The sequence below is a fragment of the Gracilinanus agilis genome, chromosome 2 (assembly GCF_016433145.1).
Source record: "Gracilinanus agilis isolate LMUSP501 chromosome 2, AgileGrace, whole genome shotgun sequence".
Lineage (NCBI taxonomy): Eukaryota > Metazoa > Chordata > Mammalia > Didelphimorphia > Didelphidae > Gracilinanus > Gracilinanus agilis.
The window spans coordinates 652,106,970-652,244,732 of record NC_058131.1 but is presented as its reverse complement, the minus strand read 5'-3'; the positions used below and the strand labels follow the sequence as shown (position 1 = coordinate 652,244,732).

At 35.2% G+C, this 137,763-nt stretch overlaps 2 protein-coding genes across 2 annotated transcripts; one reads left to right on the top strand and one right to left on the bottom strand.

Annotated features, from left to right (window-relative positions):
- Positions 1-26,483: 26,483 nt before the first annotated feature.
- On the bottom strand, positions 26,484-128,808 carry ERCC6 (ERCC excision repair 6, chromatin remodeling factor). Its single transcript, XM_044665771.1, has 21 exons — positions 128,738-128,808; positions 125,606-126,044; positions 115,969-116,089; positions 114,871-114,976; positions 103,736-104,462; positions 76,150-76,278; positions 71,338-71,496; positions 65,323-65,458; positions 52,447-52,617; positions 51,428-51,604; positions 48,868-48,984; positions 46,555-46,650; positions 40,912-41,130; positions 40,335-40,445; positions 40,074-40,193; positions 39,440-39,534; positions 31,669-31,814; positions 30,857-31,567; positions 29,582-29,786; positions 27,997-28,075; positions 26,484-26,949 (listed from the first exon to the last, which is right to left on the bottom strand). The coding sequence occupies exons 2-21, from the start codon at positions 126,028-126,030 to the stop codon at positions 26,527-26,529; spliced, it is 4,473 nt and encodes a 1,490-aa protein (XP_044521706.1). The 5' UTR covers positions 126,031-126,044; positions 128,738-128,808; the 3' UTR covers positions 26,484-26,526.
- LOC123236625 (40S ribosomal protein S29-like) lies at positions 118,006-122,656 on the top strand. The gene is given in 2 exon segments (XM_044662991.1): positions 118,006-118,011; positions 122,498-122,656. Coding segments are annotated over 2 exon segments (165 nt in total).
- Positions 128,809-137,763: the final 8,955 nt, after the last annotated feature.

Sequence of the window (137,763 nt, the reverse complement as noted above, 5' to 3'; positions counted from 1 at the left end):
GTGTATAAGAGACAGCTCTCTCTCTCTCTCTCTCTCTCTCTCTCTCTCTCTCTCTCTCTCTCTCTTTCTCTCTTTCTTTCTTCAATTTCTTTCAATCTCTCTTTTTCCCTCCCACCCCCTTCCTTCTCCATTTACCTCTTTTTTTATTTGGGGAGAGGAGTACAACATAGAGTGGATGTAATTGGAAGAAACTGATGCCAGAGAGAAATCTGTGGGGTTTTTTTTTTTCCTTTTCAACTAGAAAGCCCAAAGGAAGAGTAATATCTGATAAGAATTCATGATCCCTGGGTGAGGCCTAGAAGCAGATTTTAGGATAAAATGATTGTCATATTTTGTACCCTAAGGCTAGATTGTGAACTGAGATCTCCCTGACTAAATCAAAGGACACTTAAAAAGTTGTGAGGTTGGGGTGGGAGGCAGCTCCTAAGAGTCAGTATTATAGTTTGGGAAGAACACTGCTTTTGGAATCAAAAGACCTGATTTTGAATTCTGGGCCTGATAATAGCTGCCTTCCTAACCTTGGACATACATAATAATTATGTATTTGTATGTGTGGTAGCATTTTTAAATTTAAGAGAGTTTTATAAACATTATCTCCTTTGATCTTCAAAACAATCCTGTGAAGCAAGTATCATAGAAACTCTTTTACTCATTGAATCCGTGGGGAAATTGGTATAGAATAGTTGTGACTTCGCCCATGATCTTACAAAACTAGTAAGTTTTGAAGGCAGGATTTGAACACAGGTCTCTCCAGGTTTCAAGTCCAATATCCTTTAGAGGGCACCACAATGCCTCTCATATTACTTAATCTCTTTGGGTCTTAGTTTTCTCTTACTTAAATGGAGGTAATTAGACTAAGTGATCTCTAAGTCTCTTCTAAAACAAATTCCTGTGATCTAATGATCTTTTGACTTCTCAAATGTAACCAATGATTTGCAAATGGTTCAGACTTAGTGAACATAAAGAATGGTTGGCTGTTTTAGAGTTATCCTAGGAAATCTAAGACAGCTAGGTGGCACAGTGGATAGAATGCCAGGCCTTGAGTCAGGAAGACCTGAGTTCAAATCCAGCCTCAGACACTTACTAGCAGGGAGACCCTGGGCAAGTCCCTTAACCCAGTTTGCCTCAGTTTCCTGATCTATAAAGTGAGCCAGAGAAGGAAATGGCAAACCACTCCAGTGTCTTTGCCAAGAAACTCCCAAATGAAGTCACAAAGAGTTGGAGGCAATTAAAATGACTAAACAACAAAAAGGCAACCTTTGAAAGAGGAGACATAGGTCAGTTTCTGAAGCACTTGGTCTTCCCCACTGGTGACAGCAGCTTTCCTGATGCCTCAATGTCTTTTCAAAGATGTACACCAACTTTCTTTCAAGGTGGGTAATATGGGAGAAGTTCTATTCGCTCTGTACAGGAGACATTTGGGAAGGGATTTTCCAGCCTAAGATGGAGGAGATGGACCTAAGGTCAGGTGTGCCCCAGCCTCTCTGGAATAATCTCAAGTTTAAGAGAGACTGTTGCCACCATCACAAAATCTCAGAGTCAGAAGGAATCTGGAAGGCCACTGAGGCTTAATCCCTGCCTAAACACTAAACCCATCTACATCATGCCTGACAATCACTTTCCTAAAGTTCTTCAGTGAGAGAGAAAAATTCACAATCGGCCAAGGTAGCACATTCCACTTGGAAATATTTAGAATTACTAGGAAAATCTAAATCTTCCTCTTTTGCAACTTACATCCATTTCTTCTGGTGGGGCCTTCTCAGGCCAAGAAAGATAAGTGCAATCTTTCTTCCTTATTACAGCCCTTCATATGCTTAATGACAGCTCTCAATTTCCTCCCAAGTCTTGTTTTGTTCAGTCATTCAATCATCGACTAATAAAGCTCTTAAATGAGCTAGGCACTGCTCTAAGTACTGAGACTACAAAGAAAGACAAAAACTGGTCCCTGTTCTCAAGGAGCTCATGTCCTAAAGGAGGAGACAACATGCAAAAGAATTATTTAAGTACTAAATATTTTCAGTATAAATAAAGGTGATCTTAGAGGGACGACAGGAAGCACAGAGAGAGGGTGTAGAGAACTGGAAAGGCCATTGCAAAAATTGGGATTTGATCTGTCTCTTGAAGGAAATCAGGAAAATCTAGAGGTAGAGATAAAGACAGTGAGAATTGCAGGTAGAGGGGAATAGCCAGTATAAATTCAAGGAGTTAGAAAATGGAACAGTAAAAAAAAAAAAAAAAAAAAAAAAAAAAAACACTAAGACAAGATCACAGGTCTTGGTGGATCCTTAGAAGACATCCATGGTTAGTGGAGGAAGATCCAGAAGAGGCAATGGAGAAAGACAGAAGAGAAGACTAGTGAGGAGATATTAGTATCTAAAAAACCTAAAGAGGAGAGAGAATCCAGGAGGAGAGAGTCAGCACCTAAGCCTTCAAAAGTCAAAGAAGGAGAAGAATTGAGAAAAGATCACACTGATAACATTGGAAAGAGCAGTTGTAACTGAATGATGAAATCAAAAGTCAGATTTCATAGGATTTAGAAGCATGAGAGAAGAAATGGAAGTGCCAAGTATACATGACTTTCTTCAAAAGATTTAATCAAAATAGGGAGGAGAAATTAGTTTGATGGGGGGGATAGTTGGACTGAATACTGGGTTTTTTAAGGATGAGGGAAACATGGGCAGACAAATCTTTTAACTGATCTTCATATGGTGTGTTCTTGAGACCCTTCTCTATCTCAGTTTCCCTTTGTGGATGTTCTCTAGTTTAATAATCCTTAAAAGATTCTCAAATCTGTCATCTTATTGATGTGGTTCTGTCCTCTTGTCCATGCCCTCCAGTAAATCACTCACAAGGGGTCCAGCCAACATCCTAGGAGCCTTCCCTTTGACATTTCATGAATACTAATGGAACAAATAGGCTGTTTGTCAGTTATTCTTCATTCTTTCCATTCAGCCAGCCACTTTCTTTTCAATAATCTATTCCTCTGATGACACCTTGGTGTTTTTCCTCCTGCAAAGTTCTTCACCAAGAATACATCATAATCTGCTCATACCCACCACGTCCCTCACCTTTGTGCTTTGGGTGACACAACTTTAATTCCATGACTCTTGAGCCACATGGCATGACCAGAAGAATATTAATGCTAACATATGGGGTTTAGTTTTAGAGAGAATCCTGAGTCACTAAAAGCCCTACACAACTCCCCAAAGACAACTGAGTCCATTCTCCTTGTTTTGTCCCACTCTTATCCCATGTAAAATGTGCAGGCTCAAATATGTGTATGTACACATATAAGTACATGTATACACATACTGATTGACCAGCTTTGTTGGCTGCTCATCCAACCGCATTTAATGGTCTATAACACATATTCCTCATCTACTTTAGTCAGAATAGAAAGGAGATTGGGTGTCATAACACATGAAGGTCATTTGAAGGAATTAGGGATGCTTTACCCTAGAAAATATGTTGGGATGGGAATTCTCCAGTTATATGTCATGTGAGAGAGGAATTGGACTTATCCTGCTTGGACCAAAAGGGAAAAAAATAAGAGTATTGAGTGGAAGTTGCCAAGAGGCAGAAGTCTCAACATAAGGAAAAATATTCTAACACAGGCACCACAGTGTTGTAGAAAGAATATTGCATTTAAAGCCCGAAAACCCCAGTTAGAACCCCAGCTCTGCTACTTACTGTCTGTATGACCTTAGAAAACATCATTTTATTTCTCTTGATCTTAGATGATCCCTTCCAGCTCTAAATGGCCACCTTTCAGGTATGCTGAGAGGGGAGGGGGGGTCTCCTGTTCAGATATAGATTGCACTAGATGGCCTCTGTCTTTCTTCCAACTTTAGAATTTTTTTTTAAGATTGTTGTACAAATATGAAAAAAACCACCATGCAAGTTAGGAGGAAGAAAATCTGCTCTACTAGATTGCTATGACTTGCCTAACGCCATAAAGAAATAACCTTTGGGAAATGATCATTACCATGGACACCTTCCTGATTCCTAGTTTATTGCTGGGTTAACAAGTTAGGGGCTGTGTAGACAGGGAAAATGAAGATAGATGAAATTCATTCTCCATTTGACTACTCTGACTTTCTAACAATAGCCTTGAGGACCAACCAAGATTATAGAATCATAAATTTAGGATGGAAAGTAATCGTAAAGGTCATCTAATGAGTCATAGGACCTCAGACTTAGAAGAAACCTTAGACATCTCTACTCTAAGGAGATAAGAGATCCACAGGTATAGGGGTTTTTGCATACTTTTTAAATCTATTGATCAGTTTTATTGATTTTTTTATTTTCTTTTAATTTTTCTCTTTAAAAATATTATTTATAATATGGGATGATTCTCTGGTAGGGAAAGGGGGAAATTTTGATGACACACCAAGCAAGAAATTGACAAAAAAAAATCTATTTTAAAAAGAAGTGACATCAGTGGCCATCTTAAATAAATCCTTTGTTTTACAGATAAGGTAACTTAGGCTCCAGGAGGGTAAAAGAGGTCACACAATGATGAAGTGGCAGAGAGCAGCTTCAACTGTTTTTTTAAAGCCCTTTGCACATAATTCCTCCAGAATGGTTGGGTTAATTCACAACTCCACAAGCAGTGTATTAGTGTCCCAATTTTGTCACATCTCCTCCAACATTTATTTTCGTTTTTTGCCATTTTTGGCCAATCTAATAGGTGTGTGGTGATACCTCAGAGTTGTTTTTATTTGCATTTCTCTTATCAAGAGGGATTTAGAACACTTTTTCATATGCTTACATTTTTGATTTCTTCATATGAAAACTGCCTATTTATGTCCCTTGACCATTTGTCAATTGGAGAATGGGTTGATTTTTTTGTAGATTTTACTTAGTTCCTTATATATATGGGAAATTAAACCTTGGTCAGACAATTTTGTTATAAAAATGTTTTCCCAGTTTGTTGCTTTCCTTCTAATTTTGGTTGCATTGGTTTTCTTTGTACAAAACTTTTTTAAATTTGATATAGTTAAAGTCATTCATTTTACATTTTGTAATGTTCTTTATCTCTTGCTTGGTCTTAAATTCCTTCCTTTCCCATAGATCTGAGTATATTATTCTATGTTCACCTAATTTATTTATAATTTCATTCTTTATATTTAAGTAATTTACCCATTTTGAATTTATCTTGGCATAGGGTGTAAGATGTTGATCTAAACCTAATTTTCCCAGCAGTTTTTGTCAAATAGTGACTCTTTGTCCCAAAAGGTGGGATCTTTGGGTTTATCAAATACTAGCCTTCTGGGGACATTTATCCCTAGTCTATTTCACTGATCCACCCTTCTGTCTCTTAGCCAATACCATATTGTTTTGATAACCACTGCTTTATAGTAGAGTTTAAGATCTGGAACTGCTAGGCTCCTATCCTTCATTTTTTTTTTCATTATTTCCCATGATATTCTTGATCTTTTGTTCCTCCAGATGAGCTTTGTTATAATTTTTTCTAATTTTATAAAAAAGATTTTTGGTAGTTTGATAGGTATGGCACTGAATAAATAGATTAATTTGGATAGGATTGTCATTTTTATTTTGTTAGCTTCTTCTACCCAGGAGCACTTAATGTTTTTCCAATTATTTAGATCAAGTTTTAATTATGTGAAAAGAGTTTTGTAGTTGTGTTCATTTAATTCCTGTGGTTGTCTTGGTAGATAGATTCCTAAATATTTTATATTGTCTAGAGTGATTTTGAAATGAAGTTTATCTTTCTAACTCCTGCTGCTGAATTTTATTGGAAATATAAAGAAATGCTGATGATTTGTGAGGGTTTATCTTCTACCCTGAAACTTTGTTAAAGTTGTTAATTATTTCCACTAGTCTTTTAGTTGATTTTCTAGGATTCTTTAAGTATACCATCATATCATCTATTCCTATACTATTACTTTCAATAGGAATGGGTGTTGTATTTTGTCAAAGGCTTTTTCTGCATCTATTGAGAAAATCATGTGATTTTTGTTGGCTTGATTATTGGTATGGTCAATTATGTGGATGGCTTTCCTAATATTAAGCCATCCTTGCATTGCTGGTGTAAATCCCACCTGGTCATAGTGGATAATCCTTGTGATAACTTTCTGGAGTCTCTTTGCTAATATTTTATTTAAGATTTTTGTATTTATGTTCATTAAGGAGATTGGTCTGTTGTTTTCTTTCTCTGTTTTTGGTCTGCCTGGCTTTGGAATTGATACTATATTTGCGTCATAAAAAGAATCTGGTAAGACTCCTTCTTTGCTTATTTTGTCAAATAATTTGTATAGTATTGGGATTAGTTGTTCTTTAAATGTCTGATAGAATTCACTTGTGAATCCGTCCATCCCTGGGGATTTTTTCTTAGGAAGTTCCTTGATGGCTTGTTCAATTTTGTTTTCTGATATAGGACTATTTAAGTACTCTATTTCCTCTTTTTTTAATCTAGGCAATTTATTATTATTTAATCTAGGCAATTTTTATAAATATTGGCCCATTTCACTTAGATTATCATATTTATTGCCATTGGGCAAAATAGTTCTTAATAATTACCTTAATTTCCTCTTCATTAGAGGTGAGATCACCCTTTTCATCTTTGAGCAGCTTCAAATGAATGATGATATAGGAAAGCAGTGCTTAGAAGAAATTGTGAAAAGAGAAGATGGAGGCATCTAGTATCAATATATGCCTAACTGTTCATAGGTTGTAGCCACAAATAGAATATAAACTCCTTGAGGACTGGAACTATTTTTGCTTTGTCTTCTTATTGATAAATTAATCATTTGATCCCCTAATATTTCTTTTAAATAAGTTTTTATCAATGTTTTTGTTGGGCTTTTTTACATCACAAGTTTCCTCTCCCTTCCCTTCCTAGAATCCTCATATAACACATAGTATTTTTTTTTATTTTTGAAATTTTATTTAATTAATTTAGAATATTATTCCATGGTTACAGGATTCATGTTCTTTCCCTCCACTCTCCCATAGCCAATGCACAATTCCACTGGGTTTTACAACACATAGTATTTTTTAAAGCAAGAAAGAAGGGGGTCATTTATTGGTCAGTTAGGTGGTATAATGGATAGAATTTCAGGCCTGCAGTCAGGAAGACTCATTCTCCTGAGTTCAAATCCAGCTTCGGACAATAGTTGTATGACCCTGGACAAGTCATTTAACCCTATTTGATTCCATTTCCTCAACTGTAAAATGAGCTGAAGAAAGAATTAGCAAACCCAGTATCTTTGTCAAGAAAATCCCAAATGGAGTCAAAAAGAGTCATATACAATTGAAATAATTGAACAATCAAAACATTGAAAAAGCCTAACAATACAATACTTGAAGACCACTCACCTCTACAAAGGGATGGGTGGAGAGTGTCTTCTCAATCTTTTTTTTCAAGACATGCTTTCAGTTAGCATATGTAAAAAGTGAGATTGTAACTTGGACTTGATATTCTTCAAACATGACCCTTGACTGCCAAAGCAGGCATTTTTACTGTCTGTCCTCTATGCCAAAATGCTCTTCTTCCTCAACTCTGTCTTTTGACTTCCTTGGTTTCCTTCAGGATCAGCTAATGCCCCACCCTTAGAAAGGATGGAACACAATGTGATGAGAAAGGATGGTACGTCATTGCTTTCTTTTAGAAGACTTGGCTAACGGAAATGAATCCACTCCAGTATGGAATAGTGGTTGAGGGTGCTGGGTTTAAAAAAAAACTGGCTTTAAATCCTTTCTTCTTCCCCCTTAAGCCAAGTCAGGTTTTCCCAGTTGCTAGTCATCTCTTTCTAATCAAACTCCCAAACTCTTCAACTAAGTGTTTGAATCATTCTTTCCATTTCCATTAAATCTCTTCCACTGAAGTAAGGAAACAAGATGTTGGGGGTTTTTTTCCCCCACTTTTCTGCCAGTGCTGAATGTTTGCTTTGGGGTCTACAGAGGCTTTCAGAGAAAACTTCCTTTGGTATTTCATGGGTTTTGAAAAGCAGGAAGCAAAGCATTGGTGGCCATTTTTCACTAGAAAATTTTTCAGTTCCAAGCAACATAGAAATTCACTCTGCCTCTTTGGAGAACCTGTCCATCCCTATCTTTAGTATACTTGAAGGTCAAATTAGAATCAGGTCCAAAAGAGACATGGAGAACCAAGTGGGTCTCAGAGAGATAGAACTCCAAAAATAAAAATTTCTTGTTTTGTTTGGTTTTCTCAAGGGAATATTTGAGGGAAAAGAAGAATCTGATAGCAGTTAGCTCCCAAGGAAGCACAGTATCATTCAATCATAAAAATTTGGAGTTGGAAGGGAAATTAGAGACCATCTTGACCGGTCCAATAAAATGTTAGCTTCTTAAGGGTATAGACTGGTTTGCTTTTATCTCTGCATTCCCAGCATCTAGAATAGCACTTTGCATACCCTAAGAACTTTATGAAGTTTGTTGGATTCGACTACGTAAATGTCAGCTATCATCACTTGGAAAGATTTGGGAAGATAGCAGAGGACAAAAGAGTCTGGCATGCTATGGTCCATTGGATTGCAAAGAGTCAGACATGATTAAATGACTGAATGAAAACAACAGCTATCATCACCATCATTATCATCATCATCATCACTATTGTCACCATCACCATCACCAATACCACTAGCATCAGCATCATCACAGTTGTCATTACCTTAAGATCACGAAGCCGCTTAGTGACAGTCTATAGTCTAGGAATCAGCTCTTCAAATAGTGCTAAACTATTAGTCTGATGAGTTCAAGTCTGAGAACTTCTATCCTCCATTATCTCCTGAAGCTTGTCCAAGCTCATGTTCATTGCTTCCATGACACTATTTATCCATCTCATCCTCTATAGTCTCCCTTCTCCTTTTACCTTCAGCCTTTTCCAACATCAAGATCTCTTCCAGTGAGTCCTGCCTTCTCATTATGTAGCCAAAGTATTTAAGCTTCAACTTTAGCACCTGACCTTCCTGTGAACAGTCTTAATTTCTTTAAGTATTGACTGAATTGATCTCCTTGCTGTCCAAGGGACTCTCAAAAGGCTTCCCAGCACCACAATTCAAAATCATCGATTCTGTGGCATTTAGCTTTCCTTACACTTCAACTCTCACAGCCATGCATAGCTACTGGAAAAACCATAGCTTTGACTGTACAGATCTTTATCAGCAAGATGATGTCTATGCTTTTTAGTATGGTGTCCAGATTTGCCATAACTTTTCTCCCAAGAAGCAAGACTCCTCATTGTCTTCCAAATAAAGTAGAAATGCATTATCCTGGCCTTCAAAATTCTCTAAAATCTGGTACCACCTACCTTTCCAGCCTTACCTAATCCTACTCTCTTTTCACCTACTCTATTCTAATCAAATTTTAGTATCTCCCAGACCCCATTCTCACACAACCCTCTCCCATTCTGTTCATTCTGCCCCTCAGATCTCTTCCCCTACAATTTCCATTTATTCAAGTTCCTCTTCTACAGCAATCATCTCAAAAATTACCATCCACAGGAAAGCCTTTCCTAAGCTTTATCTCCCATCCCAGCCCAAGTGAAAATGGTCTCACCTTCAAATTTCAGGTTACCTTGGGGCATTTTGGCTGCATTTTCTTATGAGTTTTTTACTTTCTCCCTTGAATCATAGTTATATATGAATGTGCTTTACCATGCTGAGTCACACCCCTCTCCCCCATAGAGTACAAACTCCTTGAAATCAAGATTTATATCTTAACCTTCTCTGGGTCTCCAGAAATGATCACAGAGCTCTCCTCATGGGCTACTTACAGACGTTGCTAATTGGGGCTAATTCTACCATTTCTAATTCATTAGTATCAGCTATGGTTGGGGGAGGGGGAGGGTTGTGTTGGGAAATCACAAGAGCTGATATAAAAGTTCCATCTCTGACTTTTAGATGGGTGAATTATTCAGCCAACCTCCCTGAACCTTAGTTTCCTCATCTATAAAATGGAAGTATCTCCTTCTTAGGGAAATAATATCTACTTTCTTAGGGAGTGTCAAAAGATAATTTTGCAAACCATAAAATGCTATTTAAATGCAAGCTATTACTATCATGGCACTACTGGACCCAAATTGCTGGGAAATAACACTTTGATTTTCTTTCTTTTCCATTAGTATAGGTGGGTTGTGGGGAGTCATATGCATTCACTTACCCAGTTCCCTTTGTGGTCAGTGAGGCTCGGAGTATGAGTAAGTTGGACCAGGGAACACAGCTGAGCTAATTGTTCTACATATACCTCAAAGCCCATTGCCTTTTTAAAACAAACAAAAAAAATCCTTATCTTCTGTCTTATAATTGATACTAAGTATGGATTCTGAGGCAGAAGAGGGGTAAAAGCTAGGTGATTATGGTTAAGTGACTTGCCCAGAGTCACCCAGCTAGGAAGTACCATGATACAAGATATAGAACCCAGATCCTCCTGACTCTAAGCCTGGCTCTCTTATCTACTGTGCTACCTAGATGTCCCTCCATGGCCTTTTAATAATAATTCATAATTATATAATACTTCAAGGTGTACAAAGTATTTTCCTCACAGAAATCCTGAGTTAATATAATAATCATAGTAATAATCAACATTTACATAGTACTTTATTTTGAAAATCCCTTTACATACTCGATTCTTACTTGATTCTCTCAAAAACCCTGTGAGGTGTGTTATTATTATCCCCATTTCACAAATGAGAAAACTGAGCCTCAGAGATGTTAAGTCATTTGGCCAGGGTAATGCAGATAGGTGTTATTATTAACTCCAGTCGAGGGAATTGGGGCAAACAGAGGTTAAGTGTCTAAGGTCAGATTTACTTAGGTCCTCCTGACTAAATCCTTAGGGATTTACCCACTGTATAACCTAGTAAGTTGGACTAGATGGATTTATGAGATCATAGACTAAGAAGTAGAAAGGATCTTAGAGGTCACTGAGCCCAAACTCTTCATTTTAGAGATAAGGAAACTGAGGACCAGAGAGGATTAAATTATTTGCATAGAGTCATATGGTTAGAAAATAGCTGAGGAAGGATTCAAACTCAGGTCTTCCTAACTCTATGTCCACAACTCTATCCTCTTTGGCACTCCAAACTCTAAAACCATATGATCCAATTAATCTTAGCTGTCTCACAAAGAAACGGTTGGAAAATGGAGATCTATTTCAGTATTTGCAATAACTTACACTGCTCACAGGCACCATTTTGCTCTTGAATCCACAAGGAGAGTGATTCTAGCACTGATTTCTTTTCAAATCTGCTAAAGGATAAGTCATTCCTCTGGGCTTTGGGAGTAACAGAAATTCTTTGTCAAAATTCAAACTCTCTAAGAGGTTTTGCATGGATATAATTACTAGGTTTGTATTAGAAAGAGATCAAAGAAAAAAGGGCTTATATGTATAATATGTGTGTGTGTGTATGTGTATGTGTATAAGCTCTTTGGGGGATGGTAAAGAATTGGAAATTGAAGGGATGTCCATCAATTGGATAATGGAAAATTGTGGATATGATTGTAATGGAATTCTGTTGCACTATAAGAAATAACAAGCAGAATGGTTTCAGAAAAACCTGGGAAGACTTACATGAACTGATACAAAGTAAAGTGAGCAGAACCAGAACATTGTATACAATAACAGTAGTATTGTAAGATTTCTTAACTGTGGAAGACTTCGCTAACCTGATCAAGACAACAACCCAAGACAATTTCAAAAGAATCATGATGAAAAATGCTATCTGCCTCCAGAGAGAGCAAGAACTGTGCAGACGGAAGTATTTTTTTCCTACTTTATTATTCACTTGCTTTTAATTGTTACTTTTTTTTAACATAGCTTACATGGAAATCTGTTCTTTTCATGATTCCACGTGCATAACTGATACATTGCTTTCCTTCTCAGTGAGTGGTGGACAGGGAGACCTAACAGGCCACCCTTAAATCTCTCAGTAGTGGAATAGAAACTAGGATATTGCCTTCTGTAGAAGTTCCAATGTTAACTGCAGAGTGTTTCTGAAAAGAGGAAAAAAGCAAGACATTTCCTGAATCTTTGGTTTAAAAAAAAACTTGCCTTATGAAAAAGAAAACTACCCACATTCAGAGGAAGAACTGTGGGAGTAGAAACACAGAAGAAAAACAACTACTTGAACACATGAGCTGATGGTGATATTATTGGGGATGTAGACGATAAATGATAACTAGTCCAACTATCAATAATATGGAATTAGGTCTTAATCAATGCTAGATATAACAACCCAGTGGAATTGTGCATTGGGGAGGGGGGCGGGGGAGTTGGGGGAGAGGGAAAGAACATGAAACATGGAAATATTCAAAATAAAAATAAAAATAAAATAAAATAAAACTTGCCTTACCTCCCTAGCTTCAAAACTTACAGACTGACCTATCCACACCCAGGACTAATACAGAACTACTTAATGAACCTAATGAAGTAATTTCCCCTACTACCTTTCTCCTATACCTCTAAGCCATTTTGAAAGAACCATGATTCTTAAATGACTACACTAGCAGCCCCAATTTGTGTTAGATTAGATAGATGCATACTTAAATGGGTAATCAATGAAAAAGTAATGCAAAGAGGAAGAAAACAATTCTTTTCTTCCTTTTCAGAACTGCTAGTTACTGAGTAACTAAAATGAGAGAGAACAATCATTTATTAAGTGCCTACTATGTGCCAGGCATTGTATTAAGCACTTTTCATATATCTCATTTAATCCTCACAACAGCTTGTGAGGTAAGTGCTATTACTATCCCCACTTTATAGTTGAGGAAACTGAGTCAAACAGAAGTGACTTGCTCAGGATCATACAGCTAAAAAGTGTCAGGTGCTGGATTTAACTTAAGTCTAGCATGACTTCAGTCCCAGGTGCTTTGGCCATTGTCCCAATGAAGTGGGGTGGGAGGAAGGTTTAGGACAGTGATGGGCAAACTTTTTAAAGAGGGGGCCAAAGGAAAGGAAATGCTCCTCTGTCAGTCTGTTTCTAAGGCAACTCTTTCGAAGTTTCATTGTATTGTATCCTACTCATTATATTCGTCAGATTAGGAATAACATTTCAGGGGGCCGCATCTGGCCCGCTGGCCGTAGTTTGCCCACCACTGGTTTAGGAGATTGGAGGGGAATGTTCCTCCTCACTGCTCACACTCCAAGCCCAGTACCAAGTCTCATCTTTCTGAAGGAATTATTTGTCAGCCACTGGTTATCAACCATCGACCACTTTGCTCCCTCTGTGGAATTCACAGAATATCTCAAGGCATACATCAAAATGAGTCATTCTACTACTGTTTAAAGATTTCCAGGGAGGGAAAACTAGATACTTCAGGGGATAGAGAGCCAATTCTTGAGACTAGACATTTCCTAGCTGTGTGATCCTGGACAAGTCATTTAACTCCTATTGACTAACCCTTGGATGGAAGATAAAAGGTTTAAAAAAAAAAAAGATTTCCAGTGATGGGGAAATGCACTGCCTACTAAGGCAGTGGACCCACTGTACCTACAGAGGCAGTATGATTAAAGTGCCAGGCCTGGAAATGGGAAGACCTGAATTCATTTCCAGCCTCTGATACTTATTAGCTTATGTGACCCTGAGCACTTTTATTATTATTAACCTGTCTACCTCAATTTCCTCAGCTGTAAAATGGGGATAATAATAGCACCTATCTCCCAGGGTTGTTAGAAGGATCAAATGAATTAATGTTTATCAAGGTGCCTAGCACATGTTAGGCTGCTCTATAGGAGGAGGAGGAGGAGGATAATGTTGTTGTTGTTGTTGTTGATGGTGATAATGTTGTTGTTGTTGATTTTGATGGTGTTGCAGATGCTGACGTTGTTGATGATGTTGATGTTGTTGATGATGTTGTTGATGTTAATGATGTTGATGTTGTTGTTGATGTTAATGATGATGTTGATGTTGTTGTTGATGATTATGATGATGGCAGGCCATTTCACTTTTGGATGACACCAGATATCAGAGTTTCCCTTTCATAGTATCAGACCTATTTGACTTTCCTAAGAAACACTGTAATTCTAAAATCAAAAGATCTTTAAGGATGTTAAAGTGGGATGACAATCTCCATCTCCTTCCTGATTCCCCTATCACCCCTCAACACTATTTCCTCAAACAGGTTTTTTGATAACTGAGGCAGTTGGGACAATAGAAAGAATATCAAATCTCGAGTCACAGTACCTGTGTTTAAATCTTCCTCACTACCTCTTATCATATCCTCTCTGGACCTCAGTCTCATCACCTGAAAGAAAAGGGAAACTTGAACCAGATAACCTATGAAATCCTGTCCTCTAAATCTATGATTCCAAAATTCAGTGTATCAATTTTCCTATGTTGTTCCTACTTTTGCTCTCTAGAGCCAAGCAGAAGTCTATTCATTCTTCAATGACAGCCCTTCAGATATTTTAAGAAAGTTATCACCACCCACATTGTTTTCTCTTCTGAAAGCTAAACATCATATATATATATGTATATATGTGTATGTGTGTGTGTGTGTGTGTGTGTGTATATATATATATATATATATATATATATATATATATATATATATTTAAGCCCTTACTTTCCATTTTAGAAAGTTTTCAAGATCTTTTGGGCCCTTGACCCTGTCACCTAATGTGCTAACCTTCCTTCCCAGCTTTTCTGAAATTTGTAGCTTTGAAAAATATGGCATCTATGCATTTATCCACCTCAATGATAAAAATGCTAAATAGCAGAGCTAAGCCCAAATCACTGGGGCACACCACTGGAGACTTCCCTCTAAGTTGGCATTAAACCATTAATGGCTTCTTAAGGGATCTGACCATTCAACAGTTCTGAATCAACTTCCAATGGTGCCCATTTTCCCCATCATTCCCTGGGCTTTTCGCATATGCTATTTTGTTATTTCTCTTTTTATGAATATCAAAAATCCCCAATCCTATTAAAATCTCCTCAAGATCAAGGATATATATAGAGAGACCCACACATATAATTATATATACACTATATATGTATATAAATTTATGTCTATTTATACCGAGAACTAGGACTAGAAGGAGAAAATATAAGCAATTGTCTATATAAGCAGAAATAGGGGATGAAATGTTGAACACTCGCTTTTTAACTAACACCTTATATAAATGTCCATCAAGAGAGCTAGATAGACAGATCTCTGGACACAGCATCAAGAAGATCTGAGTTAGAGTCCTTCCTTAGATACTTACAACTGTATGACTTAGATTAAATACTTAATCACTCTGTTCAAATGGCTAATATATGCATATATATATGGTGTTTTACAAATCTTAAAGCAATATATAAATATTAGCTATTATTACTATTATTTATCCCAGAAAATCCTTCCATCCAAGCAGTCATTTAGTGATATTAGTTTGCATATGGAAGGCTCAAAGCCTCCACTAACCAGGCAGGAAACTATGAGGGGGTGCCTTTCTAGTCTTCCCTGGGGTTTACAGTTGTCTTTGACTCATCTTTGCAGACAGCTCTATCTACGGTGCCTGACACAAAGAAGATGCTAAATAAATATTTGTGATTATCATGTGCAAATAGGGGGCTTGGGTATGGTTTTTGTACATTTTGTAGAAGACACTAGAAGAGTTTCTATGAAGTTATAGAAATAGCTTCTCTTACTCCAAGAAAAGAAGGCATCTTTGATTTTTATCTGGGATAGCACAAGGTTGCTTCTGAGTGGCATCAGGATGGTATGGCTATGTCATTGTTTTTGAGCCATGTAGACAGCCTGCTGAAATTAGCTTCCCCAGAACAAATGTAGCTGATAGCACATTTCTCAAGCTTATCTTCTCCTCTCTATAAAAACAAAGCAAAACTAGACAAAAACAAGTCTATTAGTCCTTCCAGTAAAGTTGGGCATGAACTCTGGCCCCTTGCACAGTGCATGCCCAACTTTACTAGAAGGGTTTAAGGATAAGCAACTGAGTAGCTGTGTCTTCTTGTTTTGGTTGCCCATCACCTTTGTGTCAACCCCCAAATCATAGCGGCCAAGGGACCAATCAGGGGGTGATGGTCCTGTGTGCCCAGTTCTATGAGAAGTCCTCCGGTTCAACCTCTTTTATCCAGTGTTTGGCCCATAGTAGGCACTTAATAAATGTCTCCTGGGGGAAGCTAAGCAACACAATGTTTAGTGTCCAATCTGGAATCAAGAAGACTCATTTTCCTGGGTTCAAATCTGGTATCAGACACTTACTAGCTATATAACTTTGGGCAAGTCATTTAACTGTTTGCTATCTTCCTCATCTATAAAATGAGCAAGAGAAGGAAATGGCAAACTACTCAAGTATTTTTGCCAAGAAAACCCCAAATGGGGTCGCAAAGAGTAGGATACAAGTGAAAAGAATGAACAACAAAAAATGTTTATTGACTGACACTAGTAGAACCATAGGATGCTAGAGCTAGAAGGCAGAAGGAACCTTATGGATCATCTAGTCTAATCTTTCTCATTTATACATGAGGAGGCTGAATCTCAGAGAGGTGAAAACACTTGACAGAAGTCACACACAGCTAAAGATTTAAACCCAAGTCCTTTGACTCAACATCCAACATTCTTTCCATTAACCACCAATTAAATTGAATTGAAATAGAGGCTGCCATTGATGTTCTCCACAAAACTAGAGCATGGATTTCCAAGTCATTATTGCATGTGCTTTAAAAAGAAAGACAACAGAGAGCCTCAACGTGACACCTGAATTTGCATTAGCAAAATTCTAATCAACTTACCATCTAATATTTGCTTGATTGCAGTGAGAGATCAATCCAGTTAAAAAGAGCACAATGATTTTCCTGGCTTGACTCAAGGCTGCTTAAGAGGTTAAGAAAACTGTCTCGTGTCTGGTAAAAACACTGTGACTTGGACAAGATTCTCATGCTCATTAAATAAGGAAGTGGGTAATGGAGTTCCACTTAAAATCAGCAGGAGACATTTATATCTTCAGTCTCTAGAGCTTTTGGTGGAAGTTTATCTTAACCACTGATTTAACACAAAATGAGACTCAAGCCAAGAAATTCAGTTTCACCAAGAATATTATTTCCCAAACTATATTCAATAGAACCTTGATTTCCATAAGAAGAGGTGATCTATGGGGAAAAAAATCCACCAATAATGGTTGATACTAGTGATATTCAATGTGAAATTATGCAGACATCAAAGTTCTTATTAAATGCAACCATTTTTTAGTACAAAGGCTCAATTGCCTTAATTTTGCTAGTTTGACTTGAGAGAGTAACAAATATCTTCGTGGTAAATAAAGGGAAACATAGTAAGAAGGGAGACGGAGTTGATGATTAATCCCGTTACAAGAGGAGCTGATGGTTGACTGCTGCTGAGGTCCTTTGAGGGAAATGATGGTGATCCTGAAGAAGAAAAGGCAGCGTGAAATTAAAACTGGCTTTAAGGGTAAAAGAGCTACTAGTTCTCTGCTACTTGGACCTAGAGGGAAGAAATGACTATGCGAGAAGGGAAAGGAGAAGAGGAATTATAAGAGAAGGGAATAAGCACATATAGAGTGTCCTCCAGGTGACACGCCTTTTACAATACGATCTCATTTGATCCTCACAACAACCCTGTGGGATAGGGGCTGTTATTCTCCCCATTTTACAGTTAAGGGAACTGAAGCAAGCAAAGAGAGGTTAAATGACTTGCCCAGGGTCATCCAGCTAACAAGTGTCTGAAGCTGGATTTGAACTCGTTTTCCTGACTCCAGGTCCAGCCGTCTATCCCCTGTGCCATCCAGTTGTCAAGGTGAAAAGAGACACTTTTAGGTTTGATGTAGTAAGGGAAAACTTTCCAACCATTACAATTGTAGCAGAATAGAATGGATTCCTTCAGGTTATCAAAAGAAAAGCCAGCATTCATATGTTGCTTTAAGGTTTGCAAAGAATTTTCCAGGTTATTTCATTTTATCCTTACAACAACCATATGCTATTATCATCATTCCCATTTTACAGATGAGAAAATTGAAGTTAAAAGAAGCTCGTAAATTCCTAAGGCAGAATTAGAACTCAGGTCTACAATTCCAAGCCTAACACTATCCACTATAATTGGAGGTGCCAAATGTTCTTCTGGCAGACTATTCTGAGTATTCTTTGAACTAAAATAAATTTAACTAGGAAATCATTAACAAAATGAAGTTTCAATAGAACAGAAATAATGTTAATATGTGGGTTTCTAAGTCATTCTACCTCAGCAAGAATCTTATGAATGGTTTTGATTTTCATACCACTATAGGACATGGCCTAAAAATAGGTTTTTATTGCTGGGGAAAGGTTTTTGAGTTCTAGTATTGTTTCTCTTGGTGAGCTAGATGACACAGTGGGTAGAGTGCTGGGTTTGGAGTCAGCAAGACTCATTTTCCTGGGTTCAAATCTGGCCTCAGATACTTACTAGCTGTGTGACCCAGAGCAAGTCATTTAACCTTGTTTGCTTCAATTTCTTCATCTGTAAAATGAGCTGGAAAAGGAAATGGCCAACCACCCCAGTATCTTGGCCAAAAAATCCCAAATGGTTGCAAAGAATCAGACACAACTGAACAACAATTTCTATGATTCTTCTTTCCTTAGAAAATAATGAAATGTAGACAGCCTACTTTCAAAGATGCAATAATAATATATAGAGAGCAGTAATTAAATCAGGTCTACAAGAAAATTCCACTGATAGCAATTCTTCTACATAGTCACTTATCATACAAACTCTGAGATCTTATATTTTGATTATATGGATCAATCAAATATATGAGTGAGGACTTTGAAGACTTAGCTAAAAATTCTTTGACATCTAAGTATAAAAACTATTACAGCAGTCATAATATTAGCCAATCTTTAAAATTCTTTCCTCTAATGTATTTAGCCAATCTTTGAAATTCTTTCCTCTAATGTATTTCATGGAAAAACTAATAAAGCAACTTTTTTCCCCTAAGTTAACTTTTCTTTGCATTAAAGCATAACCCTCTCTAGAAGTCACCACCATACCTCAAAACGGAATGTAGATAATATTTTGACTTTAATGCTTTTTATTCAAAAAAGAAAGCAATTCTTAATTTCACTAGCTGTTCCCCTCGAGAAGGAAAAAAAGGAAGCTAATTCCCAAATTATAGTTGAGGTTGTGATAAATCAATTACCTCTGTGTAGTAGACAACTTCTTGATTTTCCTTCTAAGTCTGGTACCCCTTCTCGGGTTAGGATATCGCCCAGTGGGCTGGTGATTAAACACTTACCAATCCACCCCTGGTTAGTATTCACAAGAATCCAAAATAATTCCCAATTTGTTGCTTAATTTTTGAAAGATAGCTCAAGTCTTCACCTTGGAGTTTAAACAAATATATTCACTGGTTGTTGGGTCTCTTTTTCTTACTTGTGATGAATAGTTCAGTTGATTAGATATAGCAATTTTAAAACCTTTTTTTTTAGTCTAGAACACACCTAACACTATGTTATCAGCTTTTCCTCATCATAATCCTTCTAGTCCTTTTCCCATTCCCTACTGTCATAATGCACCTAAATTTCTCCATAATCTTTGAGAAGTACTGAATTAAAGTCAGAGATCAGGTCAGATATAAATTTGTAAAAACTGTGTTCTTAACACCAATCAACTAGTATAATCAACATGTGCCACTGATCACAAGAGGGAAAGGAATGAATGGTTCAACACAAACTATCAATGCTAGTGAGCTAGTGGAAGAAATGAAAACCACTGATGGTTACTAGTGTCATCTTTGGATCAAGGAGATTCCTTCCCCACACAAAACATCAATTTCCTGGTTGAGGAAAAAATACCCTGGGGTATTAGCCCAATAAGCTGGATTCTCTTGGATAGCATAGTTGAAAAAAATCAAGTTCTGCAATGTTACTTGGAAATGAATTAGCTGGTAGTCTGGAGAATTATGACATGCCTAATTCTAGAGATGAGTTCCAATTATAGCTCTATATATTACAACAATATTAGCAAGCACATATTGTTTATCTTAATTACCCTTATAGTAGTGGGTTTACAAAGGGTCAGTTGAAATAAACTATACATGGATTTGTATTTTTAGATCTATACATATCACAGAAATTTGTAAAGAAAGTAAAGTGTTTAACTTACAGCGACCAACAACGAGGTATGTGACTCAGAAAACAATTCAATCAAAAACAGTTAAAAAACTATGAGATTTTGAAGTACAAAAAAGTAAAAAGGGACCTAAAAATTTCCAAGTCAAGTCATGAGCCCACTATAGAGGGAAACTTTTAAAATTCTGAGGCAATAATTAAATTACACTGGTATAACTAAGACTAAAAGTTGGGAAATGGAAAGTTGAAGTACACCTCTTCCCTTTTATTATAATTTTAAAACAATCTTGTTCTTTGCTCTCAGCAGCTCCCCACCCTTGAGAGTTTTCTGTTCAAACAAGACTCCTCCTGCCTCAAGGTTCTCTGATCTAAGGTCTCAGCATCCAGTGAAAATTTGGTTTGGAAATCAAAACCAAGTTCAGTTATCATGGCAAGCATTTCAAATGTACCACATTTTTCTCAGGACCAAATTGCTAAACAAGCACAGCCTTGTTAAAAGGGCAGGTCAGACCTTATCCAAGTAATACGTCATCAACCAGACAAGTGTGTCATCTTCTATTCTGCCAGATCACCAAGTTTTTAAAAGTAGGGAAAGTAAGGGCAAAGTAAAACTACAATTCTCACCTGGCTTTCCTGATAAACAATACATTACCCCACATTATATTCTTATATAGGTATCTCAAAATAACTTTTAAAAGGTATCATATCCTTTTTATACAGGAATTTAGAGACAAAATAAGGAAAAGTGATGGCCATCAAATCTTGTTTTTCTACTAATAAGATATGAAATACATAATTATTTTTAATACTATATATTGCACTTTGCAGACAAAGAGTACAAGATTCAAAATTAATAGGAAGAGCAAAATGATAGAAGCAAAAATCTAAACCAAAACAACATAGGAATTTCTGAAGACATGATAATAGTAGTACACTATTTCTTCTCCCTTCTAAGCAAATCATAACAAATTTAAATATTTTACACTGAAAAAAATGAGATGATGTTATGGATTTTCTCCCTTCGTTTGCTTCAAGTTCTCCAGACAAGATCAGAGTTAAGAATTTACTCAATAAATAGCAATCATACAAATCCATGAATAAAGAATTTTATTCTCTATCTCCTGAAATCGGCAACATAAACAAAAGAGCAATCTGTAAAACTAATGGGTTTAGCATTTAGTCATAAAACATGCATAGCAGTATATCTTCCATATCGAAGTCTGAATTTAATGTAAATGACTGGCACCTTGGAATATGGATATGTGTTGGCTTTAGAGATGTAGTAAGTGCTATTCCTTTCCATGAGGGATTTCATCTGTTACAGAGAGTTCATTAGCCAATCCTTAATGCTGTTAGAACAATCTTTCTATATATCATTCCTTTATGTGAATGCTGTCACATTTTAAGCTCTCTGAGTACAGGATCTTTGTCTTATTATCTTTGTATTCTCAGTGCATAAGACAAGAGTATGTGCTTAAAATGTTAACTGAATTAGACTGAGAGCCTTGTGATGTTTCTTCTACTGGCCAGTTTGGGATGGGAATTGTTCTATGAAAGACCCTCACTCTCTCCTTAACAGTGTGGAAAAGCTAAATAACCAGTAGCTGAGCTAAGTGAGCTCATCTCCATCTTGTGGTTTGCCAGAAGTATAAAAGATTATGAAGGACTAATAATTTAAATGATCTACTGAAAACTATTAATTGTCAAAAAAGGAAACACCAGAAACGTCTTTTAGTACACATTTAGAAATTTAGAAATTGGAAGTTGCTTTTATCTATTCAGAGAGGACAGTTTGAAATACAATTTTAAGGTCATATCCCATTAGCATTCACTAGCAAAATGTACATACTTGTCTTCTGTATAAAACTTAATTCTGGAAGAATTAAATCTGAACAATTATTTTCAGACTTAAAACATATTCCTGTACTTCTAGACCAATTTTATAAATATTCAGCTCCCATCAACTTAATCCATTACAATACTGAATGTACCACAAATTAGATTTCTTGATTTGCATTTTCCCTCCCCTCTTAAATTTCTATTGATTTCACAGAAAAAGCTGCATAGTCAGGAGGAGAGGAGGAAGCTGCATAATATAAGAAAAACTGGGAAAAAAGAAAAAGACATGAGGAGAAAATAAGTCCCTACTTGAGTTAAAAAAAAAAACCCATCTTATTTATAAAAACCATTACTTTTGACGTAATATCAATTTTACAACAGAAGTGCAGCAAGGGCTAGGCAAGAGGGGTTAAGTGACTTGCCTAAATGACTTGATCCTATCTTTTTTCTCACCTCCAACCCTGGTGCTCTATTCATTATGCTACTTACTGCCCTACTAATATTGTGTAATCTTTTTGTTGCTGTTGTTTTTTAACCCTTGCCTTCCATCTTAGAAACAATACTATGTATTGGTTCTAAGGCAAAAGAATGGTAATGGCTAGGCAACTGAGATTGAGACTTGCCCAAGGTCACAGAGGTAGGAAGTATCTGAGGCCATATTTGAACTCAAGATCACCCATCTCTAGGTCTGGCTCTTAATCCACTGATCCACCTACCTGCCCCTCACAATATAGTTTTAAAATAAGTCCTTTGGATCTAAAAATGGAAAATGTATATTAATAGCTTTAAGCTATTATGAAATAAAGGATTATCTTTATAGGTATTTTCCCAAGAAGTTAATAAGTATTTATTAAAGACCCATTATATACTAGACACCATGTTAGAGTCTTCGACCACTAAAAAAAAAAAAGTCCCTTCCCTCAAGGAACTTCTATTCTAAGGGTGAAATAACATATATATATATATATGTTATATATATGTGTTATATACACACACACATATATATACATAAATACACATATATATTGATATGCAAGTATGAAATATACATAATATAAATACAAGCTAATTTCAGGGGGGGGAATTGCTAGCAGCAGGGAGGCTCACTCGAGAGAGGCCTTCTTTAGGAAGGAGGCAGCGCTAAGAGGCTGAGATGATGAGACAAGGCATTCAAGACATAGATGACAATATGTGTAAAAACAGAGACAAGAGATGGAATATCTCGTGAGAAAAAGATCAAAGAGGTATTATTTAGGTGGATGATAGAATATGCAAAGATAAATTATGTGCAGGAAGTAGAGAAAGGTAGGCTGAAGCCAGGTTGTAAAAGGTGAAGTTCCACAGAGGAGTCTGCATTTGATCATGGAGGCACTAGGGAGCCACCAGAGCATTCTGATCAGGGAACTGACCTGTGCTTTAGGGTTATCTCTTTGGCAGCTATGAGGATGGACCGGAGAGGGGACAGACTTGAAGCAAGGAGACCAATTGAGAGACTATTGTAGTCATTTAGGCAAGTAGTGATGAAGGTCCAAATTAGGGTTCTGGCCCTGCGAGTGAAAAGAAGGGGATGTATGTGAAAGACATTGAGGAGAATAATCAACAGAATTTGGCAATTTACTGGGTGAGGGAGAGAAAGGCGTTAAGAATGACTCTGAGGTTGAGAAGCTGGGTGACCAGAAGAATGGTTAGGCCTCAAAAGAAATAGGCAAGTCAGAGAGAGGTCAGCTTTGGCAGAAAGACAATGAACTGTTTGGAACATGACAAGATCACCAAGAGATAAGAAATGACCAGAAAAGAATCTTAGGTTGCCTTCATATTGAAGGTATGGAACATGGATGATGATGAACTCACAAATGGGATTAAAAAAGATCAGAAAGTAGGAAGAGCAGTGTCAGAGAGAAAGAGAATCCAGTGGAAGGGAATGGTCAATAGATTAAAATACTGACAGTCTGAAAAGTAGACGATTATGGAAGGGCCATCAGATTTGGTCGTTAAGAAGGTAACAGTAACCTAGGAGAGAACAATTTTAGTTGAGTAATGAAGTCAGAAGGCAGACTACAAAGAGTCCTTAAGTGAGAGAGGGAGTGAAAGCAAGAAGGGAAGATGATCTTTACTAAGCTTTAGTAGCTTTAGGAGAGGGAGAAGATACAAGGAATGGTAGATTAAGGATCACTCACATAAGGGCTTCTTAGGATACAGGAAGCCTTCGATGTGTTTGTAGGTAGCAGGAAAGGGGCCAGAAGATAGTGAGAGGTTAATAGCATAGCATAATATAGCACAATGGAAAAAGCACTGTCTAGGCTCAAATGCTGCCTATGTCAACTAACCATCTGTGTGACTTTAAGAGAGTTGCATCACATCTTTGAATTCCTGTCAAATTCTGAGGTTGGTCTATATGGCCTTATGATCTCTTCCAGCTCTAAATCTAATGAGATTAGAAAGAGATGGTGTCTATAAGGGCAATTTGTGGAGAAGATGGGGGAAAAGGAAATCCAGGTTACTAATAGAGGGGTTGGCCTTGGTGAGGCAAGGGACAATAACATCTTCATCAGAGAGCAAATAAAAGGAGAGGATAGAGGAGATGTGCCAAAGAATTGTGAGAGAGTAAGTGAGGAGGAGCTCAAGGAAAACTGTCTCTGTTTTCTCAGCAAGGTAAGAAGTGGAAGGAAAGAAATGATGTGAAAGACTTGGAGGAAAAAAAGGTTTAAAACAGCTTCTATGGATAATACAATAGTGAGTCAATTAAGGAAGAGTTTGTCCTCCAAAAGGATTGTCCTGGGTCCGTGAGGGCCAAGTTGAGATGGATAATACAAATATGTAGTAGATCTGGTCTATATGCAAGATTTTCTCTGATATGTGAACAAAAGCCTAAAGGAGAAGGTGGTAGTAAATCCAGGGTTTGAATTTCACAAGGCATAAGCAGCAATAGGGGAAAGGATCTGAGAGTTCAGGACTGTGTCAAACTGAAATGATTAGCTACAAGGTCAAGATTAGGAAAGTGAAGTATTTGAATACTATTACTAAACATGCTTCATAGAATAAACAAATAAAAAATACATGACAGAAAACTTGGAATAAAATCTATATACATTTCATTACTGGATTTTCAGAAGCAGAAAGAAAAGTGAACAAATTTCAAAGTATATACTTTCTATTATTAAATGATATTAACAATTATACATTTAGCACCCTTCACCTTTACTAAGCCCTTTAATTTATGAAGCATTATTGCCACATTACAGATAGTCAAACTGAGGAAAAGACAGTTTAGTGACCTGCCCAAAGACACAGTAGAGCAGTAGCAGAATAAAGAAGAGAACTTTATCTCTCAATTAATAATAAACATCATCAAGAAATGCTTGACATATTTCTGATTAGAGAAGGCTATCGCTTCTCTCAGAATCACTATAAAATTAGATTTTTACACAAAACAGGAATGATGACAATTGGACACAAGGCCCAAAGTCTTCAAAAACCAATGAACACAATGGGCCTAAAAAGGCAATCTACATGTATGTGAAAGTTTTTTTGGGGGGAAAATCCACAATTATATTTTCCTGAATGTTTTTTTAAAAAAAAAATAGAAATATTACAGTTACAAATTAGATAAGGCTTATAAACTAATTAGATTTACCTAAACCCTGGCTTAACCACTGAAGGTTTAGGACTTTCCAATTCTATTTTCAAAGAGCCCCTGGGTAATCTCCACCTTTGAAGTAAATGCATCATAAATGTAATTTTTGATAACTTCCTTCCAGCTCTTTGTAAAGTTTATGATATGTTATCTATAGCTTTCATTCTGTAGTATTAAAAAAAACTACATAATCTAAGGAAAAATAGTAATAGCAATTCACAAGACTATTAATAAAGTGGTTTAAAATAGTTAGGGGAGAAATTTACTTTTCTTGATGATAAATTTGAAAAACACTTTAAAATAGTGTCCAAATTATTATTATTATCATATATATTAGCAACTTGATTTGTGAAATAATACTGATCAAATAAGACAAAACATTTTTGGACCAACAAAAATAATCTAATATTCTTAAGACTCTACTTCATGAGTTTTATAATAAGAGAATATGTTTTCCCTGATATTTTTTCATAAATGCTCACAAAATGTGCACAACAAAGGAATGTCAAGAAATAAGTGTTAGGTCCCTGAAAACATCCATGGATCTTACCAAATATGCACACGATCTGTGTCAGATCCAGGTATAAAAATACCAGTTAACTTCAGTAGATCTCTTCATCGAGAAGTCCTAGAAAATAGATGCCTGAGGAATATGGAAGTTAAGTGACTGACCCTGGGTCTGACACTGGAGAGAGGCCAAAGGCAAGAGATGACCCCAGTTTTTCCTGATTTAGCTTATGCCCCACTGCCTCTTTGCTACATTGTTCTTATTGCAATTAAAAAAAAAAACTTTTATGCACACATTTCCTTTTAGTCAGCATCATGACAACAGTTTCAGAAATGAATGAGAATTTCTTCTTAAAGCCGCAATTATGAGGTAGATTCAATATAAAGTAAATATAAAACAGTCTGTATTTACATTATTTTGTCAAATTCTATATAATATACATGTTAAATAAGACTCATTCACAAATTTCAATGATAAAAGATTCATTAAAAGTCTTGATCAGCAGAACTCAGGCTTTAGCTTCCAGACACCTTCACCATTCAAACCTCGATGAAATGTACAGAGATTTCTTAGTAGTTCTCTAAATATACAAGACTGTGATGTGGATAACTTGGATTCAAATTCTTGCAGTATCTCTTGGGTGCTTGCCTGTCCATCGATGCGGGCCTGGAAAGCTATGAAGTTCCTCATTTCTACCAAAAGGTCATCATGTTCTGTTGCAGTGAGTAGTGAGGCAGAAGCCTGCTGAAGGTTCACATTTTCATTTTCAATTCTCTGTGGCAAGATAAGATGGTTTCTAGTTCTCATTTTAGCTAACAATGATGATGAAGCTAAAGCACCAGATGAAGATTCTCCATCTTCTATTTTCCCACTAAAATGTGTTCGAGTGGCATTTTTTTCATCTTTCTTTGGATTAGCATCCTAAAGAGAGAGTTTAAATAAAATTAAAACTTGAGTCATTAAATCAGTTGTTATAGAACATTTAAGTTTAATTCAAAATAAAAAAGGCAAGCCAGATGAAAAACAAAAATAATGATTTTGTTGTTTAAGTAGATAGCAAGTCAAAGGATATCTGTGTTCGTTAAGTAATCACAAAATTAAAGTCAATTTTGGCTGATCTTGGAATTTTCCAATTTAGTTTAATAGTGAACAACAGTATCCCCAAACTATAACTATTTTAAATATTGAATTTTGGAACCTGGAGTACTTGTACATTAAGCTTGAAAATTATTATCACTACTAATGAATTTAGAATGGTCAAAACATATTAAATGTTATAGAAACAAAAAAAAAAGTCATTACTTTCTACAAGTCTTTGACTAGTCCCTTACTGCTAATTGTATTTAATAGATCACTTTTAACAATCCTTAGGGGTTTCTGGTAGCTTGTCTGAAGTTAGGGAACAATCAATATTTTTCAGGATAGTTCTTCATGCAAAACATTTGCACTCTCCCATCAGTTTTGTTCCAAAATTAGGCCCCATCCCTAAACTGAGACCTCATTTAAATGAAAAAAATATTTACCCACTCCCTAAAAAATAATTACTAAAAAACACAACAATAGAACACACCTTGTTTTAGTCTACATGTAGAAAATAAGATAACTCCTCATTTGAGGTGATTGAGGATGGAGAGCAGGGAAAAAAATTAACTATAAATGTCTCTATTTTCTGAGCTATCTTTGGTGTGTCTGATACCTTTAGTCTCTAGATTATTGATCTGAAGATCAATTTATCAATTGTTATTTTTTGTAGGTCTTACAGAAGTACTTTAGGAACAGCAACAAATTTAACAATTTTAAGACCAAGTGAATTTTGTTTTTCAATATGAAAAAGCCCTGCAGACTATAAAGCACTACATAGATTTAAGTTGTGCTATGATGTACATGCACTAGCCCCCGAAATGGCCAAGAAGAATATTCTGACTTAGATTCCATCAAGCCCCCATACTGGTATAATGTGTATATTACCTGGCACTTCTCTTTTGTAGACTTTGAAAAAGGCTGTGAAGCAGGCAAGTTAGGATTCCTTTTCTGCCCAAATCTACTCCTAAATGAGAAAAACGTTTGCATTTAGTGTTTTGAAGTAAAAATATCCAACCAACTCCCAAGATTTCCTTTGGGAATTTTTTTGTTTTCTAGGGATTTTTTTCAAGGCCACCTAGTATTTATCCTAAAACTCTTGATTCCCACATAGCTCTGCTCAAAGATCCCTCTTCTGCTCTATGCAGTGTCATAAAATTCCCACAATCTAATAGGGATTTACTAAATTAAATCTATATCTATGGTAGCATCTAAATTTAATGTTTAACAGAGCACACAATCTTTCCAAACATTTCTTAAGCACTTAATCAGTGCCAGGTACTGTGCTAAGTGATAAAAAGAATAAGAGAGACTAGTGCTAGTAAGATAGACCTGGGAATCATCTTCATAGAGATGACAACTGAACTCATGAGAGCTAATGAGATCACAAACTAAGATAGTAGAGGGAGAAAAAAAAAAGAGGAGAAGACTTAGTAAAATCTTGAAGGACACCACTACTGAGAAGAACATGGATCAAGACACAGCAAAGGATACTAAGGAGGGGTCAGACATGAAGGAGAACCAAGAGAGGGCAGTTACTAATACCCCAAAAGGAGAAAGTATTTAGGAGAAAGCAAGTAACAGTGTCAAATACTACATAGAAACCAAGAAAGATGAGGACTGGAAAAAGCCATTAGATCAGCCTTACCAATTAAAAGAGCACAGACAAGAGAATAGATACAGAACCCAAATTGCAGGGAATTTAGAATAAGGAAGATAGTGAGGGATGGTGTCAAAGGGACATAAGATGAAGAATAAAGGAGAGAACTTTTAACATATTGTCTATTTTCAGTAAAATGATGAGAGGTCATTATCTAAGAGGGAAAGAGGTGGTATCAGAGGCAGGACATCAATTAAGGAAGAGAGATAGGATTGCCTTGCTGCAATGAAAGTCCAGTTTAAATTAGAACAGCTGATTATTGTAAATTGGTTAATATTTTAACAAAAATTTAATTAATTATGTTCAAACTCCTATCCCTTCTTAATGAAGAAGTGTTCTTTTTATGTTAATTTCTAAATTAAGGAAAGAAAACAAGCATAACAGAGTGAATGTCCTAGGTGCCCCAAATCCAAATGTCAGTTGTGGGGAAATTGACCCTACTTCTCAAAATCACTCAAACACAGTCTAAAAATAAGTCACAAATGGTCAACTCTGTTTTGAAAACACAATTTTATGAGGAACAATTTCCATATTTAGGGTCCTCATGAAGTGACAAGAGAAGATTATGAATTGAGAATACTATATTTGAAACAGTTTCTAGTTTTTTATAGGGTTGGATGCCTTAATGAAGAAACAGTATGGGATAGTAGAAAAAGCTTTGGACATGGAGCTGGGAATGTAAGTTCATAGCCTGCCCCTGTCATTTACTGAACTTCTCCAACTCTATTTCCTCATTTGTAAGGGAAGAGGTTGGGCCAGAAAGTCTCTTAACCTACGATCCTATGGATCCTAAGGGTAGTAGCGATCTCTTACTTTCCTCCACCTGGTGCACCTGACAGACCATTACTGCCTGTCCACGTTGGCACACCAGAGACAGCACCCAAACACCGCTGACGAGACATCTTCAGTGCTTTCAATGCATCCTGGGCTACTCGATTTGCCTCTGCTTCCACTAATACATAATCCGGACTAGAAGCCTCCATTATAGCATCATGTTTCATGACACTGTGAACTCCTCCTAATGAGACAAAAACAGCAAACTGAAATGAGAGTCAACACTTGTACAATTGCTAGTAATGGTCCTGTCCATTCAAAAAGGAGAGCTAAAGGTCTTAAGTTTGAATGTTTAAGTACAGAAAAGATAAGGGCCTAGAAAGAGTTTCTGTTCCTAAATGGTAGCATGTAGATTAAAAAGCTAGAAAAATTGTATCGAGAGAGAAAAATAAATTCAAGGAATATAGTTTTGACTATTCCAATAATTCTCCTGATGATTTAAAGTCATCACTATGAATACCAATTATTTTAACTAAGTTGTAGAACACTGATGCCCTCTGAAGATATTAAAGACTATGCCAGTTTATTCATACTACTATGCTTACATTATTGAGTTAGATTGTTCTCCTCTTTAAAATCAGGAAATCTACTATCACTTCTAACTCCTACCAGTATGACAAAATTCATCTCCCTTATCTCTAACTCTCTTTATAATTTACAGTTTCTAATCTGTTTTAGATTGGGAATTTTTTTCCAATCTGCTTTGGACTGGGAATTAAGCAAACCAAGCTTTTTTTTACAGAACTGTGTCTAAAGTAACAGTAAATAAGTTATGAATGAAGGCCCAATGGCTGCTCAAAAGCCATTTTACTTATGTTTGGAATCTGAGCTATATTCTGGATTTTGAAGTTGGCAAATAAGTAAAAAAAATAACTAAATCAAAAATTTAAAACTAAATCTTAATTATTAGTAGGTTGCAAATTTTGAAAAAATATTAAAAGCTGCATCATTTAAAATTAATTTCTGACATTAAACATAACATGCAAATAAACTAGTTTCTTTTTTTCATATAGCCAATCAAAAAACTAATTTTCTCTGTTAGGCAATTTATTGCTATGAACTAAAATCTAATTTTTCAAAAATTTAAATTTTCTCCAAGTCTTTAGAAAAAAATCAAAGGTGGTTTTTTGTTTGCTTTTTAAATTTGAAGACTACCACAAGTTCTATTTCTGCCACAAATCAATATATAATTTTTTAAATTGCTTTCAATTTTAATTATAGAATCTTTATGGAAAATCCAATGAAAAAGATTACCTGATCTTTTGAAAAGTTTTTCCAGGACATAATCATCATTTTTTTGCTCATTTTCCTCTTTCTCATCATCATGCCTCTGGTATCGTTTTTGTTTTACCAAGTGGGGGATGCGAGTTCCTTCAAACCTAGCGTCTTTGGAATGTTTAGATGTCTTAACATTCGGTTTCTGCCCTTTATGTTTTAGAGTATCCTTTCCTTCCTCCAGATGATGCTTTGTTTTGGCTTTGTGTTTACAAAACTGGTTCTTGGTCTGCTTGCTCTCAAGGCCAGGATCTAGCTTGGCCTTCGAGCTTCCTTTCTTACAAAGATGGTCTTGTTTTTCATCTAAATCTTCATCACCAGCTATCCTGAAGTTTTCAGTGATACATGAAGAACTTAAATTTTCTCCATGTCCTAGAATCATTATATTCTTTGATGGTTCATCTGAGATGGAAAAAGTATTTGTGTGTGCACATTTATCTTCCATAAGATCAGCTTCAACACTCTCCATTGAAAGGCTGCTCTGGTTAAAAGTTCCTAAATTTACACCTGTTCCTTGAGGTTTATCTTGAGCTGAACCAGCAATGGCTTTGGAAATATTGGCATCAAATGATGTGCTGCATTCTGGAAAAACATCTGCTTGGTGAGCACCTTCTTTGTCAGCAACAGGAGAGGAGCTTTGAAATTTTCTTTTCAAATGATGTCTAGGTGCTTGAACATCTGAACCAGTTCCTATTTTATGGATTTAAAAAAAAAAAAAAAGAAAAAATTGCTCATTATACTGTATGATTTAGGGGTGTACTGCTTTTAAGTGTAATTCTTTTATGAAATACCTGCAAAAATAGCACTAGTTTCAGTGCTTTGAGATTCATCGGGACTACTGAGAGTAAACAGCTCGTAAAGATCATTGGACTTAAAAAAACGTCTTTGTTTGGGGTCTTTCAGTATTCTGTTTGTTAAAAACTGCTTGAAGATTTGCCTAAAAACATAGGGAAAAAATACAATTGGTATAAAACAATATTTAGCTACACCTGAGTACATAATCCTTAAAATTCAATAAAAACCTATAATAATTTTACCTAAGAGTTTGAAAGCAATGGAGAGAGGTAATACTCAGTAATATTATTAACCACTACAGTCAATTAACTATAAGAATTTATACTATAACACCAATTATATTTAACATACCAAGTAACTCCATATTACTTGGATTCAAAGTAGCAAACAACTTCAGTTATACTGAAAGACATTATTTATTCAAAGAATTTTTTAATTCTAAGAAACAAATTTTCAAAACATTATATAAGGTCACTATAAGTTGGGGCAATAGAGTAGATAGACGTCTTTTGCTCAATATTCACATAGTTTCAGAACCATGCTTATTAGAAGAAATCCAGACAAAATATAGCAGGATCCTAGAGTATTCCTTGTAAATACCAGGACTTAAGCATTTTGACTTTTTGTTTTCATTTCGAAAAAATAATTATTCTTTATTTACACATTCATTTTCAAAAATTTTGAGTTCCAAATTCTCTAATGCCCTCCAGTCCCTCCCTTCCCCATTGAGAAAGCAAGCAATACATATTTCCTTATTAGCCACACTGCAAAAAAATGAGTAAAAATAATATGCTTCAATATGCATACAGAGTTCACAGTTCTCTTTCTAAAAGAAGACAGTATATTTCATCCTAAGTCTTTCAGAACTCTCTTAGACCTTTGTACTGCTGAGAATGACTAAGTCATTCGAAGGTGACAGTCATTTGCTGTTACTGCACACAATGTTCTCCTAGTTGTACTCACCTCAGTCTGCATCAGTTTGAATGTCTTCCCAGGTTTTTCTGAAACCATCCCCCATTTCCTTTTTTTTAAACTCTTAGCTTCCATCTTAGAATCAATACTGTGTATTGGTTTTAAGGCAGAAGAGCAGTAAGGGCTAGGCAATGGGGGTCAAGTAACTTACCCAGGGTCACAAGGCTAGGAAGTGACTGAGGCCAGATTTGAACCCAGGATCTCCTGTCTCTGCGATTGGTTCTCAATTCACTGAGCAGCCCAGTGGCACCCCCCACCTCCACACCATTTCTTAAAGCACAATAGTATTCTATCACAATCGTGTACCATGACTTGCTCAGTTATTCCCTGATAGGTAGCCCTTCAACTCCCAGTTTTTTTAACTACCAAACTTTTTGCTTTCTTAAAGAGGTGGTGCATAATTGGGAAAATAAAACATTAAAAAAAAAGTGGCTCATACCACAGAAAGTACACAACCAAGGGATACAAATTAATCTTAAATTCACATACAAGCTAATTCCTTTGGAGTTGAAGAAGGTGTAAACATTTTCTACTTCAAATGCATTTTTGAAACTGTTAGAAAGTTTATTTGTATTTAGCCAAATTGACCTTTCAAAGACAAAGAGAAAATATAAAGTTAAATCCAAAAAAATATAAAGTTAATCCAAAAGCACAAAAACTCAAAATAATCCAAAGCCCCATGATAAGGATGCTCCCTCTAGTGACATAGAAGGTAAGTTATATATGCCAGGCATAATGTTTAACCCTTCTGTTCCAATGTACTATCCATCTTTACTGTCCAGTCAAGGTATAAATTACATGTATACATACACATATGCATATACACATACATATATACATACATACACATGCATACATATGTATATATATGAGACAAAGTTTACATATTCTCCATCCAACTGCTTGTTGTAACATTGATGACAATCTTCGTTCGCTTAATTTTTACTAGTTGGACAGTTAACCCCAATTTTTTAAATTGGATTATACACTTTCAGGGTAGACCTACAGTTCCAGAGTTTGATGTAGACAGTACAAGGTGATAAATAATCAGGACCATCAGGAGAAACTCACTATACACAAGGAATCTCTCTTAACTAGGACTAACCTAATCTCCTCTAGGTTAAAGGAAAACACTATTTCATTACTTGGTACACCTATATCTACCTATTTATGCCTCATTTGACATTTATGATCAGAGAGCAAATTAAAATTATTTCTACTGCTACATTTTCTGAGAAATCACAGATAATTCTGATGTATATATGGAAGACCCTTTGGAATAACTTTAAAGTGGTACTTTGATATACTGAATAAATTATTTTTTATAATCAACAAATAGTAAATAATAATGAGATTTTGTATATATTTTCTACATCCTTCAGTCAATACTGGAATTGAAAAGCTAGGACAAATGAAAAGTGTACTTATGAAATTATGCTTGCAAAAACTTGCCTGTTCTCTAATATACCTGCCATTGAGGATGTTCTCAATTTATGTGTAAATAATTCTCATTAAAATTAGTGCTGTTCCTGGGCAGCTGGGTAGCTCAGTGGAGTGAGAGTCAGGCCTAGAGACAGGAGGTCCTAGGTTCAAACCCGGCCTCAGCCACTTCCCAGCTGTGTGACCCTGGGCAAGTCACTTGACCCCCATTGCCCACCCTTACCAATCTTCCACCTATGAAACAATACACCGAAGTACAAGGGTTAAAAAAAATAAAAAATAAAATAAAATAAAAAATAAAAAATTAGTGCTGTTCCTAACTCAGTGAAGATAAGAGTCCAAGTGTGGAGGTTTTATTGTTCTTGACAGTGAAAACTGCTTGCTATAAAAACTTTTGCAGATCTTTTTCCATTTTCATTCTGTTTGTTGACCTTTCAATTTTAATCCTTTAAGTATACTTATGTGAAACTTCCTAAAAGCTTAAAGGTGTAACAGCTATTCGAATAAAGTCCACACTTAGACATTAGGATAACACAATCTGTTTTATATCCCTTTTTAAATTTTGGCTAAGCTGTGATTTGGTACAGTCATTATGGAAAGTAATTTGAAAAGCAAATTGAGATGCAAAAAAGTATCTAAAATATTCATGCCTATTACCCTAGAAATCCCACTTAAAAGGCATATCCTTCAAAGAGGTCAAAGACTGGAAAGTCCTGTATCTACCAAAATTTTCATTGTACTGAACTGTAAGTTCCCATAAATTGGAGGATGACTAAACAAATTGGAGTACATGAATTCAATGCCATAATTTTATATTGTACTAAATGAATGTGAAGAATATTAAGGAAAAAATCAAAAGACCTATTAACTGATACAAAGCAAACAAAACCAAGAAAAAAATGCACGCAATTATAACAACAATGGAAATGAAAATAATAAAATGAATGGAACAACAAATATAACAGGCAAGCCTGGTCTGGAGAAGAACTGAAAAAATGTATCTCCTTTCCTTCAATACAGAGGTGGAGGATTATGGGTACAGGCAACCACTTTGGAAACGTAATCCTCAATTTTTCAGATAGCCTAACAAGCCACAATTCTTCTGCCATGACTTTTTACCCTACTCCAGCAGGCAGAACTCTGAGAGCATTCCAAATCCTCTCTGAAGCTGTGGACCTGCTCTTGACGTTTTTGTGTTTTTATTTTTGGCCACTCTGCTCAGTTCTTTTGAGTGATTTTTTTAAAAGGGGAAAATTATTTTTCTGCACCCCGCTATTTTCCTTTGAGGGACTTTTCCGGGAAAGGGGAAAGTTTTTCCAGCAGCCTATACCTGGCTGCCAGTTCTTACATTCCCCATGGCCTCAATCCAGCCAATGCAGGCAGCCCCTGGTCTCATCTGCCCCTCCGGGGGTGGTGGGAGAGTAGGGGGGGGAACATTTCTGACCCTCCCAATCTTCCCGCCAGAGTGCTGATCCCAGATCTTAGCTGTTCCCTGCAGTTCCCAATTCCAATTCCCCATTCCCTCAGATGCCCGGACACCTGAGTTCCAGCTACTCCTGCTAATGCTTCTGCTTGAGGACTATGGCCATTCCTGGAGCTCTGGAGACCTGGAAAGTATAACCTCACTTCTTTTTCATTGGGAACAGTCCTTACTTAGCTACTCTGAGCGTGCTTCCGTTTAGACAATAATTAGTCTCCTAAAGGAAGCCCAGGTGTGTTTCCTCTTAGACATTAAGGACTTTTAACCCGAAGAGAGCTTCTCTAGCCCCCAGTTGGCTTCCACATGGGCCCTAGCTTTTACTCTTCAAACAGGAAGTAGAATGACAAGAATGGACTGCATTGCCTATTTCAAACCATTCCTTTCAATTATCCTGCCTGAGACTCAGGAGAGATTCGCCCCCTACGCACACTGGCTCAACCTTTTAACTATACCCCTCATGGGAGTCATCCACACTGTGCTCAGTGCAGGGCTCAGATAAAGGGAACTTAAATGGAACTAAAATTTGTAAGCCTCCTCAGACTCCATGTTTTTTTGAAAGTCTGTATCTTATTGTATTTTGCTGATTGTTTGTTTTACGATTTAATTTTGCTGTTTTGCGTTTATATATTAATCCAAACAATATCTTTCTATTACACTGAATCATTTTAGTTAATATGTTTTTGGCTGCTAGATAAATTCTGTTTGTGATTTTATTGTAACTCCTTAATAGTGAACAAGTTTATTCTGATTGGTAGAAAGGTTTTTTTTAACTATACTGCTTGTTAATTTGTTACTTGCTTATATTGTATTTCCTGATTTCTTTAAGGTTTAAAAATATTTTAAGTTTATCTGTATTAATCTAATTCTGTTATATGATTCTTTATCTGTACCATTTACCTATGATTTTACAGAACAATATATCATTGTAAAAGACCATGAACATCTTACACAAACATTTTTTTAAGTTGTAAAAGCCTTATATACACTGGATTTGTCATCTTAACTATCCGAGGTCACATGTTGCTTATACAACCTTGAAGAATATAATGACAAGAATTTAAATTGTAATTTTATAAGCGGTCTTAAAAATTGACTTTAGGATTTTATAGTAACTTCTAAATGGATTATATATATATATATGTATATATATATATATATATATGTATATACATATACATATATATATATAAAAATAATAAAGTATATCTTAAAAGGTAGAGAAAACAAATGGAAGTTTCCTACCCAAACTTTTTATATATTACACAGGAAGCCAAAGAGCTCCTGCATACTTGATATTTTAACTCTTTATTTTAATTCACTTTCTCATCAGAAGGATCTAGAATTCCTGGTGATATTTTAGACCCAAGAGGCTTTATAAGATTTTTTTAAGCTCTACCCCACAACTGGGATAGAGGCAGTAATAGATTTTGTTAAAAATATCTCAGCCAAGGTTGAATGATTTACTATACCTGTTGAATTCTAACAAGTATACATTTTTAAACAACACAGTGAGTGGTTATAATAATGGGTTTGTTTGCTACTGCCTTTAAATGTGTTATTGTAATTTTGGAAAATTTTGGTACTTTATTTGAATTGCATTATAAATTTCTGCTATTTTATAAATGCCATTTACACTCACAGGAGTTCATGGAAAAGCTTAACAGGAAATGGATCTCATTTTTGGATGAAAAACGTTTCACTAATTCTAAGCTATATATATTTTGATTTTTAAAACATTCTTTTATTATTTTTTCCCTTCTATGTGCAATACAGTATTTGAGTTTTTCTCTCTCATTTTTGTATTTGAAAACATTGTATTTTTTCCTGAATTTTTAATTTCTATATTGCTTTTCTTTTTCTTTTTTAATAAAATAATTGACTTTTTTCTTTTTTCTCATTTTTGTACTTAAAGTACATATAATCAATATTAATCCCCTTTGATTTTACATTAATATAAGTTTAATATAAATATATATTTGCTATAATATTAATGCATACCCAAAAGCCTTAGACTATGGTAACCTACCAATTATTGGTAAATATTATGGGACTGTAATTAATGATTCTGTCTGATTCCAGGAGAAGGGAACAAAAGAGCCACAAGGTCAAGGAGACCGCCCAGTCCAAATGGGATTGGTGAGAAACTGTACAGTGCCTAGCAGCACAAGGTCAAAAAAGACCATATCAATCCAGGTAGGATTGAGGAACTTCTATGCCAATACTGAAGAACTTGAAATTAGCAATTGAGGTTTGGAGTTGCGGCTTTTCTGACATATGTTAGAGGCCAGACTTCTCTGAGTTTCATCCTAGTCAAGTACAAAAGGTTGGCCATCATCCTGGCTCACCCTATCCCTGAGAAGTGCAGGCAAATCAAACCAGGGAAAGACCCTTGCTTCACACACAAATTTGGTCCTTTTATTTCTCTTATAAGTGTGGCAACTTTCTGTAATCATGGCTACTGAGTGGGTAATTGCACAATTGTTTAAATTACTTTAATTGGGCCTTGATTCAAGGACCTGTTATAAGTTTATTTTCCTTACATTTTTGCACGAGACTTTGACATTTTACATTTCGTTCACAAGTTATTTTTTCTCTTTTATTTGGATTTTTTTTATCTTTTTAAATTTCTTTTACCAATTGATTCACACAACCCTATAACTCAGCCATGTACCTTAGTTGATCTGGGTGTTGGCCTTAACCCTCTTCAGGAGAGAATGTGTTACTAATTCTCCTCAGGGGGGTATGTATGTTTTATAATCACAATGTATGTTTTATAATCTATAATGTAAAGTTTAAATTCTTTTGAGAGTAATTTCAGGATAAGAAATTTGCCATCTCCCCAAAATCCAGACAATAAACCTGTTTGGAGAAGGCACCATGAAGATGCCTGCAGAAACCTACACTGCAGCAAGAAGATGCAAATTGAACTTTGGGGTGCAGTTGATTGAACTATGGGGAGTTGAATGCATTTGTTTTGAATGTACACTCTTATGCTGAAGGGGACTACCCCTAATTGGCTTTTTGTCAAGGCACCTAGCAATCATTGGATCATTGTTTTTGTCCTCTTTTCTTTTTATCCCCAAATTTCTGTAATTTAAAAGTTGGCTATGTTTACAAGATCCATCAGGAAGACCAGCCTTCCTTTCCTCCAGATCTCAGGGGGGAATGTGATATTGGAAATTTCAGAGTCCTTGAACTAATTTTGAGGTCCCTGATCTAAACTTCCTGTGGACATTTAGGGCTCTTTCAAACTACATTTCCCATGATTCCTCTTGAGTAATCACATAGACAGGAAGTGTAATAATGTAGAGAGAAGAATAAAAAAGAAGTGCCTGAAAGAGCACATTCTCTTGATGCTAAAGCAGGATGGTGGTAGAGGTATGACGAGTCCTTCAAACTAACTCTTAATATGGCACGTGGCTTCATTTTTCTAATGGCTGTTAATAAATCTTTAAAAACCATAATATTTTTTAAATCTATCCTTTTATATCCATTTTATTTCTTACATTAAACAGGCTCAATCAATATACTGGCTAAATTTATGGCTCTTTTTCTTCGTTTCTCTTTTTAAAATTTCTGTTATAAGAGAAGGCTTGCTGGGGAAGGAATATATTCAGAAATTAATGTTGGATGGTTAACCTCAACTCTTTTGAGTGTTTATACACTTTGAAGTTAGGTAGATCTACAATGTTCCAGGGCTTTATGCAAACAGCATAAGGAGAGAAGTAATCATCTGGACCCTATCTTGAAAATCAATCCCATACACACCCCAATTTTGGTTCAGAATCCTGGCAGTTATATTTTTGGTTTCATTCCAAACACAGCCAGTCAAGTTCAAAAACATTATTAAGAAAATGGTTGTTGGTTCTGCTGACCTGTGATAGATCTTTTCTTCAATGGTACCTGCAGTGAGGAGCCTATAGACAGTCACTTGTTTCTTCTGGCCTATTCTCCAAGCACGCTCTCGAGCCTATTACAGAAACAGCATTTCATTTTAACGGAGGCTTAATTCAAGGACAAGAAGCAGTGTCCTCCTTCCTCCCACCCTAAAGTTAAAACAACATCTGAGAGAAATAAACAGGCCTAATTACCACAAATGAAGACAGCCTATTTATAAAGCTAAAACTGTTACATTATAACCTGAGACGTGGGTTCAGCAATTCAAAATTTTATCATGTACACTACACTATTTAAAATATAACAAATATATAGATAAATTACATTAATGATGAATTTATCTTATTAGATGATTCAGGTAGGAAATATTTTCCCATATAGAAAATAAATTAATTGTACATAGCCCCCCAAACTTCAGGAAATACCATTGTCCTCAAAGTTCAAACATGAATTCTAATACTCTACACTGAAGCAATATATTACATAAATTTAAGCATAATTATGAAAACATATACAGAAATCTGCATTGGTTCTTAACTCATGACATATTTCTTATAAAATTAACTTAAAAATAAGCTCCTGATTTTTAGCCTTAATTAGAACATAACAAACCTGTGTGTCTGTGCTGGGATTCCAGTCAGGATCATAGATAATGACTCTGTTGGCTCCTGTCAAGTTAACTCCTATACCACCCACACGAGTAGTAAGAAGAAATACAAATATGGAAGTGTCCTGTAGGCAACATATAAGTCATTTAATATTTAAAGTTAAAGTTAAATTACAAATATTTAATTTTTTTATTTCCAAAAGCATGTGGAATAATGTGTGTTGTAGCAATTGTATTTGATTTTAATGACTGATAATATCTCACACCTCATTGTATCTTGTAATAAGTGGCTGTCTTGAAGCTATTGTAGTAGTACCATCCATCTTGAGGTAGGAATAATCTCGTGCTCTAAGAAACACTTCAAGTAGATGTAGCATCTGTAGGGATTTTAGTGAGAAGGAGAGGATGGTTTTAATGAAATAATACCCAATAAGTGCTTGTATATATCTAATCATCTTTCCTCTTCCATTCAGAAACCTCAAGGTAGACAAAGACAACTTGTGCTCCACTGAGAAAGGCTTATTGCACCATTTCTTCCCAAAAGATTTTATTGATATTTTTAGATCTTATATTACCTTCACTTCCAAATACTCTCCCCACCATTACTCAGTAAGCCAGCCATTGTGACAAAGAATAAAAGCATTTCACACCCATAAATCCCCTACCTTTTAAAAAAAGGTTTCCTAGATGTATAAAATAAGGACATTCTTTCACTATTTGCTCTATCCAGATTTAATGAAGAAAACTACATTTATTTTGGATTATATCCTCACTTCTGAAGTTGTATTCACAAAACTTAATCTTTAGGTAACAAAGTTCTGGTATGGAGCATGTAAGGCTCACCTGTCTTGACTGAGAGAATAACAACACTCGATGTCCCTGCTTGTGCCATATTTTTAGTAAAGATTCAACCACTATCATTTTTCCCGAGCGCCTCCAGTAGCCAAACTGGTCAGCTTCCTCTAATTCATCATCTGGAATACCTTTGATAATTCTGGGACCCCCGGAGAAGAGATCAGGGTGGTTGCATATTTTTCGTAATGCCACAAGCCCTGAAAAAACCTACAAAGAAATAAAATTCTTGAAGTAATATATTTTCTCATATGAAATTTATTCAGAAAGCAAGAACAAGTAGATATTAATATGCAAGAAATATTAAAAACAATTATTTCTCAACACCAGAAGTTACTCTTCTCAACTCATTCTTTTTCTATGTAGTCTACTTTTTGCTAAAATTTCATTTGATGTTGCTTAATTTAAAGCTCCATTTCATTTCTATGGTGTCTTTACTCATTTATTTCACTGTTTACTGATGTCTGAGCATGCTATCTAGTGGCAAATGAGGGAAACTGCATTGTTTCCTAAAATGGTAGTAGTAGACAATTGAATGATTTTAAATATTTTTGGTTACAAGGGAAATTAATCAAAGAGGAAAAAAGGATTAAGTTCAGAGTTCCTTAGACTCAGGCCATAGAGATCACTCTCCAATTCTCCTTCAAAACAAAATCCAATAAGGGGGGAAGGGAGGAGTGGAAAGTTTATGGGTAAAACAATATGGTACAACAAAAAGATTACTAGAGACCTGTTCAGATCTCAAGTCTGCCACTGGCTTGTTGTGTGACCTTGAGAAAGTCACTTCCTCATTTATAAAGTAATGGAGTTGGATGATTTCTAGGTCCTTTTAGACACTAAAATTCTATACTATAAGTTTAAAGTATAGCTAACATTAATTTTAAATCAAATTGATGGCAAGGCTATATTCCCTTATGGGCTATACGCAAATACACACACATACTTTATATCCATTAAGGTTTATAAAAAGAACACATTTTCTAATCTCTCTGGGTCTCAGTTTTCTGAGATATAAAGTAGGGGTGAGAGTGGGCTGGATGACTTCTAAGGTTTTTCCTTTCTAAATCAAGGTTCTTATGATCCATTACATAGATATAAGAGATTATTTCATTATTTAAGAGTGAAAGATGTTTTTGAAATTGTATCTTTGATTTTATAATGTGCTATTAGTCATATTTGTGATTTTCCAAAAGTCCATACTTCCGAACTGTAACACTTCATGGGGAAAAATCAAATCATTTGCAATGTGAAAGACTGCTTGTTAAACACACTATAGTAGAAAGCAAGTTTTGCCTATAATATCAGTTAATATTAAATTCATTGATCCTGGCATTCAAGGACTTCTATCATCTAGCTCAAGTTTTATCTCATACTCCTCCCCTTAACATTCTTCCTCTCTCTCTTTTTTTAAACCCTTATCTTCTGTCTTAGAACCAATACTAAGTATCAGTTCTAAAACACAAGAGTGGTAACAGCTAGGCAATTTGGGTTAAGTGACTTGCCCAGGGTCATATAGTTAGGAAGTATCTGAGATCAGGTTTGAATCTAGGTCCTCCAGGCTTCAGGCCTGGCTCTTTATCCACTTAGTCACCTAGATACCTCACATTCTCTCTATTCTAACCAAAATGAAGTCTTCTCTATCCTCTGTTCCTATTTTGACCTTTTCACATCCATGAATTTGCTTATATCAATCACCATATCTATAATGGACATATAAATATATATATATAATATAAATATAAATATCCTTTGTAACAGGGGATACAAGGTATAATGACACCCAGAATCTTTCCTCAAATACATTACAACCTAATGTGAGAAGGGGGAAGGAGTGAAAACATGTCTGAATAACTCTAATACAAAGGAAAGTGAAATAAGAACACATGAGCAAGGTCTACATAAAATGATAGCAGCAACTTAAGAAGAGATTAATTAGATTAATTTCTAGGGGTTTTAGGAAAGCCTTCATTGAAGAACTATAAAGGATTTTAACAGATAGAGTTACAATTACATAAAGATTAAAATAGAGGTGGAAGGTAAAACAGAACTGAGAATCATACTGCCATTTCCAAATTTGAAATAAAGGATCCCGATTAATTTGTGGTACTTAGCCTATGTGAGAAACTGAGCCCCAAAATATAAATTTTCCCCCTAGAATATCTTGACTGTTGAAGTTCCTTCAAATTCTAGAAATCTTTGATTCTAAGAATAGGTGAAAAATTGTAGGGCTCAATGTTTAAAAATTAACTTTCAGTATCTGATCACCTCACTAGGAAAAAAAGTGGTAAAAGAATCTAAGGCAGTGATGGGCAAACTACACAAGCCAGATGCAGCCCCCTGAAATGTTCTATCCAGCCATCTTCGACATTATTCCTAATCTGACAAATACAATGAGTAGGATACAATACAATGAAACTTCGAAAGAGTTGCCTTAGAAACAGACTGACAGATGAGTATTTCCTTTCCTTTGGCCCCCTCTTTAAAAAGGTTGCCCCCATCACTGATCCATCCATCTTTTGTATGCATTGATTATCATGCCAGCTGAAAAGATCAAAATGGTCAGATGATTTGTCACATACATCTAAACCTGGATATAAATAATTATAATTGACCAAGAACTCTCTTAGCTTAGTAGGAATTAGACTTTTATGTTCCATTTCCCTTATTTCCGTTTGGTTTTTATTACAATACAAAAGTAATTGGATATAAAATTCCCTAACTTGAGAATGGTACAATGAATAGCTAAAGTCTCAAAAGGAGACATTATTCAGCACAGAAAGGACTTAAAACTTATAGTCATTATACTTTAGTTTCAAAACATCTTCTGTGCCAGCTTAAGAATACAAAGAACTGCTATTCAGCAGCCTCCATATGAACCATCCCCACTCAATCTCAAAAACTCTGTTAGTATTTGTAACTTAAGTTCTCTCAATTAACTTTATAGATATTCTTAAATTTAAAAGACCTCTCACCTTTATACAACTGAGACCAAGCACTCCCTAAATCAACAATCAAAATAAAAAGATAACAGATTCTTCATCACAGGGTCAAATATTTTCTTAATAGAATACCTTAAACCAAGTCTTAATTCAAATGATTATTTTTCTCTGGTAAAGGAGCTTAATTAATAAATGTCTAATGCATTAACAAATCAGGAATTCCTAAAGAAATTTCCCAAAATACCAATTAGTATTTCTTCAGAACACTAGGGCCTAATATGAGGACGTACAACTTAAGAAACATGGAAAATGTGGAGACATTTAAGAAAAGAAATGAATATGTAAATTATTTAAAGACAATGTTACTATAAACCAATGGTATATATTACATAGAAACTATGAGGAGAGATGAAAATATTAAAACTTGAGAAACATAAACTGCTGTTTTCTGAGCTCCTCATCTCTCCCTCCTGGCTTCCCTTGTTTCCTTCAAGTCTCAGAGGGTAGAGTCTGACTTCTGCAAAGGACTTTCCCAGTCTTCCTTAATCTTAGGGCCTTCTCTTGAAGATTAGCTCCAATTTATCCTGCCCATAATTTGTCTGTATGTAGTTGTTGCATGTTGTCTCCCTCATTACACTGTGAGCTCTTTGAGGGCAGAGATTGTATTTTGTCTCTCTTTGCATCTTCAGTTATAAGATACAATCAGAACCTGGCAGTACACAGCAGGCAACTGATAGCTGCTAGTGAGCTGACCATAGTGGGTTACTAGACAATTATTCTGTCTCTCCCAAAAACCAAACAAGAGACTGGTGTAAAAGGGAATTTTTGGTTCTCTTTGAGTTCACACTTGTGAAAAGGGAATTCTTTATTCTCTTTGCCTAGTTGGAGTTAATGCCTTAGTTAACAATAGCTTTGAATCAACACAAGCTTGAACTAGGTGGAGGAGCTCCCAAACCACTTAGTGAATTCATACCCTACCTAGCATTAGGTGAGAAGCTAGGAAGATACTTGAAGAGTTCCACTCTTTTTTCTAACCCAGTCAGAAACTTGTTCACACCCTCAGAAACTGTGAACGTTTTCAATGAGTATTCACCTCTCCAGAAGGTGTGAACTGGTTCCCACAAAAACTGCCCCCTGGGCAGTCCTAGACTATTTAGAAGCTGTGATTGGCCCCTGTGAGGAGGGGAGGAGATAAGAAGCCACTATAAAAGGCTCTGAATTTCTGAGGCTGGGGAGTGGACTCTAAGAAGAGAGAAGACTCCAAGAAGGAAGTTGGCTTCAAGAAGAAGGTCAGCTCAAGGCCTTAGGAGTCACCTTGAGCTCAAGTCATTGTTTTGACCTGCCTCTTGGAGAGAACTTGGGTGAGTGGAGAGCTGTTTTTCCCTTCCTGTCTTCTGGAGAGAGTTTAATTCCTGGCTGAAGGTTAACAAGTCCTGGCTGAGTCTAGCGCTATAACAATATTTAGTTAGATAAGCTAATATCTTCTCTGCCCTTTTGTATTCCTCTGCTTTCACTATTTCCACCTCTTTTGTAAATAAAAGCTTTATAATTTTCATATATTTAGCCAACTTTTTTTTTTTAATTTTAACACTTTAAACACTTACACTGGCAACAAAAAAAGTGTCACACAAAGACAAGCCTGCTGGCATCAGAGCTGTTAACTACCAATGGGACATGGAGAAATCTTTTTAAAATGTCCTTCTCTCAGGGATATAATCTGAGATGACTAAGGGGAAAAAGATCAAATAATTTCAAAGTTTCTTCTGGTTCTAGAAAGCTGCCAATGTTAAATAATTATAACAATTCATTTTTTGGTAAGCTAGAGACCAAAGAAACTAATTTGTCTAAAGAGTTAAAGTAGACTAGGAGGTTAAGCAAGGGCCAGAGCTTACACCCACATGTACATGCTGAATGGCCATGCACACTCACATACAGAGAATAAATAACAGTACTGAAAAACTGATGCCATTGTTTTCAGTTTTAACAACAATGTTCCCTAAATAGACTAATAGTAGAGGTTCCCAACTGTTTTCCCTGCTTTACCCACTGCTGCAGTACATTTTTCACTAGAAGGTGACACACAATGGCTCTGAAGGCGACATCTTCCCTCTAAGCCAAGTGTCATGGCCTCATCCTAGTAACAACGGTACCCACAAGCACTCTGGAAAGAGAATGGAGAAGGCATAAAATTTTCACTATTGCTCCACTTCCTTCAGATGGTATTTCAAGTTAAAACTGGCATTGAATTTATTCAGAAAAGAGAATAAGGCAAAATCCCTGTTGCAATGGCCAGAATTTCCCTTCTATAAAAATTGATACTTAAGTCCCACTGTGTTAGCTTTGGCTGAGTTTATAATGATTATATCAGTCAAGCTATTATTACAAACTCATTACTATTTAAAGTGCTTTGGGATTATGTGAAGTATGAAAGGTGTTAGAGCAAACCAAATTCCATTCTACCTCAAATCATTTTTATAACAGGCCTCTCCTGAGAAGAGAATATCTATTAATCTCCGAGTTCTGAATTTTGTGTTGCTGTTGAGAGAAGAATGACTTAATAATAGCAAGACTAGAGCAAATATGACTAAATTCTTTTTACATGTGGGGCACAATCTTGGCTCCCATCGGATGCTAGAAATCAGTGCTTTTTTCTCTTGGGCCATTCAGTACTTCGGTGTTGATTTCTTCAGCTAACCTGCATTTCTCCATTAAGAATCCTGTAGACTTCTTTGGAATCTATGAAGTTTTGATATACTTTACGTTGCTCATCTGTTAAGCGGCAAAATAAGACCTATAGAAATATAAATACAAATGAGAGTATTAAAAAATTATGAAAAGAAAACTGGAAATTAAATATCTGGGTGAGATTGTACTGATGGAAGCAAAACGTTTACTTTTTTTTTTTAAAAAGACAACTTTAAAAGGAATTTGACTAGGGCCAGCTAGGTGGTTCAGTTGGAGAGAGAGCCAGTCCCAGCGATGGGAGGTCCTAGGTTCAAATCTAGCCTCAGATATGTTCCAGCTGTATGATCTTGGGCAAGTCATTTAACTCCTATTGCCTAGCTCTTACCACTATTCTGTCTTGAAACCAATTCACAATATTCTAAGATAGAAGACAAGGATTTAAAAAAGAAAGTGACCAACAATTTCCAAAATGTAAGTAATGTTTTTAGCTTCTTAGAAATGCCTTTAAATTTTCATGACTGATTTCAACAATTTTATAAAATTACTTCAATTTACATAACAGAAATAGACAATTGAAAAAAAAAACAGTCCACCAAAATCCTGTATAAACACAAATAATGCAATTGCCATAACATACTTAAACATGATAAACAAAGTTGATGGCAAACAATCTCCTTATTTCATAAAAATTTAGAAGAGTACAATCGATATTTTTTAATGTGAATGTAATATAAATGATTTTTTAAATCTTAAACATTTTTCAAAGTCTCAATTGAAGATTTGCTATCTTCCCTAACTATCTTTAACCATACTAATCTCATCCTACTTGAGTCCTGCATAGGATGTTTCTCTACCATACAACAGAACAATTATATACTCTTTAATTTCTTTATAATTACCTCGAGCACATTACTTCCCCAATTAGATTCTAAGATTCTTAAGGGCAAGGATTCTTTGTGTTTTTTTTTCCTCTCCTTTCCTTTTAACCTTAATTTCTCTCTCCTTTTCCTCATTCCTATGTCTATCTCTGTGTCTTCCGATGACCTGAACTTCCTTGTCTCTCTTCATTATATCTATACTGTTTCCTCCTCTCTTCTTCCATTCATCTAGTATTTTATTTGCAGCTTTTTAAAAAATATTTTTTACTCCTTTTTTCTCTTTTTCAGTTCTTTTTGGTTTCATAGGCATGAACGTTTAAATGCATTTGTGTCTATATAAACATTACTATAGGATTCAGCAGTGAGAAGAACGATGATTTTGCAAGCCCAACTGGGACCCTCTGTCTTCACTGCTTCACTCTTGTCTCGCAGAGGAAGTGTTGGATAGCAAATCTAGTTTCTAAAATCTTGTTTGTTGGACCTAAACCTTCCTCTTCTCTCTAGGAGTGAAAAAGTCAACAGAAGTCCTTTAGAGGCGAGGTACAGGGGAAGCCAGCAAGGACTACTACTGGTTGTAGTTGCCAAGTTATTCTGATTACAGGGCAGGGAAGAAGTAGATACAAGTCTGGAGGGAATGAGCTTACCAGAGCCAATGTTTATATAACTAATAGAAAAAAATCCAAAACTAGCTTATTCTGTATTGTAATCTTAAAAAAAGAACAATTCTGAGACACATAACTATTTTTCTTTTTAAAATTCTTCACATCACCCTTGTATGGTTTATAAAACTGTCCAAGTTTCTAAAGATCTTTTCTCCACACTTACTTGATCCTATTTGGCTTCTCATCTGGATTTGCTGTTCTTAGAAAAGCATTTCTAGGGGAAGTCCTAGCTTTATTGTTCAATCAGTGATTTTAAAGCTCTAATCATCCTTTCTAGATAGAAGAACGGAAGCCATTCTTTTACCATTTTCTCTAGCCCCATCTCTCAAAGTATTGTGAAAAAGCCACAAACCATCTAGGAGTATGCCTTGATTTCTATATGGGTTGGAACACAAAGTCTTGTTCTTTCCTCCACTCTCTTATTTTTATTTTTTTCTTGATGTCACTTATCCTCCAATCCCTGGTTTGCTTACTTTATTAAAACTGAGTTTACTGATTTAAAGCCAATTGCTAATTTCCTCCAGCAACTGCTTTCTAGATTACATAATTTTAATACTTTCATCAAAAAAATCAGAGTTCAGACTTCGCTTTTAATTCTGTATAAATATTCATCTTAGAAAACAGTGAACTCCATGAGAACACTATGAGATTTTCAAAATATTCACAAGCTAAAATTATTTAGCAATGTGTATTCAAATTTGAGTAAGATAGAATATACATATTTGATTTAGTTAGGTTTTTTCTAAAAAAATTAAAATGCTGTAGCATTTCAGTTTTACAAACCTGTTCATTTTTATCTGGCAATGAAAGGCTCATTTTTACATCTGATTTCATTCGACGCAGTAGGTATGGGTTTATGGTATCTCGTAAAACACAGGCACATTTATAAGCAGTTTTAACCTTTGATAAAGAAAAAAGGGAAAAAATCTTTATTGTGTAATATAGTAAGTATTCTCGCCAAACCTCAAAAAACTGGTTTCATAGAAATGATTCATTTCACAGGTCTACAATACTAGAAAAGTTATATAATTATAAAATGGTATAAATATAAAAAATTATAAAATAACAGTTCCCAACAGGTGTTCTCAAATTTAGAGTACTTTTCAAATTAATATGTATGAAGGAATTTCCTTAACTAAAAATACATGGAAATAATGGCATCATTTGTGTTCTATTTTGCATTTTGTAAAAAGACTCTAAAATCAAAGTTTGATCTGATTATAAGTATAAGGAAAAAAACTTGTAAACGAATCTTTCCACATAATTTTATAATTGACCAAAATCTAAAACAGAATAGACTAAAAGATCAAAAGCTAACATGAGTAAGCAGGCTGCAGCCAGGAGAGCTACTAGACAACAAGCAAAGATGACTTTCCACCTGAGACTGTGAAAATAAGTTCAAGAAAATCCCTGTGATCAGAGAAACAAACGGCAACTTTTGCCTTAAAGGGAGCATATGTTCCTGTAATGGATCATAGCTACATGAGATGGGTATTAAATATAGATAATGGCTTTAAAAAAACATAAAACTCAAAAAAAATACCCACCCTCAATTTACTTAAAGGCAAGAATTCAATAAATTATTGACATATTTTTGAAAAATCTAAATTGACTTTGTAAGTTTAGTAAATTACAAGTCAATGCAACAGGAAGAACCTCAACTAGAGTTCAAGTTTCTGAAACGAGGCTTTACAATTCAAGATAATGACATAAACTTCTAAATAAATAGGTAAAAGTAACATAAAAGAAAAAAAAATTTAATTCTGAGAACCGTTCACACAAGTCCTATGTTACTATTCTACTTTTGAACCAGTGGGGTGGGAGGACAGGTAATTCCAAAGTTTCAAAACCAATGATGGAATCTGAATTTTTTTGTCTCTTCATTTAACATATTTATTCACTGATGAGGATTTAAGCTGAAAAAACAAGGCTCAATGTCTTAATTATGGGAATTAGTAATATGTCACTGTCATGCAAGGGAAGAGGAAAACTACTACAATTTCTATTTAGTTCTCCAAGGATATGCAGTATGAATCATAAATAAACATTACAATTTCATTTGTATTTCTTATATAATGTAATGTTAAAAACACTAGACTGAAAAATGGCTGAACTCAGTTTTGTCAACTCTTCATGACTTTGGGCAAATCACTAAGCCTCTCTGACTCAAAAGTTTCCTCATTTGTCAAACAAGGGCCTGAATGAAATGCTCTCTAGGGTTCTTTCTAGATCTAAAATTCTACATTTAGATGTCTTCTTTCAATAGTTTCTGATGATACAGAAAGAGCCCATAAAATATCTCAAAAATGAACTACTTATTTTAGGAACTAGGCCTGAAACTACCTAAATTCTAATTTTTTAAATTATTCAAATAGTTTTGCTAGATTTCTACACAGACATTTTTATTTGACTTTTTTAAGGGGGTGGGGCACATAAGATCCTTTCCCCTTCTCTTCCCTTCTAATATTTGATGAAAACATTGAAGATAATTCAGTTTTTATTATGAAGAGGTAGGTGTTCTCCAAGAGAGGAACAGTAAACAGAGAAACAACACACTCGGGAAGTTGTGAGTTCATGTGCCATGCCATCTCTGAAACATTTTGAACAAAATCACTTAACTTCTCAGTGCCCTTAGGAACTCTCTAAAATTACAAAATGCAGAGAATATGCCAATCTATCTTTGTAGAGCGGGTTTCCTTTACAGGAATTCCCAAAACCAATGAAATCTAGTTCTAGGCCTTATTTGTTGTATTCCCCATCCCAAGAGGCAGCATTAAGTCAGGGATAGAGGGATTACTGTGGAATCCAAAATATCTAGGCTCAAGAACTGCTTTTGAGACACAAAATGATTTTGTGTCCATGGAAAAGGCCCTTAATCTTTCAGTCAATTCTCTTAAGTTATTACAGAATTGTGGATCTAAATGATGGGAGCACAGGAAATTGGGACATCCTTATACTGTCAAAGTAACAAACCCACTGACTCCCCTCTCCACCCCACCTTTCAAGTATTTCCAAATGCATACTATTCTAAGAGGTTTTTTTGTTGTTTTTTTTTTTACGATTTAGATGAAATCTTATATGCTCATTTTGAGTAAAAAGAACCTATTATGCTAAAATATTTTCACTATTTTATCTAATGCCAATTCGAGGTTTAAATTTTTATCTTATCTCTCATCTGATTACTTAAAGTGGCAAAACCTAATTTTAAATATTAAAATCTTAAGACAGTAAATTACGTACCAAAATTAAGTCGATTAGAATATAGGCCTCCTGCCAAAAAGGGAAACTATCTTTAAATTAGTTGTTATAAACTCTATAAATATTTGTTAATTGAATAACATACCTGTACAGGAGAAGCATTTGAATACCCTCCCATGGTAATTGGAACTGAAAATTGTTCCATGAACACTGGCAATGTTCCCAATTTCCCAGGAAAGACAAAGTCAAAGAGAGACCACAGTTCTTTGAGATTATTTTGCATAGGAGAACCCGACAAGATAATCCGATGGGGAGTACGGAACTGTTTTTTGTAAAGACAAAAATAGTTGCAAATAGTTTCACTTGCCTAAAATTATGTTTTAATACACACCCATATCATTTACCCAAGAATATTCCCACATTGTAAATTTGTTTCACTGAATATCAACCTGTGTCTTTCTCAATATGAAAATTCTGCTACTGTAATTAAAGATTTCCAAAAAACACAAAGTTCAGAAATGAAAAAGACAAGGCTCTCATATTTAAATTTAGCTCTGATTTGAGCTAAATTAAATTAGAGGACAGATTTGTTCATTCTGCAACTGAAGAGTATTATTAAGCATTATAAAAATAGCAATAATAAAAATGAATAATGATTAATGAAACTGCTCACAATAATTTTCTTCATTATTTGATAATAAAAATTTAAACATATATGGCATTTTCCAATCATTATGTAAAGCACAAAGAAAAATACTAGTGAGTAATAAGTAGGTTCCAACTTCTCACCAATTATGACTTACAAAGGAAGTGGTGTATATGAAGGTAACTGTAGCCAGTGTGAAGAATAAGAGATAGCTTGATTCATGGTATGCACAAAATATGAAAACCACAGAAGAACCTACAGAGTTTGGGGATATGCTCCATGGATTTATGGCTAGGAATCACAAAGGATGAGAAGGTTCCGGCACACTATGATCTATACCAGTGGAGAAATACCTAACCTATATATAAGTTTACAGAACCACTGAAGCATTTGAAGTATAATATGTAGGCACAGGAAGGATTCTGCTTTCTAACAAAATATCAGCCAAAGCTGATGAGTTATTTGAATTAACTATAATGTTTATGAAATATCCTTCATTCCACTTAAAAACGCTATACCTGTTTGCAAGCAAGTGTAACTGCAGCATTTGGGTTTCGAATTTTGTGTCCCTCATCCAAGATCACATAATGCCAGTCATGATTGTTAATATTATCTTGCATCAATCGAATGTAGGAATATGAAGTAATCAAAATCCCATGACATCTTGCAATTTCTCGAATGAGTTTCACCTAAAATAACAATAAAATGTTCCTGTAAATTTATTAGCAGGAGTCAAATTAAATAAAAATGATCTTACAATGATCTTTCATCCTAAAGGATCCCAAAGAACTTCATGATTGTGCATATAGTCCACTAATTATGCATTTATTATCATTGATAATTTACTTAGCACTTACTTTATTACACAGAAAAAACATTGCCCCATAGACCAACAACTAAAATGTGATTAATACAACCATAAAAACCTCAAGAGAAGACTAGAAAACTCATCACACGTGACAAATCAGTTTTCATTCTTTTAGAATGATCTTTGTTTCACAGTGAACTTAAGGACACAATGTCAGGTGAAAAGGAATTATATTAAAAGATAATACAGCAAGTTTCCAAAAAGAATTCAAAGAGCTCTGAATAGTCAGAAGAAGTAAATTATATCTTCATCTCAATTCATGAAACATTAAGTGCTTATTATGTGCATTTGAATTTTTTAAAAAAGATACAATTCTTGCCTCAAAACAATTTTTTATTTTTCTAAAGCTTTTACAAGGTGAACTGTACTAATATGTCAGGGCTATTCAAGTAAATATTACATAGAGCAGATCACTAATTTGGACTAAATGAGATGTACTAAGTTAAAATTTTAACAGTTCTATTATTTTACAACACGTATGGAAATTTGAACTAACTAGGTATGAGTTCTTAGTTCATAAATTTTGAATATCATCACAAAAGAACTGACCCTCCTAGTCCACTAAAATATAGGAAATCACCATTATAACCCAAAAAATAGGAGGGAAGAGAAAAGAATGATTAGCTGGGCTTAATCGTGTACTAAAGCTTGCTCTGTTCTTTTCTATTTCTTGATCCTTTCTCCCCTACTTTAGAGGGAAAAGATAGGTAGAAGGTAGTTACTTGACCTCTACTAGAGTTCCCACAATAACACTTAACCCTTCAGTTATACTTTCTTCCACAAGTGAAGAAGAATGCATTTATAGTTCTGATCACTACAATCAGATCAGCCATAATCTTTTAGGTATGTTTCTTCTAATAAATACAAGCTTATAATTAGGAAGAGAATGATATATATTAACACAAAAGATACTTATATCAATTAATCAACAAGTATTTACTAAGTGTGCTTACTATGTGTCAGGAATATAAAGTTAAAAATGAAAATAGTCCCTATCTCAAGGAACTTACATTTTATCAGGGAAGACAACATATACACACACAAGTATATACAAAAGAAATAAAGGTAATTTTTTTCTTAAGTGGGTCACATGGGAGACTAAAAATTCTGGGAAGGAGAAAAGATGACTAGGAAAGTTCTCTTACAGGTCAGATTTGAGCCAGGGAAATGAAGAGGTGAAGAAAAGAGAAGGCATTCTAAGCATGGAGACAACCAGTGCAAAGGCTGGGAGTCAGAAGTACAAGATTTAAGGAAAGTAAGTAGTCCAGTGATGGCAAAACTTTTAGAAGCCATGTGCCGTGCCCCCCACCCACCCAGTGCCAGGCTTGTCCCACCCCTCCCCTTATCCGACAAACGGGAGGGAGAAAGTACTCCCATTGGACTGCTGGACAAAGAGGGGGAGTGAAGCGAAATGTTTTTTTTACTAATATTTTGGTTTTATATCACCTAAATTTACTCCTCTATCTTCTTACTCCCCTTCCCAGAGAGTGATATTTTCAACACTTTTTGTTTATTTTTTTAATAAAAAATTTTAGGAGGAAGAGAGGGGAGAAAGTCAGGAAACCAAACCATATATTGAAAAAAAAAATCTGAAAATATATACCATGTTACACATCCATGATCTTCCCACTTTTGAAAAGAAGTAGTATCATCTCAGATCTCTTTTCTGAGATCATGCTTTTTCTTTGTAATTTTGTTAACTTTCTTTTTTGTTGTTCTCTTTAACGTACAATTTTTTATTTAGAATTCAAAATTCTCTCCCTCCCACCCACTCCTCCTCAACCCATTAAGAAGGCAAGCTATATGATACCCATTATACATGTGAAATCATGGAAAATATTTCCATGCTAGTGATGTTGTACTTCTTCTCCCCCACCCCTACCCCCTTGCAAAAGCAAGAAAAATAAAGTGAAATAAATATGCCAATATGCACTCAGAGTTCAATAGTTCTTTCTCTTAAGACAGGTAGTATTTTTTATCCAGAGTCCCTTGGAATTGTTGTAAATCACTGTGTTGATCAGAGGTGCTAAATCTTTTACAGTACATCATCCTTACACTATTACTATTATTGTTTACAATGATCTCTTGTTTCTGCATACTTCACTTTTCATCAGTTCACATAATTCTTCCTAGGCTTTTCTGAAACCATGACCCTTTCCCATTTCTTATAGCACAGTAGTATTTCATCACAATCATATACCACAACTTATTCAGTCATTTCCCAACTGATGGGGATCTCCTTAATTTTCAATTCTTTGCCACAATAAAGAATTACTAATAAAATTTTTTTGAACCTACAAGTAGGTTCTTTCTCCACTTTTTCTTTGACCTCTTTGGAATACAGACCTAGAAGTGGTATTGTTGGGTCAAAGGGAATGCACAGTTTGATGAGGTCTTTGGACATAGCTCCAAATTGTTTTCTAGAATGGCTGGACCAGTTCACAATCCCACCAACAGTGCACTAATGTCCCTATTTTTCCACATCCCTGCCAGCATTTGCCATTTTCCTTTTCTATCATGTTTGTAAATCTAACAGGTATGAGGTGGTATCTCAGAGTTGTTTTAATTTGCACTTCTCTAATTAGAAATTTGGAGCATTTTTTCATATAACTATTAATAATTACATCACATCATATACATATCTGAAATCAAAACTATTGACAGTTTTGATTTCTTCAGAAAACTGTTCATATCCTCAATTTATCGGTTTTTTTTTAATATATTTATTTATTTATTTGTTTGTTTTTAGGCCCTTAACTTCGGTGTAATGTCTCATAGGTGGAAGAGTGGTAAGGGTGGGCAATGGGGGTCAAGTGACTTGCCCAGGGTCACACAGCTGGGAAGTGGCTGAGGCTGGGTTTGAACCTAGGACCTCCCGTCTCTAGGCCTGACTCTCACTCCACTGAGCTACCCAGCTGCCCCCTCAATTTATCGATTTTTAAAATGACTAATTTCTATAAATTTGCTTCTCTATTTGAGAAGTGAGGGCTTTATTAGAGAAATTTGCTATAAACTTTCCCCCCTTATTTCCTACTTTTCCTGTAATTTTGGCTGCGTTTTCTTTGTGCAAAAAAAAAAAAAAATTCAATTCAGGCAATCAAAATTACCCACTTTGCTGTGATCCTCTGCCTCTTGTTGATCATAAAATCTTCCCTTCTCCATACATCTGACAGATATCTTATTCCATGCTCCCTTAATATGTCTTTGATATCACCTTTTACATCTATATCATGTACTCATTTTGACTTTATCATAGTATACAGAGTGAAATGTTAGCCTATGCCTAGCTTCTGCCAGAGTTTTACAGTTTTCCCAGTAGTTTCTGCTGAATAGTGAGTTTTTGACCCCTTTGGGTTAACAAACACTAGATTACTATGGTCTAACTTTCATTTTCAATTGCTTTGTGGTTGTTTGTTCCAATCAAATTGCTTTCGTTATTGTTCATATTAATTTTTCTAGCTCTGCTTATTTTGTTCTTCATCAGTACATGTTCTTATAATGAGATTTGCATGACAAATGGGGCTTGATACTAGAGGCAATAGAATCCCTGGAATTTAAAGAGTAGGGAAGAGATTGAGTGTGAGAGATCTGTGCTTCTGGAAAATCAGTGAGGCAAATAAGTGGCAATGGAATGGCAGATGTACGAATGGAGAAGAGGGCAGATGCAAGAGATACTATGGAGACAGAACTAAATCTTGCTCTCTCTACCTTCACAACTTCTCTTCTCCATACCTACATCCTCCACCTTGGTTCAAGCCTTCATTGCCTCTCAAGTAGCGTTTTACTTGTTCTCCAGCTTCTGGATAACTGGGCAGATGAAAAATAAGGGAAATAGAGAACTTTCAAATGAAATATTCTACCTATGACACTTCCAAACTGATGAAATAGAAATATATGATCTACAGAGCCACAGACAGATGAATATTATTTAAATTGTTTCCAAGCTTCAAATAGTGGCAGAGATTAAATCAGAATTCAGGTATACACATATAGTTATAAAAGGTAATGATGTTGCCTCACAAAATGCTAATAACTATTTTCTTTTCCATCTCTAAATGATGACTTTAAAATAAATTTCTCAGTGTTGCTTTTGTGAAATACAGATTTTCCATTATAATCAAAAGAAAATCCAACAAATAAGCACATCTAAAATGATATTTCTTTTCCTTCCCTCTCTCACATCTCCTAAAAAGCAAGATAAACATTGCTCTTAGTTAAAACACAATCTTTACTTAGAGAACATAAACTACACAGTGAAGTGGAAACACATCACATTTCACCTGATTCAGTCCCAGTATCCTCCAGTAGTATGGAACCGGTCTCAACAACAGTATATTGCCATAGACATCTCTATCCAAACACTTAAGACAAATCATCTCAGGCGATTTCAAATTAAAAGCTTGTAAAATATGTAACCTCTCCTAGTTTTTGCAATTAATAGGGTATGTCTGCAATTAGCCTGACTTACTGAATGCAGTGCCGTTGTCATTAAAAGATGTCTTGTGAAAGCGCTGCTGTTATTATGGAGGCTCAGGAGACCAATCCCTCCTAGAGGGCAAACAGTGGACTGGTAGAAAACAACAGCCATAAATCACATTGTCAGGTAGCAGAGAGAACAGGAGTGAAACATCGGCACATGAAGGCCATTCACTGTAAACACAGCACAGCAGCTTCCCAGTCAGGATTTACTGAACCTGTAATTAATTAAAATTTCCTTCAAGCTAAATCTTTAATAAACAAGGATTTGTGCTGACAATGAAGAAAAAAGTCTCCAGTACAAAATTTAACAATACAACTCACAAAAATATAAACACACCATTTCCCAATTACCCTATCAGGTATACATTTATTACTCTTATCTAAGGAAACATAGGACAAGCAACACTCTTGACATGGAAAATGTTTGTTTTGCTTTGTTTTAATACTTAGGTTGTCAGATAAGACTCTTTGGATGTGGATTTGTTAACTTTCGGCCTGCTTTCTTATAAGGCTCTAAAAAAATCATGTCTATATTTTCTAGTAAATAGTAAGAAACAACTGTTAATAGTTTAAGAAAGTGACAGATAATTATTCAATACTCAATTTTTTCCACAAAAAATTGTAATAATTAATTTCACTGTTTCCTTTTGAGGTGAAATAGTAATAGGTATAGATTTCATAGATGGCTTTTATTATCCATGAATATATAAAGCACCAAAGGTGAAAATGTTCTGTTTTGAATATTACTATTAAAAATTGCTTCTTCACCAATACTTTCACTATCTTACGATTAATTATTAAAAAAAGGAATCACCTTTAAATTAACACTACCATGTCCTTGATTACATACCCTACTTTTTCAATATAATGAAATGTTTCAATACCACACAAAAGCTTTAAAAGTATCTAAATGGTTTTACAAAATTACAAGGATAACCTCAGCAGGAAAAAAATAGATTATAATGATTATCAAATAATATATTGTGTTGTTAGCAATCTTTTAATGTATGTGTATACATATATTTTACTAAGATGGTAGTTCCTTGAGAGCAGAAATCACATTTTACACTTCAAGTACCAAGGCACTGAGTCTTAGGCATAGTATAAATAAATATCTGTTGATCAATTAGTATATTAAGTCTTTTTATATTGGGAAAGGAATTAAATTAACATTTAATTTGAAAGAAAAAAACTCATTTCCCCAATAAATGCCAAATACCTGGTACCTATAGATTAAGGAGACATGAGTAAATAGCTTCAGAAAGTTACCTTAAGTTTGTTTTATGGAGGTAAAAGGGGTATTTGTTTTCAAATGTGACTAGTTATATACACAGTCAATTCATTTTTGCTAGTAGAGGGGAACATTAATGAAGATAATAAAAAGTAAAAATATAACATCAAAACAATCTGAGAACTACTAGATAATTCTGAGAAGAGTGGAGAGGGAAGTTGAATTTAGATCTTTCTAGTTTCTCTGACATTTGCTCACTATATGGTCTCTTTTTAAAGTCCTCATTCAGAACAAGACAACAATAATATATAATAAGAAAAGAAATATAATCAACTTAATAACAAAGAATAAGTAATTTTGCATAAAAGAAATCTTTATAGAGAACTTTCATTTAGCCTCTCTCTTTCCCAATCCTATATGCCAAAACTGGTTAAATATTGTCAAGCTGGGATAACTGTAGAGAAAACGATGAGATTTTGTGTTCATTAACAGAAAATTCAACTATAGTGTGACCAAGTGAAGGCAGTCATTGAGTGGTAGATTAGGTAGTTATCCCACAGCAGTTAGAAAGAAATGATGTATAATGATAGTTTATGAAAGAAAAAATAAATGCATGTAAATGAATTTTACATGTCAGGTATGTACAAATTTATACATGATCATATATAAATAGATACATATCTACATATAGTTAGATTTTAAAAACAGGGCACAAAATACTTTACAGGTAGTTTTATAAAAGAGGCAGAAAAACAGATTATATCCATGCCTTTAACTGGGAAAAATCAGAAGCAACTTCTATTTCAAAATATATCTGAGATTGTCATAAGCAAAAGGACATAATTTAATACCACTGGCATTAAAAGAATCCCTGTAATGTGTATATATGAGAAATGCTGCTTTCACATGTGCAAATGTTAGATGCATCTGCTCCAATTATTTGAATATACAGGGCTCATTTATGTACAACTAACCAGCAGCTCAATTCAAAAGACTAAGTAAATTATTGTGGAACAGTTAATGACAAGGTTATATTGCAAAAGAAAAATGAGTAAATCCAACTGAATAATAAAAGTTTTTTTAAATGACTATGTTCAGGATTGTAACATTGTCAGAAAGATATAAATGATAAATCTTTATAAAATTTGTTCTAGATACTCTCTCTCCTCCTGGGTTTTTGTGACATTGTTCTATAGTGATTCTCTTCTTCAAACCAATACATACTAGCCATCTCTTCAAGATCATATCCAAGTTCTTCCCCCTGATCATGAGTGTACAAGACTACTGGGTCCTAGACAAAAAAACACCTTCTGTCTTAAACTAAATATTAATAAATATTGGTTCCAAGATAGAAATGCGACAAGGGCTAGGCAATGGGGGTTAAGTGACTTGTCCAGGGTCACACAGCTAGGAAGTGTCTGAGGCCAGATCTGAACTCAGGATTTTATAGCTCTATGCCTGAGGCACCTAGCTACCCCTACATCATCTTTCTTAATAATGCTATCAGCTCCCATAAATTCCATTATTACCTCTATGCAGATGGCACCAAAATCTATACATCTAGTCTTCATATAACCTGGCTCTAATCCTCCATCTCTAACTGCTAGCCAAATATCTCTGAATGGATATATAATAGGCACTTCAAACTCAACATATGCAAAACAGAACTTGTCTTGATCTTGCCATCACCCATGAGTATTTCATTTCCATTCACTTTGAAACTCCTATATCTGAGCAAAATCTGTTGCCATTAAGCATCCCCCTTTACTACCTTACAACTCCTAACTGTTCTCTGTCCTTGCCATAACTGCCAAGTCCACTTCTTTCCAAGGGCACTGACCTTAAACTGGCTATATCAGTGGTGTCAAATTTGAACAGATGGGCCACTAAACCATTCCTAAGAACCCCTGTGAGCACATAATATCTTAGAAAACCACATATTAACATTATCTGTGTTTATTGTAATGTTATTTTGTTGTTAAGCATTTCCCCATTACATTTTAATCTGATTTGGACAACACTCAAGAATGTTGCTGCCTATGGACCAAGGGTTTGATACTCCAAGACCACACTCTCCTCCTCTCTTCCCCGTATCTTAACCATCTGGTGAACCAGTTCAATTTTATATTATCATCCCTTGTCCCCTTATGCTGTTCATCTATGACCTGCCAAGCCTCAGTTTTGGATTATGCTAACCATCTGCTGTCTTCACTTTTATTCATGTGATACTGAACAAAACTAGAGAAAATAATCATAAAACAGTGTTGATAAGGTTCACCACAAGTTTTTGTTACAAAATCTTAACTGGGTCCTCCCTGTGGCAAAGCAAGACCTTTATACCCTTCAGATCAATTCACCTCTACTGACAAAACAGCTTCCCTGGCCACCTTTTCTAGCAGGGGTGGCACTTTCATTCATTCTTACCCTGACTCATCATTGGAGGTGGGAGAGTTGGAATATTTGCCTCTTTCAGGCTCAGGAACTCTCATCCTTGAGGTTCACTCAATCTACACTATCCAATTAAGATTTTATAACTTATCTACTGACCTCCAGGATACTCTACTTTCCTCAGTGAGTTCAGGGCCTGGCTCATAGTCTCTTCTCCCCAACATTTGCCCCATACTAGGGGGACTTTGATATACATTTCGTTACTTTTTCCAATACTCTAAGCTCTCAGTTGGACTTATTTCTCACAATCTGAGCTCCCACCCCACTCAGCTCCACAAAAATTAATCCTGTCCTTGATCATAACATCATACACGAGTTTTTCATTTTCATGCTCATGAACTCTTAACTCCCCTTATTTGAAAAAAAAGTTATTATTCTACCTCTCTCTCTCTCTCTCTCTCTCTCTGCCTTGCACATGCCTTACTTCCCCATCTTGACTTCTTGGTGAATTAATTCAATTCTGTCATCCTTTCTCCCCCCTTATGGCTTGCCAAGCTTCCACACTGGATTATTATATTGCTACTCACTCCTATTCATATGCTGCTGAACAAAACTGAAGAAAATAATCACAAAACAGTGTTGATAGGGTCTACTACAAGTTTTTGTTACAAAATCTTAACTGGGTCCCCCCTGCCACAAAGCAATCCCTTTACCCCCTTCTGATCAATTCCCTATCCCTTTCACCTTTTCATTCCTCCTCCCACCTCTCCAGGACTAGTCCTCCTCCTACCTCCTCAGCTGCCAGTTGCTGAGAACTCCCTTTTATCCCCTCTTCCTCATTCTACATCTTTCAGATGCTTCCCACCACCCTCTCCTCCTTCATAATCTCTCTCACATGAAAAGGATAAACCCCACCTACATTCACAAATGATCCCATTCAATCCCATCTTTCTACAGCAGTCTATATGCCCTCTAACACCTCTAATATCTCATTCATCTTCAGTCTCTCGCTGTCTACTGGTCACTTCCCTACTGCTTATAAACACACTCATGTCTCCCCATCCTCAAAAAACCTTCACTTGGGTCTCTCCATCCCCACTTGGGTCTCATATTTCTCCTCCCCTTTGCATCTAAACTGCCAGAAAAGGTCATCTATAATTGATGCCTACACTTCCCTTCCTCTAACTCTCCTCTTAATTCTCTGCAGTTTGGCTTCCAACCTCATCATTCAACTGTAACAGCTCTCCCTAAAATCTCCAGTGATCTGCCAAACTTGCCAATTGTCAAATCTAATGGACCTTACTCAATCCTCATCCTTCTTGACTAATCTGTAGCCTCTGACATGGTTGATGACCCTCTTCTCCTTGATATTTCTCTCTAGGTTTTTGTTGCTCTCTCCTGGTTCTTCTCCTAACCTATCTGACTGCTCCTTCTCTGGCTCCTTTGCTGGGTCTTCAGATAGCATCGGTCAAACTGTAGAATAGCCCCAAAGGTATACCCTGGGTCCGACTCTCGTCTTCCTCTATGCAATTTTGTTTGTTAGCTCTCATGGATTTAATCATGCAAATGATTCTCAGAACTATTTGTCCAGCCCTAATCTCTCTCCTAACCACCAGTTTCACATCTTCAACTGCTTATTGTAGTGTTGGCAAACATTTTTGAGTTCAAGTTCCCAGAGGGCAAATTCAAGCTATCTGTGCCTCCAATTCACCCCCACTCCCACTACCCAAGAGAGCAGACAGAGGAAGTACCTGCTTTGGGCAGCTGGACAAAGGGACAGGGCATGCAAAAAATGTCCTTGAAATAGACATTTCAATCGGCCAGTGTTGGTGAAGCATTGGCATGTGTACCCAGTTCCCCAACTGCCAGCTGGGTACGAATGCCAATGCTTCACCAACACTGGCCTATAGATATCTCAATCTGAATGTCCCACAGACATATTAAACTCAACATTTCCAAAATTAAACTTATTACCTTTTCCCCAAAACTCTCTCTTTTCCTAACCTCCTTATTATTGTTATGGGTACCACCATCTACCCAAGAGGCCCATCTCTGCAACCTCAGGGTCAATCTTGACTTCTCAATTCTGTCTCTCTCTCTTACATACACACTTAAAACCACCATATCTAATTAGCTGCCAAGTCCTTTAGTTTTAAGGAAAAAGAAGAGGGAAGGAAGAGTTGAAGAAAAGAATTGTGAAAAATGATAGACACAAAAATTGCCCACTATACTTCTGAGTGAATTAAAAAAAGAACTTTTTTTACAAACCTCATTTCCTTTTGATACTAAAATTATACTTATAAATGAAATATTAATAAGACAGTTATAGTAAAGGAGTTAGCAAGACCTACTGAAAATACTTCATGTTTCTCAACAAGGCAAAATATTAAAAAGGTCTTATCAGTCAACACCCTCCCCCTTAAGAATTTACAAATTCCAATCAGTGTACTCATGGGGGAAAAATATCTATATTGAGCATATATTCTGGAAATAATAATGTCTGAAAATGTTTAATTACATACTCATAATTTATCTAATTAATTTGTAGTCTAATATTTTTTAAATATAACTATTACCAAAACTATAAGAATACAGCCTGACCATGACAGTCCACATTGCAAAAGACAATAAAACAATTAAAAACAAGAATAGAGCCAGTGTCCTATTAGCACAAATCTCAATGCAGCATGTTAATTTTTTAAGATTATTAAACAGAGTTATTTATAATAGACATTTCAATCAGTGAACTCAGGATATTTTATCCAACTACATTTTTGGCATCCAGATTTTGTTAAAGCTTCTTCAGCACTGAAGCAAATTTAACAATTCAATAAGCATTTTTAATTTACCCACTGTGTGTAAGGATGCTAGGTATAAAAAGGAAAAAGATAAGTACTTCCCAACATTAAGGAATTCATATCCTATTGGGAGGATAATACGTAGCGAAGTAAATACAAACAAATCCTGGTGGGGCCTGAGGAAGCACTAACAAGGGAAGGCTCCTATAGGTGTGACACCTAGCTGAACTCTGAAGCAAGGTAGGAATTAGAAGAGGGGACGGTTAGGAAAGAAAACATTTCAAGCATGAAGAACAAGCTGTTCAAAGGCAGAGAGAAGATAGAATGTGGCTGGAGAATACAGTGTTTGAGGGGGAGTAATGTAAACTAATTATAAAACTGCTAGGCTGCTGCAAGATGGCAAAGAACTTTAAATGCCAAGCCAAAGAGTTTGATTTTATGCTATAGTGCTATCATAGGGACAAACTGAAGGTTCCTCATTAGGAAGGGCCATGCTCAGGCCCGTGCTTTAGGAATACTATACTGGTAATGCTAAGGAAAGATACATAGAAGATCAGGGAAATTGGGGTCAGGAAGACCAACTAGGAAACAATTACAACTGCTCAAATAAAAGACGATGAGGTGCTGGTCATGTGAATAAAGACAAGGATGAGTGAGAGAGATGTGGCAGAGGTGGAATGGTTAAGACTTTAGAATAGAACAGATGGAGGCTAGAATTGGGAGGTATGGTAGAGAGGGAAGAAACAAGAAAAATTAAAGGTTATAATCCCCAGAAATAGATGAGACAGAAGGACAGACAAGTTTAAAGAAAAAGATAAGTTCTGTGTTTAATATATTCAGGTGGAAATGTCTAGCAGTAGTTGGTATGGGATTTAAACTATTAAGAGAGAAGAGTATTACATTGATTTGGGAGTAATCTTCCTAGACTGATTCTTGAACCCAAGGGAGATAATGAGATCACCAAGAGGAAAAACACTATAGAGAGAAGGGGGAAAAAAGGGGGCTTTCCAGAACAAAGCCTTGAGGATAAAACAATAAGGCTGAAAGATGGATGATGATATGGCAAATGAGGCAGAAGAACACTAAGACAGGGAGAACTTGGACAGTGCACCAAAATGAAAACCCATGGGAGATTGAATGAATAATAAAGCATTTAAGTTCTTAACATATACCAGATATACCAGGCATTAAGTGATGGGAATGCAAATTCAGGAAAGCAAGGTAGTCCCTGCCCTCAAATTCCATTGGGATTTGTTATAACCTATTAGACTGTGAGCTGCTAAAGAGCAGGGATTGTGTTTTGTTCTTTATATCCCTACCACTTAGCAAAGTAGGCACTTAATAAATGTTGACTGACTGACTCCTAGTCAAGCCAGGTGCTCTATTCTGTTTGCTCTTCTATACAATATATTTAAAATATCCCCCAAGACTATTAGACACAATAAAAAGGGTAATTTTCAAGTAATTTCAAAATGTCAATTGGCTCATAATACAAAGTATAAAATTCAATAATAAAAATGCAGCAACATATTTTTGTTTCAGAAACATAGAAATGAAAGAAAAGGTGGATAAGTAAAATCAAGGGATTTAAAATGGTAAGGCAAGAAATACTGCATTAATATCACATTACCTTTTTGTTTGTATATGATCCAGTTTCATGTAAAATTGCAACTCTAAATGGAGGCCACCAAGTATGAAATTCTCTCACCCACTGATGCATTACTGTTGTTGGACACACAATTACAGTTGGACCCAATCCCTCAAATCTAAAATAAAAACATTCAATTAGAAAATATAGTTGTGAAATAAATATAACACAAGTTAAATGTATGATTAAAAACAGACCTGATAGATAGAGTAAAAAACATTCTGGCTATGAAAAATTACTGTCATTTTCTTCAATGAAAAAAAAACTATTGAGTTAAAACATGATGAAAGAGAAATACCTACAGCTCCCATCACTAAGCAGTTAATGGATGCAGGTATCAACGAAGAAGTAAAATTGAAGAAAGCTCATCTTGAAAGTTTCTATGATTTAGAAGTGTCTTATTTAGATGTAAAAGGTGGTATGATGAATAAGAAGAAAACTAAACAAAAATACTTGACAAAAACCATTTTCCCCTTATTTCGTCTTGTGTATGTAGGTGCATGTGGCTTTGCACAAAACAATAGCTAGCATTTATAAAACACTTAAGTCTAAAAAACTGCCTTTAAACACATTTCATTTGATCTTAAAATCAGCTGTGCAAGGAAGGTACTAGCATAATTATCCCCAATTTCATCCCTATGTGAGAAAACTAAGTTTAAAGGGATAAAATAGTCATAGATAGGGTCAGAGAATTGATTCAAACTAAGATCTCTCCTGACCCTATATTCAGCATCTTTTTCTATACCACACTGCCTGTAATAAATAATGTTAGGTTCTAAAATAACTGAAATTTTCCAGATGGCTAAAATTTACCCCTTCAACAATAATTCAGGAAACATTATACCTACAGATTACTGTGTTAGACACTCAAGATACACAGTCTCTTTTCCTTAAGTAATTTACATTCTTCTTAAAAGATTAAATTTAAAGAAACTTTAGGAGAGACTATAGCTACCTCTCCTGAGGGGTTCAAGAGAGATTCTATAGGAAATAGCACCTGAACTGAACCATGAATGAAGATGGGGATCCCTAGCACTCGACAGAGGGCTTAGAAAGAGATTAAGGAGGGAGTGCATTCCAGGTACAGAAGCATAGTATACAAAGGCTAGAGAAGAGAGGGCAGGTTTCCAATAGCACAAGAAAATTAAACAAAAGTTTAAAAAAAAGAAGATCCAGGATGGAGGTAAGTTGTTAATAACAATAGGTCTTTCTACAAAAACTTTTTCTAAAAAATATTTTAAGAGGGAGAAGGAAGGATGATTTGCATTACAGACATGGCAAATAGCCTATAAAAAAGGTTTGGAGACCAGAAACGGTATATGAAGTTTATGTCAAGAGGCCATGAAAAGAAATTACATGAAATAAGACTGCCAAAATAGGTGGGAGCAAATTGATGAGGGCTTTAAGTGTCATAAGGAGGATATTTTATTATGGAAACAAGAGAGAAATATTGAAGATCTCTGAAGAGGAGTAACACAGTCACACCTGCCTTTGAAAGATTGATTCTGCAGCTGGGTTAAAGTGGAATGGAGACAGGAAAGAATGAAAGGAGGGAAACCAATAAGTTAACCAGTGAAAATCCAGGTAAGAAATAATTAAGGTATGGACTAGAAGTCCAGAAAAGGGAGGAACTAACAGTGTCAAAATCTATTAAGAGTTCACATAGAATAAGGACTAAAAAAAAATGTCATGGAAGAAACTGTTAGTAACCTTAGGAAGAGCAGTTTCAGTCCAATGGTAATGTCAAAAGCCATGTTTAAAAGAAGTAATGAGCTTCCTAAAGGACAAGATGACACAGACATCCCTTCCTGAGATTTTGTATTTTGGATGTGAAAAGATATAGGAGGGGAATAGCTGGGTCAAATGAAGCTTTTAAAACTGGAGGTGGAGGAAGAAGGATGTGTTTGTAATTAGTAGGGAAGAAAGCCCACAGATAAAGAGAAGCTGAAGTTGTGAGAAAGGGAAGAACAGTAAAGAGGATCAGTTTTGAGGGAAAATAGGAAAAGATGTATGTAGTTCAAGGGCACAGGAGAAGCAACAACTCATTTATATAGCATTTTAAGAATATAAAGCACTTTAAATACATAATCTCATTCACTCTTCTCAGAAGCTGTGGTATTCCTATTTTACAGATGAGGAATCTGAGGCTAAGAAAGTTTAAATGGCTCTTCCAGGAATACTCACCTCTTAAGTAACTAAGGTGAACACAGGTCCTCTTGACTCAAAGTCTAGTGTCCTATCCACTAATCCCAAACTGCCTTATTTGCAAAATTAGAAGGTTGGACTAGATTACCACCAAATATCCCTTACAATTCTGTAATCCTAAAAAAAAAAACTCCATCAAAAATTGGGGCAGGAGAAAGGGAGCTTCTAAAATTGCCTTTATTTTTAAAATAAAAAATAAAATTATTGCAATACAAAATCCCTTATATCAATAAATAAAACCCAAAATTTGTCAGATTTAAGGGGGTAGAAATGGATCAGTTTGTTTTTTTAAGAGAAATAAAAATCATATGTGTGAGTAAATTACAACTTAAAAATAATACTTGCCTTCCTACTGGTGTCCCAGAAAGGGTAAAGAAAGATGCCCTTCCTCACTCAAAGCGGAGAAATTTTTTTCTATGTACACAGTAAAGACTTAATAATAAATGGTTGCAGGTTAAATGAATTAATTCTGAAGAGTTGGTTGCTCAGCTGCTACCACTGCCACATTCCCTTGTATATTATATGACAATCTGAAAGTACTGTGAAATGGAGAAGCTAGGGAATGTTATAGCAATATTTGTAATAAGCATTTTTTCATGGTTTAAATGTAAAATCCTCAGACATGCCTCCAGTCAGGGACATATACTTCTGTACAAAAGGAAGAATGATGTGTATAGTTACCCTTCATATTATTCTGGGAACATTCTCCCCTGCCAGCCTTTCTTTGTGTACATTGGATTTCCATCAAAAGATTACGCAGTTCAGTTCTCCTATCCTATGTAGTGATGAAATGGAATGTAACTAATGTCAATACAGTGCTTAATAAGCATCTGATCAAAAGTTCTCTGCAATTTAAAAACTGCTTTCAAATAAACACACGCAAATTTCTGAGGCTTTAAACCAATCCTTTTCTGTCTATATTCCCTAATTAGATAACTATGAATAATCTCTCCGTGTGATTTTTAAAAAGTCAGTTTAAAAAAAAATTCTAGTAAAGGATCTCTGATTTTAGATTATTATGATTATGCCAGGGGCAGCTGGGTAGCTCAGTGGATTGAGAGCCAGGCCTAGAGACAGGAGGTCCTAGGTTCAAACCCGGCCTCAGCCACTTCCCAGCTGTGTGACCCTGGGCAAGTCACTTGACCCCCATTGCCTACCCTTACCACTCTTCTGCCTTGGAGCCAATACATAGTATTGACTCCAAGATGGAAGGTAAGGGTTTAAAAAAAAATGATTATGCCCATTAATTTCTCTTTCTCTTCTCTCTATAGTATGAGAAAAATGGAACTTTCTAACTGAGCCCCATTAAGTTGAAATCTTGGCGTGGTTAGACTCTGACAAAGCTAAGAGAGGTCACTGCACATATTATAAAGTTAGCCACCATTCCAATTCCTAACATCAACAGACTGAAAATTAGAAATTATTTAAATATATTTCAAGTGACTAGCAGCAATTTTGACTATTATTTAATCTTTGCCTGTCACTGATTGCCTAATGAATCCATGCCTCAATCTTTAAACCTACATGTTAGAAATGATGTCCACTACCTGTGGTTTGTCACAGGTAGTGGACAAAAAATTAATGAGGGAATAAGCCATGTATTCAAATCATAGCAATATTCCCTGCAGAAATCATTTGAGAGTGCATTAACTTTTTGACATACTATATTAGGAACAAGAATTCACTAAATGGCATCCAAGGGCCTAAAAGAATTCATGCAAATTTAAGAAGTGAACTATTTACTCCCTATCTGTAATTAACTTTGGGTCTAATACTTCTGTGTTATTACTACTCCAGAAGCCAAATGAAACAATGGAATTCATTAAGAAAAGAGTGTGCTAATTGGAAAAGGAAGAGGCTTTGGATTTTTTGGTTTTGTTTTATCATATACAATGTTCCTCCTTGACACCTAATATTTTTTCTGATTACCTTTACAGCTATGACTAAAGAGGAGATATATGTAGTAGCCTTTCCTATATATTCACTAAGATATCTGTAATATATAACATATATAAGAAAACATACATCAACTACTCAATAGTCTGCCAAATACCACTATGCTCAATTTCTTTTTCCTAGGTCATGAAAATAAAGTAGTTATCCAGCTTCAGAGGACAAGGGTAGGTATAAATTATTTTCTTTTGTAATTTTCCATGGCAACATGGGCACATTTAAAGGGACTATGCTCCTGAGTATATCTCCATTCATAAATAGCCCAGTTGTTTGGGTGATATATAACCACATTCACCGAAGCCATTTCCACCGATACTATTTTAATAAAGATGATCTGGGCTATAATCCAATATGCCATGCTATTTCATTATGGAACAGAGGATATGAGCATTGATAGTTAATTGATTACAGCTGCTGCTCATTATTAGTACTGACTTCAGCTACCGATAGAATTGCTCCTACTCAGGAGAGAACATGTTTTAATTTTTATATCCAAACAGCACTGTAGGGAAGACTTTAGGTTTCCTAGGCCCAAAACATAAGATTCCATATAAGTTTTGTAATGTTGAAAGGAAAAAAGAAAAGTCCAGAAATCACTTTATGGACAATTTAGGGAGATTCAGTCATCAAAAAACTGTCAAGTACACAAGCCAATAGAGAAACTAATTCAGAATAAAACACACAGTTCTATAATGCTAAATAAATGATAGTTATGAAAAAGGAGTTACCAAACACCAAATTTTCAACAGCTTATAAATCCTTTCAAATAAATTTTTTTTCCACTATGGTTTTATGAAATGCAAGTTTATGTCTAAGGTTCTAAAGAAACCCCACTGCATATCAAATAAAAACTCTTTTACTCATTATGAGAACCCAGTGATCCAAAAGGCCATCATTAAATACATAGCTTCATGATGGAAATCTTATCACAACTTAATCTAACACAACTTCTGTCTAAATTAACTTTCAATTATGCTTTCTAAAACTAAGTTCTTCATGGCCTGTTTTTAGATTATAAAAATAGTCTATTTCAGTACATAGGATAATAGAATTAGTTACTTGATTCCTGTAACCCACCCAAATAAGCATAAATCCACATTTAGATAATACTGATGACACATTTTTAGATCCTCAAGATGAGCTTTTCAAAGTGTCAATTTTCATGAAATTCTTTAAAGCTAAAACTAAAACAAAAATACAAATATTTTCAATACTAGGATTATTCCAGCAGACTTAGCTAAAAGAAGTAGGAGAATTCTCAGATAAATAGCAGCTTTCCAAAGAAAACAGACCTACAAATACTGTTATATTGCATTCTAGTTAAAAAAGAAATTCTGGATTGCTGCTTCCAATTCCCTAATCCAAAGCTCCAACTTTCCCCATGAATAGACTTTATACTTCCTGTAGTGCACACCTGGTGTTTTGCCAGAACAAATATTTTAATGTAAAATTTAATAAATGGAACTAATGGTATTATATCTAATTTAAAATTCCATATTGTGTAAACTATTGATATTAATGTAATTGAGTTTGTAAACAATCCATTTGTGGAAGCTAACCTTAGACACTGTATTGACCCAAAATATCTAGTGGGGCTCATCTGCAAAATGAAGCATCAATGCCTGGAATTCATTAAAAGTGTTACATGTTTAATTTCTCCTGCCCTACAGCTCCATTGTCTCGTAAAAATTTTCCTTTGATGTCCCCCACTAAAAGAATTAAAGGAATATTGTAATTGAAATGTCATCAATAATTCACAAGACCCTCCTCCACCAGCAATACATCTGATGAAATATTAATTGAGCTCCACAGACTGACAGTCTGCAGAGGAGCACTTGCCTGTAATTTGAACCACGAGTCCTGATCTTGCTGTAGCTCAGACCTGCCAAGAAGGCAATTATCTGGATGGTCTTGCCCAATCCCATCTCATCTCCCAGAATTCCTCCTGCCTGCTGGCAGTGCAATTCCCACAGCCACCTAACACCTGTCTGCTGGTACCTACAACAACATGCACCAACAAGAAAAAGAAAACGGCAAATGTTTGATAATACTGATCATAACAGAAAGTACTCATGAATTAATTATTTGGCAAGATTCTAGTACCAGTTACAGAAACATGTTGGATGTGTTTTACATGAGTGCTGTATTTATAAGGTCATATATTATTGATGTACTTAGCCATAATATGTCACAAATTTGTTCTTTACAGAATACTAAAACATTTCTAATTAAACTGACAGACATGATAATTAGGAGCTACTTTCATTTTTTTTTTATGTTAGGTCTAACTTGGTGTGCTGCCTGCTAAGAGATGAAGATTCTTTTATCACTGTCTAACCTCCAAATTTTTTTTATGTTTATCTAGAAAGTTACATTAAAAGTCATAAGAAAAACAACAATCTTATTTTCTCTCAGTCTAATAAACAACTATGTTGAAAATGTTTGTTTACAACGTATTCAACTAGAAATTCAGTTAAGTAAAATATTTTTCAATAAGAAAAATGAATTAAGTGAAAATTCTTTTTCAATATAATTAACAATTATAATAATGGGTTTGGTTTCAACAAATGGAACATGGCAAATAATTATCAGGAGTATATTTACTCTAGTACTATTATCAGACTTAGAAGGGAGCAGAGAAGATAAATTAAAGGTCTACAACAATTTTAAATAAAAATAAGGAGGGGGAAGTCACAGCCTTGCAAAGATTAATTTTGTGAAAGGTCTTTTATATTTAAAAGCAAGAATTCATTAAGTATCACTGGTTGCGATAGGATAACAAATTCTGGTCCTTTTTTTAGATTTAGCATAGCATACAGAGAAAAGAAATACATTCTCTGGTGAAAAGATATAAGATTTTTTTTTCTGTAAATACTAAATAATGTAAAAATCATATACAAAAGAGGAGGTTAAGAATAAGTTTAAAGTGAAAAATCTCAAAACAAACCCATTAAAATGAAAAGTTAAAGCTTTTTTAGAATTAGCGAAATAACTGAACATTCCCTTACAAAAAGAATTTCCTACTTTCTCCAATTTTTGCTATTCACTACTGCATGTCTATTTGAAATCTGATACTAAACTTAAGTCTGAATTACAGTTTTAATTTATTTTCTGATAAAGAGACTACCATGAGCATCTTTCCCTTCTATTTTAGACATAAGTAATAAATATCTGATAGTAGCACTATGATTGATTGTGACATAAGGAAAAACCTTAATTGGAAAAACTACTACACGTTGTTTACAGACAAAACCAAGTTATGTGGCATGGCAAGTACCTTGAACATTATTATACCACAATAAAAACAATAAAGATATAATAGAATACAGATTAGAGAGAAAACATGTAAGAATTCTCAGGAAAGGAAAAACAAATTCCATGAAATTATGATCAGTTATCAACAAGGCAAAAATCATAACAAGTTATATAAGTCAATTATACTAACCAATTTTTGTTAAAACACATTATAATTAATGTACAGTACACAAACACTGCAAAACATCATGATTTTGCCACTGTGTAATACCTCAGACCTCACTTAACTTCTTCCTCTAAAGAATGATGGAATTAGACTCACTAATATCTATTTCAACTTATGAGATTTTCCCTTGAATCTTAGTAGGAAAACTAAAGCAATTGAACTGTCTGTAGTTGAATAAATGAAGATTAAAAGAAGATTTAATATTTACTGTGCAGCCATGCTGTGTTGGGGCCCTTAACACATCTTTATGCACAGGAAGGACTATCATAGTGATGGTCTGGAGGAACTGTTCTGCAGTTCTAAGGGTAAGAGTAAGCTTAGATTACATAAAAGTAATTTCAGTTAGACATTAAAAATGATCCTCTAATTATAACTGGGAAACTGTAATACCCCTTATATACTACAGCAGGTTGTAAAATGTGCTTTCCTAAACATTTCAGAAACAAGAGAAATAACAACCATTGCAGGAGAAGTGAAAGATGTTCATTACATAATAAATAATATGGCAAATGTGGCACAGGGCTATTTTGATATTTGACCATCTCACTTGTGAATTTTGTGAAATTGTAGTAGATATTTCTACATCACAATGAGGTTCAGGAATCTTTTACAAATTTCCATCACAGAAGGCCAACCTCGATTATTACCATAGCATTTTCATACTAACTGGGGACAGTATATTTCATTTTAAACTAAAATACATTTTTACTAAGCCAGAAGGGGGATTAAAAGATGAAAGTTTGACCTCTTGATGTTAAAGTCACATCAATAAATTACTACAGAGCAAACTTCCAACACAAACCTTTAAAGTTTAAATATATGGTTCAAATCGTTGATTATTCAACTACACTGTTAAAATACTTGGTAGAGGGAATAGTCTACAATCCAAATTCCTTTCCCCTGTGAATTGCACTATGCTATGTTAATTTAATTCCAATACACTATAGTTAAATACAGTAAAACTATACTTACAGTTTAGAATTCAATTAGCCTGGCTAAAACTTAATTATACAAGAGAAATTTATCATCCTCATTAATTCCTTCCTATGCTAGACAGAAAAATATACAGGGTTTATTATGTTTATAAAATATTTAAAATTCTGTATTTTCAGGCATAAAACAGAATCAAGTAGTATGCGATTAAACTAATTAGAAAATATTTGTATATGACTACCATAGGAGCCACATTCTAACTTACATAAAAAATAAAATTTTCTTCTAATTAACCATGAACTAAGCTGTGTTGAAAATCTTGACATGTCAAAATAATCATTCACTTGCTTCCTCTGGCCATTTAGAGTATTTTGACAAAGGACATTGCAAAGTAGGAATAAACTGTTCTTCATTGACTAGATTAATATGATTTTTGTTTATGGCACATTTCTTCTCTTATCTTTTTAGGTTCCAATTTCTTAATACTACTTATTTGTACTGTACTTTTGTTTTAAATTACATTATTGAAGCTAAGCCTCTTAATAAGCAAGCACTTAAGACGGGATGATTAGTGCTATCAACAAGTTATTCATTTGCCTTTCCACAGTTGGCATTGTGAGGTCAATGAACAAAGCAATTACCTCTCAAAAGTATAAAATTATTCGTTTTGGAATGAGTACTCTACTTTCATTCAGATTTTAAATTTTAGTCCTACTTCTTCCTCTAGCAACTCCAGTTGTTTTTTCTTGTTGTTATTGAATAAAAGTAGCAATACTCATTCATCTTCTCTTTTTTCACACTCCCCCTGAAAACTAAGAGGAAATAACATAGGTGGTATGATTATAGATCTTTGGGTCAAGGGGTAGTTATATTAGTGCATTTTATTATTAAGCAGACATCTTGGCAAAATGATTGTCAGCTAAGTCTCCATAAAGAATTAATTTTTAACTGTCTCAATTCTTCTTGGCAAATCAACTTTTATTAGAGACAAATGTCCAGGAATTAAAGGTGGAAATGAGTATTGAGAAGTTACTTAATGCTTCAACTTTCTATGTACAACTAGAAAGACTGTCTAAAGTAGCTTGTTAAGAAAATCCCAGGAGTGATGATAGTGAAAATGTTCTTTAGTATTTATTTACATTAGTCAATTAAGAATCATAGTTGCCGGGGCAGCTGGGTAGCTCAGTGGATTGAGAGCCAAGCCTAGAGACAGGAGGTCCTAGGTTCAAATCTGGCCTCAGACACTTCCCAGCTGTGTGACCCTGGGCAAGTCACTTGAACCCCATTGCCCACCCTTACCACTCTTCCACCTAAGAGCCAATACACAGACGTTAAGGGTTTAAAAATGTAAAAAAAAAAAAAAAAAAAAAAAAAGAATCATAGTTGCTAAAGAATCAGGGTCAATACTATTTCTTAGCCAGTGTCCTATGTTGCCTGGAATATAGTAAATCCAATTTTGGTCAACAAAATTTTAAGCAGTTACAGGCACCACCTTAATACTAGAAGTATCATATCTACTACTATCAGGAAAATAGTTAAATAAATATTTGAGAACATCAAAGCATAGGATCCATTGTTTCATATGTAGAAAAATGATGTTTTAAAACTTTATTTTAATACTAAATCCTTGAAAGGCTATGGCTACAAAGAAATTCAATTTGAGAAAATTGAGGGGGTTGTTAGCTGGGTGGCTCAGTGGATTGAGAGCCAGGCCTAGAGACAGGAAGTCCTGGGTTCAAATCTAGATTCAAACATTTCCTAGCTGTGTGACCCTGGGCAAGTCACTTAAGTCCTATTGTCTTTACCACTTTTCTGCATTGAAACCAATACACAGTATTGATTCTAAGACAGAAAGTAAGGTTTTTAAAAAAACAGTCAGGATTTAGTTCTTTGAAATTATTACCAAATAATTTTTTTAAAAACCTGACTATTAAAAAAATAAAAAATAAAAACCTCACTGCTGGTTATTTTATACTGCCATTAGTCTAGTGAACCATTTCTGTGCAGATTCATCAGCTAACAAACAAGGTCAATATTCACTTTAGTCAATTTATTATCATCTAATTTTAATGAACAGCATTTGGCATAAATTTAGATTTGACTATATATTTGTATTTGCAACAAACTGTTATAAGCGCCTTTGAGGACCACAGGTAAATACCGTCTATTCTTTAAATATTTAGTTGCACATAATAATCTGATGGTACAAAATAAAGGAAGAAGCATATCATACATACTTAAAAAGCTTTTTGAACAAAAAACCTGGCACTTTAAAACCTTCATCAAATTCAGCATCGCTTTCCTCAGATTCTTCTTCAGCCTTTCTACGTTGCTCTTTGTCCTCCAATCTCTGTTTATTCCACCTCCTACCACATAAGGAGAAAAAACATTTTTCAATGAATGTGGTTACCATAGAGAATCTTAAGCATCTATACAATATCTATATCAAGAATTGACAAACTAGGCCATAAAAGAGAGAGCTTCAAAATGTCACAGTTGCCATCAGTACCCAAAGCACTGGACTCAGAGGAAAAAACAAAACAAATATCTCTTTATACTCACTTGCCTCCATCTCAATCCACTTCTTATCTACAGTTAAATAAGGCCTGATTTCATTGGGGAAAATAATTCCTTTTATTTCAAGGAATACCAAAAGAAAGAATTTCTGTAATAGTTCTTAAGACATATAAACTTAATTAATTTTTAAAAAATAAAATGTCATGTGCTCCTACAAATATGACAGTAAAAACCTCTGGCATTATGGTAAGCCCCATGGTTTTATTGTGCAATTTTGTACAGTGTGGTAATTTAAAAAAAATTTTTTTTTAGTTAAATTAGCTTACTAATTCTGGGAAAATCACAAAGAACAGAAGATATGTCAACAGAATACATTAGGTCAAATGTCAGTTTTCAAAAAGGAAGAAAAGATTAGAGCAAACATCATACACTTCCAAATGGAGCAAAAGGTAAATATTCTAATAACTATAGGGTAGTAAGTTCATACACTAGCACTGATAAAATTAGAGAAGGGACTTTTAAAACACAGTGGGAATATTTAGAAAAGAATGCAGCTAGTACTAGAATACAACACGAATTCAACTAAAAACTTATTTCCTTTTTGATGACACAACTACTAGGTTGGTAGACCAAAAAATGCCAGTCACTATACACTTTTAGCAAAATATCTGACAATCTCTCATGTTAACCTTGTAAATATATTAGTGAAATGTGGTCTAGAAGATAAAATTGTTGGGTAAATTAGCAACTAAACACAAGTACCTAAAGCATGATGATGAATTTATTGCTAACCATATAAAAGAAGTTTAGAATTTGAGTGCAAAGAGACATTCCAGATTATCTAGAACTACTTCACTTTGGTGATAGATAAACAGATGCCCAATTAACTAACTACTTTGTCCAAGATCATACAGCTACTAAGTACCAAAGCCAGATCTAGAATGTAGCCACTGTATATACCACCAATACCCATACTAAAATATTAAGTATAGAGGACTAAGAAACATTAAGTTTAAGTAAGACACAATTTTTAACATCATGGAACTTATGGTCTTGACCCAATCTTGGATAACTACAATAAACAATATTACATGATAACTGCATTAGAGGGATATAAAATAAAAGGTTACAAGATAGCTCGAGAAGAAGGTTATTACAAACACGATAATTATTTTAATTGGATTTTAAAGGTTAGGTAGGAGGACAACAGACAAAGAAAAGGATGGAAACTATTTAGGCATCAGTAACAGGATAAACAAAGGCACAGGGAGTAAGAGCATAGGGCTTATTTGGGGAGTAGAGAATAGTCTGGTTTGGACTAAAGCACATTGGGAAGAAGCAAGAAATGTGGGAAAACTCTGCAAACGTAGGAGGAAACCAGACTGTGGAGAGATTTAAATGCAATGAAAAAGAAAATTAATTTATCTTACTTGGTAAACTAAAGGGAATCATTGGTTCATGTTTGGTTTAAGAAAATGAAATGACCATGTCTATTTATAAGAAAGATTATTCTGGAAATAGTATAAAGACTAAAGAGTTCTGAAAAAATAATTCTATTGCAAAGTTATTGCAATAGGTCAAGTGAGTGGCAATCAGAGTCTGAGACAAAGTGGTGATGATGGAAATATAAAGGATGAGATGGATATGAGAAAGTACAATTCATAGGATATAATAATATGAGAAGTGAAAGTTTCATTTAATTCTAAGGGTCCATGATTTAGCAAATGTAGAAAGCTACCAAGAAACCACCGATGAATCCCAGTCACAATATCTTGTTACTATACAATGTCATACTGTCCTTAATACCTCTTCGAACACTCCAAGTTTCTGCAAAAGCAGTATTCACAAGAAATTGTAGATTGATAAACTCCTTAGAACTACTATTCCATGGCACAGCTAACATACCTTTCTTGCTTGGCTAATAAGATTATAAGTTACTTAATGTTAAGAACCTTATTCCAGAGATATAGCACATAGCTCAAAAAAAATTTGTTACCTGGTTTTAGATTTTTCTCCATAATTCCCATGTGGTCCCTAGAACCTTTCAGACAGCCTAGGTCCTTTTAAAATAAGAGCCATGGGAATAGCAATACTTCTAGTCAAATGACCTTAACCATCATTCAGGGAAGCAATGCCTATATCAAGATATAGTTTCACAACTAAAAGCTCTTACAAATGTATGGAAGACTCAGAAAAGAAAATTCTTATCACCAAAGACCTTGGTACTGTTAAATGGCTCAACACCAGAATGATTTTATCAGTAGAAATTTTATCAAAGGAAATAAATGTGAGCTTCTTGAAAACTGGGGCTGTCTTGCTTTTCTTACATGGCTGCATTTAACACAGATTTAAACATAATAAACACTTAATAAAACCTTAATTCATTCATTCCTTCATTCAGAGAACATCATTTTGTAAATTATGAATTATAACAAACATCACTGTGCCAGTAAAAATTCCTAATCTCTGGGTAATGCAAACTGGATCATTACCTTAATTTTAAAATTCTGCAATAACAAGTTTCTACATATATAAGGCCACTGTAGAATTATGCATAACCATAAAAACATCTTCATATTGGAGGAAACGGGCACAGGGTGGCTTAATAAGTTGTCTACATGCACAGAGGGAGCTAATGCCAAAGCCAAGACCAGAATCCAGGTTTTCTAGTGGCCAAAAAGTGGAAATGACATTAGAAAATTTCTCAATTAAGTTACTTTATCCAAGAAACAACAGGGCAGGTAATAGAAAAAATCAGTAACTTAAACAGGTTCTGTTATGTTTTGTTTAAATGAGACCAAAAAAAAATACTTTAAAAATCTTCCCACCCCAATGTTAAAAATACACACACACACACACAATAGTCACAGCTGCAACCAGATAAAATAATGGTGCATGTTGTTCACTGGCAGCTTTTCTAACTACACAGACTACTATCATATTCAGCCTACCCTCCAAATCTATTGGCAATCTTCTACAAGGAAACTCGGCAATAAACTTAAAATACTGATCAAGATAGAAAATTTGGTAGGAACAGTGAACACATTCCCTAGTTTCCCCAAGATACTTCCATCATGTTACTAGGAGCCTCTGACTGGTTTTGCAAAACTAGCTCATTAACAAGTAACTTTGGATGAAGAAACAAAATACTAACACCAAAGAAATGGCATAAAGAATTTAACTGCACGAGTAGTCCCTTGTAGTTGTGCTCTGTTGAGACATTTTGTCAGTGCAGATAGTAAAAAGGGCTGGAGTAAAAGCTAGTTGCTTCATTTTGCTGCCAATTTTCCACTATTTGGTACATGCTCAACATTACATAAGCATAAAAATATGAGGGAGGGAAAAAAAAACCAAAGCAGGCAAAGAAATCTAACAGTAGTAACTAGTCCCAATAAGAATGTATAAACATTTTCAAAAAGTCCTTAAAAAAACGTACATTGACAATTTACTATCCCATTTCACTTCTAGGTTACATTTTGCTATATTATATCCTACCTGAAACTTATTTAAAAACAAACAAATCTGTATAAGCTTATGCCATTTTCTATTAAGGATCATATGCAGAAAAAAGGTTCACTGCAAAAGAACAACTTATCTATAAATCTGACCTGTCTAATGATGAAGAAAATTAGGGCTTTTTAAAAAAAGAAAGTTAATTTTTTAAAAGTATATACAAGAGGGGCAGCTGGGTAGCTCAGTGGATTGAGAGCCAGGCCTAGAGACGAGAGGTCCTAGGTTCAAATCCGGCCTCAGATACTTCCCAGCTGTGTGACCCTGGGCAAGTCACTTGACTCCCATTGCCCACCCTTACCATTCTTCCACTTAGGAGCCAATACACAGAAGTTAAGGGTTTAAAAAAATTTTTTTTAATTAAAAAAAAAGTATATACAAGAGTTTTGCTGGAGCTGACTGTAGAAAATGGACAATCTGTCTTTCAATTAGGCAGCCATCTTGGCTAGAATTCTCTTCCCATTGTTTTTGGCCAACCTTGGAGAATATGTCCCTTAATGGTATCTATCATTGAGTCAGAAAATATGGGCAATTTAGTCATATTCTCCCATGATCCCAAAATTGTTTTTCAAAATGGCTGTCTGTGGGGGAAGCTGGGTTGCTCAGTGGATTGAGAGCCAGCCCTAGAAAAGGGAGGCCCTGGTTCAAATCTGGCCTCAGACACTTCCTAGCTGTGTGACCCTGGGCAAGTCACTTTACCCCCATTGTCTAGTCCTTACTGCTCTTCTGCCTTAGAATCAAGTATTTATTCTAAGAAAGAAGGTAAGGGTTTTAAATAAAATAAAAAATGGTTGTCTGTTCACAGCTCCACCAACACACTAAAACTCAACCAATAATTGTTATATAGACAATGTGGAGTTCTCAAAAGCTTTGTTAGGCCAAAGCAAGTACTAACAAGTTCAATATTGCAATGACCAGTCTAGCTAAATCTAAAAAGGCAACACCAGGAAGCTAGCCATTAATCACACTATCTTGGACCTATTTTGTATACTCATACAGGAAGGTCCTGATTAGAAAAGAAGTCACATTATTCAATTTTGCACTAGAAGTGATAGTTATATATAAAATATGGCAATTACAACCTAATGGAAATATGCAGCAAAAAAAAATTTTAAATAAGTTTATCAGTTTCTTTACATAATATGGTAGGAAATGATAAGACTACTCTGAATCTAATTCCTTCCTCTAATTCCAGATCAATTTATCTAACTCTATCATAAGTCTACTACTATCTTTCTATTTCCACATGAATAGGATAAGATACAATATCAAATACTTTGTTAAAATATAGATAAACTAAGATTGAAGTTATTATAAAATCAGAGTAGTTCTAGAAAGTATAATTTAATTTTTTTAATTATTAAATCTTGCATCTAAAGATAAGCCTAAAGATGATACGATGAAATCATTATAGTTTAAAATATTTTAGCAATGTAGACTGAATGGATTTTCCTCTTTAAATCTTCACATATAATGGTAGTTACAAAGAATTTTAACAACAATTTGCATGCTCCTATCAAATATCACAGTGGACCAAGTGTAGAAAGATGATGGAACATTATCTAAAATCAGTAAAGCTTAAAAAGCAATGCTGTTGTCCTAGCAATATTTTTCAACAATGGGGCTAAAATAATTTGAATTATCTTCAAAATCAGCTTTCATTATCCATGCTTTCTTGTCTGACTGATAAAGATGGTTGTAGTATATCAGAGCCCAAAGATTTCAAGACCAATAAACAAGCAATGGTTTTCTTTAAAAAATCCTCTTCTGCAAACATTTCTGCAGAAGTGTTGAGAAATCCTTGGATACTTTAAATCTAGATTGAGTTTTTCTCAAAGTTAAGTATTGGAAGGCATCTTTTTAGTCTTTTTCATCCACATTAATATTTATTAATCCTCATCTGCACTGGTAGCAGCACACAACCACACGCAACAACAGACAAATGTTGAAAACTCTCAACTGGTTTATATGTATCACATTAAGTTTTGCCTGGAATTCAATGTGACCTAGAGCCATTTTATAATGCACACTAAAATAAATTTGCATTCTGCCAGCTAACATTAATGGTGACTTTATATTTATCTCCCTTTGAGAGACTAAAAGCTCCTCAAGGGCAAGAACTGTTTCATTTCTTATTCCTGTATTTAGCACAGTATTTGCACATAGTTCATAATTTATGTTTTTTTGATGATTGATATACTCATTAAAGAGGGACTATGGGGGTACCCACATTGATCTCTGAAGTAATGAAATACAATTTTTAAAAGAATTAAATGTCACAGAAGTACAAAATTTTGGAGCTGAATGGGATATGAGTGGCCATCTATTTCATCTCATACTTGAATGGAATCCCTATTATGATACACTTACAGAGTCTCCCAATGAAGAAAAAGCCAGGTCCCAACCAAGGCAGTCCTTCTATATTTGGGGTGTTCTCATGGTTAAAGAAGTTTTTCCTGATATCATGCCACAAAATGCCTCAATTTACACCTACTCTTCTTGGTTCTGCTCTCTGGAGTGAAACAGAACAAACCAAATCCTCAAACACTTGAACATGCCAATTATGTCCTTTGGAGTCTTCTATTTTCCAGACTCTAAACATAACCAGTTACTTCAGTCAATCCTCACATGGAAAGGACTCAAGTCCCTTTGCCATTCCAGTTGTCTTACTCTGCATTTTCTCCCATCAATGTTCTTTCTAAGTGGTAGTACCCGGAATCAAACACAAACCTCCATATATGGCCTGACTAGCAGAGACAAACTGTTACCTCCTTATTCTTGGAAGCTGTCTGCAAAGCAGAGAGGAAAAGGAAGGAAACATTCCAGCCTCTCAATACAGGCCAAGGCTAAACAGGTAGCCACCTTTTACTGATGACTTACACTGAATCTGAGTTCACTGTAAAGTTGATATCTTAAAATCTAAGTATAAAATGTTATATTTATTCCCCCTGAACTCTAGTTTCAACCAGTGCATTAACCTGTTAAGATATTTCAGACTCCTGACTGTCATCTAGTGTATTTGCTATATCTTCCAGCTTTGTGCCATCTGCAAAGTTAATAACATACCTTTATCCAGGTCACTGATAAAAATATGAAATGGTTTGAGCCAGGAAAAGACCCTGGCACATGACACTGCATACTCCTACCGAGCTGATAATGAAGTTCTCCAAGTTCAAAGGCTTCTGAGTCTAATCACTCCTCCAATTCTAGATTGACTAATTTAACTATAAAATCCACTTCTCTTCTTCTTTTCCATAAGAATAGGATGAGATACATAAATACTGTGCCAAAATCTAGGTAAATTATTTCTACTGCATTCCTCTGATCTACCAAGTTTAATTGTTGTTTTTCAATCATTTGGTAGTATCTGACTCTTCTGACCCAATGGACCATATCATGCCAATACTTTTCATGAGGGTTTTCCTGGCAAAGATACTGGAGTGGATTTCAATTTCATCCTCTTATGAATTAAGTCAAACAGAGAGCAAGTGATTTGTCCTGGGTCGCACAATAGTATCTGAGGCTGGATTTGAACTCAGTTCTTCGTGACTCCAAGCCCAGAGTTCTATCTACTGAGTCACCTAATTGCCCACTATTTTAATAGCCCTACCCCCATAAACAGAAATAACATTAAATAAGTCAAATAAGTCTGACATAATCTTTCCTTTTAATTTTTTTAATTCTAAATTTAAACACCAAACAAATAAGACATTTCCACATACAAAGTAGAAGATTAAAAAAGGCTAAATAAAAGTGCCCATCTCTATTAGTTTTTTCCTTTTAAATATATATTAAATTCAACATGTTTGAAAATGTTAAAAATTCAACAATTCTCTGCCTGCCCATTTTTCTTCCTCTTCTCTAAACCACACCCTACCACCCCACCCCACAGTTTGTTCTTGCTTAATCCACTCAGATTCTTTGTGATTAACACCCCCTCTTTTACATGTTAACTAAGCAACTTTTTAATGACCAACCATAAAACTTTTTTTTAAACCCTTACCTTCAATCAATATGTTGTTTGGGTTCCAAGGCAGAAGAGCAATAAGGACTGGGCAATGGGGATTGTCCAGGGTCACATGGCTAAGAATTGTCTGAGACCAGATTTGAAACCAGGACCCCCTTGTCTATAAGCCTAGCTTTCAATCTAATGAGCCACCTAGTTGTACCACCATTATAGACTTTTGCTAGCAAAGTCATGCCACTATTCTAAAATGTACAGGCTCTTGTTTTCCTTCCTGTTTTGAAAACCAGGACAGTTTACCCTGTTCAAGACAGTCATAATATTTAGTAATGTTTTTTAAAAAGGGGAGGAGGGGGTAGAGGAGACAACAAACCGATGCATCCAAAAAAAAAAATATTTGACAATATATGCAAGTTTCTACAACTGGGTACCCATCCCTACCTCTGAAAAGGAAAGTGAGGAAGTATCTTCTTATATTTTCTTATGTCTTTTCTTTGGAATTAAGGTTATTTATATTGTTACAACATTCATTTTCTATTTATATTATTCTTCATATTTAGAAGAAAATAATTGTACTTTTTCATATTAGCATTTAAAATCCAAAGATGCTTGAAAACAGTCAAACTTTTAGTAGCTTTTAATCAATAAAGTAAATGACAAACTGGACAATTATTTTACACGATAAACCAATGTCTAATCTTATCCTATATATGGCAAGAGTCAGAGAGTAAGTAATCAAATTTGAGACTCCCTGGGAAGAAATACAGCTCCCTCTATTGTGTGTATGTATATGAAAGCAATAACAATAATTGTTAATTGCCCCCACAACTACTGGTAATATATTAACATGTAGGTTTTCTATCACTAAAAAGAATGAGCTTTAAACAGACTATAAAGAAAATTCATCTTATTTGAGAATAATAGGTCATTAAAGTGAAAAAGCCATATATAGCTAATGGTTATTTTGTTATTCCTACCACTAAAAAATGTCTGACATCTACTTGACAAATAGTTATTTTTCCAAATCTCTAATCATCTGAACTCAACATAATTTTCATAAAAACATACCTTTCAAGCATTTTAAAGATCACAGGATTATAGGTTTAAAAGTGAAAAGGACTTTAGAATCCATCTTGTCCAATTCCCACCCCCCCCCACTCCCCCACCCCCGCATCATACAGAAACTAAGGTCCAAAGAGGTCAAATGACTTACATTTATCCATTTTGAGGTAAGTCATCATGTCTTATTCAAAAGATATGCTTTATACTCACAAATTAAATACTACTCAAGTGAGATATTTATAAAGCCCTCAGCACAGTATCTAGCACATAGTAGCTATTTATTTATAAACCATTAGATAAATAAATGGTTGTTCCATCTCCCTTTTCACTGTATTCTGAAAAGTTTCAAAGATTTAAGTGAAAAATCAAAATAAATATAATTGGCAACAAATTGTTAAACATATACCAAGAAAAAAGATTTATGGATCAAAATTCATCAACAAATTATCTTGGGAAGAATAGTGAAGATTTTTACATATATTATTTTTCTCTTTCAAATAAATTTAACTCATTTTTTTAAACATAAATTTCTCCCACTGCCTTCTCCTCATCCCAGAGAAACATCCTCATAACAAAGAATTTGTTAAGAGAAAAAAATCAGTTAAACATTAAGTAAGCAGAGGTAACATTTGAATTAAGGTTCTCTGAATCCAATCCAGTGTCCTTGCCACTATATCACAGTTACTTCTATTGTCACAATAGGAATTTATCAGATTTTAAGTTTTAGACTCAGTATGTTTTTACAAAATATTAATTTTAAAGTATTTTTCAAATTCTAAATTCCCCAAGCCACCATTTTTCTCATTGCTTAAAAGAGAACTACTTCTTTTAACTGTCAAAGCATACTACCTTTGTAAAATACAGTACTTGAAAAATCTCACATTGGATTTGGTCATCTTCAAGTATTTGTCTGCAACTTAACCTTCGCTAGAAATGTAAACTTTAAAAAAAAAAAAAAGGTTAAACGGCTTCAGAATCTTCCTTCTCCCCTCCATCAGATACTTACTTAAGACTCCCCTGGGATCCTCGTTTCTGATAAATAAGCCTTCAAACTTTGTCTGGCTTAGAACCAAGCCTCCATACCTATTCCCAACTTTCTCTATATCACTGTACTTTCCAGCTCCCCTTTGTATATTGTGTTCTTCTATTAGAATGTAAGCTTTTTAAGGGCAGGTATAATCTGCCTTGTTTATATTTGTATCCTCAACTCATAGGATGACGTCTGGCACATAAAGCATTTATTAAGGGCTTAACATCTATCCACTCAAAAATAAGATCAATACATACATATGACTGTCTAGAACAACTCACAGAAAAATCATCTACTTTCTTATATATCAACCAAAGTGCCAAAATATTATTAAAATATTAAAATAATAAATCAATAAAATGAACATATATAGTCTTCCAAGTATCAATGAGTTCACATAACAAGCTATTTGAAATTCTACAATGACCTTACTGTTATATATCTTTTAATTTTATACTGTCAAGGATCACTGACCCAAGAGCAGTTTAAATCTGCACTGGTTGTGAAAAAAAAAGCTATATATCATGCAGTTAAATCATTCTTAATATAGTATTATATTTAGATAGCAAGATCATTTTGTACTTATTGCAATACCCAAGAAAGGAATCCTACAATAAGAAGCACAGTAATGAGTACAATTTGATTTTTTAAAAATATATTCAGGCACCAAGCTGGGTATTTAATATAGTTTGAATTTCTGTAGTGTAATATGTTTTCTATTTCAGACAGCTAAGAATCCCTTAAAGATTATTCTAATTTACTAAATTGAGATACACAGTGTTTTACTTTTCTTATATGCCTTTTTATGGTCTATCTGGGCGGGTTTAATTGGTACATACTAGCAGATGAAATATACACAGTTAGTAGCACAGACCTTACACAGTAAATTAAGACTGATGCAGACAATTATGTACTTGAGCTTAGAATGAAAGGTGCATTCATTGAGTGAACCAGAATCAGTCTTCATTTGTGTCTTAACTTTGTCATTTAAAAGAACAGTCAACCTGCTCTCTAAGAAAATGTCCTTATGGGAATATCTGATGCCTTTTTCTTCTACCTTTGAAATACAATTCTCTAAAAGCATAAAAATGTTGTTAAAATTTTTTTGGACAAAAATGAATTTTGCAGGAAACTGTTGACACGGATAAGAACCATCTTTATTAATTTGTTTTTTATCTTTTTAGCTAAACTAAGTCTTAGAAAATTTGCTAGATTCAAGTTTCTAAAGTTCAATTTGTTTTAAAATGAGTAGGGCAGTCAAGAATTACAAAATTAATCTTAGACTCTGATTTTAAAAGGGTATAATCAGATTGACTGAAGCAAAGTAGTCCCCTAAATTTATATAAATTAGCTACTGTTTCTTCATTATCCTATTACATTCACTTATCATATGAGGACTCCCAAAGATAAACATTTTAAATATTTTATTAAAATCATATGATTATACAATACAGGATATTAATCTTCATGATGATAATCACGATAATCATGACAACTAAAAAAGCAGATTGATATTGGTTTCCTAAAAGCAAAATGAAGTTTACATAAAGGAACTGCCACTGAAGATTCTGTGAACTTTCTTTAGATTAAAAAAAAATAACAGTAGAGTTCACCTTTTAACTTCTTTTGACAATGAAGACTTATAGACTTATAATAAAGTAAGATTAATTTAGGCAATTAGAAGATTTTTAAGATATTATGGATACAATCAAAAGTGTGTCAAAGCTAGCTTTAACAAAGCTGTTTAATTTTCAGTGTGAATATTTACACTTCAGAACTCAGTAATCATTTCAAGTGAGGGCTTAATATATTGTGTTATTAATTATCTAGATTTAAATGTTAATAATACAGACTAAATTTAAAGTATGTGCATGTGTTTCCTCTTTTCCTTTTCCTTCCTTCCCAAGCCTATTAGACGAACACACAGCTCCCTGTATACTATATAAACCTTACTTTAACTCAGGAGTATAGAGGGAGGCTCAGGTAATGAAATCTTCACCAGATGCAAGGCATGGTAGCCATAGGATAATAACAATCATAATAATAGGCATTTATATAGTGCTTCAAAAGTTTGCTAAGTATTCTACATGAATTTTCTCATTTGAGTCTCCCAGTCAAACTGGATAAAGTGTAACAAAGTAGTACTAAATGCTTATCACTTATTAAATTATTATTTTCTATAGCTTGAAAAACTTTCAGTTTTATATTAACATCATAATGGACCTTTGATGATCAATGAATCCATTTTTTTTCTTCTCATCACCATAATTCAGGGCCCTATTAAACCTTATTTCTGAACCATGATAGGCCATGTTCAAGAATTTTAAGGGTTTGTCACACAGAGAAGGGATTAGACGTGTTCTCTTTGACCACAGTAAAAACAGGAGCAAAATGAGCCAAAGTTGTGAAAAGAGAAATTTAGGGTTGATGCCAGGACAAGCTTCACAACAATGTATACTCAAAATTCACTAGTTCTCTCTGGAGGGGGCAGCATTTTTTCATCAAGAGTCCTTTGAAATTTAGTCATTGTTCTCTGAATACTCATTACACCTTCTCATGTTTTTGCTCATGCCAGCCCCTCAGAAGGGAAAGTATTTCCCCATTATCAACTATAGAAATCCAATCTTTCCTTCAAGGCTCAACTTTAACGTAATCTCCTCTAAGATACTCTCATCAACCCAGCTGGAAGTAACTGATCCTCTGTACTATTATTGCACTAAATCTGTGCCTCTCATAAGATAATTATCACTCACTTCTTATATAACCATATATATCTATGTATATCTAAAATCAAAGAAATCAATGGGTAGGCAAGGGCAGGAAAAAGCACTAATACTGATGATCTGCAACCTACAAACTCCCACATCCACCTCTAGATTTATAAAGAAATCCTGAGGGTCCTTCTCAAGAGGTTCAATTTTGATTAGGACATACAAGGCATAAAATATGAAAGCCTACTGTGAAGCCAAAACAGACATTTAATATCTGAAAGTTTTTCTTAGGGACAAGTCACTGAACCAAATAGAACTGTGTGACCCTGAGTAAGTCATTTAAGCTTTTTGGAATTTAGTTCCTCATCTATAAAATGGGAAGGGATAGGCTAAAAGATCTCTAAGGTCCCTCTCGATTCTAAATCTATGATTTTAGAATCCTTGAACTATACCTCCAAAAGACACTCAGGATCTGGGGAAAGCAGGCCTCCAGGCAACTATTTTGCCCAAACTGTTCTTGCATGTAAACCACTTTTGTTTCAATACTTTGCATCCACCTGAGCTCAGGCTCTGGTCTGAGTTCTCTATTAGAGACAATATCTGATCCAACTTGTGGAGAGGACTCCTACCTCCAAGCCCTTCTGATCACTTTATATAAACAATTCACACCCATTTACCAGCTCTACCGGGCTACCAGGTAGTTCTCCCACCTCCATCTACCAGAACAAAGTATTCAATGTCTTACATGATTTTATAGACAATAAAACACCACAGTTACATTTTATTTGTAGTAGTAAGCAATCAATAAATAATTACTAAATGAATTGTCAGTACTCACTACTGCAAATATATACAAGAAAATAGCTTAAAAGATGGCAGGTTATGAAATCAATAAAATACTGCATAAATGTACATAAGATGTTGATCAAATTCTCTCTCCTGGCACTGGATTCGTCAATAGATTCCCAAGGTGTTGCCAAAAATCTCTACACACACACACACACACACACACACACACACACACACACACACACACACACACACACTGTTTTCCTCTCATGAATCCTGAGAAGCAGCTATGTGCTGAGTCACTGCACCACCTTGTGATTACACTTAGAAACTGCACTTTGCCCAGAATCTCAGGATCAGGAAAAAAATAAATCATTAGAATTAACCTTCTTTGTTCCCACTCTCCCATGCCCCACTTTCACCATTACCACAAAAAGTAACCCAGGGCAGGGATATGCCAAAACTGAGCAGTCCATTCAAAAATAAACAACACCAGGTATAGTATTTATATGGGAAAGCCTTCTAACACCAATATTTTTTTTAACCTTAAAAGTTATTGTATTATATACACCTGTGTGTGTGTGACACAAAAGATTCTACCACAAATGCAAAATATTTGTGCATTTTTCCTGGACCAGGAACACATTCCTTAATAAATATTTTGGGGACCAGGTGTAGGGACACTCTCCTCTAGTCCATGGTACTGGAGACAAGAGAGGCTGAGGCTAGGAGATCTCCCAGATGAAGTGGGGCTAAAACTGACTGGATGTTCCACACTAAGTCTGTCACAAATACAGTGAGCCCCTAGGAGTGGGAGGGAAAGGGGAGGGCAAACCAGAGATCAAAAAGAGAAGAGGTCCAAGCTGATAAGCAATGGGATCAGCATGATGGTCACTGAACTTCTAGTCTAGTAGAGATATGGAGAACCAGATTCAAAACAAAGCATTCTTTTCTGAGATAGTCAATGAGAACATTTGTTTTCCTTTATTTTGTATTTTTATCATGAGTTTTTTTCCTTTTTTTCTCCAATGGAGAGAGAATGTGGAAGGGACAAATATTTTTTGATGATCGAAAAAAAAAGTTAAGAACATATTATCAAGTTTTCTCAAGAAACACAAAAATAAGAGGTAATTTCTATGTTTTGTATATGTAAATATTTAATACTAAAAAGACTAAGGCAATTTTGATGTACAAGCTTTATCTACATAAACCAGACACCTTGATAGGCAAGAGTTACATGAATGTGTATGCCACAGTATATTATGGTTACAAAAGAAATCCAAATAGGCAATCTATTTTTAAAAGGATGTACTGAGAAATGGATATATAAATAAAAGTCAAATATAAACTTGAGTTTTGAGGATGTATGTTTAAGTTGAACTAAAAATAATAGCCTTAACCATACCCATGGGAAAAAAACGAAACCATGAATTTTCAGTCCTATAATATAAGGGAATTTTTGCCAATTCCTCTTGCCTAGAAGAACATTGATAACTTAGTGAAGGGGATATGGGAGAGGAGATGAAAGATGGCAGAAAATGAGCCGCCCCACCTGGCTGAGCAAGTTAGAAAAGTTCCTTACCACTGGAAAATTTTGCTCAGAAATCATTTAAGTCCAACTGTCTCTACCACAACACCTCTAGTATACTAAAACTAATTGAGATTAACTTGAGAATTGCCCCATGGTTACTACTGCAAATTACCTCTTTATCTTTAGTTGATGAATACTTTTCCCCCCACCCGCTTTTTATAAAAATAGACATGCAGACCAAACACACACACACACACACATATGAATCTCAGTTCCATAGCAGAACCAGTTCGGTGAAGTGAAATGGTAAGATTCCAGGATAATACACAGGAGTAATTAATAAACATAATAAATTCAGAGGTAGATGCCTATTGTTCTTATTCAGATTCATTCCCATGTCAAAGTAGTAACAATCTAAAACAGATGAAAAAAGGGAAAATGCTTCCTTCATCAGCTGGTGAATCAGAGTAGCAAGAAGGAGAATTCTCAGAAAATCCAAGAAACTAATGCACCTCTCAAGATAAGTAATTTATTTCTCTTAACAAAAAGATCAATATTTGCAATAAGTACAATTGATCTCAATATTCAATTTTATAAGTGAGGAATTTATATGAATGTATATTGGATTCTAAATTCTCTGATGTCAAGGACTTCACCCAAGTTTTCCAGGAACCCTAAAAATTATTCCCTAACAGATGCATTCATGCACTCAAGATGAAAATCACTATGAACCCAATATGACCATGTATCTCAACTGAGGAATGAGTAGAAATTGCATACCAAAGATAACAAGAAATGAGAATGAATAACTATTCATCTTTATTTTCTCTTTGCATATAAATGGAAATAATACTCATATAGAATATTTGTTCAAGTCCACTAAGCAATCCTGATTTTATCACATTGTGTAAGGATGGGATTTGTGCAAGGGGGATGGGACAAAAGGACCGAGAGAAGTAGCTGACAGTTGGTGACAGTTGAGACCAGAGGGAATCTGGGAAGAAGGAGAGAGAAGGAGGAGATCTCAGCTCAGATCCAGTCCTGAGGGTTTCCTGAGGATCTTTCTTTGGACATTGATACCCCAATTCCGTGGTCAAAGGCATCCCATTGCTTCTTACCCATCAAGACTTCAACCAACGAGAAAGCTAAGTTTTGGGACTCCATTTTGGAAGCAATCTCTTAGTCTCCTTCTCCCATTACCCAACCTTGCTGAGAGACCCTTTCTGATCTAACTTGCAATCACAGAAAAGGATAGAAATAGAAATAGAAATAGAAATAGAAATAGAAATAGAAATAGAAATAGAAATAGAAATAGAAACAGGAGAAGGAGAAGGAGAAGGAGAAGGAGAAAGAAAAGAGGCGGGGGAAGAAGCTTGGGAGTGGAAACCCCAAAAGTTCCCACCCGAGTGACAGACCCCATAGAAATAGAGAAGAGGGCACCCCCAAATCCCTCTGCCCTTCACTCCTTTCCCCAACCCCTGAATTGCAAATAATAAAAGCCATTCATTAGTCAGATAGCATTCCAGAGTTCCTGAGAGACAACGAAGGGGAGGTGAACCACAGCTTGGTATGACTGCCTCCATCGTGAAGCCAGACCACCCACTGTGAAGTTGGCTGACCTCGGGGGAGGCTTGTGTGAACCCTGCCCTCATTCAGAATCAGACTGGGGTACCACATACTTCATCTTAGAGAAGCCTCACCCCCCAACTCTTGTGGGGCAGCATGACCATCCAGGTCACCCAGTTTTGGGGTGACACCCCCTTGAAGTCTCCCAGAGTATATTCGGGCCTGAGGGGAGAGTTAAAAGAAGAGTCTCACCTCACAGACTCTCTCTCCCATTCTATCATAACATTGGTTACTGGATCTCATTATTATTACAGTTTCTATAATAAATGGTATTATTAAACTATTCCCAAAGGGCATATATTGCTTCAAATCCAAGTGTATTTTCTGTCAAGATTTTATTTAGAACTGTAAGGGTAAAAATTAGGGGTTTGACAAAATAAAAGAGCGGCTTTTGATAATTTAAGTTTTAATGAGAATATAGTAGAGTTGTAATTAATACTATCCCTTTAAGCCAAAGAAAAGAAAACTTTTAGCAGCTTTTAACAATTAATGATTTAGTTTAATTAAAATAGAGATAATAAAAGAATATAGTAAAATGAATATAATAAAGGAGGGAAATATAGAAAAGAGGTAGAGAAATAAATTTCCTAATACCTAACTTGCTATCCTATAACTAACTATAACTGCCTACAATTACTATCTAAAACTGCCTATATTTACTTATAACTGCCTATAACTATAGCTAATAACAACCACCCCACAAATTTCCAACCCAATCCAGCCCAAGCAAAACCAACTCAATCAGTGTTTAATCCAACCCTAATTAGGTCTGTCAACAGAAGACCAGCCACCTTCCAAAAAGTTGAAGGAACCAGGGAAGGGGGGTGGGAACCTAACAGCCCAAACCAAAAGTCAAAAACCCAAAAGGCAAAAAGGCTTCTAAAGGCTAAAGTTAAAAGCCCTCTCAGTAAGCTCAGGCCCGCCTTTATATTCCAGCAACTAAATGTCAACCACCAACTAATCACCAACCCACACCACCAACAACCAGCCCCCAAGGACCAACTCACACTCAGCAGCCAACTTCCTTGCAACTGACAGCCCAAACTGCCAGCAACTCACTCCTTTTATAACCTTTTTCTACCTCAATTCCTGTCTCTATGGTTCCTCCTTCCTGTCTATGGTTTCTCCTTCCTGTCACTGTGGGCTGATTAATCCCTACACATCTCTATGGTAAGAAAACCTCCAGGTTCCCCTGTTAAATTAAAAAAAGGAATAAAGAATTCCTTTTTATAGTACCTAGAAGTAAGTTCCTAGAGGTCTAGAGGAAAACTCCCAAACCTCTATATTCTCAGAATACAGCAATATATTTTAAGAAGAAGCTATGCCTGGCATCTTTCATCAAAGGGTACAAAACATTAATAATGGGATTGTTAGAGCAAAATTATGGCTCAAAAAATAGTCCTCACCTAGTGGCAAGCAGGCAGCATGATAGATGACTAAAGAATCAAGAAAACCAAAGTAATGTCCTATAGCTGTGATGGCAAACCATCTGTGGGCATGTGCACCAACCACAGTAAACTTAGTTACTAGAAAGGCAGAGGGACTCCAACGCAACTACTCCCTTCCCTTCTCCACCAAGTCTCCCTGACCCTCTATGCTTACTCCCTCCTCTGAGCAAAGCACTCAAGCCATTCTCCTCCCTTGTTTGGGGTAAGAGGGAGGAGGGGTTGGGGGTAAGCAGGGCACAATGGGACAGGCACTACACACAGTCTGGGGGATATGGTCTCTAAAAGGTTTGCCATCACTGTCCTATAGCAACAAATAAAGCTGTGTGACCACAGTCAGGTTACTTAACCATCAGAATTTCAGGTAATGTTCCATATCTCTAAGTTATAGATGAGTTGCAGGTATACATCACTGGAAGACAATTCCACACAGGAAGTTCCATTCCCCCTGAACTCACAGGTCTGTACAAAAATTAAAAACATATCAGAATGGTTTTGGCAATGTTCAGATCAGTGTGTGACTATTATATATCACGGAAAGCTTCCTGAGGAAAATAATCCTTGAACTTCAAATTTCAGGGAGGGAGCCATAAAATTAAGGACAATGAACTAAAGTTTGTCATATATTTGGGAAAGGCATAAAATAATAAGGTCCTAGAAATGGGATGAGGTGGTAGGGCAGAAAGGGAAGAGCAGATCTAAACCTCTGAGCCAGGACAGAGGTGTGAAGTAGCTGATTATAATAAACATACCTATGAAATAAGTTTTAAAACTGTTGTTCAGTCACATCCCTCTCTGTGACCCCATTTCAGTTTTCTTGGCAAAGATACTAGAGTAGTTTGCACTTTTCCAGTTTTATGCAGGCAAGATTTAAGGTCATACTTCTAGTAAGTATCTGAGGCTGGATTTGAATTCACCAGAATTCTCACTCCAGGCCCAGTGCTCTCTCCACTAAACCACCTACCAGACCCAAAGTTTAAAAACAAAAGCCACTAAATATTTCTCTGAGATGAATCTGAAGTTTTAGAGGCTGGTAGGATGGGACCACTTGCCACATTTATAGGAATGATATACCAAATTTAGGATGGAAATATATGCAACTAGAATTAGCCTATATAGACTTATTTTTTTAAAAGATCTAGTATTTGCAAGAAAGAGAACACTCTAAAGTGAAAATATATGTAGGAGTCATTCACTTTCAATCCTTGCAGTGTACAATGGATATTGTTATGTATAATAACCAAACAGCTTTAAATATGTAGCTTCATGAAATAGTCTTTTTTGAATATATATTCCTAAATTCTAACATTTAAGAAAAAACTCAATTTTCTGTTTGAAAATATGTGATTTTATGCTGTTCGCTTATCATCAAACTATTGCTAAGTTAAGTAATCCTAAAGGTCTTTTTCCTCACTTAAGGGAACACTGTTATAATTTCAATCAGCTATTTACATACAAAGCTGAAAAACTACATGGAACAAAGCATAAATAAAAGTGAATGATACTTCTAAAATGTTCTTAATACACTTTAATTCTTAGTACTTTATTTTCTTATTGCATCTCCTAAACTGAAAAGTGTCTAGGGGTGTCAGTGTAAACATTTCACTATGGACAGCTGTAGTTTAATAGCCATAATAACCATAGTTGTGAAATTTTAAGACGAGAAATGTTTTGGTGGCAGAGTTACTGACAGTTCTGAAATTCATTTAACATATTATTGTAACTTTAACTAAAAAAAAAAAATCAGTCTATGATATGGTTTTGATCATTTTGTTTTACAATTTTAACATTAAAAACAAAATGTATTTCATTGAATTTAACTAAACATATTAAAAAGTTTCCTTCACAAAAGACCTACTCTTCTGCCTCTTTATGGAATGGAAGGGATTCGGAGTTATCAAAGGCTATGCCATATAACAACCAGGCACAAGCACTGGCAGGTCCTAAAATGTCCCAAACATTTAAATATCCACACAGATGGAATCACAGATCCATGAAACATTGAAGTTTAATTGTATGAATTAATCACTTGAAATAACAATCTTTTAAAAAATTAATGTTAGTGTAATTTAATAAGGAAAATGGTTTTTCATTAATAAAAAAAACTTTGCTACTTTGTTTACTCAAACACCCCCCCCCCAAATATGTTTATGTTGTTTCTTCATATCTGGGCAATACTCCAAAACTTAATCAGAAATGCTCCTATTAAAGTACAAGATGGTCTTATTTTATGTCACATGTTTTAAAATTTTCAGATCCTTTCTTCTGAAACAAAAGTATGTTTCTATAAAAAGGTAATTACCCTCTTGGAAACCTAATTTAATTCAATATATACTGAATAATAATTCATAAAACCACTGTTGTTTGTGTTTGAAATTAGGGGGAAGTGACTTGGAACTTCCTCTTTAGTTACCTGAGCTCGAGGAAAGAGGAAGGTAAATGGCTGAGGTGAGGTTGGAATAGGTTTTTCTTACAGGCGTGTGGTCAGTTTATCTCTATCAGCATGGCTTTTATTAAAATACTATTCTCCCTTTTGATCTCGGCCCTCATCATTTTTAATAATAACAGTTTGGCGAACCAGAAGGTCGAAATTCGAACTCTCAATCTTCCAGATAGCCTCACGATAGCCAGCTTTCTTTTTGGCCTGGCTCAGCTCTTTTGAGCACTTTTTTTAAAAAGGAAAGTGGCTTTCCTTGCCATGCTTTTGCTAAAAGCAACAGCATGTTTTTGCCTCAGGTGGGACTCAGCCAGCCAGTCCAGCCCAAACCACCTTGGGAGGTCAGGCCAGCCGATTCTGGCTTTTGGCTTTAAAACTAAAATGCCGGAGCCCAGCCAGTGTGTCTCTGCCGCTGATCTCCAGACTCCAGACCTGATCTCCATTCCTACCACTTCCTGACTACAAGCCTGCCAGCATTCCAGTCCCTGTGATCTCCGCGCCGCTTTTCCTGACTCCCTCCAGAGCAGACCTCTTCTCCGATCCTGCCTCTGGTGCTGCTAGTGCTGTTAGTCCCAGAACCCCGAGCCCCAACAGCGATGACCTGCTGCTTTTGCCGAGATTTTCGGAGACTTCTGCCTCTACTGCTTAGGCTTGGGTAATATATTTCCACTACCCTCCCTTGGTAATGGCCTGCATTCTAGACCTCCACGTGTTTCCCTAAAGACCTAATTTAGGCAACCCCAACCCACACAAGCTCTACACATGGTATTTTCTTCAAAACTGACCTAAGTTTTTCTCTAGCCCTGAGCCCATGACCCAACACCACATGGACCTAGCGTTTACCCTTAATCGGGCCACATGGCCTATTCACCCCCATACCTGCTCAGAACTTTGAACTGAGAGCAAAGACTAATTATAAAAAAAACTCCTTAAACTCAGCAGAACTCAATCAAAAGAACCTTAAATTGAACAAGGGGTGAACTTTTAAACCTCGGAACTGAATGAGTTTTATTTCTGTTTTAGAGAGAGTGTATCTTACTGTATTTTGCTAATTAGTTTTATAAATTAATCTTGCTTATTTCATTGATTTTCCTGTTGCACTGAATCATTTTAAGTTAATGTAGTTTGTGGCTGCTAGATTAATTCTGTTTATGATTTTATTGTAACTCCCAAATAATGAAAAAAAAAATATTAGAACTGGTAAGAGGTTTTGATCAGCTTGTTATCTGATACTCATATTATATTTCCTAATTTATTTCAGGTTTCATTTTTACTGTAATCAACAACAATGCTATGTTCTCGTACCATTTGAAAGTTACACATTTTAAAAGTTATAAATTGCCTTAATTTTGTTCGACTTTGGAGAGTTTGGTGATTGCCTTGTGATTTAAATTGTAATTTTATGAGAGGTCTTTTAAAAATTTACTTTAGATGCTTAGTACCCTTCTGTATAAATGATAAGGTTTTTATGTATTTATTTTAAAGAATTGTTGTCTTAAAGGATAAGCTTTATATATTTTATTGTGAAGAATTGTTGTCTTATATTTTTTTTTATATATTAGTCTATGTTTTAGCCTCTTTTATCAGAAGGGTCTAGAATTCTTGAGGATAATTTAGACCAGAAGTTTTGTTTTTTTTTTTTAATATCAGGTTTTTATATGGAAGCAGTAACAGAATTTGTTGAGAAACCCTTAGCCAAGGTTTAAAAGTTGTAACAAGTATATGATTTTTTGAACATCATTGCTTATTGTTTGAAAATGTGTTATTAGAAATATGGTACTCTATTTGAATGTGCATTGTGAATCTGCTATTTTGTAAAACCCACTTTCTCTCACAGAAAATCTCATTTTTGGGTACCAAAACCCTTCTAGTTCTAAGCTGTATATATATTTTTGATTTTTTAAAACATTTTTTTGTAGAGCAATTGATTTTTCCTTTTTCTCATCTTGTACTAGAAGTACATATATAATCATTATTTATCCTTTTATTTTGATTCTACAGCGAAATAAGCTCAATGCAAATACCTGAGCCTGAGCCTGAGCCTATGGGATTGTGATTTAATGCCTCTCTGATTCCAGGAGAAGTGCCGAGCCACATGGTCAGAGACTTGACTAAAAGATATGCATGGATTGCAGAGTTGTATGCCAATACTTTAAGGCTTGGAAATTGGGGTTTGAGTCCTGAAGTCCCAGTCTTTTCTAAAACTTTAGAGGACGTGGGTCCCCTCAACTTAACTTCCTAGTGAATCACCTAAGATTGGCTATCATTTAATGGCTCATTCCCTGAGAAGGTGCAGGGAAAAATCGGATCAAAGAAAAGCATTTCCCTTATTCCTCTATATATAGAGAGAGAGAGTAAATGGCAATTTTTCTGTAGTCCTGGCCCTGAATGGGTAATTGCAAACTGCTTAAATCAATTTAATTAGGCCTTGGTTCAAAGGCCTAAGTTTATTTTCCTTACATTTTTTTTTTTGCACATTTTACATTTCATTCACAAGTTAATTTTTTCTTTTTTTTGAATTTTATTCTTTTTATTATTTTTTTATTATTTTTTTGCCAATTGATTTCATGCACCCCCGTGACTCACTCAGCCATGCATCCTTGGCTGACCTTTTCAGGGGAGTTATGTGTCATTTAAAATTTTCCTCAGGGGGGTGTGTGTTAAGTTTTTATAATCATAATGTCTGAACTATAATCTATATTGCAAGTCAATTTTTACTCCTTTAGAAGTAAACTCAGGGGGGTAATGTTAATTCTCAGAAGGAAATGTATATTTTATAATCTATAATGTAAAGTTTAAATTCTTTGAAAGTAATTTCAGGATAAGGATTTCTGCCATCTCCCCAAAATCCAGACGACGAACCGGTTTGGTGGAGGCACCAAAAGATGCCTGAAGAGCCTTCACTGGATCATGAAGATCCAATTTGAACTTTGGGGCGCAGTTGATCTGAACTATGGGGTTGGATGCATTTATTTTGAATGGACAGTTTATGCCAGAAAGGGGGACTGCCCCCTTAATGGTTTTTTGTCAATGTACCAAACATTGGTTTTGTTCTTTCTCCCTTTTATCTCTAAATTATTGTAAACTCTAATTTGATTATATTTTCCTGATCCATTGGGAAGATTTATCTCCCAAAGGATCACAGGGGGGTAATGTGTTAGTTAAAATCACCTGGGGTTCTATTTGGAAGGATTGAACCTCAATATAGTGTTTGACAAACTTCTGTGGACCTGTGGGGGTCCTTAAAACTACATTTCCCGTGGTCCAATGGGTTTCCTGTTTTGGATGACGTATTCAAGGTGAGAGACTGTTTGAAATTAGGGGGAAGTGACTTGGAACTTCCTCTTTAGTTACCTGAGCTCGAGGAGAGAGGAAGGTAAATGGCTGAGGTGAGGTTGGAATAGGTTTTTCTTACAGGCGTGTGGCCAGTTTATCTCTATCAGCATGGCTTTTATTAAAATACTATTCTCCCTTTTGATCTCGGCCCTCATCATTTTTAATAATAACATTTGAAAGGGGATTGTACTAGATATTCAGTTCAAAAAGAAAGGTACTACACTCTCAAGCATTAGACATAACTCCTCTTGGAACTGAGCTTACAATCTAAGTGGAAGAAGGAAAGAAATGCAAATCACTGTGATGTGAGGGAAAGGGAAGTAAGTGCAAAGAAAAGGTATAATAATAATAATAATAATTAATAATAATAATAGTAATAATAAACAACAAACATTTGAGAACAGAAGAGAACAATCTAGGGGAGGAGCTTGGAGTCTGAGAAGATGGGCTCTGGAAGGCAGAAAAAATTGTCCTCCATATCTTGAACCCTCTCCTCTGCTCCAACTACTGACCTCCTTTGTATCTTTTAAGTCCCAGCTAAAACAGGAAGCCTTCCTCATTCTCTTACTTCCAGTGCTTTCCCTCTGTTAATTATTTCCTATTTATCCTATATATATTTGTTTGCATGTTGTCTCCCCTCATTGGACTATAAACTTCTTGAGGGTGGGAACTGTCTTTTGCCTCTTTTGATTCCCCAGGGCACACAGTAGGTGCTTAATAAATATTTACTGACTGATTGATTTATATAGCAAGCATCTACTATGCACAGTGCTTTGTACATAGTAACTACTTAAATGCTTGTAGACCTGAATACAGTAGCTGGGGAGAAACTAAAGTTGAATGGGAAAAGGGATTACTGATATGGCAAGGACTAGTGTTAAAAGATAGAAGCAAAGAGACTAGAGCAAAAAGAAAAAGACAGAGGAAGAAAAGATAAGCTCCAAAGTTCATATTGCAAGTCACTAATGGTCATTTTCAAATAACTGAAAAAATTATACCATATCTTTTCTAAAGTGCCAGTGAGTATTTAAATTTGACACTGATCTTTAAGTGATAGATCAGGAACTTTATCAAACTAATTAAGCAGAGCTTTGTGAACTATAAAGTACCAAATAAAACTTAGGTTATTACAGTAGTAGTAGTAGTAGTAGTAGTAGTAGTAGTAGTAGTAGTAGTAGTAGTAGTAGTAGTAGTAGTATTTGTATTTAGCCAGGCCAATGAAAAAGTAAAACATAAGTTAATTTTCTTTGCTGAAAGAATGTTTATTTTCTACACTGATTTCATGCTGTTTTAAAGTACTGAATCAGCATACCAATGTTCCTTTTAACCTTATTTATACAAATAACCAAATTACTCTGATATAAGATAAAGTCATTTCTCAATGAGAAAATGAAAGCTAAAAAGAAAAAGAAATTCATTACTAATCTGCATTTGCTAAATATATTTCTGGAATTCATAGTTTTTTATAATTCATTACATAATTTCTTTCAAATTAAACATTAACAATACCTCACTTACTTGGAGTTGTTGGAACATGAAAAACTCAAATAAGTGAATTTCTCAGATATCAGAAAACTACTTCTTTAAGTGCCATAAGCAGTATTTTATGTTTTTTATAATTTTCCCAAAGTAATTGATACGTTCTTCTGCTTTCTTAAACATGACAGGCAGAACATAATTTATCTTTTTTTTCTTGATAACTCATCCTTATCATTTCTATCACTTTCCTCAGTTGTAAAACGAGGAAGCTGGTAAGATGATCTCTAAGGGCCATTCAAGTTCTAAAACTATGATCCTATGATCAAATTTAATAGTCATGTTGTTATCTCTTTCCTTGATGTGTAAGATTCATTCAGATTGGTAATGATTGGTAATGGAATCAGAGCAAAGGCTCAAGCTGGCTATCCTAGCAAGGGGTAGGGGTGAGAGGCAATAGAATTCTTTCTCCTCCCCCTCCTGAGGCAGTTGAAGCAGAAGGGGCAACAGTTTTAACTGAATCCCCTTTAGATCAAGAAATGGAGGTTATTTAGGCTTGGCTAATCCAGGACTAAATTGGTAGACAGATAGGAAATAATCCCACAGAGATTAGCAACTTCCACTGTTAGAAGATTATTCCCCAAAACCTGAGAGAGAAAAGGTTCAGGGTGTCTTCTGTTACAGCAGACTTGCTCTCTGGATAACAGCTGTTCCAGTGCTTGCCTAGATGAATATTTTTGCCTAGGTAATGTATGATATTGGTTGGTATAACCGCAGTATAACTTCACGCAGGCTCTCAAACTTAACAAGGGAAGGTATTTATTAATTTCAGGAAAACAGGGAAAGGGGAGGTAAATTTTAGGATTGAAGGTGAGGTAAGCTACCTAATTTCTTCAGGACACTTGTTGGATACACATTCACTTTCGTATAACTTAACTTCTATCTCCCTCACAAACTAACTTTTTTCTTAATCTAATGTTATTAAGTTTAAGATGGTGAAGGTAATCTTGATTGAAGATCTATTTAAAATTAGAAATTAGTTGAGAAACTGCATGTGAGGTATTTTCCCAGTGCACACAACCTGGTATAGTCTGTATGGAGTAAACAGCAAAGTAACTCCCTGCTCCGTGAGGTCAGAGATGAGCTAACAAAAAGAGCCATCCTATCCTCCTTCTCAGCCACCCATGAATCCCCCAAAAAGAGTGAGTCCTTGCAAGCTGGGAGTCCTAGCTTTTATAGTCACATTATTAACTGCCCCAACTGCCCCCTCTCCTGGAGTTCTGGGGGGTCCTGTAGAATTCGGTGAGGCAGTTTCACCCCACTTAAGATAATGGATGTTACAGCTCTCAGGCTGTCAAGTGTCATTTCTTCAATCAGAAAATACCACCCCACAAAAGTCATTAAGTTCCAAAAGAAATTCATCAAAATAAAGTGGAAAAATTTTAATAGGCTAGTATTCTGATAACTAGATCAGAGGCTCAGACACTTTTTCATCTATCCTACTTCTCAGATCTGTTTGGACATTGTCTGAGGTCTGATCTCCAAATAATAATGCATAACTCCAACAATTTGAAAGGAAAGGAGTGCAAGTTTTGTGATTCCCATTTTATAGATGAGAAAATTGGGTAACAAATATTAAATAACTTGCTTATAGTTATGCAGCTAATAAATAACCAGGATCCAAGATAGACTCAGGATCTTTGGATAAAAAAAACAATATTCACTCTATTCTAAGTGGATTGTTATTAAGTTAAACTATTTCTAGAATTCTTAATTTTTCATAAACTTCAGCATGTAATTTTCTAACACAACAATACAAAATGGAATAATTTCTATATGAGGCAATATGATATAATGGCTAGAGGGCTAGACTTCAAAGCTGGAAAGATTAGGATTCAGAAATCCTGCTTCTGATATTAACTACAATAAAACTATGTGCAAAACACTTCACTGAAGCTGTTTCCTCATCTATAAAATGGAGCTAATAATATCTGTAAATAACTACCCTAGAGTTATTTTGAGACTCAAATGATATTTAAAGTACTCCCCAAACTTTAAAGAGCTTTTAAAAAGTGAGCTATTGTTAAAATTATTATCATTATTTTTTAAAATAATGACCTTCCATCTTGGAATTAATATTATGATTCGTTCTAAGGCAGAAGAGTAAGGGCCAGACAATGAGGTTAAGTGGCTTGCCCAGAGTCACACAGCTGGGAAGTGTCTGAGCCCAGATTTGAATTTAGGAACTCCCATCTCTAGGCCTGGCTCTCAATCCACTGAGGGAGCCACACAGTTACCCCCTACTATCATTATTATTAAGAATGCAAAAATTGACTGTAGAATTCAACATTTTTTAGCCCCTAAAAGACTCCTCAATTTAATGACTGACCTTAACCGTTGTTTATAATAATCTTCATCCCCATCATCCCGGCTTCTCTTGATTTTGCCATTTCCTCCTATGGATTCTTCTTCTTCTTCTTCTTCAGAACTAGGAAGATAGTCCTCATCAATTTCTTCTGTTGGAATTTTATTCTGCTTCTTCTTGTGTTTGGATAAAACTTTCAGCTTATGATCACCCCTATCTGTAGCACAGAGGGCCAGCTCTTCCTCTTCCTCTTCCTCGGACCAGAGAAGGTCATCATCCTCAGGTACATACTCTGACTCTTCACTTTCATCTCTCTCATACTTAGGCTTCTTTGGTTCCAATGCTTTCTTTTCCTTTAGAAATTCTACTTTACTTTGGAACTGAACAGCCCTCCTTTGAAGTTTCTTAATATGTTTGTTTAAACGTTTATCTGTTTTCATCTGCTTCCCACTGGTCTTGTTCTTTTCTTTTTTATCTGAAGTTGAGATCATATCTGAATCAAATGAAGCCTGAATTTTCTTCTTTTTTTTCAGAAGGGATTCCTTCTTCCTTTCAAATGATAATTTTGCCTGATCTGCCAAATATTTTTCAAAGCCTGATGCTTCATTAAGCATTAATTTTCGAGGCTTTTTCTCTTGATTCTGAGGGATTTGGGTGCCAAAAGGGGTCATCTGGCCAGTTCGAATGAGCTCTTCCCATTCAGTTTCCTGAACTGGCATAAGCATACTCCCAAGAGATGAAGGCCCAGGCTCTGAAAGATTAGAGAAAACTCATTTGTGCCTAGCATAAAATGTTCCCTGTCTGAATATTATTAGTAAGGGTCTTGGGACAGGAGAGAAAATAATTCAAACAAAAATCAAACCAAATAAAGAGTTCTCATTTATGGCAAATCATTAATAAACTCTCCCAAGCATTGATGTTTTAATATATATTGTAATATAAATGGAGTAAAACTTCACTAGTGCTCTTATATTTATGTGCAACCTTAACATATCCCTATTCACAATTTAAAAACCCCATTACCTTGAATACTGGAAATGAAATGAGGAAAAAAATTGTTACCCTGACTTCTCCCTAAATACTACCATGTATCTCTAAATGTGCATACACATAAACACACATGTTTTATTGATAATAATCAATAAAGATATTTGATTAACAAATAGCCAGGGAATGACAAAATCATAAATTCCTAAATCACATGAGGTGCTTAAACTATACTCTGAGCTGGTCAGATGAGAATGAGAATATTATATTCAAGTCCATATTCCATATATTAAAAACAATGACAGACTAGAAATTTTCCAGAGGGCAAATGGAGAAGATGAAGAGGTTTGAAATAATGCCAAAAAAGCAAGAGTCTATCTGCTATCTTCAAGTGTGTGGAGGGCTATCCTGTTGAAGGGTCATTAGGATTGCTCTGAACAGTATTCAAGTCCTGAACAAGAAGCAAATGACAAAAAAAGCTACAGGGAGAAATAACTTAGCTCAATATGTGGAATAATACTCTAAAAAATTAGCTCTATGCAAAAATGAGATGGCTTGCAGATTGAAATACTGAGTTCACTAAAAAAAGGTCAAACAAAAATTGGATGACTATCAGGAATATTATAGAAAGAGATTCATTTATCATGAAGAAAGGTTAAAAAAAAGTACAGAATCTTAGAGTTGGAAGTGACCTCAAGGGTCTCTCTAGTTCAATCTGTACCTCAATAAGAATTTCCTCTACTTCTACTTCAATAGTTCTAATAGTGAGTGAAAATCCACTGCTTCCAAAGACTACCCATTCCATTTTCAAATAGCCTACCTTATTTAGAACTTTTTACTTCTCTCAAAACTTTATTTGGCTTTTTGAAATTTCACCCATTACTTCTAGTTCTGCTTTCCAAGTCCAAGTAGGTCACTCTTTTTTCTACTTGATAGCCCCCAAAATGCATGACATCAGCTAGTATGTCTTCTATGTCTTCTAATCTTCCAGAGAATATAATTTTCCTTCAAACAATTCTCACATGGAATGATCTGGAGGCCTTGCAACAACCTAACTGCTCTCCCCTGGACACTCACTGAATTAACAATGTATCTTCCAAAAATCTGACACACAGAATAAACACAATACTCCAGATATAGTCTAATCAAGGAAAAGTACAAGAAGGTTATAGTCTCTCTCTAGTTCTTATCTTTGCATTTGTTATTTACGAATTCAATTTGCATTTGTTTTCCTGACAGTCAAAACACTGCTGATTCATATCACACTTACATTTCACTAAAATAACCCAATCTTAAAAAAATTTTTTTTTTAAACACTCATCTTGTATCTAAGAATCAGTACTATATACTGGTCTAAGGCAGAAGAGTGGTAAGGGCTTTGGAATGGGGGTTAAGTGACTTTTCTGAGGTCACACAGCTATAAAGTGTCTGAGATCAAATTTGAACCCAGGACCTCTTATCTCACTAGGCCTGGCTCTCAATTCACGGAACCACTTAGCTGCCCCCAACTCAATCTTTTTCAGAGAAACTGGTGTCTAGCCATGCCAGCCCAAACCTCCCATCCTGTAAATGTGAGGTTGATTTTCTTAAACCCAAATAATGAGATTTTATTCATTTTCATCTTATTCAATTTAATCTAATGTTTTAGCCAGTCAACACTTCTAGATTCCAACTCTGTTCCATATGTTAGCTATCCCTCCCAGCTACCCCTCCTCATCTATGCCTTTAGCAAAGTCACTGATAAAAATGATAAATAGCATTAGGCTAAGCTCAAATCACTGGGCACTCTAGAGGACAGCTCATTCTAAATTGAACACTTATCTTTGGGTCTAACCTTTTAGCCAGTCCCAAATATGTCTAGTTATCCTATTTCTTAATCCATACCCTTCTTTTTTTGTCTGCAAGGAAAGCATTAGAGATTTGGACAAATGAATTACTAAAAACTAGCTACACTGTATGTATAGAATTCCTGTGGCCTATTAGTATAGCAGAGTAAACCCATTCAAAGAAAAGGAAACCAATTTAGGAAGACAGGATCTTGAACAGACACATAGACTTTTTCTGATCACTACTTCCTCTTCTGGATACTTACTAATCATCCTTTAATAAAACTTTCTCTAATCAATTATCTAGGGTTTACATGAATTCTCTTTTCTTGAAAATCAGAACAATATTCATCACTCTTTAAGACCGCAGTACCACTTTAGTTTTCCAAAGTGTTTGATCCACTATGCCACCTAATTGCCTTTAGGCTCAGGCTCAGAACTTCCTAGTCAACCTGGAAGAGCTCCAGCCAATCTCTGATACTTGGCTGGTGAAACACCACAGGCAACTCAGAGGTAGGGATGTTTTTTTTTTGTTTGTTTTTTAAACCCTTAACTTCTGTGTATTGACTTATAGATGGAAGAGTGGTAAGGGTAGGCAATGGGGGTCAAGTGACTTGCCCAGGGTCACACAGCTGGGAAGTGTCTGAGGCCGGATTTGAACCTAGGACCTCCTGTCTCTAGGCCTGGCTCTCAATCCACTGAGCTACCCAGCTGCCCCTAGGGATGTTTTTTAAAAAAGGAATTTGTTTGTGAATAAAGAATTTTTATATTCTAATTACAATTCTGGTGAAAACTTCCCCTATGGCCTTAATCAAGTTATTACTTAAGTTCTTCCTTTGGGGAAATCAATATAGTACTTCCTAACGCATTGGCTTATTTAATAATATTGAAAATGTTTTGATGAATTAGCTTATTATTTGATCTATATAGCTTTCACATTTCTTCATAAAAACAAAAATTCACAGTGATGTTATCAAATTACAATTGTTTCTTTATGGATATTCCAAAACTTGTTAATTTGATATTTTAAACATAGTTATAAGAAATCTGACACTCTTATAAGAAATCTATTCTTATGTCAAACTACATAAGAGCACTGGAAAACAGGTTTCTCTGTACTATTTTCTACTTTCCTATCAGTTTACTATAGAGACTAAAAACTTGTGAAACATTTTCTATCCTGGGAAACAATGTGTTCACACATATATACATATTCATTACTTGTCTAATAGTTTTCTATTGATAATAGTTTATACTATTAAGTTACCTTTCATAAAAAAATCTTTACATATTTACAAACATGATGCTAATAGAACTGACATTCTTGTGGCATTGCAAATGTTTTCTGGATAGGAGAAAGGAAGCTTGTAAATCATAAAATAATATTAAAGCTAGGAAGAGATCAGACATCAAGTACAAAAATAAACTTCAGACATCAAATGAAAATTTCTCTTAATTTGAAATTAAAAAAAAAAACTTTACATCTTCTTAGAATGGATACAAGTATCAGATCTAAGGCAGAAGAGTGGTCTAAGCAATTGGGATTAAGTGACTTGCCCAGGGTGACACAACTAAGAAGTGTCTAAGGCCATTTTTGAACCCAGGTCCTCCCAGTTCCAGGCTTGGCCCTCTATCCACTAAACTAATGAGTTGCCCTAATTCATAATTTGTTAGATAGTTTTTAAATTTTTTAAATTTAACTCATTTAATTATTTTTTTATTTTTTATCCATTGTTACATGATTTTTATTGTCTCCCTCCCCTCTTTCCTCCCTCCCAGAGATTACAAGCAAAATCACTGGGTTATACATACATTATCACTCAAATCCTATTTCCATATTATTCATTTTTGTAATAAAATAATCTTTTAAAAACAAAACCTCAAATCATATACCCATATAAATAAGTGATAAATCATATGTTTTCATCTAGATTTCTACTCCTACAGTTCTTTCTCCAGATATGGATAACATTCTTTCTCTTAAATCCCTCAGTGTTGTTCTGGATTACTGCATTGCTTTTAGTAGCAGAGTCAATCACATTTGATCATCCCACAGTGTTTCAGTTATGGTAATACAGTGTTCTCCTGGTTCTGCTCATTTCACTCCAGATCAGTTCATGTAGGTCTTAACAGTTCTTATAGATGTCAAGTAGTTCATCATTCCTCATAGCACAATAGTATTCCAAAAACATCATATACCACAATTTGTTCAGCCATTCCCCAATGGAGGGACACCTCTCATTTTCCAATTTTTTGCCACCACAAAAATCACAGCTATAAATATTTTTGTACAAACAGAATCTTTCCATTTTTTTCTCTCTTTGGGATACAAACCTAGTAGTGGTATTGCTGGATCAAAGGACATGCATTCTCTTAAAGCCCTTTGGACATAATTCCAAATTGCCTTCCAGAATGGTTGGATCAATTCACAACTTCACCAGCAATGCAATAAAGTCCCAGTTTTGCCATATCCCCTCCAGCATTTATTACTTTCCTTTGATGCCATACAGGCTACTCTTCTAGGTGTAAGATGTTGTTTTGAGTTGTTTTGAAATATATTTTTTGATTTAGATTTAATTTTTAGATCTAGTTTTTTTTTTAATTTTAGATTTAGATTTAATTTTTAGAACTAATTTTATTTGTGTGGAAAGTATTTTGTAATTGTGTTCATATAATTCCTGCATTTGAGTAGATAGATTTATAAATATTTTATATTGTCTAGTGATTTTAAATGGAGTGTTTCTTTTTAACTCTTGCTGCTGATTTTTGTTACAAATATATAGAAATGCTGATGATTTATGGGGGCTTATCTTGTATTCTGCAATTTTGCTAAAGTTATTCATTGTTTCCACTAGAAACTTTTTAGATTCCTAAATATTTTATATTGTCTAGAGTGATTTTTAAATGAAGTTTATCTTTCTAACTCCTGCTGCTGAATTTTATTGGAAATACACAGAAATGCTGATGATTTGTGGGGGTTTATCTTGTACCCTGAAACTTTGTTAAAGTTGTTAATTATTTCCACTAGCCTTTTAGTTGATTTTCTAGGATTCTCTAAGGATACCATCATATCATCTGCAAAGAGTGACAGTTTAGTTTCCTCATTTCCTACTTTAATTCCTTCAATTTCTTTTTCTTCTCTAATTACTACAGCTAGCAGTTCTAGTACGATATTAAATAATGATGGTGATAATGGGCATCCTTACTTCATTTCACCCCTGATCTTATTGGGAAGGCTTTTTTTTAGCCCCACTGCAGATGATACTTGCTGATAGTTTTAAATAAATACCACTTATTATTATAAGGAAAGGCCCTTTTATTCCTATACTTTCTAGTGTTTTCAATAGGAATGAGTGTTGTATTTTGTCAAAGGCTTTTTCTGCATCTATTGAGAAAATGCTATGATTTCTGTTAGTTTGATTACTGATATGGTCAATTATGTGAATGGTTTTCCTAATATTAAACCAGCCTTGCATTCCTGGTATAAATCCCACCTGGTCATAATGAATAATCCTTGTGATAACTTCTTGTACTCTCATTGCTAGTATTTTATTTAAGACTTTTGCATCTAGGTTCATTAAGGAGATTGGTCTATAGCAGGGGTCGGCAACCTTTTTGGCCATGAGAGCCATAAACGCCACATTTTTTAAAATGTAATTTTGTGAGAGCCGTACAGAGCTAACAGTGCGAGCTCCTGTAACAGTGCGCGCTCCTGTAACAGCGCCTGAAAAAAATGACTTCATGGCTCCTGCAGAAAGAGCCATATCTGGCCCTCAAAAGAGCCAAATATGTCTTGAGAGCCATACATTGCCGACCCCTGGTCTATAGTTTTCTTTCTCTGTTTTTGGTCTTCCTGGCTTAGGTATCAGTACCATATTTGTGTCATGAAAAGATTTTGGTGAGGCTCATTCTTTGCTTATTTTGTCAAAAAGTTTGTATAGTATTGGGATTAGTTGTTCTTTAGATGTTTAGAATTCACTTGTGAATCCATCTGTCACTGGGGACTTTTTCCAGGGGAGTTCATTGATGACTTGTTCAAATTCTTTTTCTGAGATGGGATTATTAAATAATCTATTTCCTCTTTTGTTAATGTAGGCAATTTATATTTTTCTAAATATTCATCCATTTCACCTAGATTGTCATTTATTGACATATAACTAGGCAAAATAACTCCTAATAATTGCCTTAATTTCATCTTCATTAGAGGTGTTATTCCCTTTTCATTTTTGATACTGATCATTTGATTCTCTTCTTTCTTTTTTTGTTAGATTAACCAATACATTATCTATTTTATTTGTTTTCAATTCCTAGTCTTATTTATTAGTTTAATAGTTATTTTACTTTCAATATTATTAATTTCTCCTTTGATTTTTAAGATTTCCAATTTAGTCTTTTTCTGAGGGCTTTTAATTTGTTCTTTTTCTAGTTTTTTTAGTTGCATGCCCAATTCATTGATCTACTCTTTCTCTACTTTGAGGTACTCAGGGATATAAATTTTCCCCTAAGTACTGTTTTGACTGTATCCCATAAATTTTGATATGTTGTCTCCTCATTGTCATTCTCTTCAATGAAATCAGTAATTATTTCTGTTTTGTTCTTTAACCCACCAGTTTTGAAGAATTAGATTATTTAGTTTCCAATTAATTTTCAATCTGCCTTTCCAAGAACCCTTATTAATTATAATTTTTATCACGTTATGATCTGAAAAAGTTGCATTTATTATTTTTTTCTTTTCTGCATTTGTTAGTGATGTTTTTATACCCTAGTACATGGTCCATCTTTGTATATATACCATGTGCTGCTGAAAAGCAGGTATATTCATTTTTATCCCTATTCAATTTTCTCCAGATATCTATTAACTCTTTTTTCTAAAATTTTTCTAAAATTTCATTCATTTCTCTTACTTCTTACTTATTTATTTATTTTTTTTTAACCCTTGTACTTCGGTGTATTGTCTCATAGGTGGAAGATTGGTAAGGGTGGGCAATGGGGGTCAAGTGACTTGCCCAGGGTCACACAGCTGGGAAGTGGCTGAGGCCGGGTTTGAACCTAGGACCTCCTGTCTCTAGGTCTGACTCTCACTCCACTGAGCTACCCAGCTGCCCTTACTTATTTATTTTTTGGTTTAATTTATCTAGATCACATATGGGAAGGTTGAGGTTCCCCTCTAGTATAATTTTACTATGTATTTCCTCCTTAAGGTCCTTTAGTTTCTCCTTTAAAAATCTGGATGCTATACTATTTGGTGTATACATATTTAGAACTGATATTACTTCACTGTTTATAGTACCTTTTAGCAAGATGTAATTTCCTTCCTTATCTCTTTTAATCAGATCTGGTTTTGCTTTAGCTTTGTCTGAGATCATGATTGCTACTCCTGCTTTTTTTACTTTAGTTCAGTGATTCCCAAAGTGAGCGCCACTGCCCCCTGGTGGGTGCTGCAGCGATCCAGGGGGGAGCGGTGATGGCCACATGTGCATTTGGGGGTGGTAAATAACTGTAAGGGGGCAGTGATAATATGTGACAGGGGGCGCTAAGTAATATTTTTTCTGGAAAGGGGGCGGTAGGCCAAAAAAGTTTGGGAACCACTGCTTTAGATGCTGCATAATAAATTCTGCTCTAGCCTTTTACCTTTATTCTGTGTGTCACCCTTCCTCAAATGTGTTTCTTGTAAACAATATATAGTAGCATTCTGGTTTTTAATCCGCTCTGCTATCTGCTCCTGTTTTTTGGATGACTTCATCCCAATCACATCCACAGTTATGATTACTAATTGTGAATTGCCCCTCATCTTATTTTCCCCTTTTTGATCCTACTTGTTTTTCTTTCACTCTTCCTCACCACTGTTTTGCTTTTATCACCCCTCCCATTTCCTCCTCCCTCAAATTACTATCCCCCACTTCCCTAGTCTTATTCCCTTTCTACTTCTCTGTAGAGTGAGATATAGTTCCATACCCTAATGAATATGGCCATTATTCCTTTTCTGAGCCAGTTACAAGGAGAGTAAAGTTTAAGCATTGCTCGTCGCCACCTCATCCTCCCCTCCACCATAATAATTTTTCATGCCTCTTTGTTACCTAATTTACCCCATTCCATCTCTCCCTTCCCTTTTCTCTCACTGCAATCCTTTTTCACACCTTGATGTTTTTTGCATCATCATAATCAGCTTACTTCCCCACCCTCTAAGTATATTCTTTCTATCTGCTCTACTACAAAGAATAATGTTTAAGAATTACTGATAATCCTCTTTCCATGTAGGAATACAGTTAGACCTTATTGAGTCCCTTAAATTTTCTCTTTTTATTTACATTTTTAGGCTTCTCTTGGATCTCATGATTGGACTTCAGATTTTTTCTTTAAGTCTGGTTTTTTCCTCAGAAATTCTAGGAAATCTTCTATCTTAATAAATTTCCATTTTTTCCCTTGAAAGAATATTCTCAGATGAATAGGTGACCCTAGGTTTTAAACCTAGATCTTTCACCCTCCTGAATATCATATTCCATTCAGATCCTTTAATGTGGAAACTGCCAAGTCCTATGTGATCCTGATTGTAGCTCCATGGTATTTGAATTGTTTCTTTCTGGTTGCTTGTGGTATTTTCTCCTTGGCTTGGGTGATCTTGAATTTAGCTATTATATTCCTGGAGACTGTCATTTGAGTATTTCTTTCTGGAGATGATCTGTGCATTCTTTCAATTTCTATTTTATTTTCTTATTCAAGAATATCTGGGCAGTTTTCTTTGATAATTTCTTGTATTATGATGTCCAAGTTGTTTATTTTTATCATGACTTTCTCTCCTGGATCTATTTTCTAGGTCAGTTGTTTTTTCAGTGATATGTTTAACATAGTAACAGCAATATTGTACAATGATCAAATGTGAAAACTTGTCTACTCTGATGCAATGCAATACAATGATCTGGGACAATCCTAAAAGACTTATGACAGAGAATGCTACCCACCTCTAGAGAAAGAACTGTTGGAGTCAGATAGATGTGAATCAAAGCAGATGATCTTTCACATCAGTATATTTACATTTTTATTTTGGGGTTTTGGTTTTATATGAATGTGCTCTTACAATAATGACCAATATGGAAAATAATATTTTAAAATTACCCTTTTGTCAAATTATAAAGTAAATGCAATCTTCTCTTAGAGAATATAAATGCTATGAGTCATATATTTCTAATTCAAGGAGGAAATGATAATGGCCACTAAAATCATACAGAAAAACTGCAAAGCTGTATAGTTCCAGGATGATTCTGAGTATGGTTTGATGATGCTATGCTTATGCAATTCAATTAAGATGTTAACTTACCTTCATCGAACTATTGTTAGGTGTTAAAATTTCTATTTTATTAAGCATAGTAAAGTGTATCCACAGCCCCTAATGTATTGAGGAACAATTCTATTTTCTCTCTTTAAAAAACTATGTAACTTAATAGATATATGTGACTTGCTTGGTATAGAGAATTTTTCTAAATTTATTTTGACAATAGGATTTTCTCCTAAGCTCTGTTGTTGTCACTGTTGCTTTAAGTCTAGCTTCCCTTGAAGCAAACTACCCCTTACTTTAGATATTCCCTCTTTTCTTGCCCTTCTCTGGAAATTACTGTCTGCACATCAAAGGCTTCCCCAATCAATTATTGGTGCCTCCTTTTCAAAGTATCAAAGTGAAAGGAAACTTGATTTAGACTAGCAAAATAAATGATATGCCTCCCTGGGATTCTGTGTCTTCATCTATAAAGTAGCAGCCTGGACTAAAAGAACTCTAGCATCCTTCCCAGCACAAAATCTATGATCCTATGACCCAGCTGTCCCAGAACTGGCCTCATCAGGTTTCTCTAAGACATACCTGAAACAGATCCTTGCCTGTTCCCAGAAAACCAAAGGTTGCACAGAAGATAATGAAAGCTTCAGAAGCTTTGGCATAGTCTGGATTTACCTAGTCCAAAGGTGGTCTCTCATAGGACAATCATTGAACTACATTAGATTCAAGGAATGGCAATACTTCTCTTCTCAACTAGAAGATACAAAGTTGTCAAGAATCAGTTGTGTCGGGGTCAGTCAGACCTGGTTGTACCCTTTCCTCTGAATCTGTCCCTTCCCTTGTCTCTGTTCTCTCATACTCTTAAGTGTTTCATGAAATGATTTAAAACTAGGTCAGCCTATCTCATGTAAACTTCCCTAAGTTTCAAGATAATTAATATGGATGAGAACAGACAAGTCACAGAAATGTATTATTCAGCCATACTGGCAAAAACCCCAATTATCCTAATCAATTATCCTTCTATGACAAAAGCACAAGACATATGACAGTAACACAGAAAGAGATTTAAATTCTCTCACCTTCATCTTCTAAATCCACAAGATTTACTTCAATATCTCTCTCTGTCCCACCAATGATGGCTTGAAGACGTCTCTGTTTGGCTTTAATCTTCTTTAATTGTTTTTCCTGGAAATACCAAATATTCAATTTAGAAAAAGTATCTTAAATTCAAAAGGTTAGCATTAATATTTATAAAAATTTGAAACATTAAGTCAAAGTGAAAAAGAAGAACTTTATGCACACATATTCTAGACCCCAAATTAGTAATGATTTTATCAGCTTATTGAAAAAGATGAGACAGATCAAATGTTAAATGTTCTAAGAAGACCTCGACAAGTCTCTTAACTTCTCTCCTCTTCATCTGTAAACATCTATAACATCTCTCCTCTTCATCCTTTTTGCTCTGTAAAATAAGGGTGATAATAGTGCCTACACAGGGTTATTTTAAGGATTAAGTGATTAATTTTCTTAAACCTTTACCTTCCATCTTAGAATCAATACTGTGTATTGGTTCCAAGGCAGAAGAGTTGTAAAAGCTAGGCAATGGGGGTTAAGTGACTTGCCCAGGGTCACACAGCTAAGAAGTATCTGAGGCCACATTTGAACCCCAGACCTCCTGTCACTCGGCCTGGCTCTAAATCCAATAAAGCCACCCAGCTGCTCCTTTTCATTAACTCTTGAAGGAAAGTAGGAATGCTATAGCTTACACACAAAACAGGAAGACAGGACGTAAGAGGGCAGGAGACAAAAATGTGTTTGCACTGTGAAGAGTGAATATAGGAAAAGGTTTGCAAAAGTGAAAATAGGTAAGAGAAAGAGTAAAATAAAATAAATATAATAAATAAAATAAAAACAAGTAAAATAAAAGAAGATAAACTCAGGATTTTCATTCCATATAAATCCCAATGATATAAACTCAATGAAGAAATTTCTGTGTTTCTGTTTATGTTCAACATACTAATGCAATGTTATAGTTGAAATAATTAAAATATCAGAACTAAAAATAAAAATTTAAGCTAACATTGAGATATGTATATACTTTGTACAATGTTCCATAAACGAGCCTCCATGTGCTATCTTTTTATGACAGAAAATAGTGAACACTTTTTTCCAATCACCTTGTTATCTTTCTGTCGTTTTACAGAATCTAGTTTTCTGTTGACATCTTTGTTGTTGACAGCTTGAGGACTAAGATGCTCAATAATTGTATTAATTTGCTTTAGAGATGTTGTACATGACCTGAAAAATAAGAAAAACAATTGTTTTCCACTTCACTGTAGGTATTTTTCAATTTTAATAACAGGAAGATGCCAAGAACCAAAAACATTCTATACTGTATTTAAGTAGAGATATAATTAATAATAAACTAGAATTCTTACTGTTGACTACAAAAATAATCAAAAGGGTAACAAAAGGCCCCAAACTGGTAATTTTCATTTCTATGACTAGTTTAATTTCAGCACATATTAGAAAAACCATTACTAGCATTTGTAGGTCATATAAAAGGAACTGTCCATTAATACTAAAGAAAGTAAGCATAACTTTTAAATACCCATTGTGGAAGATTCCCAAACTTGGAAATTTTCTCTGAATTTTTAAATTTGTTATTTGTTATTCAAATTGTTTATTTGAAATTATTAAATTTAAATTAATTAAATGCTATTTAAATTAAATTTATGACAAATAAATTTAAATTTATTATTTAAATTATTACATCTTCAAGAAAAAGAAGTAGCATGATGTAGTCAGAGGTGTCAAATTCATTTTTAGCCCAAACCAGATTAAAATGTAATTGGGAGATGTTAAATGAAATAAAAATGCAACAGAACATAGATAATGTTAACTTGTGGTTTACTAAGTCAAAATGCTGGTCCAAAGGGCCCTGTTTCAATTTGAGTTTGGCATTACTGGGCAGTGGATAGAGTGTTCCACTGGAAGTCAGAACGGCTTGGGTCAAATCTGTGAAAATGAATTTTATTCTGCCACTCTTACTTTTTTTATTGTTTTGGAATGGAAAATAATTTCAATTTATTGAAAATCCATCAGCTCTGAATTAGTCTGGAAACATTAGGCAGCTTCTTCTTTAGCCACATGGTCCCTTTTGAGTGGTCCCATGAAAGCTTTCTTCTCTTCCACAGTCTTTGCCACTCTTTTAGCAGAACTCTTTGCCTGCTTTCTAACAATCACTTTAGTCAGGATTCTTTGTTTCTGAACTTAGTTCAGAATTCAGCTGGTCTGTAATGGATTAAGTTTAGAAATCCAGTCCTGCTAATAATTTTTGCTGGCTTTGGAGAACTTAGCATGAAAGAAAGAGGATTGTTGGGCCTATTACTGTTAACTACAAAAATAATCAAAAGGGTCATAAGAAGTCCCAAACTGAGCATTTTCATTTCTAAGGCTGGTTTAGATTCAGTACACATTAGAAAAACCATTATTTGCATTTGTAGGCTTTATATGTCCATTAATGTCTAATTAATAATATATCCATTAATGTACATGTAATATTAGTATATACAACTACCACGTTATCCTTCAAGGATGTCTGCTTTGCTGTCCAAAAGTTTAGGGCGTTATCTTGCTCCTGAACTCCCAACAATGAGCTGTTCTTAAGTCCTGTGGAAAAAAGGGAGTTTGTTGCTAGCCCCCAATTTTCAAACTTCTGACCAATCATGTTGGTGGTACCTGAGCCTCAACTCTGTAACCATTTATTTTGTACTTAATTCCATGATGTTGTTCATTTTGCTTTTTGCTTTGTAAGCTCTTCTTTCTCTCCTTCTCCTCAGTGATTTTTGCTTTAAAAGCCCCTATGCTTAGGCACTTAAACTCTTTATACTCAAGGTGTCAAATTTGTGATAATTAGATTAAGTCTACACTGCCCATCTTTAGATTTAATCACCAAAAGTGAGAACACTTCTAATTCTGGGAGGTCCATTACCCAAGTGGGTGACAAATCAGAATCAACTGACTGCCCCCTAGGCAGTACTATGAGAATCATCTATTGTGATTGGACATGCAAATTGGAGGTGGATGCAGAAAGTGATAAAAGATGCTATCTTTTAAATATGATGGTAACTTCCTGTGGAGGCAGTTGGTATTTTGAACTTGGTGTAGAAGGATCTCTGGTGAGAGCTCAGACTACTTCCTTTTGAATTGTCATGTGGGTAAGTTAGGCTGACTCTCTCTCTCTTCCCTTGGTGTTTCTGGAGGCTCTACCCTCAAGGAGGCCTCTTTTGCCTCTCTTATTGGAGGAGGTCTTGAAGCTAGAAGCCTTGTTTAATTAACCTCTGTGCCCCTCTGCTGGGGCCTCTAAATTCTTACCTGGTCCGGGCCTCTGATCCGGGCCAGAGTTTCTCTCTCTCAATTTCCCTACCTTCAACCTTCCTAATTATAAATAAACTTCCATAAAAGTCAATTTTGACTTGAGATTATTCTTAATTGAGGATTGATAATAGTTCAATCCTCTGGCGACCATCTTTTAATATATTGAACCCATAAAACCCCTTTTTCCCCCTTAGACAATGTGCACATTCCCTGGTCCTGTCCAATTAAAGATGCACTGTACCAACTGACTCTTGGTTTATTTATTCTGAGTTGGAGGTCCTGATTCCTCTATTCTGAGTCAGAGATCAAGAAATCCCACCTGTCACAATTTTTACTGTGACTATGAGTAAGCCACTTACATTCTCAGCCTCAGATAACTCCCTAATCTTTCTCTAATAAGTGACACATGGGTCCTATATTGATGGAAAGAATTCCCTTACAAAGGAAATAACAAACTCTCACATTATTATTCATCTAAAAACAGTTTAAAACAGGTTTAAATTTGACCCTCAATTTTAGTAATTCCTTCCTCAAATTTTTATTTTACCTTGAAAAATCTGAATAAAATAGTTTAAAACAGGTTTAAATCTGAATAAAAATAGTTTAAAACATGTTTAAATTTGACCCTCAATTTTAGTAATTCCTTCCTCAAATTTTTGTTATTTTACCTTGAAAAAAGGAATTCATTGTCCAATGTATGGCAAAGAGCTATCATATTATTTCTAAAAGCATTGGCAATAAACATTTCAATTTTCATGATACAGATCCACATTAAGTTGCTATGCTCCTGTCCTTGTTAAATATTTTTGATAAATATGTTAAAAAGCTATTAGCTCTTAAACTCAGAATCTATGTACTAGAAAGAATCTTTAAGATCATCCACTACATCCACCATTCCCAATACATGAATGCCTACCTTAACATTTCTGATAAGTAGCCAATCAGCCTCTAAATACTCACAGTGAATGTCAAATAAAGAAAGAAATGTTTGTTGACTGACCAGCCTTAATGTGGTTCCTAGGTAGTGGTTCATTTCATTTCTGTTGGAAAGATTTCCTGTTCCTTTAAAACATTAACCTGTTATTCTTAATACTGCATTATAAACTCACAAAGAATTCTTAAAATATGTCCCTAAGATCCAGCCTAGATCTTAGTAACCGTAACCATTACTTTCTTTAACTCTTCTCTAGATAACAAAAATTCACCATTCTGGTGGCTTTCTTCTGTCCATACTTTAGCACTTGAGCATTTGCAAAGGAGAGAATCTGAGAGTCCAACAAACACAGAGGAAAGAGGGAGTCCACCCAAAGCAGAGCCAGAAAAAAAAAACAGCAGCCCAGGGGAAACCAGAAGAAGCAAAAAGTAGAATTCAGCTATGCCAAAGAAGTGAGATACCAAAAAGAGGGCTTACAGGGCTATAATGATTTCAGAGCAAAAGACTTGAACTAAATGTCACCTGTTGTACCCACTTCCTCAAAGACTGAGACAAGCTGCAAGAAAAGATCTGCTCTTTTCCACAGACACCATGACTTCTGCTGCTTCTTTACCCAACTGTTTCCAGTAATTTGAGTTTTGTCTCAATCACCAACAGGCCAGGAATTAAGTAGAGATAGATATATACTGTAAATTAAATCAGAGAGCCAGACTTATTTATGAATAAGCTTGAGGGCTCAAAATGACTGATTATACACCTAACGTTTTATCTAATAGAAATTTCTCATCTTTTTTTTTTTTTTAAACCCTTTCCTTCTGTCTCGGAAATCAATACTGTGTATTGGCACCAAGGCAGAAGAATGGTAAGGGCTAGGCAATGGGGGTCAAGTGACTTGCCCAGAGTCACACAGCTGGGAAGTGTCTGAGGCCAGACTTGAACCTAGGACCTCCCATCTCTAGGCCTGACTCTCAATCCACTGAGCTACCCAGCTGCCCCCAGAAATTTCTCATCTTAAAGCAGCAGAGGGAATCACTTGATCCTTAAAATCCTTAGTCTTAAAATATGCTAATTATTAGCAGAGTGCTAGAATATGTGAGCTGAAAACACAAAATCTGAACTTACAATACTCCAAGGCAAGTCTGAGAAGAGAATAAAACAAGGCTATTAGATCCCTTATTTGAGGCAATATATTGCTAATAATCATATTCGGTATTTGGTTTTTGTTTTGTTTCATTTTGGTCAACTATACCAATGATTCATAATGAGCTTGAAGTCAACTATAATTCCTAAATGTTTTTACCATGAGCTTCCTAATCCACTTAGTATTTATAAAGTTGATTTATAACTAAGTAAAGGCTATAAGACTAAGGAGGGCTTGACATTTATCTATTTTTAAATATCTGGTCTATTATTCCAATCTAACAAGATCTCTTACACACACAAATTTCATAAGCATGCTATACAAATCATTTGTTTAAAAAAAAAAAAAAAAGAAGGTAACAGGGCAAAGAATCAAGTTCAGTGGCATGCCACAAAGGGTTTTCTTCCAGGTTGATAACAAACGATTAATTAGCACACTCTGGAAACAGTTGTTCAACCAGTTATGAATCTCAACTTTCATCAAGCCCAAACCCAAATTTTTCCAGCTTGTCTACAAAGATTTACAGAGAAAATGGCTCAAATGCCTTACTGAACTAAATACCCCTTTTTAAAGCCACTTAGGGCAGCTGAGTGGTACAGGGGATAGATCTCCAGACCTAGAGTCAAGAAGACTCATCTTAGAGTTCAGATCTGTCCTCAAACATTAACTGTGTGAACCTAGGCAAGTCACTGAACCCTAACTGTCTCAGTTTCCTTATCTGTAAAATGAGCTGGAAAAGGAAATGTCAAAACACTACATTATCTTTGCCTAGAAAATCCTAAATGTCACAGAGTCAGACACAGCTGAAACATCTCCACAACTAGAGCCACTTTCTCATCTACCAAGCTAGTAATCGTACCTCAAAAAAGAGTAGTTTTGCCTAATTTTTAATGTACCCTTCCTGACTCCTAAAGACCATATCTTTTCTTTCTAAGTATTTACAAACATCTGCTTACTAATAGGTTTTAGAATTTTGTTGGGAATTAACATCAAAGTCACCAGTAGAATTTCTTTACAGAATCTACCTCTTTTAAAAAATAAGATATAAGGCTTTGTAAATGTCTCTCCTGTTTCACAATGTCTAGAAATCTTTTCTACAAATTACTTCAGTACCTTAGGACAGAATTCATCCAAGTCAGGAGTGTTAAACACCTTATGAATAGCAAGGGGCCCTCTTATCTCCTCATCAATCTTAAGTTTTACTTCCTTTTCATTAAGTTGGTTCTATATTTTCCAGTCTGTATATCGTTCATCTTGGCATAGATGTAAAATAATTAAGAATCACTAAACTTAATTATTTTTTTTAACAATATACAATTTGCCACAAAGAATGAATCCTATCTCTTCCCTGTCCTTGTTTCAAAGGAACCCAAAATAGCCATTTTTTGTGGTGCTTGACATTTTCTTATGGGCTTTAGTTCATCCTAGACATTAATTTTCTTAACATAGGTCTGCACTATCACTGGTTCCATGTTCATACTTCCGTCTTTTGCAAACATCATTTTTAAATATGAGCTCAGAGAATTCCCCATACAAAGACTCTTTAAAGGTCTATATGTGAATTGTATGTGAATGTACAATCAGAATTTCATTTCTGAGAACCTCTCTTATATTTTCTTATTTGATCCTTACAACAACTTGCCTATTATTCTCATTCTGCAGATAAGGAATCTAAGGTTAAGCACTTAAGTGACTTGCTCAGGGTCCCAAGACTGAAAAGTTTCTAAGGAGAGGTTCACATTAAACAGTATCTCACAGTTCAGGTCCTTTACTTTTCTACAACACTCTTGTGCTCTATATATCCATGTAAATCTTCACTAAAAATCCAAGTCTTTATGATTAAATACAAATGAGGGCTATGAGATCGGAATAAAATGAAATTTCCTGGGTAAAGAAAGGGGTTGGCTGAACAACTAGTCAGAGATCGCAGGGACTCTTTGTTGGCACTGAGTTTTTTAAGTCCTCTCAAAGATCAATGCATTGTGACTATTTCATCATAATGAGATAATTATCAAAAACATTTTGCCACCTAAAGTACTCAAAATACAAATATGGGAATAATCAGCAAGGATGAGTAAACAGTCCTTAATATTAAATTCCTATATGTTTTGCATGACTGTACATGTATAATCTATATCAAATTCCTTGCTTTTTAAAGGAGGGGATAGAGGAGGGAGAGAAAAAGAGTACATGGATTTTTAAAAAACAAAATGTTAAGCCTTTTGTCTTGTGGCTTTCCTACTGGCACCAGCAGCTCTACTGAAGCCATCCTTGAAAATTCGGCCAGGGGCCTCAATCTTATCACGTATGTTCTAACCAGCATGGCCTGATTCGCAAGTACAATCTAAATATTTGCCACCAGTGCTTCCAACAATATACGAAAGACATCAGTTTCATTAAGTTGAACTAAATTATATTTATGGATCTTGTTTCAATGATTTCCCTGACCATCAGCACTGACCATTTTACTGGACTCTAGACAACTATTTGAGCCACCTAAAGACTGATCTTGTTCATACTATATTAATTTGTATATATGATTAAAAAAGGTCACCCTCAAAAAAATTTAAAATTTTTTTTCATTTAATTAGAAAAAAAATACTGAATCCCTGATGCTTTCAGGAATAACTGATGTTTCCTTTTTTTATACTAAGACTCCCTATCTCACCCAGGCTGCCTAGGATAAAAAAGTAGCAATGAATGGCACATGGGCTGAAGAGCATTGCTAAAGAGCAGAGAGGTTTTGTCCTGCTTCATTTTCCACTTTGGACCAGTTTTTCCTATCTTAAAGCAGTTAAAGAGCACCCAGATTGAGGGACTCACCACATTAGGACCAGAGTGCAAATATCCTATCAGTTTTAGTCTTACTATAACACTAAACTTCCTAACTCAAGACATCTACCAGCCTCAGTCACAATATGTGACATCATGCCCAGCTGAGATTAAATGATTTAATTTGAAGTATAATTATTAAAAGTAATGACTGATTTTTATAAGTAATTGATGAGTAACTCATTATTTTACTATCACACCTGACATTATACTTCCAGTTTTTCACACTGTTTTGTTCAAAAGTATTTTATACAGGGTCTTCACAAAAATCTTACATATTTTGGGGGCAGCTGGGTAGCTCAGTGGATTGAGAGTCAGGCCTAGAGACGGGAGGTCCTGGGTTCAAATTTGACCTCAGACACTTCCCAGCTGTGTGACCCTGGGCAAGTCACTTGACCCCCATTGCCCACCCTTACCACTCTTCCACCTAGGAGCCAATACACAGAAGTTAAGGGCTTAAAAAATAAAATAAAATAAATATCAAAAAAAATCTTACATATTTTAAAACTTTAATGACTAAGGTTATGGGTGTGACAAAAGAACATGTAAATAGTAATTAATGGTAACTGATTAAAACATGAACTATAATGTGCATATATAATAGATATGCATATGTATAGTTCAGGATTTTTTTACATATATAGTGTGTATATATACATATATTTCAAGATTTTTACATATATAAACTTATATATAATATGCTTTTATTTCACACACTCTGACATAATGGCCATCATAAATGAGAAAGTAAATAATATCCTTTATCTAACAGAACCGAAATTTCTATTTGCTATGAGATGAAAACTCAATTTGCTTCAAATGCTACTTATACTGAGAATGCTGGGCTAGAATTATGAGATCATTTCATATGATTAAACAAAAAACAGATACAGGTCAAACAAGTGTAGGCATTGAGGGGTTCTTATAGTATTGTTTTACCTTATGCTTCATACATATATTATACACACTGTCATAAAGTCCTAGGGCAATTTTTAAACTTTTAAACTTTAATAACTTTTCTAATAACAAAAAAAAAAACAAAATAAATTTTATTATATCTCCTTAAGAGAAGGAATTTTATTGTTTTATGTGTGGTCAATTGCCATCTAAGCCTTATTTCTAAAATACAGGTTTAAATTTTCATAAAACTAAAACTCTGCTTGACATCTATGCAACTTGGTATGTTTGTACCTTTTCTGAAGATTTTCTGAAAGGATAATTAACCTCTTGGACTGACAAAATCTAAGAGTTTTTTAAGTATATATAATCTTGAATATACTATGCCACTTTTAAACTAAAACATCCCAAAAATTTATCATACTTTTTTCCTAAGGTTTATGTGTCAGAGTACTTCTAATTCTCAATCCTATTCAGATCAACTAGTTTAAACACATATAAGCCATTACTTATAAAATAATAGCACAAAAGCAATCCTAGATTATACCCAGTAAATCAAAGCCTAGACTGATAATGCCAACTCCCAACAAAGAAATAGTTGAGTAGAGACCAAACCATTACTTTGCATGAGGTAGATAAAAAAAATGGGTCCAATTTTGAATTTTTCTTCTATGAGAATGGTTATGAGCTTAAGTAACTGTGGTATAAAGATAGATAAGTCTCAGGTTTTAGTCTTTTCTTGATTTTACCATTAACTAGCTATGTAATACTAGACAACTCTAGACTCTCTGGGCCCCAGATCCCTTACCTTTAAAGAAGAGATTTGTCTGTGAGTCTTAAAGTCCCTTCTGATTCTAAAATATGATAATTCTAATTCAATTAGTCAAGTCAGTCAACAAGCTTTTAAATACTTTTCACAACCTAGGTTCTGAGCTAAGTGTCAGAGACACAAAAAAAGGAAAAAACAGTCCCTTTTCTAATCAGGTTCACAATCTATTGGGAGAGACAACATGCAAAAACTATGGAAAAGCAATTTACTTCATAAGTACATGTATAAACTTGTTAAAATACTCAATTAGCTTCAATACAAAACAAATAATCAGTAAGTCTCTGTCTTAAACTGTTGTTTAATGACTAGAAAATGCAAAATGCTTTTCCACCAGTACAAAAAAAAAAGAAGATAAAAAAAGACTATGCTGGTTCTAGAGTGCAGGGTAATACAGTGTAAAGAGAGCTATATCAGATGTCAGACATTACAGGTTCAAATCCCTGCCTCAATTACATATTAAGGGTACTTGCTGGGGTCAAGTCACTTCACCCTAACTCTCCTCACATATAAAACTGAACTAGTGACCAAATACTCTTTCCAGCTATAAATTCTATGATCCTATGAATTAATCAAAAAGTACTTAACATAGAAGACGAATTTGCAAGTCAAATAAGGAAATTAATCTATTATCACCTAAATTTCTTCAGGGTAAAGTTCAATAAAATTTAAAAGAAAATAATAAATTCTACTTTAAATAGCACATACTTGAATTTTCTCTAACTCCTAAAATGCTATGGCTTTTTAATTTTTTCACACAATTCTTAAACAACAAACTCCAAGTCAAAGATTGTATTCACTTACCTGAGATCATCCAGAACTGAATGGTATTCTTTTTCTGCATCAGCTAGTTGAGCAGCTCTGTTAGCTTCATTAATTGCATTATCTACTTGTCGCAGTACTCCTTGCTCTAACACATCTTGGTCATAGACATCAATTCCCAAACCTTTGAGTTCAACTGCTTGAGCACTATGCTCCACAGACTGAATGTGCTGCCTGTTTATATGCAATACTGACTGTCCTTTCCTTGGGACTTCAAACATACCAACCACTGAAGAAGTAGATGGCCTATTATTACAAGGAGAAGAGGTGAGACTTTCTTCCATTTCATCAATAGCTCCACCATTTTCTGAATCAAGGGTTGTTTCTTCAGCATTGCTGAAAAACTGGCTACTTAAATAATCTTTTACTTGAGTTTGATCTGAGTGTTGAGTAGTCTCGTTTGGCATCTTCTGCAGAATATCTGAAAAAAGAAATTTGTAAATTAAATCCTTGTTCCAGCAAAGCTTGAATATTTTATCTTCTTTGTTATCGAATACAAAAACCAATTTTTCCAAAGGGTCAAATAATAATTGTAAAATTTACAATTTTATAAAGTCAGGATTTTAAATACACATTAATTATTGTTAAAAAACCTTATTGGGCCATGATTTTGAAACAAATAAATCCAATAATAACACTGGTCATATTGATACCTAGTTTTATCTAAAATACTAAGTTATGTTATGGTTTGTATTCTTGATAACAAGTCTATTCCAGTGTCAATGAACCAAGTTCCCATGCCCAAAATACAACTTCAAGCTGCCTGTGAGCCTAAGTGCGGAGGGAGGAAGTGCTAGATTTGGGCAGCTGGACAGAGGGGCAGGGCATGCAAAAAATGTCCTTAGGCACTGGGAAGAGGGGCAACAGAGCAGTTTCCCCTGTTACATGCATGCCAATACTTCATCAATGCTGGTCTATTCAGTTGACTAAGAAAGCAGTGGTCAATTTGAATCACTCAAATTATTATTTTCACTATGTGTTGTACCATAAGCAACACTCTAGATTTTAAAAAGCAACATCTAAGTCCAAAAAGGAGAAAAAAGTTTAGTAGTATCCTACTACTAAGACACTCTCTGCTTATCATCCACTAAAGAGACATGGCAGGGAAACAAAAACAATACCCAGAAGCAACAACATATGATGAGGCAGCACAGAAGAAGTTTCAAAACTTGGGTTCTAGTCTTGTCTACCAATTAGTGCTTCTTTGACCCTAGACAAGTTATTTAATTTCTATAAATCTCAGCTTCTTCATATATAAAACAAAGTAACAATAATACTTGCCCTACTTACCTTACAAGTATGATTATAAGAATCCAAAAAAAATGATGTTCATGAAAATAGTTTGGAAGTTTGCACTCTACAAATTAAAGGCATTACTGATTAGAATCTGAGAGTGGTTAATTCCAAATGCTTCCAAAAATCTCAACCACCAATACCACTTCAATAACTAATGCTGGGAAATGTCATGAACAGATTCCTTAATGCACAATCCAGACAAAAGGTCTATTCCAATTGTCAATCTAGGATTTTTTAAGATATAATAAAAAGGGGAGCAGTTAGATGGTTCAGTTATTTGAGAGCCAGGCCTAGAGAGAGGAGGTACTCAGTTCAAATTTGACCTCAGACACTTCCTAGTTGTATAACCCTGAATAAGTCACCTACCCACCCCCACCCCACCCCCCACTGCCTAGGCCTACTGCTGTTTCTACCTTGAAAGCAAAACATAGTATTTATTCCAAAGGGTTTTAAAAAAATAACAAAATACAGTAATACTATCGAATCTTCTTATACATGAGAAATTATGAAGTCATAAAATTATAGGAAGATCCCTGGAAATAATGTGGCCGAATCTCCTTATTTTACAGATGAGCAACCAGTGTTGTGTCATCAAGTTAGCCTAGACACATGTAAAGTATACTACTTTTAATTTATAAAAGCACCACCTTTCAATTAAGCTTTAATTAATATCACCACCTTCCATTTATCTAGTCCTCAACATTAATTATTTCATTTGAAAATAGCAACCAACTACAAAATCTTGAGATTAATTTGTTTAAAGAGAAAGTCAACTACACCACAAATGCTATCCTTATGGACTGGGTAAAATTGGAAAAAAAATCGATAAAATATACCTCTATCTAAAAGGCTATTTCAGAGGTTTGTATCTTAGCGAGTGAAGACAAACTACAAGACTCATGGAATAGTTAGAAAAATGGTTTTCCAGTAAGGCCAAAGGGAAAAGCAACTCTGACGGCAAGTGCTAAGTCTGCAGCAGCCCTGCAAACAGAGATGGACCTGGGATTAACACAGTTCTGTAAACTTGTTTTTTTATTAAGTTTGAGAACTGTACTTCCATACAATTGTTCCCCTTTGTCATCCTGTGTTTTATTTTGTGCACGTAAAAATATTATTCTGGGAAGGGGTCCAAAGGCTTCACCCCACTGCTAAAAGGGTCCACGAAAGTTTAAATCCTGGGTTAGGAATGTATCAAATTCCCACCAACTCCCAGGGGTACCTGCCCCCCATTAGTCCGTCAGTGACTTTTATTAACTAAGTCTTCCTTCATCTCCCAACAGAACTAGTCTGGTCCAAACTCGTCTACAGCCATGAACTTAGGGCAAATGACAGGATTGGTTTTTTTGTTGTTTTGCGGGGAAGGGCGGCAAGGGAAAGATGGGATTCGGGCCAGGGATTTCGTCCACGTAGGGGTGTACAGGTGGGAGTTTGCCCATCCCTGAAGGAATCACCTTTACCCAGGACCCCACGGGGGGTAAGTGACTCGCTCGAGGTCACACAGTGCCGAGGCGTGGGGGGCTGGCCTGGATCCCCCGCTCCTGCCTGGCCCCTCTCGCTCGCTCCCTCCTCCCGCGGAGTAGGCACAGTGTGGGGTAAACGCGATGGGGCACATCCGGGAATCTCGCTGTCAGCCCCAGAATCTCAGACCCGAGCTCGGAGGCGCGGCGGACAAAGGTCTCCAGCCGGCCCAGACTTCCCAGGGCCTTGCCTGGGCAAAGACGACTGCCTTGCGGAGCCGCCGGAGCAGCCTCCACCTGGAGCGGCGCGGGGCCAAGGAAGGCGAAGAGAAAGGGAGTTCTGGACCGCGCGAACACTCACGAGAGCCCAGGAGACCCGGATGAAGGAGACGCCGGAGCCACCACCGCCGCCGCCGCCAACGCCACCACCACTCGCAGCTGTGCTTCCAAAAGAGGGCCGGGCGCCGGGGGAGATACTGCGCATGCGGAGGAAGCGGTGAAAAAGGAAGTGCAGCTGACAATCCGAATGCGCATGCGCAGCATCTCCCGGTAGTGTTGGGTGTTATTTTCACGTGGTTGTGTGACAGCGTTTACCTGGGTACCTTACTGTTTGTTGTTATTCCGTTTGCTCAGTCGTGTCCCATTCTCCATCATCCATTTGGGGTTTTCTTGCAAAGATACTGGAGTAATTTGACATTTTCTCCTCCAGCTTATTTTGCAGATGAGGACACTGGGGCAAACAGGATGAAATGACTTGCCCCGGCTCATACAGCTAGTCAGTGGCTGAGGCTAGTTTTGAATCAATTCCTGTCTTCCTGATTCTGGACCCAGCTCTGAGATTACCTTCTCATCCAGTAGTTATTTTCTGTCTCATTCGAATATGAACTCGGGAGCTGGGTCTGATTTTGCCCCTTTTTTTTCTCAGTGTTGAGCATAGTGTCCGGCACATAGTATTTAATAAATGCTTGTTAGCTGCTATCCTTTACGTTCCCAGTCTTCTCTAATTTCACTCTCAGCAGGTCTGTCTTTCCCCTTCATTCTTTTGTTTCTTCCTTCCCCTTGTTTTGATTAAAGGGCATGTCGTTCCAGGGAATATCCTCTGTCAATGCCTCTCAGAAATCAGAAACTTAAACACCCCATTGTGGGTCCCAAAAATGCCTGGATTGTGGGGAGATCAGTGTGCTAGAGAGACAGAGGAAGCCCAACACTGTTGACAGATCTAATCGCCTTTTCTCATTCTTCATTCTTTTTAATATCTGGGCAACTCTTGACAGTGTCTATCACCCTCTTCTGGAAATTCTCTCCTTTCTAGGCAGGTCTTCAGAACACTGCCCTCCCCTGATTCTTCTCCTATATGTCTGACTACTCCTCTTCCTTCCACTACTTTATGGTATCTAGATAATACCATTTCCCATAAGTTCAATTATCATTTCTATTTATATGATTCCCAGATCTATATATCCACCCTAAACTTTCTCTTGAGCCCAATTCTCACATCACTGGCCCCCTTTTGGACATCTCAAAATGACCATTCAATAGGTATCTCAAACTCAACATGTTCAAAATGAAACTCAATCTTTCCTATCTTCCTTTCCCCTCTTTTTTTAAAGTTTATTTTTAATTTTTTTTCTGTTAACAAACATTTATTTTTCCTCAATCTATTCCACCTCAACTGTAGGAAAAATACCAAAATGCCAAATAGTTGAACAAAAGAAATTCTCATATTTTCATTGTCCAAAAATGTATATATGTCCTTACACTTATGTATTTAATCTGTCACCTCTTTGTAAGGAGAGGGGTAGCATTTTTCATCATTGGCCTTCTGGACCCATGGTTAATCATTCAAAACAGAAGGTTCTGAAGGTTAATCGGAGTTCTTAAAATCTTTGAAAGCTGTTTATTTTTATAATATTGTTTTATCCTAAATAATTCTGGTTCTGCTTTCTTCATCAGTTCATATAAGTCTCTTGTTTTTCTGAAACCATCCTCTTTGTTCTTTCTTATGGCACAATAGTATTCCAATCCATTCACATGTTATAATCTCTTCAGTCATTCCCCACAGGATGGGTGCCCCATTGGATTCTAGTTCTTTGCCACTATTGAAAAAAAATGTTATAATTATTTTTGTAGATAGAGGATCCTTTCCTCTTACTTTGATCTCTTTGGAGTATAGACTTAGGAGTATTATTTTAGTTTAGAAGATAGGGCTTAATAACTTTTGAGGCCTATTTCCAAATTGTTTTCCAGAACGACTTAGATCAGTTCACAGCTACACCAATGGTGCATTGATGTATCTGTTTTCCCATAGCCCCTCCATTATTTGTCATTTTCCTTTTTTTGTCAACTTTAATAATCTGATGGGCATAATGTGGAACCTCAGAGTTTTTTAATTTACATATTTCTATTAGTGATTTGAAGCATTTTTTCAAATGAGTATAGAGAGCTTAAATTTCTTCCTTTGAGATCTGCCTGTTAATAATCTTTGACTATCTGTTGGAGAATAATTCTAATAAATTTGAATCAGTTCCTTATACAGTATATCTTGGATGGGGGGAAAAGACCTTTTGCAGAGAAATTTGATGTAAAAAAATTTACCCCAGCTAACTGTTTTCCATCTAATCTTAATTGCATCAGTTTTGTTTGTGCAAAAACTTTTTTAAATTTTATGTAATCAAAATTGTTTCCTTTTTTTGTTATTAATAATACCTGAAATTTTTTTCAGTGCCTTTGAAATCCTCTCCTCCTTCAAATACCTTGCACATATTGATCTCTCAGAGTCCTCACAATTGTGTCTCTTCCAATATGGATATTCTTTGTATATACTTTGTCCAAACTGTCTTCTCTTCCCATTATTGTTCCTTATAACTATTCTTTCCTCCCTTATAAGCACCTCAAAGACTGTGATTTTAGCATCTAAGGGGGGTAGTTCCATCACTGTAAAAATTTTTTGTTATAATAATCTTTATAAGTAGCCAAGTGGGGAAGTAGGTGGACTTCCAGGGCTGGAGTCAGAAAGACTCAGCTTCCTAAGTTTAAATCTGGCTATTAATTCCTAATTGTGTGACCCTGGAAAAGTCCCTTAACTCTGTTTGCCTCCATTTCCTCATTTGTAAAATAAGCTGGAGAAGAAAATGACAACCCAATACAGTATCTTTGCCAAGAAAATCCCAAATAAAGTCATGAACAGTGTAACATGACTAAAATAACTGAACAATAGATCTTTTCCATTTTTATTCTCTTTAGTGTTTTCTTTATTTTTTTATCTTCAAATACTCATGAAATGGCTGTACTTAGCTGGATTATTTACCAAGATTCCTTTAAACTAGTTTAACACCAAACATGGTAGTGCACACCTATAATCTCCTATGCTGGGGACACTGACACAAGTTCTGACCTTCAATGAGTTAACCTGATTAGTGTCCACACTAAGTTCAGCATTTGTGTGGTGAACCTCTATGGGTCCAGGGAAGGGGAGAGCATTCAGAGAAAGACACAAGGATGCCTTATGAGGAATGAACTCCCCCAGGCTGGTAAAAGAGCATATAATCTTTTAAAAATAAAAGTTAAATAAATAATTGAGTTTATCCTCTATTGCCTCTCTTTGTTTCATGAGATGACATTGCTTTTAATTACCCACAATCTTTCTTTGTAAGAATTTGCAAATAATTTTATTTCATGAACCAATGTTGCCTTTATCAATCACCTCTCTGTACTTGGCTAATAAATCGACTGTTTGCTAATTAAGGCTATTTCTGTGCCCTCTAGTCTTGTATTTTTTGTGGCAATATATTTCCAGTGGTTAAACTTTTATATGAAACTATTGCAATCTGTGTTGATGTCATTTCTGATGTCCATTTCAACATTTCTCATTGTTGATTAAAATCAAGTTTTAACTAGTTCGATTGAATTATTTTAAATATAATGACATATTTTTTCCATTCTTCTTCTTTTGATATTTTCCCTCACAAATCGATGATCTGACTCTACACAGAGAACTCATTCAGGGATAACTCACATCAATGACAAGTACTTACTTGTATATTAAAATATATTCTATTTCATTTTTCATTTGGTATTCAGAATGTAAAGTGCCTTCCAATTCCTTATCATTTGATTCAATGGAGCAAAACACCTTATTAAAATCTCTCTTTTTTTTAAGATTTTCTCACCTATACATCAAAGGTATTTGGATTTCCTTGATGAATACAACAACAGAAGTAACCTTGTTCAGTGGCATACATATAAGACCAGGCATAAAAACAGAAAAATGTATTTTAATCAAAAGTGTTACCATGATAGTAGAGATCCAGGGCAGAGTCCATGTTGTAGAGAGATTCTCTACAGATTTGCAAAAAAATCTTATATTCATTGCATCAGTCCCTAGAACTCTATAGAGCTTTCTGAAAGAGATCTATAACCACATAAGAGAGCTTGGCTTCACCATCGATCTCCACAAGAAAAGACTAAAAGTATATAACCCAGCAATACCACTGCTAGGTCTGTATCCTAAAGAGATCAAAGATAGGGAGAAAGGACCAAATGTACAAAAATGTTTATTTTTATTTACAAAAATGCTCTTTTATGGTGGCAAAAAACTGGAAACTGAAGGGCTGTCCCAATTGGGGAATGATTGAACAAGTTGTGATATATGATGTAATGGACTACTATTGGGCCATAAGAAATGATGAACAGAATGATCAGAAAAAACCTGGAAAGATTTATAGGAAGTTATACAAAGTGAATTGAGCAGAACTAGGAGAACACTGTACACAATAACAGCAATAATATGCAATGACCTTTTATAATATATCTTTTATAATATATAATATATAATAATATACAATGAACTTTGAATGACAATTATTATCAACAATGTAAGGATCCAAGATAACTCCAAGGAACTCATGATAAAAAACGATATCCACCAGCACAGAAGGAACTGATGGAGTCTAAATGCATGTTGAAGCATACCATTCTTCACTTTATTTCCTTCATAATTCCTTCATATTCTTCACTTCATTTCCTTCCCAAATTATTCTCTTATAAAAGCAATATGGGTCTTCTTTTACAACACGATTAACTTGGAAATATGTATTGCAAGATAGCATGTGTACAACCTCTATCAAATTACCTGCTGGCTTGGGGGAGGAAAGGTGTGAGGAGGAGGGAACATGAATCACAAAATGTCAGAAAACAATTATTTAAATTGTATCTACATGTAATCCAGAAAAATAAAAAAAAATCTAATAAATACAATTTTAAAAAGACCAAGTGGATAGAAAATGCCTTTTGCCCTGATTATATCACTTGGGTTGAAAAGCTAAAGAGCTCATTTGTATATCTGACACAAACAAAACAGATGTACAATAAGCTGGGTCCGGAGTTGAAAAGGAGAAAGAAAGTAGGCTAGTCTATAGGATCTATAATAAGGTAATGACGAACCAATCCTGTGAAGCATGAAAAGATTATATATCCCCACACCACTTCAGAACTGTGTGTGTTGCCCCCAGCCCTACTCCAGAAACCATGGAAAGAGTATTCTGCCCATCAAGACTCTTGAATCCCTCAGAGGAAAATAAAATGGATAGTCTGCTTTTAGTTTAAGGAAAGAAAATTGCAAACTTCTTTTACTGATTCCAAGTTTCCTCGTGTAAAAAAAAGACCTATTGTAATTCCAGCATTCTCTTAGTGTTGTTATATGGCAACAAGGTATAGAGAAGAAGAACATAAGTGGATGCAAACAGGCTACAATTTATAACCAATGAGGAACTTTAAAGAACAGGAACAAAGAACATTTTCAATATATAGGAAGAGAAAATGGGCTGGTCATATGTCAAAAGAAAACAGGTGGACAGCCAGTATGTTCCCTTAAAATGTCAAGAGAAATCACAGAAGATCTTTGGGATGTTGGGTAGATCATCTGAGATAAATTTATGGGAGACAATGGACAAAAATTATGTGGGATGAGTAGGCATCGATAGGTAGGTATATATCACTGGAGGGAACTGTTAAACCAAAAGATCAAAGAGCTTCTGCAGTGCCTGGCACATATCAGATGCTTATTAAATGAACTGAAAGCTTTTGGTGTTGGGGAACTTGTTGCCTCCCAAGGCAGTTCATTATACTCTTATGAGGTAGGAAGTTTTTGCCTTCAATGAGTTGAAATCTTTATTCTGAATGTTGCACCCATTGTTCCCAGTTCTGCTTTTTGAGAACAAACCAAACAAGTCAACTCTCACCACCTGAAAGCCCTTTAAATGCAGAAGGCTCTTGAGTGCTTCCCTCCCTTGAGTTTTCTTTTCTACCAGCTAAATATTCCTTGGATGGCCAGGCTTTGTTACTTAGTTTTAGTTCTTCAGAGACTATTAGATTCTATGTCTTGCTACCATACAGCAACATCAATAGAATGTTGACATCACAACAATGAGGTTTGGATTCCATGAGAAACTTGGAGTCATTAAAAGACCTTTGTTGTCCCCATGACATTCTGGTTGTTCTCCTTTAGGTCTTCTCCATTTTACCAATGCCCTTCTTAATTGCCCAGTAATATAATATCACATAACTAAAACAGAAATAGTTCAGTGGAACCTCCCTAGCCCTGGGAAACTATGCCTGTCTCTTTAACTGGAGCCTTTAACTGGTTGCCTTAACTTTTTAACTACCATCTCATCCTCTAATTCATGTGGAAGCTACAAGCCCCCCCCCCAGATCTTTTTTAGATCAATTACTGTCTAATGAAACCTTCCCCATTATTTTATACTCATGAAGTTGATGTTTTAAGCCCAAGTCCAAGACTTTACATTTATTCCTCTTAAATTCAGACAAATCTTGACCACAAAAGCCTCACTATCAGGAAATTTATCAGAGAAAAGGTAGTATCAGTTCAGACCTTTTGGGACAATTTTTAAAAAGATCTTGACTGACTAGGTCATCTTAGAAAATGCTTTAAAAGTCTAAAAAAGTCAAGGAAAACTATTGTTAATTGTTTCTAACTAGTTTATTGGTTGGTAGGTCAAATATAACAATCAGTAATGTTTTATGGACTGTATTTATACAATCTCCAAGTTATGGTGGTATGTCTTGCATAATTTATTGAGCAAAGATTAATTAGACACCTACTTTGTGCATATCATTGATAGATACTGATGGAGATATAAAGAATGTAGAATCACAAATCTCAGAATTGTTGGAAGGGTCCCCAGAGCTCCTCAGTAAGAACTTCATCTACAACATCCTGGGACAAGCACACGCCTTAATAGACATTTATTAAGCATCTGCTATTGCTAGGTAAAAAAAAGGTACTTTTCAATTCTCAGCTCAAAGTTTCTGCATGATGAAGAATCCCATCACTTCTCAAAGCAGCCGATTGCAATTTTGGACCTTTCTGATTATTAGTCATTCTCCTTTGATCAAAACAAAATCTGCCTCTGGGCTACTTCAGTCAGTCAACACACATTGATTAAGTGCCTACTATGTGCCAGACACTACGTAAACCACTAAGGACACTTCTATCTATGACTCCTAGTTCTGCCCTATGGGACCAAGCAGAAAAAGTCTAATCGATCTCCTTAATATGAGAACCCTTTAGGTACCTGGAAACAGCTATCATATCACATCAGTGCTGTCAACTCTTCTCTTCTCCACACTAATTACACCCAATTCCTTCAACCAATTCTTATATGGCATGGCCTCGAGGGCTCTCACTTTCTGGGTTACTCTCTTCTGAACATTGTCTAGCTTACAAGTGTCCTTAGAAACTGGTGCCAGGAAGTGGACACAGTAGAGCAAATGTGATCTGACCAGCAGGGTAGAGGGTAGCAGGAAAAATAGCTCTTTCATTCTGAACAAATGAATCTTATTCACCTTTTTGGAAGTCCATGTTAGCACATACTGAGCCAAAAACCCAAGATCTCTTTTATGAGAAATATCTAACTAGATCTCTCTCATCTTGCATTTGTGCAGTTGATTTTTTAAACCTAGTTGTTGGAATTTGCATTTACCACTTTTTCATCTCATTAGTTGGGCATGCCATTCTAATCCTTGGAAATCTCTTTCATCCAGCTATCCCTCCTAGTTTTGCATCACTTGAAAATGGGGCAAATATCCACTTGGACTCTGAAGACACACTAACTGACTTTCCTTCTACCTCTTGATCTATCTGGGGAGTGTAGACACATTCCCCTCTAACATACATAAACTAGCAAGTGTGAGGCCAAATTCTATCCAAGATCAAAAAAGCACTCAAAGAAATTGGGCCTAATAAAACCACGCAATATCAGTCTGTAATTCTCAGATCAAACTCCATCACAACACAAGCCACACAGTATTTATATGAAGTTCCCCATAAATGTGTGAAGGCCTTGAAAAAAAATACTTTTACTACACTAAAATTCTCCTTTGTACAACTATCTAACTGCTTATGTAGAAAAGAAACAAATGTTTCCAAGGCCATGCTGGAGACCAGAGAAATCTCACCAAACAGAAAACACCAGTTTAAGGTCATTTGTAAACTATAGAGCATAGTACATAATGGGGACAATCAGGATAAAGAAGAGCCTTGAGTCCATACTATATAAGGACTGGTTGAAGAGATTGGGTATTGTAGCCTAGAAAGGAGAAGACTCAGGGAGGAACATGATAGTTATACTCAATAATTTAAAGAGCTGTCATATGTTAGAAAGATTACATGTTACAATCCAGTGGAATTGTTTGTTGGATCCAAAAGGGGGGAAGGAAAAGGGAAGGGAAAAAACATGAATCATGCAACCATGAAAAAATACTTTAAAATAAAATTTTTTTATTTAAATTTTTTTTAATTTAAAAAAGAAAGATTGCATGCATTCTATTTGGCCAAAGAAGAGGGATTAGCTGTCTTCAATCAGAGGACCACTTATCAGGTATGTCATCATGGCAATTCCTTTGGGGTCTTAATTGGACTAGTTGGTACAATCTAGATTCCTTGCAATTCTAAAAGACTAACATGCTTTAAGTCCCTCATTTTACAGATGAAAGGCCATAAAATATTAATTGGCTTGCTTAAGGTAATTTTAAAAGCAGATTTGACACTCAGTTTCACCAACTCTAAATTTGTCTCCTTGTAACTTAACTTCTCATTTCTGCTAGTTCTGCCTTCTGAGGACAAGGACAAATCAAATGCCCCTTCCATAAGACAACCTTTCACATACCTGAAGATAATCTTCTTGACCCTTCTGAGCAAGTTTTTGACTCCCAACCCAATATCCAAAAAATCCTGGCTATCCTGTTAACTAGCTGTGTTAATTAGTGACTAGTTAGGCCAGAGATTTTTAAACTTTTTACACCATAGACCCCTCTAGCTGTCTGTCAGATCCTAAAACTCCTTCTCAGAAGATAGTTTTTAAATACATA

What these genes read in the sequence shown, in the direction of transcription:
- ERCC6 (XM_044665771.1), bottom strand. Translation starts at nt 126,030, where the DNA reads ATGCCAAACGAGACTACTCAACACTCAGATCAAACTCAAGTAAAAGAT. An exon ending in TCAGTTCTGGATGATCTCAG is followed by an intron (nt 116,090 to 125,605) that starts GTAAGTGAATAC and finishes CTTATTTTTCAG; the next exon opens with GTCATGTACAACATCTCTAA. An exon ending in GATCATATACAAACAAAAAG is followed by an intron (nt 52,618 to 65,322) that starts GTAATGTGATAT and finishes TTGTTATTTTAG; the next exon opens with GTGAAACTCATTCGAGAAAT.